General features: G+C 41.0%; 3 protein-coding genes and 1 long non-coding RNA gene across 7 annotated transcripts in view; 3 read left to right on the plus strand and 1 right to left on the minus strand.

Annotated features, from left to right (window-relative positions):
- Positions 1 to 289: 289 nt before the first annotated feature.
- Positions 290 to 57181, minus strand: eif4enif1 (eukaryotic translation initiation factor 4E nuclear import factor 1). 3 transcript variants are annotated; one of them, XM_034166432.1, is made up of 19 exons: positions 57048 to 57181; positions 56376 to 56494; positions 56223 to 56296; positions 48482 to 48609; positions 41087 to 41361; positions 39872 to 40070; positions 39561 to 39715; positions 38480 to 38618; positions 36226 to 36402; positions 32557 to 32828; positions 31904 to 31975; positions 31432 to 31618; positions 20190 to 20278; positions 19770 to 19906; positions 11386 to 11467; positions 11167 to 11287; positions 10767 to 11084; positions 10496 to 10666; positions 290 to 1209 (listed from the first exon to the last, which is right to left on the minus strand). In XM_034166432.1, exons 2-19 carry the CDS (start codon positions 56469 to 56471, stop codon positions 1025 to 1027), a joined length of 2877 nt encoding a protein of 958 aa, XP_034022323.1. In that variant the 5' UTR covers positions 56472 to 56494; positions 57048 to 57181; the 3' UTR covers positions 290 to 1024. The 3 variants fall into 3 exon arrangements, with proteins under 3 accessions (XP_034022323.1, XP_034022321.1, XP_034022324.1); XM_034166430.1 differs by having other exon boundaries at positions 39561 to 39718; XM_034166433.1 differs by lacking the exon at positions 36226 to 36402 and having other exon boundaries at positions 39561 to 39718.
- On the plus strand, positions 56375 to 57262 carry LOC117506810. The gene is made up of 2 exons (XR_004559554.1): positions 56375 to 56487; positions 57052 to 57262. It is a non-coding gene; the product is annotated as an uncharacterized LOC117506810 (long non-coding RNA).
- A 37745-nt stretch (positions 57263 to 95007) lies between these two features.
- On the plus strand, positions 95008 to 122677 carry sfi1 (SFI1 centrin binding protein). Its single transcript, XM_034166436.1, has 13 exons — positions 95008 to 95200; positions 107648 to 107750; positions 107831 to 107924; positions 109724 to 109884; positions 109969 to 110043; positions 110145 to 110219; positions 110319 to 110507; positions 111620 to 111828; positions 116391 to 116601; positions 116698 to 116764; positions 116845 to 117010; positions 117240 to 117339; positions 122443 to 122677. Exons 2-13 carry the CDS (start codon positions 107661 to 107663, stop codon positions 122584 to 122586), a joined length of 1581 nt encoding a protein of 526 aa, XP_034022327.1. The 5' UTR covers positions 95008 to 95200; positions 107648 to 107660; the 3' UTR covers positions 122587 to 122677.
- A 1323-nt stretch (positions 122678 to 124000) lies between these two features.
- zgc:172271 (uncharacterized protein LOC100000381 homolog) overlaps positions 124001 to 140911 on the plus strand; it is a 31994-nt gene continuing 15083 nt past the window's right edge. For both annotated transcript variants that reach the window (XM_034166434.1, XM_034166435.1), the window contains exons 1-12: positions 124001 to 124474; positions 124867 to 125030; positions 129245 to 129344; positions 129426 to 129602; positions 129680 to 129842; positions 129923 to 129987; positions 133629 to 133786; positions 133921 to 134107; positions 137282 to 137430; positions 137519 to 137609; positions 137757 to 137804; positions 137908 to 138090. In XM_034166434.1, the coding sequence (XP_034022325.1) occupies positions 124420 to 124474; positions 124867 to 125030; positions 129245 to 129344; positions 129426 to 129602; positions 129680 to 129842; positions 129923 to 129987; positions 133629 to 133786; positions 133921 to 134107; positions 137282 to 137430; positions 137519 to 137609; positions 137757 to 137804; positions 137908 to 138090 (1540 nt within the window). In that variant the 5' untranslated portion in view covers positions 124001 to 124419. The remainder of the gene's footprint in view (positions 124475 to 124866; positions 125031 to 129244; positions 129345 to 129425; positions 129603 to 129679; positions 129843 to 129922; positions 129988 to 133628; positions 133787 to 133920; positions 134108 to 137281; positions 137431 to 137518; positions 137610 to 137756; positions 137805 to 137907; positions 138091 to 140911) is intronic.

The following is a 140911-nucleotide window of genomic DNA, read 5'->3' on the forward strand; positions in this document are numbered from 1 at the left end:
TAATGCGTGCCAGAAATGTTGACAATTTCAAAACTTTCTTTGTATACTGACATGCAGCTGCGCACAGTTCATGCCGTTTACAATAATTTACAATGAGTTTACTTATTGGCATACAAGTGTGGGGATCAAATTCATGCAAGTGTCAACGTGGCTTGCATCTGTCAAGGTAGCTTGAGTTTTTTTCCTCCTGCAAGTACTCAAGGAATGCAAGAAGTGAATCCTACAGAAACAATTCATTGTGAGCAAGGTAACATTATAAACTGTGGGTAGCAGTTTAATACAATTAGACTTTTTTAAATTGAAGATTTTATTTATTAATTGTATTTGTGCTTTTATAACTTATGAGCACAAATTGAATCCCAACCACCCCTAAAAGGGGGAGGGGGAAGAGAGAAAAAAAGTGAGCAGTGTTCATCCCCTCCACTGACAGGCTGGAGTAGAACATTAAGAGGAAGGGGAAGAAAGAAAAAAGGCACAAACCAGCACTAGCTGAAAGTCAGACTTCCTGAAATACTCCAGCCAATCACATATGGACAAGGGCCAGAATCCAAGTTACAAAATAAGTAGAGTAAACACTTCATCGGAGCAACACTTAGTGTCAGGAGAACTGTCAGTGGCTCCAGGTGCAGCACAGGTGGGGGTGGGGTAACAGGAGGACCAGACAAAGGAACGCCACCACTTTGTAACTGGAACTTTACATTTAAACTCTAGAATAGCCAAACTTCCCAATACCAAGAAAAGAATGAAAAAAAAATACTGTAGCTATATACAGGACGATTCTTTACCACAATCTGTACAATTGGGACTATACATTATTTAATTCAATGTTTACTGCAGAGATTAAAAAAAAAACAAAAACAAAACCCTGCACTCATCATCCCTTTTGTCAAAATACATGAATTCAAGGCCGCAGACTCCATGGTTAGATGTTGTACTATGGGGAAAGAAAGAAAAAAAAAGTACATTTTCTTCTTGTAAAGAGGAGGTGGGAATAATTGCTGTCCAGCACAGTGTTTCCATTATCTTATGGCCGAAACTCCAGTTCATCAACACTTATAACCTTGGCAGGCATGGAAGGGAGCGGCTGCTCCAACACGTCCGATCCGAACCACCTAGCAAGACCTAAAGGGGGGCTGCCAGCAAGTCCCTGGGGGCCATTTGTGCGATGAGGGCCTTGGTTTTGTTGAGGACCAGGGACAGTTGCATGTACTGCAAGACAAAGGAAAACTAATTATTACCCAAAAGCAAATGGATTAAGCTACAAGATGCAGTGAAAAAGCTATACATTCAAACAGTACAGTAAAAAGTAAGCCCCTTTGGCAGCTCCTTTGTTTTCACTCTGGGTCGCCACAGCAGATCCAAGATGGATCTGCATGTTGAATTGGCACAGTTTTTACCCGGATGCCATTCCTGATGCAACTCCACATTACATGGAGGAATGTGGCAGGGGTTTGAACCAGGAACCTTATGCATTGAAACCAAGTGCACTACAACTTATAGTGCAGCAGATAATATTTATAGAGGAATCCTTCAAATGGTGATACCAGCACCAAAGTTGGCACAAATATTCCTTAAACATTACTCTTTTGAAAAACCTCAGTGTCCACTTGAATTTTCAATAGGTGGCCAGGTAGGGCTCAATTTAAGAATTACACAGGGATCAAAATTTAAAACTATTCAAATCATATTGAAAGCTATCCCACATTTGTCTGATCAAATATCCCAAAAAGGTATAGTTTGGACTATCCATATCTGAATGTTATGGAGTTATATTGTAAAAAATTATGCAAATTATTGGTCAAGTTAATAGGGTCTGCACCATGTTTCATGCTTAGTTATCACTTTATAGGGTAACATGTCATATGCCATAGAATCCAATAAACATCGACAATGACCTTTACCTTGCAGATGAAGTATTTAACAGTCAAAACTATTCCATTTATTGATCCTATTAGTTTAACCAATAACTTGCACCACTTTAACTTCTGACTCCTGTACAAAACTGAAATGGGCCTTTGTCACCATTCTTAATGGTTTATACCCCATAACATTCAATCATAGGTAGTCCAAACTACATCTTTTTGGAATATTTATGTTCAGAAAAATGTGGTATAGCTTTCAATATGATTGGAACATTTTAAAATTTTGACCCCTGTGTAATTCTTCAATTGACCCCTACCTGGCCACCTCTTGAAAATTCAAGTGGATACTCAGTTTTTTTTTTTTTCCAAAAGAGTAATGTTTAAGGAGTATGTGGGCCAACTGTGGTGCTTGATTCCAGAAATGAGCAATTGTTAGTTATCTGCTCCACTATTGGCCACCACCCCTGCTACATTCAAACAGTATATAACTAGATATATCTTTAACCATTAATTGTGAATAAAAACATTTTTTGTTGCAGTTTACAGTTCATCTATGTGGCTACATAGACAACTAGAGTGCCAAGGGCCCTGTGCTTTACTGTCTTAATTAAAGCCCAGAGCTAATGTTTTCATTGCATTACTTTAAAATTAAAACATATAGCTGATATTTTCACTTTATAAAATGACAGACTGATGTTAATTTAAATAACTTGTCCGGAATTAGTTTGTTTAAAATTTTAGTCCCATCATTGCCAAAATCATTAACCTCTCTTGGAACTGAACTGTCCCAACCTCCCTCAAAGCAGCTCTCAAACCCACTCTCGAACCCTGAACCCCCTTCAAATGACCATCCTATCTCAAACCTTCCATTCATTTCCAAAATCCTTGAAAGTAGTTTCCCTTCAACTTCACAATAATCTCAAACAGTTTGTACGAAAAATTCCAATCTGGTTTCTGCCCCTCCCACAGCACCGAAACAGCTGATTAGAGTCACCAGCAACCTGCTGGTGGCCTCTGACTCCAGGTCCACATCCCTCCTCATTCTTCCCGACCTCTTTGCTGCGTTTGACACCATCGACCACCACAGCCTCCTGCAATGCCTCCAGCACCACATTGGCCTCTGACACTGCCCTTCACTGGTTCCACTCCTACCTCACTGGCAGGACCAAGCACGTAGTCCTGGGGGACACTAAATTCAACCCCCACATTGTCACCTGTGGGGTCCCCCAGGACTCTGTGCTTGGTCCCATCCTCTTCACCATCTACATGCTTCCCCTCGGGTGTGTCTTCAGCAGGCATTGAATTAATTTCCACTGCTATGCTGACAACTCACAGCTCTACCTTAAGGTTACCCCCTCTGCCAGTGTCACCTGCCTCAGCTCCTACCTGGAGGAGATGGGGGGTATGGATGAGTCAGAACTTCCTGCAACTGAATGGCTCAAAAACCAAAGCTATTCAAACCGGTACTTCTCACCAACTTCACTCCTCTCCCATCACCTCCATTTCTTTATTTGGCCACAGCATTCCCCTTTCTCCCTCTGTTACAAACCTTGGGGTCAAGTTTGACCCCCATCTTTCTTTTGACAGCCATGTCACACACATCTGCAAAACTTCCTTCTTTCACCTCTGTGATGATATTTCCAAACTTTGTTCTTCCCTTTCCCATCCAACTGCAGAGAAGCTTGTCCATGCCGTCGTCTCCTCCAGGTTGGACTAATGTAACGCACTCCTCATTGGGATCCCTGGTAGGAGCATCCAAAAGCTCCAGTATGTTCAGAACAGCGCTGCCAGGGTCCTGATGAGGATGCGGAAACACGTGCAGATCACCCCCACTCTCCACACCCTACACTGGCTCCCTGTTCACCTCAGTATCAAGTACAAGGTCCTCCTGCACACCCACCACCGTCTCCATGGTGATGCCCCCACCTACCTCACAGACCAGCTCACATTACACACCTCAGGCAGAACCCGGTCAGGCCAACAGCACCGTCTGCTCCTGCCCAGGACACGGCTCAAGACCATGGGGGACAAAGCCTTCGAGGCCGCTGCTCCCCGTCTGTGGAACGCTCTAATAGACTACCTCAGGGCCCCACAGATGGTCAATGCTTTTAAGAAAGGACTAAAAATGTATCTTTTTAGAAAAGCTTACAGCTAATGTTATTAATTAATGTGTATATTTTTTATGATGCTTTTTGTCTCTGCAGCACTTTGAGATTTGGAATCAAACATAAAGTGCAATATAAATAAAATTTATTATTACTTGCATGCATATCATTGGTAGTAAGAGACGTGAGGACATGCTCAAACTGACAAACTGGTTAACCTCTGTACATTTTACACACACACACAAAAAAAATAAGAATCAAATGATCTCCTATTGAAGTTAATAGGCCAGAATAGTTTCCCTTTATGCGCACACGTGCTACGACTACATGAAATGTCAATGCCATAAAGCGACTTCTGAAAAGTTGCGCTCACACTATCATGATACACTTAACAAAAGAGTCCAGGGGAGGTGATGGCCTAGTGGTTAAGCGTTGGGCTTGAGATCAGAGGGCCCCCGGTTCAAATCCCAGCTTGACCGGAAAATCACTAAGGGCCCTTGGGCAAGGTCCTTAATCCCCGAGTTGCTCCCAGTGTGTAGTGAGCGCCTTGTATGGCAGCACCCTCACATCGGGGTGAATGTGAGGCAGTGTGTAAAGCGCTTTGAGCATCTGATGCAGATGGAAAAAGCACTACATAAATGCAGTCCATTTACCATTTCCAGTTACCTTTTGTTGAGTCTCAGAGTAGATTTATTTTCCTTCACATCAATCAATCAATCAATTTTTTTTTTATATAGCGCCAAATCACAACAAACAGTTGCCCCAAGGCGCTTTATATTGTAAGGCAAGGCCATACAATAATGATGTAACACCCCAACGGTCAAAACGACCCCCTGTGAGCAAGCACTTGGCTACAGTGGGAAGGAAAAACTCCCTTTTAACAGGAAGAAACCTCCAGCAGAACCAGGCTCAGGGAGGGGCAGTCTTCTGCTGGGACTGGTTGGGGCTGAGGGAGAGAACCAGGAAAAAGACATGCTGTGGAGGGGAGCAGAGATCGATCACTAATGATTAAATGCAGAGTGGTGCATACAGAGCAAAAAGAGAAAGAAACAGTGCATCATGGGAACCCCCCAGCAGTCTACGTCTATAGCAGCATAACTAAGGGATGGTTCAGGGTCACCTGATCCAGCCCTAACTATAAGCTTTAGCAAAAAGGAAAGTTTTAAGCCTAATCTTAAAAGTAGAGAGGGTGTCTGTCTCCCTGATCTGAATTGGGAGCTGGTTCCACAGGAGAGGAGCCTGAAAGCTGAAGGCTCTGCCTCCCATTCTACTCTTACAAACCCTAGGAACTACAAGTAAGCCTGCAGTCTGAGAGCGAAGCGCTCTATTGGGGTGATATGGTACTATGAGGTCCCTAAGATAAGATGGGACCTGATTATTCAAAACCTTATAAGTAAGAAGAAGAATTTTAAATTCTATTCTAGAATTAACAGGAAGCCAATGAAGAGAGGCCAATATGGGTGAGATATGCTCTCTCCTTCTAGTCCCCGTCAGCACTCTAGCTGCAGCATTTTGAATTAACTGAAGGCTTTTTAGGGAACTTTTAGGACAACCTGATAATAATGAATTACAATAGTCCAGCCTAGAGGAAATAAATGCATGAATTAGTTTTTCAGCATCACTCTGAGACAAGACCTTTCTGATTTTAGAGATATTGCGTAAATGCAAAAAAGCAGTCCTACATATTTGTTTAATATGCGCTTTGAATGACATATCCTGATCAAAAATGACTCCAAGATTTCTCACAGTATTACTAGAGGTCAGGGTAATGCCATCCAGAGTAAGGATCTGGTTAGACACCATGTTTCTAAGATTTGTGGGGCCAAGAACAATAACTTCAGTTTTATCTGAGTTTAAAAGCAGGAAATTAGAGGTCATCCATGTCTTTATGTCTGTAAGACAATCCTGCAGTTTAGCTAATTGGTGTGTGTCCTCTGGCTTCATGGATAGATAAAGCTGGGTATCATCTGCGTAACAATGAAAATTTAAGCAATACCGTCTAATAATACTGCCTAAGGGAAGCATATATAAAGTGAATAAAATTGGTCCTAGCACAGAACCTTGTGGAACTCCATAATTAACTTTAGTCTGTGAAGAAGATTCCCCATTTACATGAACAAATTGTAATCTATTAGACAAATATGATTCAAACCACCGCAGCGCAGTGCCTTTAATACCTATGGCATGCTCTAATCTCTGTAATAAAATTTTATGGTCAACAGTATCAAAAGCAGCACTGAGGTCTAACAGAACAAGCACAGAGATGAGTCCACTGTCCGAGGCCATAAGAAGATCATTTGTAACCTTCACTAATGCTGTTTCTGTACTATGATGAATTCTAAAACCTGACTGAAACTCTTCAAATAGACCATTCCTCTGCAGATGATCAGTTAGCTGTTTTACAACTACCCTTTCAAGAATTTTTGAGAGAAAAGGAAGGTTGGAGATTGGCCTATAATTAGCTAAGATAGCTGGGTCAAGTGATGGCTTTTTAAGTAATGGTTTAATTACTGCCACCTTAAAAGCCTGTGGTACATAGCCAACTAACAAAGATAGATTGATCATATTTAAGATCGAAGCATTAAATAATGGTAGGGCTTCCTTGAGCAGCCTGGTAGGAATGGGGTCTAATAAACATGTTGATGGTTTGGATGAAGTAACTAATGAAAATAACTCAGACAGAACAATCGGAGAGAAAGAGTCTAACCAAATACCGGCATCACTGAAAGCAGCCAAAGATAACGATACGTCTTTGGGATGGTTATGAGTAATTTTTTCTCTAATAGTTAAAATTTTGTTAGCAAAGAAAGTCATGAACTCATTACTAGTTAAAGATAATGGAATACTCAGCTCAATAGAGCTCTGACTCTTGTCAGCCTGGCTACAGTGCTGAAAAGAAACCTGGGGTTGTTCTTATTTTCTTCAATTAGTGATGAGTAGAAAGATGTCCTAGCTTTACGGAGGGCTTTTTTATAGAGCAACAGACTCTTTTTCCAGGCTAAGTGAAGATCTTCTAAATTAGTGAGACGCCATTTCCTCTCCAACTTACGGGTTATCTGCTTTAAGCTACGAGTTTGAGAGTTATACCATGGAGTCAGACACTTCTGATTTAAAGCTCTCTTTTTCAGAGGAGCTACAGCATCCAAAGTTGTCTTCAATGAGGATGTAAAACTATTGACGAGATACTCTATCTCCCTTACAGAGTTTAGGTAGCTACTCTGCACTGTGTTGTTATATGGCATTAGAGAACATAAAGAAGGAATCATATCCTTAAACCTAGTTACAGCGCTTTCTGAAAGACTTCTAGTGTAATGAAACTTATTCCCTACTGCTGGGTAGTCCATCAGAGTAAATGTAAATGTTATTAAAAAATGATCAGACAGAAGGGAGTTTTCAGGGAATACTGTTAAGTCTTCTATTTCCATACCATAAGTCAGAACAAGATCTAAGATATGATTAAAGTGGTGGGTGGACTCATTTACTTTTTGAGCAAAGCCAATAGAGTCTAATAATAGATTAAATGCAGTGTTGAGGCTGTCATTCTCAGCATCTGTGTGGATGTTAAAATCGCCCACTATAATTATCTTATCTGAGCTAAGCACTAAGTCAGACAAAAGGTCTGAAAATTCACAGAGAAACTCACAGTAACGACCAGGTGGACGATAGATAATAACAAATAAAACTGGTTTTTGGGACTTCCAATTTGGATGGACAAGACTAAGAGACAAGCTTTCAAATGAATTAAAGCTCTGTCTGGGTTTTTGATTAATTAATAAGCTGGAATGGAAGATTGCTGCTAATCCACCGCCCCGGCCCGTGCTACGAGCATTCTGACAGTTAGTGTGACTCGGGGGTGTTGACTCATTTAAACTAACATATTCATCCTGCTGTAACCAGGTTTCTGTTAGGCAGAATAAATCAATATGTTGATCAATTATTATATCATTTACCAACAGGGACTTAGAAGAGAGAGACCTAATGTTTAATAGACCACATTTAACTGTTTTAGTCTGTGGTGCAGTAGAAGGTGCTATATTATTTTTTCTTTTTGAATTTTTATGCTTAAATAGATTTTTGCTGGTTATTGGTAGTCTGGGAGCAGGCACCGTCTCTACGGGGATGGGGTAATGAGGGGATGGCAGGGGGAGAGAAGCTGCAGAGAGGTGTGTAAGACTACAACTCTGCTTCCTGGTCCCAACCCTGGATAGTCACGGTTTGGAGGATTTAAGAAAATTAGCCAGATTTCTAGAAATGAGAGCTGCTCCATCCAAAGTGGGATGGATGCCGTCTCTCCTAACAAGACCAGGTTTTCCCCAGAAGCTTTGCCAATTATCTATGAAGCCCACCTCATTTTTTGGACACCACTCAGACAGCCAGCAATTCAAGGAGAACATGCGGCTAAACATGTCACTCCCGGTCTGATTGGGGAGGGGCCCAGAGAAAACTACAGAGTCCGACATTGTTTTTGCAAAGTTACACACCGATTTAATGTTAATTTTAGTGACCTCCGATTGGCGTAACCGGGTGTCATTACTGCCGACGTGAATTACAATCTTACCAAATTTACGCTTAGCCTTAACCAGCAGTTTCAAATTTCCTTCAATGTCGCCTGCTCTGGCCCCCGGAAGACAATTGACTATGGTTGCTGGTGTCGCTAACTTCACATTTCTCAAAACAGAGTCGCCAATAACCAGAGTTTGATCCTCGGCGGGTGTGTCGTCGAGTGGGGAAAAACGGTTAGAAATGTGAACGGGTTGGCGGTGTACACGGGGCTTCTGTTTAGGGCTACGCTTCCTCCTCACAGTCACCCAGTCAGCCTGCTTTCCCGGCTGCTCGGGATCTGCCAGAGGGGAACTAACGGCGGCTAAGCTACCTTGGTCCGCACCGACTACAGGGGCCTGGCTAGCTGTAGAATTTTCCACGGTGCGGAGCCGAGTCTCCAATTCGCCCAGCCTGGCCTCCAAAGCTACGAATAAGCTACACTTATTACAAGTACCATTACTGCTAAAGGAGGCCGAGGAATAACTAAACATTTCACACCCAGAGCAGAAAAGTGCGGGAGAGACAGGAGAAGCCGCCATGCTAAATCGGCTAAGAGCTAGTAGCTACGCTAAGCTAGCGGATTCCTAAAAACACGCAAAGTGAATAATGTGTAAATAATTTAGAGGTGATTCAGCAGAATGAGTGCTTTAGTTAAGGCACGTAAAGATTACAATGGGAAACAAATCGTAATCTAGATAACTAGATCAATCTAACTGCGCAGATTAAACAGCTAACAGATACAGAAAAACACCGCTGTGCTCCGGAACAGGAAGTGATACAATACCGCAGTGAGAGCCAACCACCATGGTGGGAAACCCCATTGGCATTTTATTGAAATTAAAATGGGATTAAAAAATAGGATTTGTGCTTACAGAGGCAACAGCATATAGTGCATTCAAGTAAAAACAAACAAAAAAAACAAAAAAAAAGTGGATAGTATGATGAATAGTTGTTAGCACTGTTGTCTCACAGGAAGGTGGCTTTATCTGCACCCATGCCCAATTCCCTTTTGTGTGGTGTATGTATGTTACCCCTGTGTCTGCATGGGTTTCCTCCCACAAATTAAAAAAGAAAAGAGTTTGCTCCTGTCTCCACCCTTTTCCAAGGCAGCATCGCTACATCTGGAGTTAGTACCTAGATGCCAGACTGTGGTTGCACACTGCCCCTAGGAGTTGGATTGTGTCTAATTTGGACGAGTTAAATGCAGAGGACAAATTCTGTTGGATGTGTCCATGCATGTACAATGACAAAGTCCCTTGATGTCAGACTAATCATTTTCCTTCATGTACATATTAATTTGGTGTGCTCCCACTATGTGACATTTCACTTCAATAATCAAGTGTTTCACAGAATTGTGCAGACAAAACTTATGGACAAGGGTGGTTCCTATACACCTATATAGGGTGTCCCCCCCAAAAATATACAACATTTAAAACACTCGGTTTTACCCTTAAATGCTACAAACTTAATCACTTATGTTTCTTTTTTACTTGCAGAGACCCTGAAGTTTATGTCGATGCTAAGCAAGACTCAGGAAAATGCCAAGATTAACCATACTGCAGTGAACAAAAAGTATTGAGTTTTGGCACCAGACCAAGAGTGTCAAACAGGTGCAGCGATTTTATGCTAGACTGACAAAATGCATGGCCAATATTGACAATGGTATGAAAAACTTCAACCTTTCAGCTTTCTAGCCAGCCATAAATTTATTTCCTAGACATATGCTTTGACCATTTTCTTTGCTGATAAAATGTTGCATATTTTCTTTTTTTAGGACACCTGATATTTGAGTTGCATTTTTATGCTCCTAGTTTCAGCGTCCCTGCCAAGTACACACAGCTCTCAAACCTGAAATTCACAATATACATGTCATACAATTCAAAGAATGCATTAAAACTCAGAAGTATTTTGTAGGACCAAGAAGATAAATTTGGTGTAACCATTACTACCACACACTCCCAATCCCAAAAAAATGCATTCACATACCTGGCCTATGCTGATGAAGTTGCTGCTGCATTACTGCTAACTGCATCTGTGTGTTGGTTCTGGGAGGTAGAAGCGGATGCCCTGTTGCACTTACAGGGTATAGCGGCTGCCCAAGCAAGGGAGGAGGCAAGCCTTGAATTTGTGCAAGGTCAACATGTGGAGGAAATATACCTGTAAGAATCAGAGACACTCATTAGTAGCAAAAGTCATCTTTAACATCACAGCCATACAATGACACGTGTGTACCTAACATCTGACAAATGGCACAAACCTGCTTGCAACAGAGCAGGTCCAAGCTGCTGAGGCTGGACACCCTGTGCTAGCATTCGCTGCACCACATTAGGGTGGAGCGGTGGAGGTGGGCGAACCATAGGTACATGGGATAGCAGCGGTAGTGGGAAAATGGGTCGAGGGAAAGATGAGGCTGGCCCTGAAGATATCAAGGTCGGGGCATGGTGGCTGGTTGTGCCTAGCCTGAGACGTTCCTGCTCCTTGCTTGATGCCTGAGAAGTCAATGATGCCTTCAATCCTCCTGACTGAGCTACATTTCCATCTGCCGTTTCCAGGTATTTGTTTGGAGAGGTGGTATCTGTAATAAGATAATTCAGTATTTACAATATTGGAGTAGTTAATTTTATTCACATTTGGGATAAATAAAAAGGTTTTTCTACCAGCTTGGGAGCGTGTAGCGGCTTCTTTCATCTCCGAACGATTTAGTGTCGCATCCCTACCCTTTTCCTTCGTCTCATACATTTTGCGGATGACTGATGTGGGCATAAATGAAGGTGACAACTGAAATTTAAAACAATTGAAAGAGGTGTTTAATACACTCAATTTGGAGATTTTCCTTTACAAAATAAGAGGTTTTTAATAGTAAGATGTATGCTCACCATACTTGTAACCGTACTACTTGGAGAGCTTCTTCCAATTGAATGAGAACCCAGAACAGGGGACCGAATTGTACGCTGCTGTCTGTGAATCACCAGCATATTAGCCATAAATAACTACAACCCCTGGCAAAAATTATGGAATCACCAGCCTCGAAGGATGTTCATTCAGTTGTTTAATTTTGTAGAAAAAAAGCAGGTCACAGACATGACACAAAACTAAAGTCATTTCAAATGGCAACTTTCTGGCTTTAAGAAACACTATAAGAAATCGGGAAAAAAAAAATTGTGGCAGTAACGGTTACTTTTTAGACCAAGCAGAGGGAAAAAATATGGACTCACTTAATTCTGAGGAATAAATTATGGAATCACCCTGTAAATTTACATCCCCAAAACTAACATCTGCATCAAATCAGATCTGCTTGTTAGTCTGCATCTAAAAAGAAGTGATTACACCTTGGAGAGCTGTTGCACCAAGTGGACTGACATGAATCATGGCTCCAACACGAGAGATGTCAATTGAAACAAAGGAGAGGATTATCAAACTCTTAAAAGAGGGTAATTCATCACACAATGTTGCAAAAGATGTTGGTTGTTCACAGTCAGTGTCTAAACTCTGGACCAAATACAAACATGGGAAGGTTGTTAAAGGCAAACATACTGGTGGACCAAGGAAGCCATCAAAGCGTCAAGACAGAAAACTTAAAGCAATGTCTCAAAAATCGAAAATGCACAACAAATGAGGAACGAATGGGAGGAAACTGGAGTCAATGTCTGTGACCGAACTGTAAGAAACCGCCTAAAGGAAATGGGATTTACATACAGAAAAGCTAAACGAAAGCCATCATTAACACCTAAACAGAAAAAAATGAGGTTACAATGGGCTAAGGAAAAGCAATTGTGGACTGTGGATGAAAGTCATATTCAGTGATGAATCTTGAATCTGCATTAGGCAAGGTGATGATGCTGGAATTTGTTTGGTGCCCTTCCAGTGAGATTTATAAAGATGACTGCCTGAAGAGAACATGTAAATTTCCACAGTCATTGATGATATGGGGCTGCATGTCAGGTAAAGGCACTGGGGAGATGGCTGTCATTACATCATCAATAAATGCACAAGTTTACGTTGACATTTTGGACACTTTTCTTATCCCATCAATTGAAAGGATGTTTGGGGATGATGAAATCATTTTTCAAGATGATAATGCATCTTGCCATAGAGCAAAAACTGTGAAAACATTCCTTGCAAAAAGACACATAGGGTCAATGTCATGGCCTGCAAATAGTCCACATGTTGATCTTAATCCAATTGAAAATCTTTGGTGGAAGTTGAAGAAAATGGTCCATGACAAGGCTGCAACCTGCAAAGCATATCTGGCAACAGCAATCAGAGAAAGTTGGAGCCAGATTGATGAGTACTGTTTGTCACTCATTAAGTCCATGCCTCAGTGACTGCAAGCTGTTATAAAAGCCAGAGGTGGTGCAACAAAATACTAGTGATGTGCTGGAGCGTTCTTTTGTTTTTCATGATTCCATAATTTTTTCCTCAATTGAGTGATTCCATATTTTTTTCCCTCTGCTTGGTCTAAAAAGTAACCGTTACTGACTGACAATTTTTTTTTTTTTCGATTTCTTATAGTGTTTCTTAAAGCCAGAAAGTTGCCATTTGAAATGACTTTAGTTGTGTGTCATGTCTGTGATCTGCTTTTTTTCTACAAAATTAAACAACTAAATGAACATCCTCCGAGGCCGGTGATTCCATAATTTTTGCCAGGGGTTGTAGTCAACTGATGGGTACAACTACTGAAAGTTAGTATACCAATTTCTACTGGGTTCATACATTAAACACTGAAAGTCAGCAATATTTTACACTATAAAGAGTTAATTTCATAGTAAGTTAAATTATATAAATTAATACCTTTGTGTCAAAAACTTAGTTGCATATTCCAGAAACCCAAATTAAATCATAAGATGAGCAGAATACTATAAGTACATTCTTAATAGCATGTCACCAACTATTTTATATGGACAGCAATAATCCAACTGACCCCATTATGAATAATATTTTCATTATGGTGCCGATACAAGTTGTTTAACCCTCTGGAGTCCGAGGGTATTTTTTTGGATAGTTCACTCGCCTGGCATAAATGTTTTATTATTGCTGTTAACAACTCTCCCTGCATCCCACAATCAAGTTTTGTCTCTTTTTTCAGGACAACCTGTGCTTTCAGAATATATATGTTTTTGTTGTGTTTTATAAGTGTAATAAAGTTTACAATCAAAAAATAGTCAAGGAAAAAATAATTTTCCACACATTTATTCAAAACACAGCAAACTATAACAAACAACTGTTTTGACACTTTATAAAGGTAATTTGAGGTCTTGTGTGAGAGACTGATCCATTGATATGGTAAACAGTGCTTTACGCACAGAAAGCAACAGAGTTATTCAGTAACATTCACATGGAAACTAATGGAGCAATTCTGATAGTTACACACTTTGAGCACGTGAGATGGTCATCGGAGGCTCTCATGTGCTCCTGCTTTCACTGATCGCTGTGCATAATGGCGCAGGGCACACTGAGTATGTACTAATAGAATGTACTCATTGGAGCACCCAGGGGGCTATTCAAACGGGCCAGCTAGTAACATATCACTCCTGAAAATGATCTTTGGCTTTTCACGTGAGGTAAATCTGCCCTACGTCATCATACAGCTTCTATGAGTAGTACAAAGATGGCCGACTCGAAAGTCCGCAAAGTTAACTTTTCAGCCAAAAAAAAAAAAAAAAACACACACACACACACACACAAAAAAAAAACAACAAAAAAAAACACATAAACAACCATCATTCAAAAGTTATTTAGAATTTAGTAAAGCTTGGTCCTAGCCGTCGTATACGACGGCGTCGGCCCCAGAGAGTTAAACACTATACCATTCATAATATTCCTGGCTACAAGTTACATAGCATGACCTGAATGACTCAACCGCACAACATCCCCCATGTCTTGTTGCAAAATGCTGGTAAGACCCAAACAGGAGGTCACAGTCTAATTAAGGTGTTTACTTGTCATGGGCCTGACAGTCTCCTCCGAAAGACTAGGCAATTGGAACAAAATACCTTGCCCAAAGGTATCACTGTTGTGAATGGGGCTCGAACAGGTACCAACTTAAAATCTAAATCTCTAAGAAAACTTATAATGCATGAATGTGAGACATCTCTAAACAATGTCTTATGTCCTGCTTGACTGTGTTGATTTTGCTCACATTTGGGTAAATTCTTATGACGTTCCTGATCTTGTTTCATTGTAAGCACGCAGTTACACAGTAAACAATAAGGCGGGGCACCCGCTGCAAGTAAATATACTTGTGTCAAGTGGGAATAACCTATACGAGCGCAGGTCAACACAATGTCTTCCTGTTGCTTAGCTAGTGGTAGAAGATTAAGCGATTCAATGACCGGGTGATGTTGAAGTTTATTATTGGGATAGCGATCCCATAATGTTTGCCATTATGTTTCTAAAATAACTGTTAATCTTTGGCTTTAGATCCGTGCAAGGGAAGTTTATTTGTGTAACATCCATAGCAAGAGCTTCTTTTGCCAACTTGTCAGCTTTTTAATTCCCCTTAATGCCTGTATGACTAGGGATCCAGACAAATATTACAGTGAGGAAAATAAGTATTTGAACACCCTGTGATTTTGCAAGTTCTCCCACTTAGAAGTCATGGAGGGGTCTGAAATTTTCATCTTAGGTGCATGTCCACTGTGAGAGACAATCTAAAAAAAAAAAAAAAATAAATCTGGAAATCACAATGTATGATTTTTTTTTAAATTTATTTGTATGTTACTGCTGCAAATAAGTACAACCCCTGGCAAAAATTATGGAATAACCGGCCTCGGAGGATGTTCATTCAGTTGTGTAATTTTGTAGAAAAAAAAAAAAAAAACAGATCAGACATGACACAAAACTAAAGTCATTTCAAATGGCAACTTTCTGGCTTTAAGAAACTATAAGAAATCAGGAAAAAAAAAAATTGTGGCAGTCAGTAATGGTTACTTTTTTAGACCAAGCAGAGGGGGGGGAAAAAAAAAATATGGAGTCACTCAATTCTGAGGAAAAAATTATGGAATCATGAAAAACAAAAGAACGCTCCAACACATCACTAGTATTTTGTTGCACCACCTCTGGCTTTTAAAACAGCTTGCAGTCTGAGGCATGGACTTAATGAGTGACAAACAGTACTCTTCATCAATCTGGCTCCAACTTTCTCTGATTGCTGTTGCCAGATCAGCTTTGCAGGTTGGAGCCTTGTCATGGACCATTTTCTTCAACTTCCAAAGATTTTCAATTGGATTAAGACCAAGACTATTTGCAGGCCATGACATTGACCCTATGTGTCTTTTTGCAAGGAATGTTTTCACAGTTTTTGCTCTATGGCAAGATGCATTATCACCTTGAAAAATGATATCATCCCCAAACATCCTTTCAATTGATGGGATAAGAAAAGTGTCCAAAATATCAACGTAAACTTGTGCATTTATTGATGATGTAATGACAGCCATCTCCCCAGTGCCTTTACCTGACATGCAGCCCCATATCAATGACTGTGGAAATTTACATGTTCTCTTCAGGCAGTCATCTTTATAAGTCTCATTGGAACGGCACCAAACAAAAGTTTCAGCATCATCACCTTGCCCAATGCAGATTCATCACCGAATATGACTTTCATCCAGTCATCCACAGTCCAGGACTGCTTTTCCTTAGCCCATTGTAACCTTGATTTTTTCTGTTTAGGTGTTAATGATGGCTTTCGTTTAGCTTTTCTGTATGTAAATCCCATTTCCTTTAGGCGGTTTCTTACAGTTTGGTCACAGACGTTGACTCCAGTTTCCTCCCATTCGTTCCTCATTTGTTTTGTTGTGCATTTTCGATTTTTGAGACATATTGCTTTACGTTTTCTGTCTTGACGCTTTGATGTCTTCCTTGGTCTACCAGTATGTTTACCTTTAACAACCTTCCCATGTTTGTATTTGGTCCAGAGTTTAGACAACTGACTGAACAACCAACATCTTTTGCAACATTGCGTGATTTACCCTCTTAAGAGGTTGATAATCCTCTCCTTTGTTTCAATTGACATCTCTCGTGTTGGAGCCATGATTCATGTCAGTCCACTTGGTGCAACAGCTCTTCAAGGTGTGATCACTCCTTTTTAGATGCAGACTAACGAACAGATCTGATGCAGGTGTTAGTTTTGGGGATGAAAATTTACAGGGTGATTCCATAATTTATTCCTCAGAATTGAGTGATTCCATATTTTTTTCCCCTCTGCTTGGTCTAAAAAAGTAACCGTTACTGACTGCCACAATTTTTTTCTTGATTTCTTGTAGTGTTTCTTAAAGCCAGAAAGTTGCCATTTGAAATGACTTTAGTTGTGTCATGTCTGTGATCTGCTTTTTTCCTACAAAATTAAACAACTGAATGAACATCCTCCGAGGCCGGTGATTCCATAATTTTTGCCAGGGGTTGTATTTGAACACCTGTGAAAATCAATGTTAATATTTGGTACAGCAGCCTTTGTTTGCAATTACAGAGGTCAAACGTTTCCTGTAGCTCTTGACCAAGTTTTCACACACTGCAGCAGGGATTTTGGTCCACTCCTCCATACAGATATTCTCTAGATCTTTCAGGTTTGAGTTTCAGCTCCCTCCAAAGATTTTCTATTGAGTTCAGGTCTGGAGACTGGCCAGGCCACTCCAGGACCTTGAAATGCTTCTTATGGAGCCCCTCCTTAGTTGCCCTGGCTGTGTGTTTTGGGTCATTGTCATGCTGGAAGACCCAGCCATGACCCATCTTCAATGTTCTTACTGAGGGAAGGAGGTTGTTTGCCAAAATCTTCCAATACATGACCCCATCCATCCTCCCTTCAATACGGTGCAGTCGTCCTGTCCCCTTTGCAGAAGAGCACCCCAAGAGTATGATGTTTCCACCCCCATGCTTCACGGTTGGGAGGGTTTTCTTGGGGCTGTTCTCGTCTAAACATGGTAAGTGAAGTTGATTCCAAAAAGCTCTATTCTGGTCTCATCTGACCACATGACTTTCTCCCATGCCTCCTCTGGATCATCCAGATGGTCACTTGTGAACTTCAAATGGGCCTGGACATGTGTTACTAATGTGATCTTAGTGACTGTGGTCCCACCTCTCTTCAGGTCATTGACCAGGTCCTCCTATGTAGTTCTGAGCTTTCTCAGAATCATCCTTACCCCACAAAGTGAGATCTTGCATGGAATCCCAAACCGAGGGAGACTGACAGTCATCTTGTGTTTCTTCCACTTTCTAATAAATAATCATAACAGTTGTCTTCTACCAAGCTGCTTGCCTGTTGTCCTGTAGTCCATCCCAGCCTTGTGCAGGTCTACAGTTTTGTCCCTGGTGTCCTTAGACAGCTCTTTGGTCTTGGCTATGGTGGACAGGTTGGAGTGTGAGGATAGGTGCAATTAATACAGGTAAGGAGTGCAGAATAGGAGGGCTTCTTAAAGAAAAATTAACAGGTCTGTGAGCCAGAATTCTTGCTGGTTGGTAGGGGATCAAAAACTTATTTGCAGCAGTAACGTCGACCCATCTGTATAGATCTCACAATAATATCTGTATTTATACCTCATTTCCCCAAATTTGCTCAAGAAGATTAAATCATTGGTACAACTTTTTAAACAGCCTTAAATGATAAATCAATTACTGGGTCAACGAGCATCCAAGGTGGAATATTAGGAATGAGGAAAGAAGCTATATTAGTAGTACTGAGTATGCGCAATAGAGCCGCTTTATTACATAAACCAAAAGGTTTAATAGCTGACGGCTTACAAGTATAGAAATTAGAATAGCGTGGCATAAAGGTACCACCATACATTGTGACAGTTATTTTTTAGTTTAATGGCCTAGTGTAGAGATAACTTTTCATGTCTTAAATGTAATGGTAATTCACTTGCCTCCACATAAAGGGACTGCATAGGAGAGGTACAAAATGCTCCGAATGAGGTGATCAATCATGCTTCAATTTTGACGAAAACCACTTTGGAATTTGGATATCAATCCATTCTTCTCCAAGAACCAAACCAATCTGGCATTAATCATTCGTTCCATGGTTTTACAAAGACAACTGATTAAAGAAAAGGGATGATAATTTGTTGGGTTTGTTGCATCCTTTCCAGGTTTCACAATAGGAACAATGGTGGCTTCACGCCACATCTGGAAAATCACCAGTTCTCCCGATTTTATTTAAAACATCTAATAAAACAAAGATGCTTCTGGCAGATGTTTCAAAATTGATAATGGATCTCATCTGGACCAGCTGCCGTATCATGGCATTTACTGAGAGAAGTTTTCAATTCAGTAATAGTAAATGGAGTAGTAGCTGCTGGAACAATGTTTTATCTAATCTACTTTTTGGATGCACTGTAATTACAACATGAACAGTATCAGTTCGGGGGTGGGGGATTCTTTGCCAAAATCATGAGAAATACAAAAAAGAAACGCAGCAAAACTTATTTACGGATGTAAATAATAAAAAAATAAAAACATGTTCACATGTCTGGTGAAAAGGTGACATTTTTAAACCTTTCTGGACAAATTCACACTAGACAAATTCAGATCATTGGTCCTGATGAGCAGATGCTTTGAAAACAGTCATAAGTATGCCTAACTTTCTGGAGCTGGGGACTTTCCAGCCAGCCTGGCTGTGCAAATGCTTTGAATGTGACAGTTGGTTCACTGGGCTCATGGTTGCACAGGGAAAAGATGGACACCTTGTCCTTAACGTTCAAGATTTATTTGGTGTTGAATCCGAAGTGCTGAGCCAATTCGTTTGTGTGGAACATGGAGGCAACACAGGAGCTCATCTCTGTGAGTGCGCCCCCCCCCCCCCGAGGCTACATGAGCATAGAGCTGCAACATTTTTTCCGAACAGGTTGATTTTTAGCAGAAGTATCAAAATGAAGTAATCACCACGCAAAAAATTCCAATTAGTTGTAAATGCATGCTGAACCATTGGTGGTGGTGGGAGCTGTACAGATCACAGATAAACAACCATTGCACCACTATCGGCAGGAATCACGATTCATCATAAAATCTGCATCCCTGGGCGTTAACCCTGGAATACTCAATCTTAATCAGATTTTTGCTTACTCTGATTGGGGCTTTATTTTGGTTAAGATAACCAGAAAATGCAGTTTACATGGCAGCGTGTTATTCAGAATATGGCCTTAATCATTAATATCAGAATATTACTGTCCATATAAACAGCTACCGAGGCAGAATTCACTTTCAATCAAAATCAGTAACTTTACCATAAATGCACCAATACTGCACAAAATCTACATGCTTAAAAACTAACCTATTTCGAAAACCTTTGTCGAGTTGCTGCTTGTTGTACGTGGAGTGGAATTGGTGGTGTGCATGGAGAGCAAGGTCCTGTTGGAATGCCAAAGCTTCCAGGTCTGCCTGATTCACCGGCATGGAGAGTGTCCTCATCTGGAGGCAATACATGGTGATTTTAAAATGACTGAATTTTGTATTAAAGTTGAAGTAGAATGCTAGTAGTATTCTCTAATAGAAATCAAACGCTGGCATTAAAAGTTGTTCAGTGGTGCAGTTTCATTTAATAAATAATTACACAAGAGGACATGGAACAGAGCAATACAGATCCTCTGAAATAATTGAACATTCCAGATTGAATGTATTTTGTGTGCACTATCACAAATACAGTAGTCTGACTTTAGACCAATTAACTCCAATGTGCATTCACTCAGCTTACCTGTTGCTGTGAAGCAGAACCAGGGCTAATAGATCTGCACACATCTGTAAACTGATCTGGATGCAAGGGTTGCCGACCAACAGGAAATCCTTAAAGATGGGATAGTTACCAAAAAAAAAAAATATATATATATTTAAGAGTTGCACAGACTGAGGCACCACCTTCAGTGATGTCATATCCCAATGATGTCATGTACCAAAGACCAGGCACCTAAGTGGCTCCATTTTTTTTTTTTTTTTTTTTTTTTTTTTTTAAGATATTTAGGTGTACCTTAGTATATACACTAGTAAAGTTTTACCTTCGTTTTGGAATGTATATTAGAAGATATACCTTACTGAATTTTCATGTAAACAGACGTATGCCAATTTTAAGGATCTGACCATATTCTTCAGCAGTAAAATTAAGCGTTAAGAACTAACACCAATGCCAATACATTTTCAAAGTAAGTAAGAGTTTAGTGGTACAGAAAATGTTTGAAATCATACATAGTTGTGTTCAAAAATCAAACTAAGTATTTTATAAAAGTGAGTAAAGCTCAAAATAGTGCTCATTTCCAGACACACAAATGCACTGAGACACTGCACAAAAACAAAAAAAAAACCCAAACACAATACATCACAGAAAGTGAAGAAAAAAGGTTAAAAAAAAAAGCACATTTTTCTTTCTGCAACATTCATTACACCCTTATAGGTGGCCCTTATTTAAGGATGAAGGCAGCAAATGTACATTTCGCTAAAAACCTGAGTAAAATGGGTCATTCAATGAAAACAGTGCATCATAGACTGTCAACACGTAACGCTAGTTTTCACTGTAAATGGCCTGAAGTGCTCCTGTGCTCACAGTGTGTCACACCGACAGAGTACAGTATTCAAATATTTTGCCCGTTGGCAAATCAGTCTCCCATGAAGTTGTGAGGCTAACAGACAGTCACATTTCCACAGAGAATCTGCAATGAGCAGAAGGATTTTCCCCAGGTTGAAATTTGGGATTTCATAAGTTTGGTGATCTAAAAGATCATTCACCCCCACCCCCCACACCCAGAATGAGACAGAGATCCTGTGCTGGTCAGTCAGAAAGCCAGAATGATCCATGAAATAGCCACAGGGGAAGGGGGAACCAGCTGACAAGTAACTCACTTTGCAGATTTAAAGATGACATGTCTGACAAACTGATAGTAGCTCCTTCACAGTTTGAAGCTTATACAAAGCTAGCTACTGTCACAGACCACTTCCTGTTTCTCAGACAAGAGTTTCACAATAAAAGAACAGGTCAAATGGAGGTCAAACGGATGAAGTAATCACAAGTCAGATGCAGAAGAGATGGGGGGGAACATTGTGTTGGGGGGTCAAGGAGTTGATTTAAAAATATATATACATTTTTCAGGTGGGTGTTTAAACAAACCTTAAAAAATAATAATAAAAAAAAAAAGGGCTGCTGCCGGGCCTTTGCCCTCAGACATGCAAATATATGTTCAAGCTTGGTGCAGCATTTGACGCAATTAATCACCATGTACTTTTTCACAGGCTTGAAAACCACTTTAGTGTTACTAGCCTGGTTCTTTCATGGTTGATGTCACTCATCTAACAGATACCAAAGTATTTTTGATAAAGTCACTTTGAAGCTTGTTCTGGTGAATTATAGGGTACCGTATTGGGTCTGTCGTTTGTACTCCACATAATCACCATTTCAACAGATATTACAATGTTATGGAGTGTTTTTCACAGTTATGCTGATACACCAAGCTGCTTTATAGGCAAATTAATGCTTACAGTTTCTCTCAAATTGGGATTTTGAAGGATGGCTTAGAGTCAATGAAGCAACGTATGAATTCAGAGAAGACCAGTTATGGTCATAAGGTCCTGCAAAGCACAAAAGTGAGTTTTCAGCAGTTAACCTCAAGCGTGGATACATCAACTGGAGTAATAAAGTCTATATAAAAACTAAAAATAATTGGGAGGGCTGTTTGAGTGTAGACTGTCCTTTGCTCTATACAGAAATTACAAAGACTGCCTTCCCCATCTATATAGCATCACAAGGATTTAACCTATTCTATCAATAGCAGATGCAGAAACAGGTTCATGTCTGTGTGTCAGCTATAATTTATTATTGTAATATTGTTTTTTTTGGCTTGCCATGTACAGCCATTAGGGGGTCATCAATTCACTCAAATGCTGTGGCAAAAGTCCTGGGAGAAGAAGGTTTGACCATAATACTAATTCTCTCTCTTCAACGGCTCCTTCATTTGAGTGGTAATAGTCATTAACGTATACAATTCTTCTGGGAATGGAGCCCTCATATTTGGTCGACTTACTGCCCTGTGCCTTCTTGGGACTAAGGACTGCAGAGTGTTTGAAGGATAAAGAAATAAGCACGTCAGAGAGCCTCTCATTTCTATGCAACAGTTTGCCCACAGAGTGACAACTTTAAAAAAAAAAAAAGTTAAAAAAATTGATTCGCAACATTCCTGAGAGAACGTAACAAAGCGCTGTTACGCGCAACATGATTATGGAAAGTGCGTAATGGTTCATGATAATTCACCAGCAATGTGCCATTAATCTTAACTCGTGGAAACAGGTTGCAACAGTTCCTGACGACTGCCCAGAACCACCATATTCGTGATCAGCAGCCAAGAATTTATACTTCGTGGCATTAGTGACTTTTTGTTGTCATCATGTGTAAATGCAGCATTAACAGCATGTGTAGGAGCATAATATTTGTGGAGCATGTTTTTGGCTGTCAAATATCTTCCACGAATGTCACGCACCACCCTCATTTCGCCTCATGTCGTGGAGGTCACAACTGAGCGTGTTGATCCTTAATAGAGCGCGACAACATTCATAGTTGTTCTTGTGATGGTTCTTGGAGACCACACTGTCATGCATTGACACTGAAACTGTCAAGTTTTTACACGAATTGTAAAGCGGTGTCACATTTCACTGCGCTCCACCATGAATCACTTCTCTTGTGTGCGCACAATCAAAACCTTGCTGCACCGGGTTTCATTGATCAGTATGCTGAAGAGGAACAGTGATGCCAAGTCATTCCACACTTCCCGATGATGCTCCTGCACATGTTCCAGTTACTGTTGTGCCTGATGACCAGGAGAACAAATCTGAGCATCCTCCAGTCTGGCTCTCTGTCTCCTCCTCTCTGTCCAACTCCATGGCACAGAGCCCAACTAAGCATGAAATCACAAAGTTCTTCTGCTGTGGATTCATCTGGATGTTGAGGAGCAATGTGAACAGTTCAGCAGCTGACGTTAGGATGAATATGGGGTGTGTGGAGACAATCTGTCAAATTCACAACATTCCTGACAGAATGTAACACTCTGTTGTGCACAACAGCCTGGGACAATATTCTTAACCGTGTGTAATGGTTCATAATAATTTGCCAGCGACACGTGCCATTAATCGTAACAGGTTGCAACAGTTCCTGAAAACACCTGACGCCTCTGCCCTGAATAATCACATTCGTGATCAGCGGCCAAGAATGTATGCTTTGTGGCATTTTGAATTATGTGTAAATGCAGCACTATATAGGTTTTGAAGGATTACATCAAAACTACAGTATGGCTTTTGACAAAATTTTCAACACATTACACCATGGAAGAATCCATTAAATTTTGGAGGGGCTCTGGAGCTGGATCCGGATTCAGGGTCAAGATTCACTTTATACAGGCTTTGAAGGATTACAGCAGTGTTCAGAATAATAGTAGTGCTATGTGACTAAAAAGATTAATCCAGGTTTTGAGTATATTTCTTGTTACATGGGAAACAAGGTACCAGTAGATTCAGTAGATTCTCATAAATCCAACAAGACCAAGCATTCATGATATGCACACTTATGCCGCGTTCACACCGGGCGCGATCAGACGCTACAAATTCGCATGGGTCGCCAGGCGATGGACACGCCTCCTTCACCCGGTGTGTTCTGCTTGGGTGGACTTTCGCTACGAAAATTCGCCCCGGTGCGTTATCAAATAGGAGGAGCTTCCATTCCGCTCGCCGGCTCTGGTTGTCAGTCAAGCTAACATGACGGACCTTGATCACACGGAGCGAGTTGCTGTGGAAAGCTCCCAATACAGAGCGTATCATTATTTGCTGCAGGAGCTGTGTCTGGGTGACAGCCGCTTTCAGCGGTCCTTCCACCTCTGCGGGACCCAGTTTGAGGATCAACTGTACCGTTTGCGCGTGCACATGTAAACAATAAAAAAAAAAAAAAAACTGCTGCTTGCAGCAGTTGGCTCTTCCCCAAAAAAACTCTGTCATAATTGTGTTTAGAAACCAGTCACCATTTGTTTTATTATACATCTGTGTAGTTAATAAAATATTCTCTACAGACTATTTGCTCGCGCACGTAAAAAAGGAAAAAACTCCGCTCCCGCTGCTGCAAGTAGGGCTGCTGCTCGCTCCAAAAACTGTCATAATTGTGTTTAGAAACCAGTCACCATTTGCTTTATTATACAGCTGTGTAGTTAATAAGTAAAATAATCTCCAGGACGATTCGCACGTGCACACGTAAAATAAAAATAAACTCCACTCCCCGCTGCGGTGGTGCTGCTGTTCGCTCCAAAAACTCTGTCATGATTGTGAAATAAAGGACAAAAAAGAGACATAAGTCCTGCTCACAGGCTGCTACCAGATACAGGACATGTTCACTAGTGATGGGATGATGATACCTCAAGGAGTGTATTGACACACCACACAAACTGTGTCGGCACTGTGTTGGTTGCTCAATAGTGAGCCCTGCAGTAGTTATAAAATCATTGCAGGTAAATAAGATGGAAAAGTTACCGTGCTGCAAACGCAACATTAGCCTCTGAAATGGTTAATCGCCAGTCCTCTATTTAAAATATGATCTCATTGCATAATTTCATGTGCTCAATTTGTGTGTCGAGTTAAGCTGTTCATGAGAAGAGTTTAAAATTTGCTTAAAACCTTGTTTGTGTAAATGCTAAACTGATTTGGTTTGTAAAATATAGCAAATTTGTCTAATAAAATTCAGAGTTAAAATTTGCAACTTATGTATGGAAATTTGTTAACTTAAGTGTTAAAGCATACGAAATAAAAGACTGAAAACAGATTCATTTATGCATTTTTATTGAAGAACAAAGGTTTCTGAAGTGTCTTTGCTCCAAGTCTATTACACACCAGTTCCCCTGCCTTAAAAAAAAACTTTCACAGGGTACAGATGAAGATGGTGAGCATAAAAATTTCAGTGCGAGTTGATAAAGGTGTGTATATGTTTTCTGGTTATTCTTCCAGTATTGTAAAGGAGTACAAACATATCTAATTGGAAAAATAACAGTAAACAATGCTGAAAGGAGAAAAAGATTTCTCTTATTTGGCATCAAAAGATCAAAATTATTCCAGACTGGGGAAACATCTTTGAACGTGCCATGAAGTCAGTGGAGGAAGGTGAGGGCAAGCAAAAATCCACCAGCAAAACTCCATCCAACAAATCCGCAACATGTCGATACAGTTTGTTTCCTTATAAACACAATTTGGCGCAGCACAGCCGAACGACAGTTCCTGTATTGGTAACGAGATTTTTTTTCTTGAAGCGATACGCGCACCGATACGGGGTTTCACTCTTGTGTGCTCGGCAGTGTTGACGCACCAGTATTGTTCATCCCATCACTAATGTTCACATCTTCAGTCAAACTCCAGACATCTCCACGTCACTACACATTCAGTCCCGATTGGTCATTGCGGCGCGACGAGACAAAAAAGTTCAGATTTTTGAACTTGGGGAGGAGGGCAACGCGACGTGACGCAATATCGCGCCACACAAGCGCAAAACGCTCAAAATCGCTTCACTCGTGTCCGCTGCGCGGTTTGGCGCCAAAACGCGTCCTTACATAGGGATTACATGGCAACCTGTGGCTGCAGTCGCTCGCGTCGCGCCCGGTGTGAACGCAGCATTAAGGCCATGAAATTAGGCTATTACAACCCCTGGCAAAAATTATGGAATCACCGGCCTCAGAGGATGTTCATTCAGTTGTTTAATTTTGTAGAAAAAAAAGCAGATCACAGACATGACACAAAGCTAAAGTCATTTCAAATGGAAACTTTCTGGCTTTAAGAAACACTATAAGAAATCAGGAAAAATAATTGTGGCAGTCAGTAACGGTTACTTTTTTAGACCAAGCAGAGGAAAAAAAAAAAAAAAAAAAAAAAAAAAAAAATATGGACTCACTCAATTCTGAGGAAGAAATTATGGAATCATGAAAAACAAAAGAACGCTCCAACACATCACTAGTATTTTGTTGCACCACCTCTGGCTTTTATAACAGCTTGCAGTCTGAGGCATGGACTTAATGAGTGATAAACAGTACTCTTCATCAATCTGGCTCCAACTTTCTCTGATTGCTGTTGCCAGATCAGCTTTGCAGGTTGGAGCCTTGTCATGGACCATTTTCTTCAGCTTCCACCAAAGATTTTCAATTGGATTAAGATCCGGACTATTTGCAGGCCATGACATTGACCCTATGTGTCTTTTTGCAAGGAATGTTTTCACAGTTTTTGCTCTATGGCAAGATGCATTATCATCTTGAAAAATGATATTATCCCCAAACATCCTTTCAATTGATGGGATAAGAAAAGTGTCCAAAATATCAATGTAAACTTGTGCATTTATTGATGATGTAATGACAGCCATCTCCCTAGTGCCTTTACCAGACATGCAGCCCCATATCATCAATGACTGTGGAAATTTACATGTTCTCTTCAGGCAGTCATCTTCATAAATCTCATTGGAACGGCACCAAACAAAAGTTCCAGCATCATCACCTTGCCCAACGCAGATTCGAGGTTCATCACTGAATATGACTTTCATCCAGTCATCCACAGTCCACAATTGCTTTTCCTTAGCCCATTGTAACCTTGTTTTTTTCTGTTTAGGTGTTAATGATGGCTTTCGTTTAGCTTTTCTGTATGTAAATCCCATTTCCTTTAGGCGGTTTCTTACAGTTCGGTCACAGACATTGACTCCAGTTTCCTCCCATTTGTTTTCTTGTGCATTTTCGGTCTACCAGTATGTTTGCCTTTAACAACCTTCCCATGCTTGTATTTGGTCCAGAGTTTAGACACAGCTGACTGAACAACCAACATCTTTTGCAACATTGCGTGATGATTTACCCTCTTTTAAGAGTTTGATAATCCTCTCCTTTGTTTCAATTGACATCTCTCGTGTTGGAGCCATGATTCATGTCAGTCCACTTGGTGCAACGGCTCTCCAAGGTGTGATCACTCCTTTTTAGATGCAGACTAACGAGCAGATCTGATTTGACGCAGGTGTTAGTTTTGGGGATGAAAATTTACAGGATGATTCCATAATTTATTCCTCATAATTGAGTGAGTCCATATTTTTTCCCCTCTGCTTGGTCTAAAAAAGTAACCATTACTGACTGCCACAATTATTTTTCCTGATTTCTTATAGTGTTTCTTAAAGCCAGAAAGTTGCCATTTGAAATTACTTTAGTTTTGTGTCATGTCTGTGATCTGCTTTTTTTCTACAAAATTAAACAACTGAATGAACATCCTCCGAGGCCGGTGATTCCATAATTATTGCCAGGGGTTGTAGAAAAAAAAAAAAAAAAAAAGTAGAAAAGGGGGTGTTCGCAATAATAGTAGTGTGGCATTCAGTCTGAGTTTGTCAATTTTGTGGAACAAATAGGTGTGAATCAGGTGTCCCCTGTTTAAGGATGAAGCCAGCACCTGTTGAACATGGTTTTCTCTTTGAAAGCCTGAGAAAAATGGGACGTTCAAGACATTGTTCAGAAGAACAGCGTAGTTTGATTAAAAAGTTGATTGGAAAGGGGAAAACCTATACGCAGGTGCAAAAAATTATAGGCTGTTCATCTACAATGATCTGCAATGCTTTAAAATGGACAAAAAAAAAAAAAACGGAGACACGTGGAAGAAAACGGAAAACAACCATCAAACTGGATAGAAGGATAACCAGAATGGTAATGGCTCACCCATTGATCAGCTCCAGGATGATCAAAGACAGTCTGGAGTTACCTGTAAGTGCTGTGACAGTTAGAAGACACCTGTGTGAAGCTAATTTATTTGCAAGAATCCCCGCAAAGTCCCTCTGTTAAATAAAAGACGTGCAGAAGGGGTTACAATTTGCCAAAGAACATATCAACTGGCCTAAAGAGAAATGGAGGAATATTTTGTGGACTGATGAGTAAAACGTTCTTTTTGGGTCCAAGGGCCATAGACAGTTTGTGAGACAACCCCCCAAACTCTGAATTCAAGCCACAGTTCACAGTGAAGCATGGTGGTGCAAGCATCATGATATGGGCATGTTTCTCCTACTATGGTGTTGGGCCTATATATCACATACCAGCTATCATGGATCAGTTTGGATATGTCAAAATACTTGAAGAGGTCATGTTGCCTTGTGCTGAAGAGGACATGCCCTTGAAACAGGTGTTTCAACAAGACCCCAAGCACACTAGTAAACAAGCAAAATCTTGGTTCCAAACCAACAAAATTAATGCCTCACAGATGTGAAGAAGTCATGAAAAACTGTGGTTATACAACTAAATACTAGTTTAGTGATTCATAAGATTGCCAAATAAAAGCAGTTTGAACATAATAGTTTTGAGTTTGTAGCGTCAACAGCAGATGCTACTATTATTGTGAACACCCCCTTTTCTACTTTTTTACTAATAGCCCAGTTTCATAGCCTTAAGAGTGTGCATATCATGAATGCTTGGTCTTGTTGGATTTTTGAGAATCTACTGGTACCTTGTTTCCCATGTAACAATAAGAAATATACTCAAAACCTGGATTAATCTTTTTAGTCACATAGCACTACTATTATTCTGAATACTACTATACGTCAAAACTGCTTCACGGATTCTAACCAAATTTTCACCACAGACAGAGGTTAGGCCATGGAAGACTCCACTGACTTGGAGGTGATACGGGCCTGGATTCTGGATCAAGATTTCACTTTATACAGGCTTTGAAGGATTACTTCAAAACTATTTCATGGATTCTAAAATTTGCACTACAGATAGATATTAGGGCATAGAAGATTCCACTGAATTTTGGAGGTTTTCTGGATCAGTGGATGTCAGAAATCTCCAACTGCTTGTTTCAACTTATAAGTGGTGAATGTTAGTACTGCAGTTTTGTTGTCTAGAATAGTCAGTTTGACCATGTGTTCAGTTAACAGCCATTATGTTGTCTTTTCTTTGGGCTAACCCAACAACGGCATCTTATTTGTTTTGCGGCATTAGAATGTAATATTTTGAGGCCTAATGCATTCGTTTTATGATAAGGTTGTAATTTTCTACCTGCTTTGCAGTCATTTTGCTGTATTTGGTGTCCTACAGTTTTACACTTATCAAATTAACACCTGCAAAAGAACAGAATGAGTGTGGCACGAAACATCTACATTGGCTGTCTTGTCTACCCCACTGAAAGAAGCGCATTATAAGATGGGAAAACGTGCTGGTGCACTCGTCAGACTTTTTAACCGATTCTCGCCTTGGATTTGGTGGTGGATCCACCCCATTTTCCTGGTGTCGTTGCCCCTGCTTTTTAGCCTTTTTGGCCAATTCTCGCCTTGGATTTGGACTTTATGCCCAGCATTTGATTTGACCGTGGATCCACCCCATTTTCCCGGTGTCGTCACCCCTGCTTGTTGGCTTCTGCTCCCGCTTGGTTGTCAGCTTTAGGCCGGCATCCTCGCCACGGCAACCTCTGCCAGCTGAGACGCGCTGCGCCATCAGCCGGCTCATTGCGGAACTTGAGCGTAACCCCACGAAACGCAAGATCAGTGGCGAATAAAACTTTTTTAAAATGACTTCCGTTTGTTCTTTAGCTCACCCTGCTCCACGGGCAGTGACATAGCCTCTGGGCTCAATCTGAATTTAGGTCCACTAAGGTTGTTAGGCAATGACCCATTATTGGACTGTTTGAGTGAGGTCAAATCATGGATGAGTGCTAACCTGTTAAATCTTAATAAATCCAAGATGGAGGTTATCCTGTTTGGGGGGGGGGGGGGGGGGGGCACTTCAGCCTGCTCTGCTATGTCCTGGGTCCCAATATTTATTCCTGTGTGAGGAACCTTTGGGTGATTTTTAACAGCCATTTTAAATTTGATAAGCAGATCAGTGCTGTTGTTACAAGTTTGTTCCAACTCTGTGTCCTAGCCAACTCCAAGCCATATTTCTCTAGGATTGACTTTGAAAAGGTTATCCACACCTTCGTCACAAGTAGACTAGATTACTGTAACTCTGTACATTGGCTTGGATCAAACCTCTAAACCCCTTCCGGCTTATTCAGAATGCTCCTGCTCATCTTGTTTCGGGAAAGAAAAAAATCCAACCGCATTACGCCGGTCTTGGCTCTCTTCACTGGCTTCCGATAAACTTTTAGTTGTTTTTAAAACCCTCAATGGCCTGGCCCCAGTCTATCTTTCTGAGCTTCTTTTTCCTTACACCCCAACCAGAGCCTTAAGGTCTTCTGACCAACTGTTGCTGGAGCTGCCTAAAACCAGATTAAAGACAAGAGGTGACAGAGCATTTGCAGCAGCTGCCCCCAGGCTCTGAAATAGTCTCCCCTTTAATATTAGCTCTTCCCTGTCCCTAGAGACTTTTAAAGCCTCTTTAAAAACTTGTTTTCTTTGGAGTTTCCTAAATGAGCGATTACATCCGTTTCATTTTAGTATTTCTTTTGTTTTTACTGTTGCTTAATTCTGACAAATTATACCTTATTTGTAGTCTTTCGGTAGCATGGCCCAAGCTGAAGGTCACCCCTTTGGATCTGGTCTGCTGAGGCTTCTTCCTTCATATCAGAGGGAGTTTTTCCTTACCACTGTTGCCTGTATGCTTGCTTTAGGGGTTGGTAAGGTTAGACCTCACTTATGCATTGTGCCTGAGGCAGCTTTGTTATGATTTGGTGATATGTAAATAAATCAAATTATTTCCTACTACTATACTCTTTAATTTACTTTGTCTTATTGCCTGTTGTAATTGTCATTTTTAATTTATTTATTTACGAATAGGGGGTAGGGTAACTTGGTGCCCATTTTTTTTTTAAATATGTACAGCACTTTCATTGACTGCCGTCGTTTTAAATGTGCTTTACAAATAAAAGCTTGAGTGCCAACAAATACAGCACTCGGAGGCCAGGACACATCTAGCAATTTTGCACTTCTCAAAACAATCTAGCTTGGCATTTTGCTCCCTCAATATGTTCCTTGAAACTTGATAACTTACCAGCGGAAGGTTGCAATGGACTACTGAAGTAGTCTGGTGATGGCATCCTCTGTGAGAATATAGGGGGTGAAGGGCCCTTGGGGATTAGACTCTGTAGAGGAACACCAGTCCCTGGGCCTTCAGAATTCCCAAGCAAGCCTCCAAGAAGTGCAGGAGAACTACTACGAGGAGGACCTCCCAAGAGCTCCTACAGCGATCACATGCAGAGATTAAGACAGCGCAGCTTAAAACAATACTCAGACATTGTCATGTTTTGACTTCTTTTACAGTTCCCTCTGAAAGGTTTGTTACTGTAAAGTGGTTGCAAATACATGAGGCTTCAATGGGTTAAAGACAAAAATTAAGACCATAATTTGTCTCAATAACCCAAACAAGTTTTAAAGTGATAATTGTGAATACAGTTCAATAATGCCTTAAAATGCTACACACAAAATTGTAAAAGCTTAATGTTTGCCTTACTTAAAAAACACACCTGGAATATATTATTTTGCTGTTGTGCAGGCAGCTGCTTTTCAGTTACTGTCAGGACAGCTTCTGATGGTTGCTGTAGTGTCAAAAAAAAAAAAAAAAAATTGGCCAATGTAATGAAACCAAACAAACTACAATCCATCTCAGTAGGCTATAGCAATCCATTGTCAGTGCTTGGTATAATGAGGATAAAACTCAGATGTTTTATACACAGTTTGGGACAGTAAGTACAGTATATTTAAAACCTTAAGCTGCAACACTGCAAGCCCACTGAGATAGCTTTATAGACATTTCAAAGGAGCATTTACAGAATGTCTATCATGCAAGTCCGGTAAGAGTTTTTTTTTTTTTTTTTTTTAATTTTGTTACCACATTTCCACAATAACTGAGTTGACAGATTTAAACATGATTGTTATTTTGAGTACAAAAATATCCAGATCAAACAGACATTCAGAAATTGAATTGCATGAAGTACACTCTGCATTTATACTTCCCAAAAGACAATCTCAAAGGTAAAATTTATGCCCATCTTTGTGATTCCATGGATATTTGAGAAGGCTAAGATATGAAATTTAGCACTAGCTTTACATCTTACGCAGATGTTTTTACTCATCCACTGAGTTGAAATGTAAACAGAATAAAGATGTGAAGACTTACATTGTTTGTTTTGGTTTTGGGATGAGTTGGCAGAGTTCCACTTGCCTTCATGCTGCTAACCAACTTATTAAAGGCTGACATATCTGTGTCACGTGAACGTGGGTGGGCACTGTAACCACCAGTTAACACCTCCTCCAGGTGTTCAGCCATGAAGGGTGTGCCATTTCCTCTCTCTGGAGGTGGCATCTTCCGTACCTGCAGTTCAGACCCAAGTTTCATCCCCTTCATTTCACCCTCCACCTCCTCCAGTGACAACACCACCCCAGAGTTAGCTAGAAAAACAGACATTGAACAAAGCTCATGAGCACATGGCACTGCTCAAAGACAAAAAAAAAGAAAAAAGAAAAAAAAAAAGAGAAGTATATTTACAAGTTAATGTCAGAACATTTGACAGACATTTAAATTAATTATCCAAAACATCTTCATTATACATAATCATGAGATCTGTTTCTACTTGCAATCATGTAGTGGCTTAATGGGCTTAAGCATAGATGCCAAGCCTAAAATGTTTGAAAATTGCATTTGATACTGGATTAGTTATGGGAACAAGAGCTACCGTGGACAGCTAAGCACATTTTTTTGTTGTTGCTGCAAGCAAGACTTAAGACGTGCAACTCCACTCCTCATTAGGGCAGGAATGAAGCATTGTGTCAATTATGTACAACCTCAATTCCAATGAAGTTGGGAAGTTGTGTGAAATGTAAATAAAAACAGAATTCAATGATTCGCAAGTCCTCTTCAACCTATATTCAATTGAATACAAAGACAAGATATTTAATGTTCAAACTGATGAACTTGATTGTTTTTGTGCAAATATTTGCTCATTTTGAAATGGATGTCTGCAACACGTTTCAAAAAAAAAAAAAAGTTGGAACAGTGGTATATTTACCACTATGTTACATCACGTTTTCTTCTAACGTGACTCAATAAGCATTTGGGAACTGAGGACACCAAATGTGAGTGTCAAACACGTATAGTACATTTAAAACCTATAAAAAGGAGCATCCCCAAAAGGTTCAGCCATTCACAAGCAGAGATAGGGCGAGGATCACCACTTTGTGAACAACTGCATTAAAAAAAAAAAATAAAAAAAAAATAAAAAAAAAATAGTACAATGTTTTTCAACGTTCAATTGCAAGGAATTTATGGATTCCATCATCTACAGTCCATAATATAATCAGAACATTCAGAGAATCTGGAAAACTTTCTACATGCAAGCGGCAAGGCCAAAAACCAACATTGAATGCCCATGACCGTCGATCCCTCAGGCAGCACTCCATTAAAAACTGACATTGTGTAAAGGATCTTACCACATGGGCTCAGGAACACTTCAGAAAACCATTGTCAGTTAACACAGTTCATTGCTACATCTACAAGTAGAAGTTAAAAATCTACCAAGCAAAGCCAAACAACATCCAGAAACGCTGCCGCCTTCTCTGGGCCCAAGCTCATTTGAAATGGCCAGACGCAAAGGGGAAATGTGTGCTGTGGTGTGATGAATCCACATTTCAAATTGTTTTTGGAAATCATGGATGTGGTATCCTCCGGACAAGAGAAAAAGACCATCCACATTGTTACCAGCTCAACCTTCAAAAGCCGATATCTGTGATGGTATGGGAGCGCGTTAGTGCCCATAGCATGGACAACTTGCACATCTGTGATGGCACCATCAATGCTGAAAGGTACATCCAGGTTTTGGAGCAACATATGCTGCCATCCAAGCAACGTCTTTTTCAGGGACGTCCCTGCTTATTTCAGCAAGACAACAGAAAGCTACATTCTGCATGTGTTACAACAGAGTGGCTTCGTAGTAAAACAGTGCGGGTACTAGACTGGCCTGCTTGCAGTCCAGACCTGTTGCCCACTGAAAATGTGTGACGCATTATGAAGCGCAAAATACGACAACGGAGACCCTGGACTGTTGAACGTCTGAAGTTGTACATCAAGCAAGAATGGGAAAGAATTCAACCTACAAAGCTTCAACAATTGTGTCCTCAGTTCCCAAACGCTTACTGAGTGTTAGAAGGAAAGTTGACGTAAGTGGTAAACATACTACTGTCCCAGCTTTTTTTAAACATGTTGACGGCATCCATTTCAAAATGAGCAAATATTTGCACAAAAACAAAGTTTATCAGTTTGAACATTAAATATCTTGTGTTTGTGGTGTATTCAACTGAATATAGGTTAAGGATTTGCAAACTGCAGGGTTGTAAATATGCTGGCACGTCACACTTCAGGATAGGAATAAAAGATCTGAAGGATGCAGCTGCCAATTTATCCTTCAAGAGATAGCTCTCAGAAGGGATGCAGAAGGAAATGCATATGATCATGAGATGAAACTATTCGTGAACAAAATTTGATTTCTCAGACTCTGCCAACAGCATGTTCCCTCTTCGTTGCTGTTTCTCCATTTCAGAGAGACATGCATATTCCATTACGCTGTCCATCACTGTCAGCCTTCGCAGATAAATATTAAGATTCACCCTCAGTCCGAGAGACATGACTTTTTTTTTTTTTAAGTTGTGATAAGTTAGTGGCAGAATACTGCAAGACACCTTTATTAATTAGGGCTAGATTTGCGACTATTAAAATGTCAATTTTGAAGATTTGTGTTTCAGAAGAAGTGAACTCGTGTTGCCAGATTTGTTCCATCATTCCCCCTTATCAATCCCTTAAAGTCTGCATTTTATATTGGGATTTTTAATAAAAAAAAAAAAACATGCTTGTTAACATGGTATGACAAGTTAAGCAAGTGATCACCTAACCAAATCAATGAATCAAGAATTTATCAATTTGGGAGGGCAGAAAAACTATTGTTAGTTGCTGCTCAACTGCTATATCAAGTTTTCCTGAATGGGCATCATAATAAAGCATTTCAACATCTGGTTGCAAAGTAAAGACGTTCACTCAACATTACTGCAGTATGCATCAACGTAGCTCGTGCTCAATGCTACAATAGTAAAATAAAATATATATGGAAAGACTATGTTCTAAAGATATTTAATCATGCATGAAAGCATAGCAAATGAGACTTAAAATCAACATGTTTTGCTCAAGAAGGGATTGCCTTTGTGGGCTTGACCACCAGGCCAACAAAACAATCCAAAGGGGAAACACTGCACAAGTTTCTTTGGAGACACACAAACGGATATGGTTTGCAATAAGGCCTGTAGTAAGCCTTGAATCATTTCTCTTCCCTCCACAGAACTGTTAGAACATGCCCACCCCCATTCCCAACAGTTCATGAGCAAGACAAGAGTTGTCAGTTGCAGGCATTAAACTGTATTTACATTTTTACTCAGCTCTTTGCATTTAGCAGATAGACAATGGATTTCTGAGGACTCTGGAACTAGTCAATTATAAGCTAGCTGATACAGTGGAACTTTTTTGTTTTAAACTGTGCACAGCTGATCCCATCAGCTCTCATAAATGAAGCAGAGTAGGTTCTGAGTTTCTGGGAAGAAGAGTGGCTGTGCACATCGTCTCCATATAGAATTAATCAGGTCAGGAAGAGCATCTGGCATAAAGCTGTGCCAATTCACAAGGCAGATCTGTGCTCTGCTGTAGAGACCCCAAGTACCTGGCAGAAGCTGGGGGGGGAAAAACAAAAAAACAAAAACCTCCAAACAAAAAATAACTGCGCAAGTGTTTCAGAGGGCTGACACTCACTACTTTCTCGTAACAGAGCTTTGTTGACCGATAGTGTAGAAAGAAGGGGCTTCAGGTCTATTTTGGCCTTGTGCAGGAGCTCCAGGATGTCCACCTTTTCCTTGGACTCTGATGACTGAATAGGTGTGAAGTACGGCACAGAGCCCTGACTGGGAGAGGTGCAGCCTGGTTCAAGCCCTTGAGAGATACCAATGATACAAAGTTTAGGAAGGTAAACAAAATTAGTAAGTTATGTTTCCAAGAGCCAAACCTTAGAACAAGAAGTCTTAGAGCACAGCTGTGGTCTCAAACTGGTTGTATAAAGAGCCAAGAGAGTGCATGTTTACATTCTTGAGGTGCAATGATGCACCCCCCCGTTTCAAGGCCTGGTTCAACTCTCAGCACAGTCAAATATCATACATCTGTAGAATAAAATATACAAAATTAAAACAGATGGCACAACCTCTTCAGACCCAGCAATGCATCGTCCTTTAAGTGTCAAGAATTTCACAGCTTTATTTCCAAAGAATTATTCAGTTAGCACTAGATCCCATGGTCCACTGCAAAGGACATTCCACTTATGGTATTTGACAAAACTGTTGTGGCATATTTTCACTCAAGAGTATTTAAGGTGCACAAAAACAAAACCGTATGCTGGTGTTGATAGCAACAGGATAACCTTCCAGCAGACAATCCAATCTTAAAGGGATTACAGATAAATTGCACTTAATTATACTCGACAGGGGTGGCCAAGTTCCGTCCTCGAGAGCCACCTTCCTGACACTCTTAATTGTCTCCCTGCTCCAACGAGACTCGTTAGCAGACTTTTAATGAGCCTTTCATTGGATTCATGTGTGTTGGAGCAGGGAGACAACTAAGAGTGTCAGGAAGGTGGCTCTTGAGGACCGAACTACTATCTGTAGTGGAAAATGATCGAAAATTTGATTCATCTGTGTATATTTTTTGCCTTTTTGTAAGTGTGTGGTTAACTTCAGCCTCATGATACAGCTTTAAAACAAAACCAATGTTAAAGTAAAAATAAATAAAATAATTTAAGTAGGAAAACTTACAGAGGCTTTAAACAATCACTCATTTTCAATCACTTACACGGGACCGGGTAACAGGGGCACCCACTCCAGCAGGGGACCCCAAACTTCCCTTTCCTGGGCCACATTACCCACCTCTGACACACAAAGGTGCTTTGACACATGCACACATTTAACCTCCACAGTGCTGTGCAATTTATTGTGCCAATGCCACCCGCTGTGTCCCAGCTGGATGTAGCGCAACGTTGCATATATTAAGTTTTGTAGCAGATTAATCATTTTCTCTCAGTCTGGCTCATGGAAATCTCTAATTGCTTCCGGTGTCGCTGAGCAAATGGGCCCCCTAAAAATCGGTCCGCCCTGCCTTTTATTACCTCATTAGCCATGGTTCACGGATTATCACCTAGTTTCTGTTTAAAACTACACTCCAGTCATCTCTCAGTGACAGATATCTGAAGCTTTCGTACAACAATCATTTCTACATGAATTCAGCATTGTTTTGTAATAAAAGACGGAGAAAGCGATCAGAGCGCTGCAGCTACATGAGCTGCTAGCTGATGCACTCATTGCATTTTGGTCATTTCAAAGCATCATGAGTATCGCCTTGTTTCTGCTTAAAACAGGTAATTATTGCGTACCAGAGATTTTGAATATTTCAAAGTTTTCTTTGTGCAGTTGCACAAAGCCGTGCACAGTTTACAATGAGTTTACGCTCTGGCACAGAATGTTGCGTACCAGTGAGCGGATCAAATTTGTGCGAGTGTCAAGGCATCTTAAGGTTTAACAAATTCAGCAAGAGCTCTTGTTGCTGAATCTGTATCAGCAGCTACATATTTGAACTGAAGTGCGGGGGGGAGTGCACTGGCTAATCTCTAAATTTTATATATGCAGTTGATAAATTGTATTGTCTTATACCTAGTTGGAGACTTCAGACCAGAATTACTGTTCTTCACGTACATTGGGTGTGCTATGATTGTGTGATGTTTCATTAAAATCCAAAATATTTCAGATAAGTTGCATATACAAAACTCAGATGGACAAAGGGATAGGGTGAATCCTCCCTGTTTTTTTTCCCTTCCAGGGATTAATAAATCTGTGGCATGAATTGTGAGTTGATATTCTAACCAAACAAACTATGATATTTTGACTAGTCTGTACACCCCTGTTTGAGACCACTGCCTGTGGTATGCAAAGTCTACTGAGTCCACTGTAGAATCTGCTGCATTTACCTGCTAGTTTTTCCAACTCCTCATGGGGAGTAGATCGTAGACTGCTTGAATGGCTGCCTGAAGGGCTCAGGTTATTGGAAAACCACTGACTGAAACGACTTGCAGATACTGGACCCTCTCCTAAAACATCCTCTATCATCTACAAGACAGAAATAAAGGGGTATGAGTGTGTGTAACACAAATTGGCAGACCAAATTGTTCAGACAACAAAGGTGGCACTTACGTTTAGAGCACTTTCCATCAATTTAGCACAAAGTGTGCTAGGAGAGGGAGGACAGTTTCATTGTACACACTGCTGGCTAATCTTGTGTTGACCTAATGCCATGAACCAGTCAGACAAATTTCCCTTTGTTTGTAGCCTTGTCCACTTTTAGTAGATTTTAATTCAACATACATAATGATGGGCATAAATTTTGCTCGAGAGTTATCAGATACCCTTTCACACTCCATGCAATAACCCAGTGGCAAAAATATTTCAACCATAGTGAAGAAATTCAAGGTTTATACAAACAAGCCAGTTCAGCAGAGGTAACTGTGCAGTTAGAAGTGAATAAAATCCAAACTCAGCACATGAAAAGTGGTTGTTGAATTTGAGTAAGCATGACAATGTCACAGCTCAATGCCTTTAATGGCAACCATGCACCCATTTACACATATGCACATAAAGACTATTACAAGGGATGCATGATATTTTCAAACTATTTGAAGAAAGTTGTCAGTAGCAACTGTGGTTTGAAGAAACACTGATACATTTGGGAACCGCTACTGTTCAGCTTGTAGTATTCACTAGGACAGAGGTATTCAACTTGTTCCAGGAAGGGCCGAGAGGGTGCAGGTTTTCTTGTAACCACTTACTCCACCAGGTGATTTCACTGATGAGCATCACTTTGATCAGATGGAATCAGGTGGTGGAGTGGGTGGTTACAAAGAAAACCTGCACCATCTTGGCCCGTTCTGGAATGAGATGAATACCCCCGCACTAGGATGTATTGATAAACTATAGGGAGTTGTGAATAAGAATCCACCCCTACATGCACACCTTTATTCCATACATAAACCCCACAGTGCACCCCAGACTTACAGAAGCCAGGCCTGGCATGCTCTCTAGGTTGAAGAACTCATTGAAGTCAAAGTCTCTAACAGACTGCTCCTGTGCAGCATCAGGGTGTGGAACCTCCTGATCACTTGTAGACTGCAAAACCATATCTTGCTCAGTCTGTCCACCATTGCATTCCACTGCTGCACAGACACAAATTACTCAAACAGCTAATTGGTGATCTAATGCATCCTCTAGACAGATGTGACACTAAGCCATTATACAAACACCCACCATAAAGCCAAATGAGTGACTAAGCTGCTTAAGAAAACAATTCTCAACATAGTTTGACATGCCTTCTTTTGTAGACTCTGTTCTCTTCCGTGAACGCTTTGACTTGCGCTTGTCTTCTTCCAGGATTTTGTCATCGAATCCAATTAGCTCAATTGTCTCAGATTGGCTCGTAGGACCACCAGAAAACCACTCTGGCTCCTCCTCTGCATAGGAGTCATTCCTTCTTCTTTCACTAAAGACACGTTTATCTCCAAATTCTCTCTGAGGAGGGCAGAAAAACAAAATGTAAGTACATAAGATGCAATTGTGATACATATATGGATGGCAACATTCACAAACTACGATTAAAAAAAACCCTGCTTTCGAAACTAAAGTTCATTGACAGAAAACATGTGAAATTGTGTTCATAAGTTTACATACCCAGGCAGAATCCATGAAATGTTGGCCAGTTTATTGATCATACAGAAAACGTCTTATTAAACAGATAGTGGTCAGATGAAGCCATTTATCATCACATAACAGTGTGGCCACTTTTCGAAAATCACAAATGGCCCTCATCAAAAGTACTCTTGAATGTTTAGCCTCATAAGTCAAAATACCCAGGGTTAATTGTCAATTAGGGATACATTTCTATGCCTGTGACATGTCTGATTGTAATTACTGCCTGTGTACAGTCAAAATTGTGAAGCTCTTGTGAAAGCTCTGCACATTTCACCCACGGCTGTGCCGAGTTTGTTGGCTACTGAGACATGGGGAAACTAAGAGCTCTCAAAAGAGCAGAAAAGTTAGCTGAACTGCAATTCAGGAAAGCGATATGATTTGAGAATGCTCATCAGTAGTGTTCAAAATCTGATAGTTACGATTCGTATCATGGAGTCGATGGCGAGTAGGTAATAGGCTAATGACTACGAGTCCACGTGTCAACACAGGCAGTTCTTGAGGTACAAAATTTCCCGCCGATGATCAACAGGAAGACGCATTCGGAAGGCGCACCCAGCTGTCCACGAGCAAAGAGTGACATACTTACGAATAGCTGTATTTACCCATTTAAAAATTTCTAAAGGTCGACGCAATGCACTGTGTTTGAATACACAAAGTTGAAATGTGGGGCAGCAATTAATAAAGTCAAGCCAACACTGGCAATATACTGTAACTTTTCACCTTCCACTCTACATGAGCATTAATACAGCCCAATATCAAGGCACTAAAACATATTTCTGCCAAAATCCCAAGGAAACTGGCATTATGGAGGAGAGGGGGGAAAAAAGTACACTAACTCTGAATCTTTTATCTTTGAAGTCTCTCTCGCGCTCCCTCTCTTTATCCACACGAGCTTCTCTCTCGAAGGCTCGAGCAGCAATTATGCGACCACTTCCAATTCGGCGCACCCCTCCGAGACGGACACTCTCATTCTCCTTATTTTCCATGGGGCTGACCGGACGACGGGCGTGTGATGCAAGTGCAGCATTGCCTTGACATCCACTTCCGAAACTGCGTCGCTGAGGGCTGAGTATGACATCCAGTTCATCCTCTCTTAAACGCTCACGTGGATCTGAACACAACACAACAGTACTTTTAGATGTTTGGACTACAATCAGACATACACCAAGGTTCTTACACAAAGACTAGAGGCCTTAATTATACAGACACGAGAAAGACATCCTGAAAGTCAGCCAGGAGTCTGCTGTAAGAGCTCCTGGGTTTTTGACAAAAATTAGTCTAGGTTTAAGCCTTATTTTGGGGGGGAGCAGGAGTAACTCATACAGATCGTTACACATACAGCATCTGGAAAGTATTCACAGCACTTTTCCCCCACATTTTGTTATATTAAGCCTTATTCCAAAATGGATGAAATTTACCCCCCCCACACACACTCACAATGCCCCACAATGACAAAATGAAAAGAATTGAGATTTTTGTACATTTCTTATAAAAAAAAAATGTTTTGTTATCCACATTTCATTGATATATTCACCTCTGTTTATATTGATGTTGCAGAATAAACAATACTCTACCTTTTAACAGCTTCTATACATGAGCTTCTGAAAAGAGCGAAAGCTCCCTCCCCGCGTGTGATACACATGCATGCTGACGTCTGTGAGGGCTCTTGTAAATCACTCCATAGGTGTTATGAGGTTACAAATAGGGTAAGTGTACCCATTAAGCCCCCCAAAATCTAAGTTTTGCAATTTTGTCTATATACTGACAATTTGTAAGTGACATCATTTGTTAAAGGGTGAGATTTACCTCTCATTTGAATATTTAGTAATTAGTCGATGTACAATTCAAAAGATGTAATTAAGAAATTTTAGGGAAAAAGTCAAGTCTGGAATGGGCTTAAATGGTATCATGGTACCAATTAAGCCCATGTGTTTGCCAAATAAGCCCATAACATCAGTTACTGATAAACTAAACTTGTTTAATGCAATAATTAATGCATAAAAATATAATTAATGCAATATATTTATAAATGAGTGAAAGTTTAAAAAGAAAATCCCCTTTGAACAAGATCATCTGAACAAATGACACATGACAGTTCCATAGACAACACAGAACAATTAATCTTAATTTAGTTTCATTTCAGGCACTTCAGTTAAAAATAAACAGCAATATATTTATTAGATAACAGTGAACATGTCTTAAAAAAAATAAATTTATATTTACATACCGTATTTTCCGGACTATAAGTCGCACCAGCCACTTTATCGATTATAAAGAAAAATGAACCATAAATAAGTCGCACTGGACTATAAGTCGCATGGACATACAGTTATGTTAACATCAAAAGTTCAGATGATAAAATCGTGACGGCTACCGTTTTCGGATGCATATTTCACCAGTCGCAACTTGTAATCTGCAGAGTATGCTTTTCTTTTTGGTGGCATTTTTTCAGGCCTTCTCCGTTGTCTTGTTAAGTTATCAGTAATGTTGAAATTTTTATTTTTCTACGGTAGTCAGAAGTCGCAGGAACAGTCACACAAGCCTCGAGTGCCCTCTCTTGAGCTGCATTTTACCTACGGATATGTTTGTATTTTGCGGACCACATTGCGAGCCCCTGCACCACCGCTGAACGGTGGTTCTTTTCTAACATATTACCCGCTGTGGACCATAGTACACACCAGGTGTCAGCTGCCGATGTTCGTGCAGCACCTACCTGCGCAACTCATGACCTCCCTGTGGCGTCGACGCCAGCTCCTTCCAAATGCAGATGCTAATCCTTCGCCGATGCTCACCCAAGTGCTCCCACGCAGCTCTCAGCGTCAACTTAAACACTCTGCTCACACTGATATCCAAGGGTTGAAGCTGTTTTGTTAGTCCTCCCGGAATAACAGCAAGCACCGTGTTCGTCTGCTTCACAATCATTGTCTGGGTGAGGTGAGGGATACGCGTCCAATGTTCTGTGATTGATTATCGCGACCAGTGTGACCTATAGGGCGGCCGCCATACTACAGTGCCCATGATGCCTTGCATTTCCGTTTCCGGTGACCATTTTAAAACATAGAGCGACTGTCACGTAAAATTGTTTTATTATGGTAAATTGATTGAGAATCTACTGGTATATTTTTCACTTATAAGTCGCTCTGGAGTATAGGTGGCACCCCCAGCCAAAACATGTAAAAAAAAAAGTGCGACTTACAGTCTGAAAAATACGGTATTTAAATTTACATTTATGCATGGCACCTAAATATAGTTTGTATCCAACATTACAGCATGTGCTCGGTGTAGTTTGCATGCATTTTGATGGTATGTACCATCTAATTCCCCGTAAAAAGAGTTAATTTATGAAAATCAGCTCCACAAAATTTATGATGCATTTATTTAAATATCTGTTAAAATGAATAATAAAATGTTTAATATTTGTAGCTGACAACCTTAGTTCTTGAGGAAGAGTAACATTAACAGGGCTAGGTGTGTGAGCATGAGAATAGCCATGTTTGCTAGCTCATAACACTGATCTTTCCATTTTAAGGGAAATCATAATTTGGCAAAATACTATCTATTGATAAATCAAAATTAATACATTTACCTATTTGGCATAATATGAATGTACTTACCAAAGATGTGGCTGAAAATGAATGAAATCTGACACGTCCCAAAACACCAAATTTTTTGGGTGTCTTGTCAGGGGTCCTGAGACTGTATACGTTGGGGTGGGGCTAACAATAAAGGAAAATGTGATTTGTATGCAATAAAAAATGTCACACAAGTGAACCATTTGATTGAATGAAGTAATGGATGGCAAAATATATATTTTGCTTTTTTTGCAAACTGACAAAGTTGAAAGTGGGCTTAAAGGGTACATTTACCCTACACCATTTTCAGTTTTAGAAGTGTTTATTTCTCACTAGCTTTTACATAGTGTATGAGAAACATGTTAGATTTACACAAAAATGCAGGAGTATCGGAGCAGACTCTGCCATGTTGGATTAGCAGCCAGAGAGGGACCAGCCAGTGACGTCACAGTGCCTCACTACTCTCATTGGCTGTCAGTGTCCTTCACAGAATCCTGTATGGTTTGGACTATGACAATGTTACGGAGTTAAAACTGCAAGAAGGGTGACAAAAGTCTTTCAGTTTGGACATGGGTCAAAAGTTACAATTGCTCCAATTTTGGTATAAAAAAAGTGATGCAAACTACTGGTGGAGATAACAGGATTAATAAATGGAATAGTGTTGACTGTGTTGAATACTTAGTCCGTAAAGGTCAAACAAGGTCGACATCCATTGGATTGTATGACGCGACCTTACCCCGTAACGTGATAACCAAGGAAGACATGGCGCAAACTACTCTTAAAACCCTACTAACTCAGCCAATAATGTGTCATTCTTTACCAAAATTGTATCAACTTTAACCTTTCACCCCTGTCCAAACTGAAATTGACCTGTCACCATTCTTGCCATTTTTACCCCATAACATTCAGTCACCTGTTGAAATCTGTGATCAGACATATGATTTTCAATATGATTGGAGTATCTTAATTTTTACCCCTGTATAGTTCTGCAATTGACTGCTACCTGGTTGCCTATTGAAACTTTAAGTGAGTGGCCAATCGTTTTTTTCAAAAGAAAAACGGAGTGTGTGTGGTAATTATATGTACATGTGATTTTAGTTTTATAATAAATCCGCAAAAATTTAAAAAAGACAACAGTTTTATGTTGTCATTATCAGGTGTTGAGTAGAGCTGAGGGGGGGAAAAAAAACCCCTCCATTTTGGAATAAGGGTGTAACATGTAGACAAAGTGAAGCACTGAATACTTTCCAGATGCACCGTGTGTTATATATGATTCACTAAAAATCCAGGAAGTTCTCACGCCAAAAACTCTGAACTCACACTAAAGAAGGGTATACACAAAGGCAAAATTTAAAATAAAAATTTCTTGTCATTTACAAACATGCTTCTCCAAAAAGCCCCTTTCACACCGGGCTTGCATTCAGTTGTGATTCATACAGAGTACGCCGGCTGGTGTACGGTTGCATTCCTAGTCTTGTTTACAGTATGCCAATGGCCAAGTATTTAGTCCTTGCTGCTATATCGACCTATTTTTCTGCCTCTCAGTTTACTCCTGCCTACTTTTTGGGGAGTTTGTGGCATTGTGGAAACACGCTCCATTCTAAAAAACAGTACACGAAAGAAAACAGCACTAATATTTTCCAGACATACAGCGGGATACACTGCTGCCTCATCAGGGCTTGTAACATCATAATCACAAAGTTCAGAGTCCGTTGCCCACTCCAGAGTCCACCCCCCAAAAAAGAAGAAAATTTTGCCATATACTCAAGCATACTTAAACATCTTGTTTGTTGCTTCAGCATTCTCAAGACAGCGTGCGAGGGCCATCTCTCACTCTGCTCTTTTTCTTCTCTGGATTTTGAAAGAAATCCAATTTATGAAATGAAAGAATGTAAACCAGCATGGAGTGAGGGTATTCCTTCTCAGGGCCATCCAATTTCTGTACTCAAAGTGAGAGCTGTGTCCAGTTGCTTGGTAGTAAGTCAGACTCGCTTCCGGTGGGGATTGGCCTCCGCCAGGGCTGCGCCTCGTCACCAATCCTGTTTGTGATATTCATGGACAGGATATCGAGTTGTAGTTGGGGGGAGGAGGGTTTCCAGTTTGGTGGGCTCAGGATCTCATTACTGCTTTTTGCAGATGATGTGGTCCTGTTGGGTTCATCGGCCTGTGACCTCCAACACTCACTGGATTGGTTTGCAGCAGAGTTTGAAGCAGCTGGGATAAAGACCAGCACCTCGAAATATGAGGCCATGGTTCTTAGCAGGAAACTGATGGATTGCCTACTCCGGGTAGGGAATACAGTCTTGCCCCAAGTGAAGGAGTTCAAGTACCTCGGGGTCTTGTTCATGAGTGAGGGGACAATGAAGCACGAGATTGGCCGGAGAATCGGTGCAGCAGGGGCATTTGAGAAGAGCACCGTACTGTTGTGAGAAAAAGGGAGCCGAGCCAAAAGGAAAAGCTTTCTATCTTCTGGTCAATCTTCGTTCCTACGCTCACTTAAGTCTTGAGGGTTGGGTCATGACTGAAGGAACTAGTTTGCAGGTACAAGTGGCCGAAATGGGCTTCCTTAGGAGGATGGCTGGTGTCTCCCTTAGAGATAGGGTGAGAAACTCGGTCTTCCATGGAGAGCTCTGAGTAGAGCTGCTGCTCCTTTGTGCTGAAAGGAGCCAGCTGAGGTGGTTCGGGCATCTGGTAAGGATGCCCCCTGGGCACCTTCCTAGGGAGGTGGCCCAGGCACATCCATCTGGGAGGAGACCCAGGACTAGGTGGAAAGATTATATCTCCACACTGGCCTGGGAATGCCTCAGGATCCCCCAGTCAGAGGTGGTCAATGTGGCCCAGGAAAGAAAAGTCTGGGGGTCCTCTGCTGGAGCTGTTGCCCCTGCGACCCCGATAAGCATTTTAAGATGAGAGTGAGAGAATGTAAACGATGTTTTTCTGATTATCGGATTATTCAAGTGAATGTAAATGCAGGAGATCAGATTCTGGCAGTTATCTGGTTATTAACAGGATGCATCCCTGCCGTAGACCAGCTCATGCACATGCAGTGGCTCACTCAGCCGTTATGAACACACAGGCAGCTGAGGGATCATTTCACCACTTGCGAGCTGGTTCGATTACTTGTCTGAGCACACACATGCGCAAGTTCCATCACCTGTTGCATGCATGCATGCATGCATGCACGCACGCACGCACAGCAGGCTGCATGGATCATGCCGCCACACACGCACGCACATCAACATCAATGTAATTCATAAAGAATGCAGGACGTCTCATTTTGGGAGGCAAAAGTTTTGGTTGATTGTAGTTTATTGTTCGAATTACAATGTTTGGAAAGAAGGGTCATTTGATTTAAAATGGCCTTTCGCTTTGAAGTTAATTCCGACCAGACTAACATGACTTGGCAGAGAGCGGCGCAGCGTTTGGAGCTGTACAAATGGAATGAAGGATGATTCTCGTTTCTTGCCTGCAACAAGACAGGAGTCCCAGTTAGTGACTTTAATCCATACAAAAGTGACTCATGATTGACATCTTTTAATGGCTTTGAGAAGGGTTAAGAAGCTGACCTGCGGCTTCTGAAAGGCAGCAAAGCAGAAAACCAACGGAGGAGGGGGTCAATCTTCGAAGCGGAGCCTTTACAGAAGCGGTTGATTACAGAACCTCTGCAGGGTCTGCATTCAACGTTAGAGAAATGATCATTTTCCCGACAAACACCCTTAAAAATTACGGCCACTCTGAAGGACTGATAAAGGAATCATTAAGCAAAAAGGCTACCAATGTTGGTGGATTGAATCATTTTTTAACGATTCTTAAAAAGAACTGGTTCTCAATACCCAACCCTACTCTGGATGCATCCCTGCCTGTTTGTCTGACACACTCTTTGGATGTGTACAATAGCGCAGTGTTGCATAGACTTGCTTAAAAAAGAAATGCATACTTCTTGCGTTAAGTGCTCTATGCTGAAAAAATTAAATGTTTAATTTTTTTGTGTCCGTCTCGCGTACCCTTTGCGTCCCTCAGCATACTGCTGCATAAACTCTGCGTAGTCAGTACTCCACATTACACAACTGTACGGAAGCCCGGTGTGAAAGGAACTTATGTTGTAAACATGAAATTGCAGGCATGTGCGCTTTCTACTGCCATTTTTTTGAAGCCAAGAGCAGATGTAGACATGAATCAAATAAACAACCATAAAATCTTTGTGTCTAGCACTATAAAGTCGAATAAGTTCACACAGCTCAAACACCACAGCAACAAAACTGTGCACAAGAATTACAATTCTACTGAATGCTAAACAGACAAGTGGAAAAAAAGAATCTTGTATCATTTGGGAGCTTCTGTTTTGTAATTATGAAGAAAAGCCACTAATATAAAACCATACCATCTAGCATACGTATGTGTTGGAAAATAAATGCATGGGTTTTGTGCATACAGTTACTTTATGGAAAGTATTTTGTAAACTGCATCCAGTTTACAAAATACTTTCTATAAAGTATTATATATATATATATATATATATATATATATATACACACTTATCTTCTCTGAATGTTCTATTAAGACAAATTTCAATTTCTAAACATGACTTCACAGACAAGATAACAGACATTTAGAATGTGCCCAGCAGATTACAGCTTCAGACTCATAACAGTTTTTCACCTGGAATTCTTCGTTTCAGAGGAACTCTGTCATCTGTGCAGTCCTTCTTAAAGCCATCTACTGGAGAGCTACGCTCTGAAGTGGGATACAGTGAAGCATGCCACTTCTCAGGGTCCCATATGCCATCACTGGAGAGGAGAAACAAACCCTCAGATTTAAAAATGAGAAATGACAATTAGGAAGACAATACAAAGTAACATTGGGTATTCTGATCCAACACAAGACTTTCCTACATTGAAAAGAAGAAAGAAAAAAAAAAAAAAACCCAAACAGTCACAATTGTGTGCTGGAGAATTTTACCCCTGGCAAAAATTATGGAATGACTGGCCTCGGAGGACCTTCATTCAGTTGTTTAATTTTGTAGAAAAAAAAAGCAGATCACAGACAGGACACAAAACTAAAGTCATTTCAAATGGCAACTTTCTAGCTTTAAGAAACATAAATCAAGAAAATTAATTGTGGCAGTCAGTAACGGTTACTTTTTTAGACCAAGCAGAGGGAGGAAAAAAAAAAAAAACAATGGACTCACTCAATTCTGAGGAATAAATTATGGAATCACCCTGTACATTTTCATCCCCAAAACTAACACCTGCATCAAATCAGATCTGCTCGTTAGTCTGCATCTAAAAAGGAGTGATCACACCTTGGAGAGCTGTTGCACCAAGTGGACTGACATGAATCATGGCTCCAACACGAGAGATGTCAATTGAAACAAAGGAGAGGATTATCAAACTCTTAAAAGAGGGTAAATCATCACGCAATGTTGCAAAAGATGTTGGTTGTTCAGTCAGCTGTGTCTAAACTCTGGACCAAATACAAACATGGGAAGGTTGTTAAAGGCAAACATACTGGTAGACCAAGGAAGACACCAAAGCCTCAAGACAGAAAACAAAGCAATGTCTCTCAAAAATCGAAAATGCACAACAAAACAAATGAGGAATGAATGGGAAGAAACTGGAGTCAACGTCTGTGACCGAACTGTAAGAAACCGCCTAAAGGAAATGGGATTTACATGGGTAGGCAACCTATGGCACGCATGCTAGCAGTGGCACGTGGCGGCATAATCACTGGCACGCACAACACTGGACCAGCATCAGCAAAAAAAAAAAAAAAAAAGTGACACCACGATCTTCCAACCACATTCGCTCCACAGCACTCTGCAGAGAAAAGTGCAGAGATGACAGAGCCTCCGGCAAAAAAAAAACTAAAGCTAGGGCATTCCAGCCCTCCTGAATGGAAGAATATGGTTTTGTTTGCGTCAAAGATCGCGCTGTATGTACCTTGTGCTGTGACAACGTTGTGTGCCAAACTTCCAGTATTAAAGTAGACCTGCATTGAAATAAATGCAGTCAGATCTTTGGACCAAAAAATGACTTACATTTACACATAAGATCCTTCTGAATGTAGTAAAGTAAATCTGGAAGCCCAGATCTGTCATTCAACGGAGAAATCTTCATTTAAAAATGACAAATTTACAGCTAACATTTAGCCCTCCGCAAAACTGTCCCTCTCATCATGGACTCTGCCGAGACGTCACGGAGAAGACCCTCTCTCCCAGCATGCATTGCACGCCAACTGTAAATTTGTGGATTTACGTCAGTTTGCATCTGCACCTTTTTCTTGGTGAGTACACATTTCTTATTTGTGCTTAAATTATTTTGGGGGACTTTTTCCCCATACGCCCGTTTGATTGAGTGGTGTCGCAATGAAAATCTGTCTTTCGCCTCCGGTACCATCGCGGGATATGGAGGAGACCCGCAAAGAATCCCAGTCATTAAAAATATATAAACCTCTCTCAGTGTCCATGGAGCTCTGGGGCTCCGATTGCCGAGACGTGCGGTGCTGTGGATTTTGCCGCAAGAAGTCTGTCCTTGCAGCAACAGGTGTACCGGCCGCTTCGCATTAAAACAGCGAGCGTAATCTCAGGACTTGTGCCAAGTGTGCTGCAGCTCCATTCAGTAGACAGAGAGGTGATGCTGGTGTTGTGCGCTGAATCTGGCACAACACCGGCTGCAAAGCAGACACGGGCGGTGTGAGTGGCCCGCGTCGGCGGTTAATGAGCCCGCAGACTTAATAAGCGCAGCGGAGGCAGAGAGCGGGAGAGGAAGAACAGCGCCTGCTGTCGTCGTTGCTGATCTGAGCACACAGATCTGTATCTCACATTCATTGCAGCTTACTTTTGGATGTTGAAACCAGGACGTGTACAAGTAACATTACTAACAGATAAAATCAATTTCAATGCAGGATCAGACTGAAGGCAGGAGCGCGTCATCTTGTCCCTGACGTCATGGAAATGATACGGCTGTACAAACTGTTTTCACAGAGGGCTAAATTTTAGCTGCAAATTTGTCATTTTTAAACGAAGATTTCTCCACTGAATTACAAGTTTGGGCTTACAGATTTACTTTACTGCATTCACAAGGGTCTTATAAATACATATCAGCTATTTCTTTCTGAAATCTGACCACATTTATTTCAATGCAGGTCTACTTTAAGCGGCATTTCGAGACGAAACATCAGAAACATATAAAGTCCCTGCTGATAGAGCCGAAACCATCAAACGTGCTATGGCCAGGTATGGGAAACAATCCAGCTCTCTTAAAGTGTTTGTGAACACCCAAGGCCATGTCACAGAAGCCAGTTATAATCTGGCTAATTGCATTGCTAAACATGGGAAGCCTTTTACTGATGGGGAGTACATAAAGGAGGCTTTTCTCAGCTGTGCAGACTCTTTGACAACTGCACCAGAGAAGTTCAGCATTGGCCCTCGTCAGGGTTTGGCTCAACATACCTTTGAAGACGGACCATTCTGAGGCATGTTTACAATTAAAAGTGACAAACTACGAACCCTGGATAAAAATACTCAGCCATGAAAAGCAAGGACAGGGATCACACTGACTGGTAGGCAAGATACAGTATATTAAGACATAGCGTATGATTCATTTTAGTCTCAGCCCACAGATTAATTAAATACGTTGCTGTTTGCTTTGAATTTGTTGAACATATTCCTGTAGTTTGTGACATTTTTACCATTAGTGTTGATAGTGGCACACTCTGACTAGAAAATTTGAAATTGGCACTCAATGTCTCAAAGGTTGCCGACCCCTGAGCTAAACGAAGCCATCATTAACACCTAAACAGAAAAAAACAAGGTTACAATGGGCTAAGGAAAAGCAATCGTGGACTGTGGATGACTGGATGAAAGTCATATTCAGTGATGAATCTCGAATCTGCATTGGGCAAGGTGATGATGCTGGAACTTTTGTTTGGTGCCGTTCCAATGAGATTTATAAAGATGACTGCCTGAAGAGAACATGTAAATTTCCACAGTCATTGATGATATGGGGCTGCATGTCAGGTAAAGGCACTGGGGAGATGGCTGTCATTACATCACCAATAAATGCACAAGTTTACATTGATATTTTGGACACTTTTCTTATCCCATCAATTGAAAGGATGTTTGGGGATGATGAAATCATTTTTCAAGATGATAATGCATCTTGCCATAGAGCAAAAACTGAAAACATTCCTTGCAAAAAGACACACAGGGTCAATGTCATGGCCTGCAAATAGTCCGGATCTTAATCCAATTGAAAATCTTTGGTGGAAGTTGAAGAAAATGGTCCATGACAAGGCTCCAACCTGCAAAGCTGATCTGGCAACAGCAATCAGAGAAAGTTGGAGCCAGATTGATGAAGAGTACTGTTTGTCACTCATTAAGTCCATGCCTCAGACTGCAAGCTGTTATAAAAGCCAGAGGTGGTGCAACAAAATACTAGTGATGTGTTGGAGCGTTCTTTTGTTTTTCATGATTCCATAATTTTTTCCTCAGAATTGAGTGATTCCATATTTTTTTCCCTCTGCTTGGTCCAAAAAAGTAACCATTACTGACTGCCACAATTTTTTTTCCTGATTTCTTATAGTGTTTCTTAAAGCCAGAAAGTTGCCATTTGAAATGACTTTAGTTTTGTGTCATGTCTGTGATCTGCTTTTTTTCTACAAAATTAAACAACTGAATGAACATCCTCCGAGGCCGGTGATTCCATAATTTTTGCCAGGGGTTGTATAAGCAACATCACAAAATGATAACACCTTTCTGCCACAGTAGTTGCTTGTATGTATTCTATCAAGAGGTAATAAATATTTTGTGATGGGATGCCTGAATTAACATGAATTGTGGGGACAATGGAGTGTGAGATTGGCCGGAGCAAGTTCTGTATTGCATTTGTTCTTCAATATTGTTGTGACGAAATGGGTACTGAGCCAGAAGGTGAAGCTCTCGATCTACTGGTCAATCTTCGTTCCTACTCTCACGCATGGTCATGAGGGTTGGGTCATGACTGAAATTACTAGATCACAGGTACAAGTGGCCAAAATGGGTTTCCTCAGGAGGGTGGCTGGTGTGTCCCTTAAAGATAAGATGAGTTGGGTTGCTTGAGTTGTGTCAAGCAACCCAATCCAGTTGAAGATTCAAGCTTCTCTACTATAAGATGAGAAGTTCAGTCATCCGTGGGGAACTCGGAGTAGAGCCACTGCTCCTTTACAATGAAAGGAGCCAGCTGAGGTGGTTCAGGCATCTAGTAAGGATGCCCCTGAGGCGCCTCCCTAGGGAGGTGGTCCAGACACATCCATGTGGGAGGAGATCCTGGAGAAGACCAAGGACTAGGTGGAGAGATCTCTACACTGGCCTGGGAATGCCTCAGTATCCCGCAACCAGAGGTGGTTATTGTGGCCTGAGAAAGGGAAGTCTGGGATCCCCTGCTGGAGCTGTTGCCCCAACTACCCAGTCCCAGATAAGCAGCGGAAGATGAGCGATGATGAGATTGCCAACAAGCTGGTCAACCTCCGCTTTCTGCACATGGTGTTGACAAATGATGCATGCATATTTCATTTATATACTATACATGAATAATCTCCGACAAAACATTTAACAGGCAGGTACTAAAATCTTTGATTTCAGACTTCACAAATGTTTAACTTAAGCATTATTCACTCTGTCTGCTTAAATATGTTAGCGGGCTAAAAATGACTGGACCTAAATTTATCAGCTAATTAGACAATGAAAACATTAGCTTTTATAATGAGCGATTAGCAGAACTGCCTGTCACACGGGAGACAAGCGTCTGAGTCTGACGGAAGACTATATTTAAAAAAACAAACAAACAAAAAAACTCCATATCAACTAACATTTCTTGTTTAAGTTAATCTTTGGATTCATGTATCTCTAAAATTTGGCTTATTTGGGCTATTAAGGTAAAAGTGAGATGTCAGCACCACCATAACAATATCCACAGCCTATACTAAAACAGGAAACCCTGGCTGAGGGACTCTTCAAAACAACTTCTAGTGAGGTTATGAATGAATTCCTTTCTGAAACATCAGATTATTCCTACCAGTGTAAAACCATGTGACACTGCAATTAAATAATCCATGTTTTTTCCTCTCCCCTCATTAAAGATAAAACAACCATTAACCATAGGAGGTGGAATTTTTTCATCAACCTCTCACTGAAAGCAATGGAACAGCTAGTTTGTCCAGCTACTGACTGCCGATATATGAAGGCTGTATCCGTATTATCCATTCATCTACTGTTCACAAAGTGCTGCACACCAGCAGTGTTTGTACACTCAATTCTATCTGAGCCTAACCCCCCCCCCCCCAAAAAAAACAAACCACAAACTAAAATCCAACAATAGATAATTTGTGCTATAGTAAAATCAGTTAATCAGTTCAGTTTACCCTTGCCGGGACAGTGTGCGCTACAACTCGAACTGCAAGCTTTCAAACTGACGTCATTGTCATGCGACTACAACCACTGCACACCAACTACATCATCGTACTTAAGACACAGAAGAGACGAGAAAGACATTGTGAAGACTCTTGCTTTTTACTGTGTTGGGGTCACAATAATTTATTTTAGGGTGGGCGTTTAATAAAAATATTTTAAATTGGACGGCCATTTAACCGACTTTCTTCAAAAAAGGGGGTGGGCTGATGCTCTGTCAGGAGTGGTCCAGTGCGGATAGATATATATATATATATATCTTGTATTTTATTTATTTTTAACATTCTCTTGATGTCGATAACTTGTTTATTATGACGTGTGCAGCTGGCTTTGTTGGTGAGGTCACCCTTATAAAGAGTTTCAATCTCAGTGGGCTTTATATCTGGATACATAACAGTTAAACACACACATGAGGTCTGTCAATAAAGTAACGGTCCTTTATTTTTTTCAAAAACTATATGGATTTGAATCACGTGTGATTACATCGGCCAACCTTGAACCCTTGTGCGAATGCGTGAGTTTTTCCACGCCTGCCGGTTGCGTCATTTGCCTGTGGGCAGGCTTTGAGTGAGCACTGGTCCACCCCTCTCGTCTTTTTTTTTTTTTTTCATTGTTCAGGAATGGCTCAGACTGCCACTTTGCTTGATCAAAATTTTTTCAAAAACTGTGAGGCACATCTGAGTGGACACCATTCGAGAAATTCAGCTGGTTTTCGGTGAAAATTTTAACGGCTGATGAGAGATTATGGAGTGTTACTGTCCCTTTAAGGACTCCCCACGGAGCCGCAGGGCGCCCCGAGCCGCCGTCGTCTGCCTGTTTCGAGCTGAAAACTTCCAAATTTAAGCCTCTGTTGACCCAGGATGTCGTGAGAGAATAGAAGTCTCAGAAGAGCTCGGGATCAGCAGTTTATCTGCACATTCCACTGTTAAAGGAGATTTTGTAATGAAAAGACGTGGACGGATTCGCGCGTCGGCACCCAGCCGCTCATTGCGCGGCGCCACAGCAAAACACCTCCGTTGGAAGCATTACAGGACAAGTTTGAACATGCCCAGCTGTTAAACAATTTCTCGGATACTCACTCGACTGAAAGCCATCGAAAACTGCCTGAATCTTACAAATGGTTATCAACACGGAGGTGTTTTGCTGTGGCGCCGCGCCATGAGCGGCTGGGTGCGCAAATCTGTCCGCATGTCTTTCATTACAAAATCTCCTTTAACAGTGGAATGTCCGGATAAACTGCTGATCCCGAGCTCTTCTGAAACTTCTCTGTTCTCTCATGACGTCCTGGGTCAACAGAGGCTTAAATTTGGACGTTTTCAGCTTGAAACAGGCTGGCGACGGCGGTTCGGAGCGCTGTGCGCCCTGCGGCTCCGTGGGGAGTCCTTAAAGCGACAGTAACACTCCATAATCTCTCATCAGCCGTTAAAATTTTCACAGAAAACCGTCTGAATTTCTCGAATGGTGTCCACTTCGATGTGCCTCACAGTTTCTGAAAAAATTTTGATAAAGCAAAGTGCCAGTCTCTGAGCCATTCCTGAACAGTGGAGAAAAAAAAAAAAAAAAAAAAAGACGAGAGGGCTGGACCACCTGCCCACAGGGGAATGACGCAACCGACAGGCGTGGAAAAACTCACGCATGCGCACAAGGGTTCAAGGTTGGCTGATGTAATCGCACGTGATTCAAATCCATATAGTTTTTGAAAAAAATGAAAAGGACCGTTACTTTGACAGACCTCGTATATGCATGCATGCACACACAGGAACATGGATTTAAAATCTTCAGCCTGTAATCAAAGCAGTTGTGCCTCCAGTTCCTTACATGCTTTCAATTCTGAAGTCAAGTGATATCACTAAATATATAGTATCTTATTTTGAAATAAGACATTGTGAAATAATATAGTTTTGGTTACCCCAGGTCACCATATTGCTGTGATTGTGATGATTTTTACAGTCTCACCTGTCATATTTGTCAGAAAGACATTCGGGCCTTTCGTTCGAGCAGGGCAATTCTTTGATTTCCAGAAGCTCCTCCTGTGTAACAGTTTACAACATTAAATATTGTGCTAAACAATATGATCCAGGCCAATTATGTGGTCGAGTTTGTCCTTACCTTTGTGTATCGGTGAGGTGCTACAGGAGCCAGCAATGGCTTTACTTGGTCAACACCATCACAATTCCTATATTCTGTGTAAACACTGCCCTCCATGACCAGTTTCAGATAAGTTCCTTCTGCAACACCAACAACATTACATCGGAAAGAAGGCAAAGTTTAACAACACTGCTATTAGGTCAAACAAAACAACTGATCTGTGCCTTAAAAAACAATAACAGACATGCGTAGCATTAACAAGGTTCAACTTAAGTTCTACGTACCAGTAAAGACCTACAAACAAATATCACAACCGTTAAACTCAAGAACGTCAAACGAAACAAGAACGCCTTCAGGTGACATCCAAGTGTAATTTCTGCAGACGTCAGCTCATTAGCTGATTGACAACAACCACAGACGTGGGGCAACACATTTCCATAAGTCACCTAATTAGAAAATTACCTGCAATGTGTGTTCACTGTTGGGGGGAAATAGATGGGGGAAATAGATGGGGGGGGGGGACACTCCGAGAACTGCGAACGACTTTAATCATATCAATAATCACAACAAACAAACTGATCAAAGTTAAGCCAAGTGGCGTCCAACAAGTACTAACCTCTTAACATCAGTAACATTAAAACGGTTACATACATACAACTAGTTAATACAACAAAAGACAAAACTAAAACTTACTGAGTTGAACGCTGTGTGAAATATTAGAGACCCCCACACACCTTGGTTGGTTGGCTGGCTAACTAGCTAGCTAAAGGTGCTAGGCTCCTAGCTAGCTAGCTAGCTAGCCGAGTCGCCAGCAAATACCAAACGCTAAGCCGGTTGAGTTTTGCAGTAAGTCAAAGAAAGTCCAACAAATCGTTTCGCGGTAACCTCCCTTAATAGCACGCGTAAAATAAATACATTCGCACGAAGACTGCAAATTTCCGCTAATCGCCGCTTTAAGGAGGTCCTGCGAAATATTATATTGTGTCCCCGGCGCCTTTATAGAATTTTTAAAAACTCACTTCGTAACTTCTGTTACATATGAAATGCACACAGAAGTAAGATTTATATCCGAAACGATCGAAAAGCTGACTAACTTCATTTGCTGTAAATGAACTTAAGCTATAATAAGACATAATTAGCAGGCATTCTATGCGGGCAGCTACTGATTGTTTGGGTGAGTTTGATTTGTTTCACTAGCCTGGAACCGAATATAAGCTAACTGGTGCTTCAATGACTTCTGCTTTGTCCCGCCCTCACGGGCTGTCCGGCATTATAACAAACGCCTTCTGGATACAGCAGTACTTGACGCGCGTCACGTTGGTTACTACAGTGGGTTTTTTTTTTTTCTCTTACTCCAAGCGCTGTGATTTAGAATACACAGTTGTAACTTTGTAACTTGCCGACTTATTGGCTTTTATTGTTTCAAAAGCGAAGCTGTAGTTCTCTGGTATGATAGTTGGAAGTTACTGAGTGGAATGTATCAAAGTTTGAAGACTCAAAGGTGCGCAGGATAAGGTGCAAAGACACTCTGGTATTTGCTGTACTTCTATTGTAATATGGACTGAGATGTTTTACTGACTTGGCAGGGAAGTTCCTGAAGATTCGTTAAGCCATGGATGCAGAACACATTTGGCTGAATTCATTCTCAGAAAGCCAACTAAATTATTACACTTTCAGATCATTATCTTTTTCTTTCGAGTTTATTGGCGGTTTGCAAACCGACACGGTGCATTACCGCCACCAACTGTTTGGGTGTGGGTCATTCATTAATCGACAGTCTGACATACGGATGCTATATTAATAACATGGTTTTGATTGATTGATTTAGAAATTCCATACAAAACATAAACAAAATAACATGCCAAAATAAACGCCTAATACATTTAATGGAATGTCAAGGATAGCACAAAAAAGTCAAACGATGTATTTACATTGTGGTCCTTACATAATCATATCTTCAGAATGGTCAGTGGATACCCAGTGGGTATTAGGACCATCTGAGATTAAAATAGGATGGCTTAATGAAGATTTCTGTTGCTTGTATATTGTGTATGGTAAATTGTGTGGTCCAAGAAATTTAAAAAGGGTAATATCTTGATGTTTTTAAGTTCAACGTGTAATCTTGACCTGAAGGTGTTGATGTTTTCAGCTGTTACTGTATGACAAGATAGCTTGTTCCAGATGGGGATGACTCGGGTGGCGAAGAAGTGCTTTCGTGGACCTGTCGCTGGTTGTACCTGTAACTTATAGGGGTGACCTTGTGTTGTTGTTGACAGGCTGGTCTTGAAGAGCACCTTAACACCACACACCGAGCAGTCTGATGGTCGTCATGTCGTCAGTGCCGCTGATGACCTTGAAGCATTGCAGAAGGTCTCTTGTCTGACGTCTATACAATAGCATTGGTAGATTGAGGTGCTTCAGGCGATCCTCATAACTTAGGTGCCAATCTCTCGTACCAGCTTTGTTGCCCGTCATTGGGTGCGCTCGATATTATCCATGTCCTTCTTGTAATGTGGTGACCAGATACATGAAGCATACTCAAGAATGGGGCGTACCATAGAGTTGTAGAGCTGGAGAAAGACTTTCATGTCAGGGTACCTGAAGGTGTGGGCTAGACATCCTAGGATCTGGTTGGCTTTGACTGTGATCTCCACATGAGCTGAGAAGGTCAGCTTGGAGTCAATAATGACACCAAGGTCCTTCTCAGTGTACACCTGTGTGAGAGCGATGTCTGTACCATGGTCATTCTTCATGGTGTATGGTGTCTCAATATTCTGGGCACCTAAGTGTAGAACGTGGCACTTTTCTGGATGGAGCCGCATTTGCATTTTCTGAGACCATTGCTCTAGTTTCCTAAGATCTTCTTGCAGATTTTCTGTAGGTCTGTTGGAATTGACTATTGCTGTGAAGATCTTCATATCGTCTGCGAACATGTTAATTACACAATCTAGGAAGTTCGGGATGTCACTCACATAGAGCAGGAACAATGCTGGGCCAAGCACAGAGCCCTGTGGAGCGCAGCTAATAACTGGTTTCCAGGTCAAGTGTGTTCCGTTCGCAGAGATCTTCTGTCGTCACCCAACCAGGAATTGCTCAATTCATGCATGTGCCTTCCCTGTGATCTCAAAGCCATATATCTGTCTCAGCAGCCATTGATGTGCCATGGTATCGAATGCATTGGTGTAGTCCAAAAATATAATATCCACTGGGTTGTTGTGTCTCAGGGCCTCAGTCCAGATGTCTAGCACCTCCAGTAGGTTGGTGACTGTGTTTCTCCCCTTGGTAAAGCCATGCTGGTGTACACACTGAAGTCCATTTTCCTTGATATACAGGGATGAGATATTTCCGCGGATTTGACAGTCCTGGGGGTCAGTTTTGTGAAACGTCCAAATCCATTGAGAAAATTTTAGGGGGGGGGGGGGGGGGGTAAGAATGCAAAAAAAAAATAATTTAATGCCAGGAGTACCTTTGGGGGCTTTCACAGTGGCGTATTCGTAGAGCTGCTCATTGCAGCATTGTGTTTCATTTAAATACGGCTGAAATACGCGCATACTCAGCCTTTAACAGTGTTCGTTCATACTTGCAGCTGCGTGTGTTCACGTTTTAATGTGTGCACACAGTCGCGTGTGCCATGTTGCAGCAGTTTCAGTGCTATTTTCTGCCTCTGTGGAAGTGCACTCTGTTCTTTACTGCATGGTGTGGTGTGGCTCAAAAACAGTCATTTAACATTATTATTATTATTATTTTTTATGCAGCGAGTGCGTGTTTCTTTTAGAGTCACAGCTCTTTTCAGCTTTGATCAGACTGATTGATCAGGGCGTTTGATGAGCGCACTGACATGTAGCGAGTGCGCGTTTATTTTAAAGAGTCACAGCTCTGATTAGACACAGAGAGAGGGAGAGAGAGAGAGAGAGAGCTTTTATTTTATTTTATTTTAAGGAGTCTGATAGAGGAGAGAGAGATTTTTTTATTTTGAGGAGATTCAGACTCCTCAAAATAAAAAATCTCTCTCTCTGACAGAGAGAGAGAGAGCGAGCGCGCGTGAGAGAGCGCTTGAAACGATGCGACACAGTGAAACAGTCCTCATATATAATTAGTCCAGTATGATAAAGTGAAGCAATGATCTTGTGATACAGTGTTATAGGTGGAGATCACATCGACTAAATATAAACCTTATATGGTCTGACAGTTCAATGGACATAGAACATTGGATTATACATGTACATGTATGTTTGTTGACAAGTGTGCCATGCTGAAAGTGGAGAATGCTGAAAATCAAGTAAGTCTAGTTATGAAAAAATATTTTGGTCACAAAAATACACATGTACAGTAGATGGTCTTAGTAAGGGTTTACAGTTTGAATTATAGATATGAACACCTGGCATTTATAGTAGTTTTTAATATCATTTTAGTGCAATTTACATGTTTTAAAACAGTAAAAATGCTTTGGCTTCGTCCCCCTGAAGCCCTGGACCCTGGCTTATTTTCCTCTGAAAATCGAATTTGCCAATCTCATCCCTGGATATAATATGTCAGCTGTTCCACTATTATGCGCTCAAGGGTCTTGCAGATGATGGAGGTCAGTGAAACTGACCTTACTGAAATTTCCCCATTGAGGGATGAATAAAGGCTTTTCTTATCTTATCTTAAACTGGTCTGTAGTTGATGGCCTGTAGTCTGCTTCGTTTCTTGTAGATGGGTGACACCAGTGCATCTTTCCATTGTGTTGGTAGGGTCTGTGAGTCAATACTCTTCCTGTATATAATGGCAAGAGGAGTGCAGAGTGTGTTTGCAAGCTCCCTGAACAGTCTTGGATGTAGACCATCCAGGCCAGTTGACCTGTCAACCTTCAGACTCAGCAAAACTTTCTTGACCTTCTCAGGGGTAACACAGATGTCACTCAAGGGGGGGTGTGGTTAATGTCTTCACTGGGATGTTTGTAGTGTCTTCTCTGGTGAATACACTGTAAAACTGTTCATTCACGACTTCTGTGATAGTCCTGTGGTTAAGGTGTTGGGCTTAAGACCAGAAGATCCTTGGTTCAAATCCCGGTCTTTAATCCCCTATTGCTCCCGGTGTGTAGTGACACACGGAGAGCCTCTGATGATAATCTCACATGCTCAAAAAAAGAGTGTGTATCTATCAGGATTGCTCCACTAGTTTGCTTGTGAATGTTACTGGATAACTCTGTTGCTTTCTCTGTGTAAAGCACTGTTTACCATATCAGTGGACAACAAAACGCATAGATCATTTTGTATATATTGTTCAAAATGTGCATTTGTGTTTATTGCTTGAACCTTTTTGTTGTACAGCCTTTCACACAAGACCTCAAATTACCTTTATAAAGTGTCAAAACAGTTGTTTATTATAGTTTGCTGTGTGTTTTGAATAAATGTGTGGAAAATTATTTTTCGCTTTATTTTTTCCTTGCCTATTTTTGATTGTAAACCTTTATTACACTTATAAAACAACAAAAACATATATATTCTAAAAGCACAGGTTGTCATGAAAAAAAGAGACATAAAACTTGATTGTGGGATGCAGGAAGAGCTGTTAACAGCAATAATAAAACATTTATGCCAGGCGAGTGAACTGTCCAAAAAAATGCCCTCGGACCCCAGCGGGTTAAGGAGATTCCCTGAGGCTGGCAGTAATGTTTATGTCTCTGTTCTCAACCTTTGAGATCAAGAGAAGCCTGGTGAGAACTTATGGTGTCATGAGGTCACTGATCACTAGCAAGGCACTAACTGATTGGCGATACTGATACTGATGCAGGAACATGAATGCCCAAGTCTTTAGTGCGCTGGTTTTTCCTTATGATTGTGAAACCTAGAAGCTGACCATTGACTTAAGAGGGCAACTGGATGCCTTTGGTACTACATCTCTTTGGAAGATCCTTGGGTGCTGCTGGAATGACTTTTTGCCAAAGTAATAAGAACAAGGACTTTATCATCATTGTACATGTGTACATACAACAAAATTTGTCCTCTGCACTTACCCCATCCTAATTCCAGGTAGACACAATCCAACCACTAGGAGCAGTGGGCAGCCACAGTCCGGCATCCAGGGAACAACTCCAGATGTAGAGACACTGCCTTGGTCAGTGGCCAAGAAAGGAGCAGACCCTAAATAAGCATGTTTTTGATTGTGGGAGGAAACTGGAGTGATTGTAGGAAACCCACGCAGAACATGCAAACTTCACAGAGAATGGGCTGGAAGCAATCCCACAACCTTGTTGCTGTGAGGCATCAGTGCTAACTACTAAGCCACGTTACTTAAGAGAGACTTAGCTGAGCGACGTCATTTGCATTGTAAATTAGTGTCAGCTGTGACATCACGGCCATGTGGCGTCTTTCTCTGGGCAACATCCAGCATGTAGGTCAGGGGTGGGCAACTTGTTCCAGAAAGGGCCAACAGGGTGCAGGTTTTCTTTGTAGCCACTGACTCCACCAGGTGATTCACTGATTAATATCACTTTGAGCAGATCTAATCAGTAAATCCATCAATCAGTCCAGGTAAAGCCACACATTTCAACATTGTTGTCTCTGCACTAGTTTATGTTGCTCTCAGCTGATAGCGCCATTAGTGACGCCTGTGCAGCAACGCAGTCAAGGGGGGCAGAGTAACACATCAATGTGAAACGGTTTTAATATTTTGCCACTGTCCATGCGATATTTTATCTCACACGATTAACCAATCAGATTTGCCGAAAAAATGTAATTGGATTAGAATGAGGCTTTTACCTGGTTTAAGTAAAGGAGATAATGAATATACAACCCCTGGCAATAATTATGGAATCACCGGCCTCGGAGGATGTTCATTCAGTTGTTTAATTTTGTAGAAAAAAAGCAGATCACAGACATGACACAAAACTAAACTTTCTGGCTTTAAGAAACACTATAAGAAATCAAGAAAAAAAATTGTGGCAGTCAGAAACGGTTACTTTTTTAGACCAAGCAGAGGGAAAAAATATGGACTCACTCAATTCTGAGGAATAAATTATGGAATCACCCTGTACATTTTCATCCCCAAAACTAACACCTGCATCAAATCAGATTTGCTTGTTAGTCTGTATCTAAAAAGGAGTGATCACACCTTGGAGAGCTGTTGCACCAAGTGGACTGACATGAATCATGGCTCCAACACGAGAGATGTCAATTGAAACAAAGGAGACGATTATCAAACTCTTAAAAGAGGGTAAATCATCACGCAATGTTGCAAAAGATGTTGGTTGTTCACAGTCAGCTGTGTCTAAACCCTGGACCAAATACAAACAACATGGGAAGGTTGTTAAAGGCAAATATACTGGTAGACCAAGGAAGACATCAAAGCGTCAAGACAGAAAACTTAAAGCAATATGTCTCAAAAATCGAAAATGCACAACAAAACAAATGAGGAACGAATGGGAGGAAACTGGAGTCAACGTATGTGACCGAACTGTAAGAAACCGCCTAAAGGAAATTGGATTTACATACAGAAAAGCTAAACGAAAGCCATCATTAACACCTAAACAGAAAAAAACAAGGTTACAATGGGCTAAGGAAAAGCAGTCCTGGACTGTGGATGACTGGATGAAAGTCATATTCAGTGATGAATCTCGAATCTGCATTGGGCAAGGTGATGATGCTGGAACTTTTGTTTGGTGCCGTTCCAATGAGATTTATAAAGATGACTGCCTGAAGAGAACATGTAAATTTCCACAGTCATTAATGATATGGGGCTGCATGTCAGGTAAAGGCAATGGGGAGATGGCTGTCATTACATCATCAATAAATGCACAAGTTTACATTGATGTTTTGGACACTTTTCTTATCCCATCAATTGAGGATGTTTGGGGATGATGAAATCATTTTTCAAGATGATAATGCATCTTGCCATAGAGCAAAAACTGTGAAAACATTCCTTGCAAAAAGACACATAGTGTCAATGTCATGGCCTGCAAATAGCCGGATCTTAATCCAATTGAAAATCTTTGGAAGTTGAAGAAAATGGTCCATGACAAGGCTCTAACCTGCAAAGCTGATCTGGCAACAGCAATCAGAGAAAGTTGGAGCCAGATTGATGAAGAGTACTGTTTGTCACTCATTAAGTCCATGCCTCAGAGACTGCAAGCTGTTATAAAATCCAGAGGTGGTGCAACAAAATACTAGTGATGTGTTGGAGCGTTCTTTTGTTTTTCATGATTCCATAATTTTTTCCTCAGAATTGAGTGAGTCCATATTTTTTTCCCTCTGCTTGGTCTAAAAAAGTAACCATTACTGACTGCCACAATTTTTTTTTCCTGATTTCTTATAGTGTTTCTTAAAGCCAGAAAGTTGCCATTTGAAATTACTTTAGTTTTGTGTCATGTCTGTGATCTGCTTTTTTCTACAAAATTAAACAACTGAATGAACATCCTCTGAGGCCAGTGATTCCATCATTTCTGCCAGGGGTTGTAGCTGTGTTCGGGCAGCGCAGCTGAAACTGCCGTGTTCTCCACTTCATCCTCACACAGCATCTCTTCTACAGTCAGAGCAGAGCGATCATCATTGTCATGGTCTAAGCGCTCACGTTCTTCTTTTGGAGACTTTTGTCACTCGGAATGAGTGAAAGCAGAGGTATAGCTGTGCTTGTTTGTTGGAATTGCAGTGGCACGGACCAGTGACACCGTGAAGCTGCTTCTGCCGTTGTTGACAACTGACTGGAAGTTCGGATACACAGTGAACTTTTACTTCCGCATTAGAAACCCGGAAACGTGAAAATCACCCGCATATCTGGAGGTAATATCCGTGCAACCTATGATATTTGACCGATAGTCGAACCTTGCATTCAGGAGGAGCAGTGTGGTTTTCATCCTGGTCGCAGCACACTGGACCAGCTCTACCCTCTCCATCGGGTGCTCGAGGGTTCATGGGAGTCCGCCCAACCAGTCCACATGTGTTTTGTGGATCTGGAGAAGGCGTTCTGCCGTGTCCCTCGAGGTGCCCTGTGGGGGTGCTCCGGAAGTATGGGGTCCGGGGTCCTTTGTTAAGGGCTATCCAGTCCCTGTACGACCGCAGCAGGAGCTTGGTTCGCATTGCTGGTAGTAAGTCAAGCCTCCAGTGCACGTCTGCCTCCGCCAGGGCTGCCCTTTGTCACTGGTTCTGTTCATTACCTTTATGGACAGAATTTCTAGGTGCAGTCAGGGTGTAGAGGGGGTCTGGTTTGGGAACCACAGAATCTCATCTCTCCTGTTTACGGACAATGTAGTTCTGTTGGCTTCATCAAATCATGACCTTCAGCATGCACTGGAGTGGTTTGCAGCTGAGTGTGAAGCATCCGTGATGAAAATCAGCACCTCCAAATCCGAGACCAGGGTTCTCGACCGGAAAAAGGTGCTTTGCCCTCTTCAAGTCGGTGGAGTGTCCTTCCCTCAAGTGGAAGAGTTTAAGTATCTTGGGGTCTTGTTCATGAGAGAGGGATGGATGGAGCGTGAGCTCGACAGACTGATCGGTGCAGCATCTGTGGTGATGCTGTTGCTGTATCGGACTGTCGTGGTGAAGAGAGAGCTGAGCAGGGGGGCAAAGCTCTCGATTTACCGATTGATCTACGTTCTGACCCTCGCCCATGGTCATGAGAGTTGGCTCATGACCGAAAGAACAAGATACGAGTACAAGCGGCCGAGATGAGTTTCCTCCGCAGGGTGGCTGGGCGCTCCCTGTGAGATAGGGTGTGGAGCTCTGAGTTGAGCCGCTGCTCCTCCACGTCGAAAGGAGCCAGCTGAGGTGGCTTGGGCATCTTTTTCGGATGCCCCCTGGATGCCTTGCTGGAGAGGTGCTCCGGGCACGTCCAATCGGGGGGAGGTCCCAGGGAAGACCCAGGACACGCTGTAGGGACTACATCTCACAGCTGGCTTGGGAATGCCTCGGGGTTCCCCTGGAGGAGCTGGGGGAGGTGTGTGTGGATTGGGAGGTCTGGGCGGCTTTGCTTGAGCTGCTGCCCCAACGACCTGACCTCGGATGAAGCGGAAGAAAATGGATGGATGGATCTGTGCAACCTGTTCTCAGCTATTTACTCTGAGTGCGTCTTATTGCTTTGTCCAGTAGCGCTAATTTGCTGGTTAAACCCTTGGCAATGCTTGCATTCTAAATCAGTAATGATTAAATCAATTTTTTTCCTGTGTGACAAGGTGATCCCCAAAATGTATAAAAACAGAGTCTAAGTGTTGTGAAAGTGTAGGAACACGGACCCACAACAGGGGCGCAAATGAACGGACAATGGAGGAAGTCAAATAACAACACTTTACTGTTGTGAATAAGCACAACCAACACGGCGAATTATAATTATAGACACGTAGTCAATTCACAAAAAATGTGTCACGTGGGCAGGCTCGAAGATAAGAGACGTCCGTCCAAAGCAGAGCCGGAACCACACGATTTCCTCCGCCACCGAACCCCGGGAATACTGGAGCCGCCAAGTCCCGAACACCCAGGTGGCCACTGCCTCCGCTTGTCGGATCTGGTACTGCTGGCGAGGAACAAAAACAGTTAGATGTGGGTGCGTGTGCACCCAGCGACACGTATGGTGGGAAAACCACCTCCACCTCTCGTCGGAAAAAGAAACAGAATATATGCTGTCCAACTCACACAAGCAACAGATATTCCTATCAAAACACAGTCAGCTGAGAAATTACCTCCTTGGTAGAGCGATATCTCGGCAAAGAGGTGGAGATGTCGTCTTGCTGATATACCACTGAAGATCAGATGATTGGTGACAGCTGTCGTAGGTGATAAGTGACAGCTGTCACCCCGGCTGCTCCTGTGAGGCGGCAGCGCCCTCTGGTGCCTGGAGCCCGCACTCCAGGCAGGGCGCCCTCTGGTGGTGGTGGGCCAGCAGTACCTCCTCTTCAGCGGCCCACACAACACTAAGTTGTTAAAGTGTCCAAGATTGTTCAGGATAACATTAACTGAAAACCACATCGTGAGCATTTGTAATGTTGTCATTTTTTAGTTTCAATAAAACAAAATAAATATCTACAGTAGACTTAAATAACACACATACTGTGGGTCAGCACAGAGGGCCAGCAGGATATCTATGTCTTTGTGGCAACATAGGGCAGGTTACACATTCATGATTCTCATAATGTCAAAATGTTGGATCACTTCTTATCTGTATAATTAATAGCCAAGTGGCCTCTGTGTGGATGCGTGTGTATGGCTTCGATCACAGACAAACTGGGGAGATCTAACATTTGCCGTTAGGTGTACTTATGTATTTTGGGTCAAGGACGAACGCCAGCAAAATGGAAAGTTGATAGGATAAATATTTTTGGAGACACTACAGATATTATCTGACAACAGTGACAATGGACGTTGATAATTAAATTCTGGACTTGTGCACCATTGCAGTAGGAATGGTAAATCATCTATATACAGGGTGTCCCCCCAAAAAGTGCCACAAAACTAAAGCCATAGAAAATCAATACATTTTTGGATACTGATATCTGGCATATGTCATCTTGAAGCATATCTCAGGGAATTTTATCAGTTTGTAAGCATTTTGGCATTCACAAGATGTGCTCAATATGTGCACTGCTCCTCTGGTTAAGCCAGATCTCACTTTGTAATGAAGTTTCAAACTGATAGAACTGTTCACAATGTTAACAGTCATCCATATTGTCTTTCCGTCTGGAGTTTTTCAAACTGCAAAATGACGTTTATTGTCATTAAGTTTACACGATTGACTTGGTCTCAAAGTAGAATTCCACCAGTTTCCCTTTTTGCTTGATTGTAAGGGGCATCATCATTGGATCAGTCTCAAATGATATCAGAAGAAATTCCTCACATATATCTTGATGTCTGAAGAAAAAAAAAGATGAATTCAGATTAGAGCCTGACCAATTTATCGGCCAATATAAGCTCTTTTCAAAGTACTCACTATCGGCTGAAATTTTGCTGATAGAACGCCGATAATTTCTCATAAATAGAACAGTTACTGAAATAATGTTTGTGTCGGCAATATAAAAATGTCCTTGCACCATTTGTCCAGTAGATGGCGCTCTGACTCCATTCAGTTGAGAGCTGCTTACGACCCTGCTTAAATGTGTTCATCACGGGCCCCCGTAGTTCGCCGTCACACTGCACTGATCGCCTGATCACTGCATAAGGATGTTGTTTGTAATAACTTTGCGATTACATTCACTCCACATTTCTCCTGTTTCAGTTCAACTCAGTTTGATTAACTCAGTTTATGTAGTAATGTGTATGTGCTTCATTGCGTCGATTACACTTTTTATTAAGCCCACGTTGTGTAGACCTTATTTCTAGCATGAAAAACTTTCGTTTACTGCTATGAGGTTGAAACATTCAGCTGATCGGCTGATTTACCGGCTATCGGCAAATTAGCCGATTTATCGATTATCTGCATTTTTTTCATCCAAATATCGTTATCGGCATCGGCCTCAAAAAATCCATATCGGTTGGGCTCTAATTCAGATTAGCCATTGTACAATTGGAGTCAAATGATTTTGTGGACTTTATTTGGGACAACCTGTATTAAAAGCAAAGTGGCCTCAGTGTGTGCATGCATGTGTGTATAACTTTGATCACGGACAAACTGGGGAGAGCTGACATTTGCCATTTGATATGTTGATGTATTTTGGATCATGGACGAACGCCACCACAATGGAACATTGATAGGACTAATATTTTTGGAGAAACTACAGATATTCGCTAACAGCACTGAACAATGGACATTGATAATTACATTCTGGACTCACACTACCATTCCAGCAGGGCGCGGTAAATTATCTATATCTTAAAAACGAAGTGATGTGTGTATGTGTGCATGCATGTGTGATTTTATTTAGTACGTTCAAAGTATGTACATAATACTAGAATTGTAAATACATTAAAATGACAACACTTACTGCCATTGTGGTCCATTTAAAAATCAAATGATGAAATAGAAGTAATAATAATAATAATAATAATGCTGATGATGATGATTGTGTGTATATGATAACAAGAAACTAAACAATTTATAAATACTTTAACACAGTAAATTAACATTTAAAAACTATGTAATTAACAGGAAATAAAAGGTTTGAGTTCTTCCTCTAAAAACTGCTGAGGTCTAAGGTTCTAAAAACATTCTGAACTCACACGCCATTCCAACTCATTATAGAAACTACATAATTTATTACAATTCTTGAAAAATGTCAGCTACCTATTTTATAAACACTACCCAGTCTAGAACCTGTGGATCCCCACAGGCAACGCACTAGTATATAGAATTATTCAAAAATGTCCCATGCCTTAATGTTAGAGATTGAAGTAAAAATTCAGAGGCAAATCCAGTTCTGCCTCTGAATTTCATCATCATGTCACCGACATGGTGAAAGTAATACAGAAACCTTCACATGAGGAAGAATAGGTTCATATTTCAAGTCTGGGTGTTTTAGTGACTCCATTGTGTTCAGTTTGTGCTGAGCCAGGGGGGGGAAAAACAGAAGGCTGGAGCAGATTCAGTGTTACCATGAAGTTCAACTTCTCAGACGTGTCTTTGTAGCCTGGAGGGTACTTTTGTATTTGTAATGGGCCTTTCACACTGCATACTTCAGGCCATTCCGTCAACGCTTTCCAGTCCGTCAAGATTGTTTTTAACGCATCCGTCACATGACGTCAGACGCATCGCTTCGGAAGAGGCAAGGGTGGCGGAGATTGCCACGTCACACTCTGGCTGTTTCCACAATCTGAAAAAAGTTCAGCAATCACCATCTTGAATTTGGGTCGCCTGAACCACAAAAAAGCTTTAAAAAACAGCAGTAGAACGATTCTCCCATCAACCTGCTGGGAGAAGCTTTTTTTTCAGCTACTTTTCAGGGTGACGCCGACTGAGGGAGGACTGACGACTTGGTGGGATATCGATCGAACCGCGACAGCAGGCCGACCCGCATGGAGAAGCCAGCCTTCAGGCATCATCACTGGGTAGAGCGAGGCAGGCAGCCGGGGTGATGGAGCAAACCCGCTCAGTTCGAAATCTCCCACTTTTTGGATATATGCGAACTCCCAGTTTGCCCACCGGAGATAAGTTCTGCAGCTTTATCGAGGTGGGAATAATGTAAAAATAAAATGTGACATTTGTTGAACTGCTGTGAAGGTTTATTGATCGGTTAACGTTAGCGTAGCCTTTTAGCACAGTTGATCTGAGTGAACGCTTTAATTTCTAAATGGTTCAGTCTTTTTTATTTTTACCAAATAAAGAAAGCTACAGCTTTTTTCAGACACCACAAAAGCTCAACTTTAAATAACTTATTTTTTCGGGCGTTTTTTTCCATCATTTTTTTTTCCTGTTTTTTTTTTTTTTTTGTCCCTTTTTTACATATAAACTGTTTAGTGTTTCTTTATATTTAAAGAAATATTTTTCTTTGTCCCAATCAGAAACATTTGCTGTGCAGACAACCAAACTTCCACTGATGAGCTGAACACCACGAAGTCCAGTCGAAAGAAAACATCTCTGCTCTTCAAAATAGGACAAAAGTGTCTTCAGCAACACCACCAGAGTTCAAAGCTGCAGAAGAGACCTTCATCTGGTCCCGAGAATCCAGCATAACATCACCTGCTTCTAAATAAAAGGCTCTTTCAACAGCAACTATTTTATTATTTTTAAAAAAGCTGTTTCATTATATATTTTAATAATAAATGAACAGATCATTAAAAATGTCCACGAAATCAAAGTCAAAAGACATTTGCACAAGTAGAAGCTCTCCACTTATTGCGCTCAAATTCATATTTTAGAAATGACTGTCCTGATAACAACATTAAAGGCAATTACATATTTTTGCGAAATTACAAGTTAAAATGACCATTAAAAAAAATTCATTATGAGGTTTATGTCACAGAAATCCTACTTTACAATCGCACTGCAGTCATTGTTAAATTATTTCCTGTTGCATTTATAATAAACATTTGTATTTATTTACAGTGTGTTTATGGTTGAAATGAGATATAAATAATCTACCAGACTTAAAAAAAAATGTACAAATTTCCATGTTATTTTGTCTAAAAATAAATGTCTGTGGTTCCTTATGTTAAGAAATTATTTAATCTGAAATCACAGGTGGTTTTAATTTACAGATGAAAGGTTGCTTTTTTTTTAATAAGCAGATTATTTATCAATGATATCAGTACACAGATAGTACACAGAGATATAAAACAGCAAAAACAGAGGAGTCAATGAACACATTCAAAGAGGAACTGTTCAGTCAGAAGTGAGACGCAATATTGAGGGTAAACAATATTGATAAAGCCTATGAAATGTTCCCATACACTTAAATCATCACATGATAGACGCTGTACAATAAAAAACACACTAAGAAAGGTCAATAGTTAGATACACCATAGATCACAAAGGGATTGCAAAGTGCCTGTAAAAAAACAAAAAAAACACACTTTGCAGAGAATTATAAAGTATAGAACTACAGAGGTAGAAAATAAATATAAAACATAAGAATAGGTTAATTCATGAGGATAATAACCATATAACAAAACAATACAGACATGATACAGGAGGTATATATACATATGCATACATACATACCCACACACACACACACATACATATATATATACACATATGTACATGTATACATATACACATACATACATACATACCCACATGCACACACATCTACAAAACACGTGTATATTAATAGCAATAATCATAACAACATCAATCCATACCACAGCAACAACAACGATTAAACAACCTTTCAAAATAGTGTGACATTGATTATTGCATTGTATCTGACCCATTCTTTTTTTTTTTTTTGTCTGTGTGTGGGTCTCATCTTGTATGGTGCATTAAAAACATTGTGGAATGTAGTGCATTAAAAACACACAGACATAAATGTAGGGTTAGAATGGGCAGGATCCTTGAATGTGCAGTGTTTTATTTTTAATTATCTTTAATGTATATATATTAAATATATATATTAATTCAACCTGTCCTTGTGTTGTTGTCACTATTAGTATTTCATGCAGCCATTAATCATATAAGTAATCGTAAAATCTCATACATACATATACACATACACACACATATGTCATATATGAAAACAATTATAATAATATCAATAATTATTATATTACCATCAATAATGAATACATAAATAGCCAAAAAAAAATTAAAATTATATATATACATACACATACACCCAAACATATATACACATACACACATATGTCATATATAAAATAATTATATTATTATCAATAATGAATATATAAATAGCCTAAAATCAATCAATCAATCAATTTTTTTTATATAGCGCCAAATCACAACAAACAGTTGCCCCAAGGCGCTTTATATTGTAAGGCAAGGCCATACAATAATTATGTAAAACCCCAACGGTCAAAACGACCCCCTGTGAGCAAGCACTTGGCTACAGTGGGAAGGAAAAACTCCCTTTTAACAGGAAGAAACCTCCAGCAGAACCAGGCTCAGGGAGGGGCAGTCTTCTGCTGGGACTGGTTGGGGCTGAGGGAGAGAACCAGGAAAAAGACATGCTGTGGAGGGGAGCAGAGATCGATCACTAATGATTAAATGCAGAGTGGTGCATACAGAGCAAAAAGAGAAAGAAACAGTGCATCATGGGAACCCCCCAGCAGTCTACGTCTATAGCAGCATAACTAAGGGATGGTTCAGGGTCACCTGATCCAGCCCTAACTATAAGCTTTAGCAAAAAGGAAAGTTTTAAGCCTAATCTTAAAAGTAGAGAGGGTGTCTGTCTCCCTGATCTGAATTGGGAGCTGGTTCCACAGGAGAGGAGCCTGAAAGCTGAAGGCTCTGCCTCCCATTCTACTCTTACAAACCCTAAGAACTACAAGTAAGCCTGCAGTCTGAGAGCGAAGCGCTCTATTGGGGTGATATGGTACTACGAGGTCCCTAAGATAAGATGGGACCTGATTATTCAATTCCTTATAAGTAAGAAGAAGAATTTTAAATTCTATTCTAGAATTAACAGGAAGCCAATGAAGAGAGGCCAATATGGGTGAGATATGCTCTCTCCTTCTAGTCCCCGTCAGTACTCTAGCTGCAGCATTTTGAATTAACTGAAGGCTTTTTAGGGAACTTTTAGGACAACCTGATAATAATGAATTACAATAGTCCAGCCTAGAGGAAATAAATGCATGAACTAGTTTTTCAGCATCACTCTGAGACAAGACCTTTCTGATTTTAGAGATATTGCGTAAATGCAAAAAAGCAGTCCTACATATTTGTTTAATATGCGCTTTGAATGACATATCCTGATCAAAAATGACTCCAAGATTTCTCACAGTATTACTAGAGGTCAGGGTAATGCCATCCAGAGTAAGGATCTGGTTAGACACCATGTTTCTAAGATTTGTGGGGCCAAGTACAATAACTTCAGTTTTATCTGAGTTTAAAAGCAGGAAATTAGAGGTCATCCATGTCTTTATGTCTGTAAGACAATCCTGCAGTTTAGCTAATTGGTGTGTGTCCTCTGGCTTCATGGATAGATAAAGCTGGGTATCATCTGCGTAACAATGAAAATTTAAGCAATACCGTCTAATAATACTGCCTAAGGGAAGCATGTATAAAGTGAATAAAATTGGTCCTAGCACAGAACCTTGTGGAACTCCATAATTAACTTTAGTCTGTGAAGAAGATTCCCCATTTACATGAACAAATTGTAATCTATTAGACAAATATGATTCAAACCACCGCAGCGCAGTGCCTTTAATACCTATGGCATGCTCTAATCTCTGTAATAAAATTTTATGGTCAACAGTATCAAAAGCAGCACTGAGGTCTAACAGAACAAGCACAGAGATGAGTCCACTGTCCGAGGCCATAAGAAGATCATTTGTAACCTTCACTAATGCTGTTTCTGTACTATGATGAATTCTAAAACCTGACTGAAACTCTTCAAATAGACCATTCCTCTGCAGATGATCAGTTAGCTGTTTTACAACTACCCTTTCAAGAATTTTTGAGAGAAAAGGAAGGTTGGAGATTGGCCTATAATTAGCTAAGATAGCTGGGTCAAGTGATGGCTTTTTAAGTAATGGTTTAATTACTGCCACCTTAAAAGCCTGTGGTACATAGCCAACTAACAAAGATAGATTGATCATATTTAAGATCGAAGCATTAAATAATGGTAGGGCTTCCTTGAGCAGCCTGGTAGGAATGGGGTCTAATAAACATGTTGATGGTTTGGATGAAGTAACTAATGAAAATAACTCAGACAGAACAATCGGAGAGAAAGAGTCTAACCAAATACCGGCATCACTGAAAGCAGCCAAAGATAACGATACGTCATTGGGATGGTTATGAGTAATTTTTTCTCTAATAGTTAAAATTTTGTTAGCAAAGAAAGTCATGAAGTCATTACTAGTTAAAGTAAATGGAATACTCAGCTCAATAGAGCTCTGACTCTTTGTCAGCCTGGCTACAGTGCTGAAAAGAAACCTGGGGTTGTTCTTATTTTCTTCATTTAGTGATGAGTAGAAAGATGTCCTAGCTTTACGGAGGGCTTTTTTTTTATTAAAAAAAAATTCTATACATATGTATATACATACACATACACCGATACATATACACACGCACATACAACTGGTGTGAGGTTATGAGAGAAAAGTTATTAATATTGACCAGATGCCAGTGGGCTCTGTGAGGGGGGTAGAGGTGAGTGTGCTGTCAAGAGTGACGTGGTTTTGATTTTTTTTTTCCTCTCTCTCTCTCTTCCTTCCCCTCCCTTTTTTTCCTTTTTCTTTTCCTTTCCCTTCCCCTCTCATTTCCTTCCCTTTCCCTTTCCTTTCTCCTTCTCCCTCCTTCCTTTTCTTTCTTCTTCCCTCCTCCCCGAAAGGAAACTAAAACAATACCAGTTCAGTTAATGTTGAGTGGGAGGGTTGGGATTCTGCTGAGTCATTGTAGGGAGGTGAAGAATATTGCATTGTGATGAAATCTGTGAGAATATTTCTCCAATAATTGATGTTTATATGGTTTCGTGTTTTCCAGTTCATGAGGATAGTTTTCTAGGCGATGGTTAGAGCTATGAGAACCAATTTGAAATCTATAGTTTTTTTGGTAATTACTGAAGTGTCCCCTAGCAAGCAGAGTGCGGGAGATAATGGGATGTGGCAGTCCAGCAAGGATGAAAGTGCCTGTGTAACCTGTTCCCAGAAGTGTCTGATGGGGGTGCAGTGCCATGTCGCATGAATGTATGTGTCTGTGCAGTTCTCTGTGCAGTGCATGCAAATTTCTGATGTGAGTCCCATTTTTGATAACCTTTCCCCCATGTAATGTGTTCTATGCAGTGTTTTGTATTGTATCAATTGTAAATTTGCATTATTAGTCATAAAATAAATATTTTTACAGATTTGATTCCAAAAGTTGGCATCGGGAGAAATTGACAAGTCATTTTCCCATTTGGATGTCGCCAGAGATATTTCTTGAAGAGGTTTTAAAATAATTTTGTATATTTTGGAGAGTAATTTTTTGGATGAAGATAGATTAATTAATTGTGATATTACAGGTGATAGTTGTAGATTTGATGATCTGAAATGTTTTTTTGTTTGTAGAATTGATTTTAATTTATTTCAGGAACTGATTGCTCCCGATGCCAAACCTCTGGATCAGGAGTGGAAATTGTAAAAGTTCATTGGAATTGAAGATATGGTTAATGTGAGTGATACCCTTTTCAGCCCACGTGTTAAAGTTAAGTGATTTTTTATTATTTACAAAGTCCGGGTTATTCCACAGTGAAGTGAAGTTAGATGGGGCAAGAGTGGAGTTAGTGATTTGGTGGAATTTCCACCAGGCTGTCAGGGGTGGAGGCTATTGTGACCGCGTTAAAACATGTATGGTGTTTAATGGACTTTGTAATAAAAGGAATGTCTGATATGTTTATGTCTTTGCACAGAGTTTGTTCCAAGTCTAGCCAGATGATATCAGATTGGGTAGGGTGTGTCCATTTATATATGTATTGTAGCTGGTTTGCCAGGGAGTATAATTGAAAGTTTGGTGCTTCTAGACCTCCTTCAAATTTATTTTTTTGCAGAGTAGTTAGTTTTATTCTTGGTGGTTTGTTTTCCAATAGAAATGGGAAATGATTGAATCTAATTTTTTGAACCAGGTGGGTTTGGGATGGATTGGAATCATTGAAAATAAATAGTTTAATTTAGGTAATATATTCATTTTTACGACTGCTATTCTGCCAATTATGGTAAGTGGTAAGTTATGCCAGCGGAGTAAGTCATCTTCTATTGTTGTCAGTAATGGTGTAAAGTTTTAGCGCTCAGCTCTGACAGCCTGGAGGATATCTTCACTCCTAGATAAGTGATGTGATCTGTGCATAAGGGAATGGGTGACTGCTGGATTACCACATCCCGATAACTAAGTGGGAGAATGGATGATTTATTCCAGTTTATCGCATAATCAGAGATTTGGGAAAATGACTGAATTGTTGTAATTACTTCTTGTAGTGAGATTTGTGGATTTTGAATGAAAAGTAAAATATCATCTGCATATAATGATATTTTATGACTTTGGGTTGTTTCAATACCTTTGATGAGTGGGTTCTGACGGATTGCTGCTGCCAGGGGCTCAATAAAGATGTTAAATAATGATGGAGAGAGTGGACATCCCTGCCTAGTCCCCCTGTGCAATGTGAAACGTTGTGATGTTAGTCCATTAGTAGTGACTGTGGCTGATGGTGATGTGTAGAAAATCTTGATCCAATTCATAAATGAGTCCCCAAAGCCAAACCTTTGCAGCGTAGTGAGTAAAAAATTCCAGTTAACCCTGTCAAATGCCTTTTCAGCATCTAGGCTAACTATGAGTGTGTCTTTTTGTTGTACTGATGAGTAATGCATTAGGTTGTATAATCTGCGGGTATTGCTGGATGATTGTCTTCCTTTGAGTTGTAGTCTTACACACCTCTCTGCAGCTTCTCTCCCCCTGCCATCCCCTCATTACCCCATCCCCGTAGAGACGGTGCCTGCTCCCAGACCACCAATAACCAGCAAAAATCTATTTAAGCATAAAAATCCAAAAAGAAAAAATAATATAGCACCTTCAACTGCACCACAGACTAAAACAGTTAAATGTGGTCTATTAAACATTATCAATCAATCAATCAATTAATTTTTTTATATAGCGCCAAATCACAACAAACAGTTGCCCCAAGGCGCTTTATATTGTAAGGCAAGGCCATACAATAATTATGTAAAACCCCAACGGTCAAAACGACCCCCTGTGAGCAAGCACTTGGCTACAGTGGGAAAGAAAAACTCCCTTTTAACAGGAAGAAACCTCCAGCAGAACCAGGCTCAGGGAGGGGCAGTCTTCTGCTGGGACTGGTTGGGGCTGAGGGAGAGAACCAGGAAAAAGACATGCTGTGGAGGGGAGCAGAGATCGATCACTAATGATTAAATGCAGAGTGGTGCATACAGAGCAAAAAGAGAAAGAAACAATGCATCATGGGAACCCCCCAGCAGTCTACGTCTATAGCAGCATAACTAAGGGATGGTTCAGGGTCACCTGATCCAGCCCTAACTATAAGCTTTAGCAAAAAGGAAAGTTTTAAGCCTAATCTTAAAAGTAGAGAGGGTGTCTGTCTCCCTGATCTGAATTGGGAGCTGGTTCCACAGGAGAGGAGCCTGAAAGCTGAAGGCTCTGCCTCCCATTCTACTCTTACAAACCCTAGGAACTACAAGTAAGCCTGCAGTCTGAGAGCGAAGCGCTCTATTGGGGTGATATGGTACTATGAGGTCCCTGAGATAAGATGGGACCTGATTATTCAAAACCTTATAAGTAAGAAGAAGAATTTTAAATTCTATTCTAGAATTAACAGGAAGCCAATGAAGAGAGGCCAATATGAGTGAGATATGCTCTCTCCTTCTAGTCCCCGTCAGTACTCTAGCTGCAGCATTTTGAATTAACTGAAGGCTTTTTAGGGAACTTTTAGGACAACCTGATAATAATGAATTACAATAGTCCAGCCTAGAGGAAATAAATGCATGAATTAGTTTTTCAGCATCACTCTGAGACAAGACCTTTCTGATTTTAGAGATATTGCGTAAATGCAAAAAAGCAGTCCTACATATTTGTTTAATATGCGCTTTGAATGACATATCCTGATCAAAAATGACTCCAAGATTTCTCACAGTATTACTAGAGGTCAGGGTAATGCCATCCAGAGTAAGGATCTGGTTAGACACCATGTTTCTAAGATTTGTGGGGCCAAGTACAATAACTTCAGTTTTATCTGAGTTTAAAAGCAGGAAATTAGAGGTCATCCATGTCTTTATGTCTGTAAGACAATCCTGCAGTTTAGCTAATTGGTGTGTGTCCTCTGGCTTCATGGATAGATAAAGCTGGGTATCATCTGCGTAACAATGAAAATTTAAGCAATACCGTCTAATAATACTACCTAAGGGGAAGCATGTATAAAGTGAATAAAATTGGTCCTAGCACAGAACCTTGTGGAACTCCATAATTAACTTTAGTCTGTGAAGAAGATTCCCCATTTACATGAACAAATTGTAATCTATTAGACAAATATGATTCAAACCACCGCAGCGCAGTGCCTTTAATACCTATGGCATGCTCTAATCTCTGTAATAAAATTTTATGGTCAACAGTATCAAAAGCAGCACTGAGGTCTAACAGAACAAGCACAGAGATGAGTCCACTGTCCGAGGCCATAAGAAGATCATTTGTAACCTTCACTAATGCTGTTTCTGTACTATGATGAATTCTAAAACCTGACTGAAACTCTTCAAATAGACCATTCCTCTGCAGATGATCAGTTAGCTGTTTTACAACTACCCTTTCAAGAATTTTTGAGAGAAAAGGAAGGTTGGAGATTGGCCTATAATTAGCTAAGATAGCTGGGTCAAGTGATGGCTTTTTAAGTAATGGTTTAATTACTGCCAGCTTAAAAGCCTGTGGTACATAGCCAACTAATAAAGACAGACTGATCATATTTAAGATCGAAGCATTAATTAATGGTAGGGCTTCCTTGAGCAGCCTGGTAGGAATGGGGTCTAATAAACATGTTGATGGTTTGGATGAAGTAACTAATGAAAATAACTCAGACAGAACAATCGGAGAGAAAGAGTCTAACCAAATACCGGCATCACTGAAAGCAGCCAAAGATAACGATATGTCTTTGGGATGGTTATGAGTAATTTTTTCTCTAATAGTTAAAATTTTGTTAGCAAAGAAAGTCATGAATTTATTACTAGTTAAAGTTAATGGAATACTCAGCTCAATAGAGCTCTGACTCTTTGTCAGCCTGGCTACAGTGCTGAAAAGAAACCTGGGGTTGTTCTTATTTTCTTCAATTAGTGATGAGTAGAAAGATGTCCTAGCTTTACGGAGGGCTTTTTTATAGAGCAACAGACTCTTTTTCCAGGCTAAGTGAAGATGTTCTAAATTAGTGAGACGCCATTTCCTCTCCAACTTACGGGTTATGTGCTTTAAGCTGCAAGTTTGTGAGTTATACCACGGAGTCAGGCACTTCTGATTTAAAGCTCTCTTTTTCAGAGGAGCTACAGCATCCAAAGTTGTCTTCAATGAGGATGTAAAACTATTGACGAGATACTCTATCTCACTTACAGAGTTTAGGTAGCTACTCTGCACTGTGTTGGTATATGGCATTAGGGAACATAAAGAAGGAAACATATCCTTAAACCTAGTTACAGCGCTTTCTGAAAGACTTCTAGTGTAATGAAACTTATTCCCCACTGCTGGGTAGTCCATCAGAGTAAATGTAAATGTTATTAAGAAATGATCAGACAGAAGGGAGTTTTCAGGGAATACTGTTAAGTCTTCTATTTCCATACCATAAGTCAGAACAAGATCTAAGATATGATTAAAGTGGTGGGTGGACTCATTTACTTTTTGAGCAAAGCCAATAGAGTCTAATAATAGATTAAATGCAGTGTTGAGGCTGTCATTATCAGCATCTGTGTGGATGTTAAAATCGTCCACTATAATTATCTTATCTGAGCTAAGCACTAAGTCAGACAAAAGGTCTGAAAATTCACAGAGAAACTCACAGTAATGACCAGGTGGACGATAGATAATAACAAATAAAACTGGTTTTTGGGACTTCCAATTTGGATGGACAAGACTAAGAGTCAAGCTTTCAAATGAATTAAAGCTCTGTCTGGGTTTTTGATTAATTAATAAGCTGGAATGGAAGATTGCTGCTAATCCTCCGCCCCGGCCCGTGCTACGAGCATTCTGACAGTTAGTGTGACTCGGGGGTGTTGACTCATTTAAACTAACATATTCATCCTGCTGTAACCAGGTTTCTGTAAAGCAGAATAAATCAATATGTTGATCAATTATTATATCATTTACCAACAGGGACTTAGAAGAGAGAGACCTAATGTTTAATAGACCACATTTAACTGTTTTAGTCTGTGGTGCAGTTGAAGGTGCTATATTATTTTTTCTTTTTGAATTTTTATGCTTAAATAGATTTTTGCTGGTTATTGGTAGTCTGGGAGCAGGCACCGTCTCTACAGGGATGGGGTAATGAGGGGATGGCAGGGGGAGAGAAGCTACAGAGAGGTGTGTAAGACTACAACTCTGCTTCCTGGTCCCAACCCTGGATAGTCACGGTTTGGAGGATTTAAGAAAATTGGCCAGATTTCTAGAAATGAGAGCTGCTCCATCCAAAGTGGGATGGATGCCGTCTCTCCTAACAAGACCAGGTTTTCCCCAGAAGCTTTGCCAATTATCTATGAAGCCCACCTCATTTTTTTTTTTTTTTTAGGTCTCTCTCTTCTAAGTCCCTGTTAGTAAATGATATAATAATTGATCAACATATTGATTTATTCTGCCTTACAGAAACCTGGTTACAGCAGGATGAATATGTTAGTTTAAATGAGTCAACACCCCCGAGTCACACTAACTGCCAGAACGCTCATAGCACGGGCCGAGGCGGAGGATTAGCAGCAATCTTCCATTCCAGCTTATTAATTAATCAAAAACCCAGACAGAGCTTGAAAGGGTAGTTGTAAAACAGCTAACTGATCATCTGCAGAGGAATGGTCTATTTTAAGAGTTTCAGTCAGGTTTTAGAATTCATCATAGTACAGAAACAGCATTAGTGAAGGTTACAAATGATCTTCTTATGGCCTCAGACAGTGGACTCATCTCTGTGCTTGTTCTGTTAGACCTCAGTGCTGCTTTTGATACTGTTGACCATAAAATTTTATTACAGAGATTAGAGCATGCCATAGGTATTAAAGGCACTGTGCTGCGGTGGTTTGAATCATATTTATCTAATAGATTACAATTTGTTCATGTAAATGGGGAATCGTCTTCACAGACTAAAGTTAATTATGGAGTTCCACAAGGTTCTGTGCTAGGACCAATTTTATTCACTTTATACATGCTTCCCTTAGGCAGTATTATTAGACGGCATTGCTTAAATTTTCATTGTTACGCAGATGATACCCAGCTTTATCTATCCATGAAGCCAGAGGACACACACCAATTAGCTAAACTGCAGGATTGTCTTACAGACATAAGGACATGGATGACCTCTAATTTCCTGCTTTTAAACTCAGATAAAACTGAAGTTATTGTACTTGGCCCCACAAATCTTAGAAACATGGTGTCTAACCAGATCCTTACTCTGGATGGCATTACCCTGACCTCTAGTAATACTGTGAGAAATCTTGGAGTCATTTTTGATCAGGATATGTCATTCAAAGCGCATATTAAACAAATATGTAAGACTGCTTTTTTGCATTTACGCAATATCTCTAAAATTAGAAAGGTCTTGTCTCAGAGTGATGCTGAAAAACTAATTCATGCATTTATTTCCTCTAGGCTGGACTATTGTAATTCATTATTATCAGGTTGTCCTAAAAGTTCCCTGAAAAGCCTTCAGTTAATTCAAAATGCTGCAGCTAGAGTACTGACGGGGACTAGAAGGAGAGAGCATATCTCACCCATATTGGCCTCTCTTCATTGGCTTCCTGTTAATTCTAGAATAGAATTTAAAATTCTTCTTCTTACTTATAAGGTTTTGAATAATCAGGTCCCTTCTTATCTTAGGGACCTCATAGTACCATATCACCCCAATAGAGCGCTTCGCTCTCAGACTGCAGGCTTACTTGTAGTTCCTAGGGTTTATAAGAGTAGAATGGGAGGCAGAGCCTTCAGCTTTGAATGAATGAATGAAAACTGTTTATTTCGAACATTTGATACAACAACAATTACAAGATAGATCAGTAAAGACAACAACAAAAAAGTTCCTACTGTGTACCCAACATGTCCGAAAAGGGGTAGGGTGAAGCATCAGCTTATTTATCCCTACCCCTTCTTCCCCACAACCAGTAATACCCTTTGCCACATATACACATAGATTCCTACACACCTAAACCGATATCAATATATATATATATATACATATATATACACATACATATATACATTCACACATCAACATACATACACATATACATACACATATATACACATATACATATATACACATATATATATACAAACATAAATATACACCTACACATACCTACTTACATACAAAATACTATATATTTACAAGCCGAAGCAAAAAACAAAAACACCCTAACCCTCATTACCCTTCCTCCTCCCTATACCCAGAAAAAAACATATTTTTGTACCGCTGTTTGAACTGGTTCATGCTTGGACATTGCTTGAGCCCCACTCCCAATCTGTTCCACATCCTCACCCCACAGACAGAAATACAGAAACCTTTTAATGTTGTTCGTGCCCACTGATGCTTTAAATTAAATTTCCCCCTCAGACTGTAATCCCCTGATCTGTTAAAAAACATATTTTTAATATTTGCTGGAAGTAAATTGTTTATTGCTTTATACACAATTTGTACTGTTTGAAAATGAACCAAGTCTGTGAATTTTAAGAATTTGGATTGTAAAAATAGTGGATTTGTATGATCTCTATAGCCAGTATTATGAATAATTCTTATAGCTCTTTTCTGCATTACTGATAGTGATTGTGTTGTACCTTTATAAGTATTACCCCATACCTCTGCACAGTACTGTAAATATGGTAAAACCAGTGAGCAGTAAAGAATGCGGAGTGAGTTGTGGTCCAGAATATGTTTCGCTTTGTTTAGAACTGAAATGCTTCTTGACAGTTTACTTTGTATATGTTTTATATGAGTCTTCCAGTTTATCTTATCATCTATTATCACCCCCAGAAACTTATTTTCATGTACCCTTTCAATATCTACCCCCTCGACTTGTAACTGAACCTGTATGTCTGTATTACAATAGCCAAATAACATGTATTTTGTTTTACTTAAGTTTAATGATAATTTGTTTCTGTCAAACCATATTTTCAATTTTCCCATTTCTATACTGATCCTCCTCAGTAACTCCTGCAAATCCCCCCCTGAACAAAAAATGCTTGTGTCATCTGCAAATAATACTAATTTTAATATTTTGGAAACATTGACAATATCATTTATATAAATTAGAAACAGTTTTGGACCCAATACTGACCCCTGTGGGACGCCACAAGCATTGTCCAAGCATGATGATGTATATTCCCCCAACTTCACAAACTGTTTTCTGTTACTTAAGTAGCTTCTCACCCAGTGCAACACCAACCCCCTAATCCCATACTGTTCAAGTTTATTGATTAATATGTCATGATTAATTGTATCAAAAGCCTTTTTAAGGTCTATAAATATTCCAACTGAATGTAGTTTGTGGTCTATGGCGTTTGTAATCTCCTCAACTGATTCTATTAATGCAAGTGATGTTGAACTATGTGCTCTGAATCCATATTGACTATCAGTAAGTAATTTATGTTTATTTATGAATTTGTCTAATCTATTATTGAATAACTTTTCTAATAATTTGGAAAATTGTGGAAGCAAAGAAACAGGTCTATAATTTGTGAAGTGGTGTCTATCCCCAGTCTTATACAGCGGCACAACCTTAGCTATTTTCATTTGATTGGGAAATTTACCGGTTTGAAATGATAAGTTACAGATGTATGTTAATGGTTCTACAATCCATTCAATGACCTGTTTTACCACCACCATATCAATTTCATTTAAATCGGTAGATGTTGTTATGTGTCGGACGCAGCTCGGAGAACCGACCAGCGTTTGAAGGACCCAGTATGAAATAAGCAGAGCACGGTACAAAGGCTAACTGAATTTAATACATAACAGTGATAATACAGAAAGGTGCGGTCTGGCGTGGTGCGCTCCCAGCAGCGCTAACGGTCCGGAGCCAGAAGCTGTTTCGGACCCAAGGACCCCGCCGACACCCCCCAGGTGGCCGCAACAACCGAGTCTGTGAAAGAAGGAACCATTATGTGAGTCCACACTCTACACACAGAACACTTAAAGGTGTACAAACAGCAAACACTTCCTGGCTTGATTGCTGATCAGCTTCCAACCTGCAGGCATGGAACATCCAGTTCACAAAACTCCACCGCAGTGGAAGCTGATACATGACTAACAAACAGCTCAATACAATAAGGTGTGAGGGACACCACATTTACTGACTGTATAACTGTTAGTCACAAAATCTAACGTACCTCAGGAAGTGTGCTGACGAGCGTGAGACCTCACCCCCTCCTCTTTCACAGACTGTGCATCAAACCTGGACGTTTCTCAGCATCCGCTGCTGATGAGATGGCTCCCGAGACGACGATCTCACCCGTCTGGTCACAAGGTCGAGTCTCTGGCAAATACACACTGTGCACTCCAGTCTTAAATGCCAACATGCTCCAATCCATCCAGATGCACCTCAGCTGTGAGTCCTGACGAGTCGCAGGTGATCAGGGTGAGGTCCTGACAGCCTCAGCAACACAGCCACTCAGTCCCAAATGCACGCCACCTGGGAGGAAAACAAAAAGACAAACAAACCGGCAGCCAGGCCCCCCCAGCCATATAACAGATGTTTTATATTTACAATTATTCACAATGTCTATAATTTCATTTCCATCCACTGCTGTGAGGAACATTGAACAGGGATTTCTTTCTATGAGATTATTATCCCAATCCTCAGGTTGGGAATCGGGAATTTTTTCTGCCAAGCTTGGTCCAATATTTACAAAAAAATTATTAAAACCGTTGACTACCTCATCCTTATTTTCCTTCTTGACATTATTATCAATGAAATACTGAGGGTAACTCTGTTTTTTATTACCATTTTTGATAATGCTATTTAATATATCCCATATTCCTTTAATATTGTTTTTGTTATTATATAATATGTTACTATAATATTCCTTCCTACATACCCGTATAATATTAGTTAATCTATTTTTGTATTTCTTATATCTATTTTCTGCCTCTTTAGTCTTTAGTTTTATGAATTCTCTATACAGTGTATTTTTCTTATTACATGCATTTCGTAACCCTTTCGTCATCCATGGTCGAGCTTGGATTTTTTGTTTTCTGTAGTCTTGTTTAATTGGACAATTTTTATCATATAATGATGTAAATATTTGTAAAAAAGTTTCATATGCACTATCAACATCACTTTCACTGTATACCTTTTCCCAGTTTTGCTCCTGTAAATCCTTCTTTAGTGTGTTCATGTTTTCCTCTGTCCGCACTCGCCTGTATTTTATTTTCTCCTCTGGCTGATTCCGCCGATGGTTTCTATTATAAACGATGAAAACTGGTAGATGATCACTAATGTCATTGATTAATAATCCACTCACAGTGTTATTCTCAATATCATTGCTGAATATATTATCAATTAAGGTGGCACTATGGGATGTAATTCTGCTTGGCCTGGTGATTTTTGGATATAAACTCATACTGTACATTATACTGATAAATTCATCTGTTATTTTATGCTTATTTGGATTGAGCAGATCAATATTTAAGTCACCACAAATGAACACAGTTTTTTGATTAGTTTTTGAGAACATTTTTCCCATACAGTCAGTGAATGTTTCAATACTAGATCCTGGTGCTCTATATATACAGCTGACTAATACATTTTTGCTTTTTTCTTCACATATTTCAATAGTTATACATTCTAATAAGTTATCAATCACAGTTGTCATATTGTCTACTATTTTATAATCCATGTTCTTATCCACATACACAGCCACTCCTCCTCCACTCTTATTTTTTCTGTTTACACAATTAAATTCATATCCATCCAGTTCAAAATCCATTCCTTTATCTTCATTGATCCATGTTTCTGATATAGCAATTATGTTAAATATTTTTTTAAACTGACTTAAATATTCTTTAATGTTGTTAAAGTTTGCATATAGACTTCTGCTGTTGAAATGGATTATTGATAATTTGTTATCCGTTTTAATGATCCGATTAAACTGTTCATCTGTATAATAGCAACAACTGTCATTGATATTTGAGAAGAAATTATTGTCCGGGTCTATATCGTGCTCCAAGTCCAGTACATTGTGGTCTGTGTATTTAAATGTTCTCAGTTCTACTTTTCCATGATCAGCAATCCTTTGAGTTATAGCCTTCTTGTCTCCAGATGTAGATGAATAGGTAGTAGATGAATAGGTTCCTCTGGTCTGTGTCATGGTGTTGTGATGTGTTTGTGTCCTCATACCTTATTGTTCATATTTGTCCAGCTCCTCGATGTTCCTTATTGCCATGACTTTTGCTTGTTCTGGTGATCCGTTCAGTTTGATGAATATTTTACAGTTTGAAGTCCATGTGTGCTGGATTTTTCCCTGTTTCTTCAAGAAGCGTGCTTTCCTGGCGATGTCGGCATTCCGTTTGGTGAGATGTTCATTGATGAATACGTTTGTCCCTTTCAGTTTTCTTCCTTGTTTTAACAGTGCTGTTTTGTGTTTTCTGTTGATGAATCTCATGATGACGGTTCGTTTATCACCGTCATTTCTCCGGGGCAGAGGGTGGCACGCTTCAATGTTATTTAAATCCATTTCTATACCTTAAGATAGGAGGAAATCAGCAACCTGTTTTTCCACAGAGCTGACCTCCTGTTCACTGGGCTCCCCTCCGCTCTCATCTGTTACCGCCCGTGCGTAGGACCGTGGTTTGATGTGAAGACCTGTGATGATGACGTCGTTAATTTCAGGCTCCTCTCCTGTGGAACCAGCTCCCAATTCGGATCAGGGAGACAGACACCCTCTCTACTTTTAAGATTAGGCTTAAAACTTTCCTTTTTGCTAAAGCTTATAGTTAGGGCTGGATCAGGTGACCCTGAACCATCCCTTAGTTATGCTGCTATAGACTTAGACTGCTGGGGGGTTCCCATAATGCACCGAGTGTTTCTTTCTCTTTTTGCTCTGTATGCACCACTCTGCATTTAATCATTAGTGATCGATCTCTGCTCCCCTCCACAGCATGTCTTTTTCCTGGTTCTCTCCCTCAGCCCCAACCAGTCCCAGCAGAAGACTGCCCCTCCCTGAGCCTGGTTCTGCTGGAGGTTTCTTCCTGTTAAAAGGGAGTTTTTCCTTCCCACTGTCGCCAAGTGCTTGCTCACAGGGGGTCGTTTTGACCTTTGGGGTTTTTACGTAATTATTGTATGGCCTTGCCTTACAATATAAAGCGCCTTGGGGCAACTGTTTGTTGTGATTTGGCGCTATATAAATAAAATTGAATTGAATTGAACTTTGATAAAGCCTGTTTGGTCAGGGTGAATAATATATGGTATGACTTTTTCAATTCTGAGGGCTAGAGCTTTACTGATGATTTTGAGATCTACATTGATGAGTGAAATTGGGCGATAATTTGATGCCAGGGTGGGGTCTTTATTGGGTTTGGGGAGAAGTGATATAAGAGCTGTGTTCTTGTGTGTTGGGAATTTGAGATTTTGTTTTATTTCGTCTATTGTTCTCATAAATAATGGAGATAAGATTGACCAAAAGTGTTTGTAGAACTCATCAGGGAAGCCATCAGGTCCTGGTGGGCATTAAGTTAAGAGCGGAGTAAAGTTCTTTTTCTGAAATTGATCATTCTAATGCATTTGTTTGTTCTGTGTTAAGCTTTGGTAAATGAATGTTGTTGAGAAATTGATTTATGTCTTCTTGACTTGGGTTCAAATCAGAGGAGTACAAATTTGTGTAATAGTCTTGGAATATTTTATTTATTTCTTGTAAAGCACTGGTTGGCTCCCCTGCCGAGCTCATGATGGAATTTATTGTTGTTTTTTCTTTATTTCTTTTTATTTGGTTTGCTAGGTATTTGCCGGATTTATTGCTATGGTGGAATGATTCGTGCCTCAGTCTATGAATAAGGAATAGATTTTGTTTGTTAATTATTTCATTTAGCAAAAGTTTATTTTTTCTGAGTTCTCTGTGTATAATTTCAGTTGGTTTTGTTGCATTAATTGTCTCCAATTCTTTAATTTTCATTTCTAGCTGTGTTTGTTTTTCCTTTTCTACTTTCTTTTTATAGGCAGAGAATGATATTATTTTACCTCGCAGAACAGCTTTCCAAGTTTCCCAGAGTATTGTTGGTGAAGACTTTGGGGAGTCATTTATTTCAAGGAAGGATGTCCACTCTCTCTTAAAGTAACTGTTGAACTCTGAGTCCTGTAAAAGAGATGTGTTAAAACACCATCTGCTAGAGCATTTCTGAAAAGCAGGCAAGTTCCAAGTGAATGTTACAGATGAAAGGTTTCTAAAGAACCATTTATTGATTTATTTAGCTATTTTAATTACAAGTGTTCTAATTTTTTTTTAACAGTAATCAGAAATTCTGAGGTAACAAACAACAACAAAAAACATTTCCAATAATTTTTCTTCAGAAAACTGCTCCATAAATGAGCAGTCCTGTGACACGTTTGTTTTTTTAGAGATCAGTGGTTTCTACACTGATCTATTTTGTAGAGATCAGTGGTTTCTGCCACTAGTCTTCCGTGTTTTGGCCTGACGCGTCGTTCCTGTTTGGATAACGCAAAGGTACGTCACAGCTCAGAGTGTCGAAAGTTGGATTGGATTGAACTTTGACTGCGTCAGCCTGCTGACAAGCGGCAAAGTGCGCTCCCGTCAGAAGAGTCAGTTTAGCTCGGCTTTTGACGCGACGCATCTGACGCATCTAAAAAGCAACGCTTCTCATTGAAAATAATGCTTTTTAGACCTATATTTGATGCATCTGACGTATTCAGTGTGAAAGGCCCATAAGAGGATTTATAATTACAAGACTTCATACGCAAAGACTAAAACCCCATCACATATAGCAAGAACGTGGAGGAACCATGCCCAAAACGGCAAATATTGCCATAATCCAACACAGTCAGGAAGAAAAGAGGCGTGTTCAGCCCTGTCGGAAAGCTTCCAGAGTACCTCGTCCACACTTGCACGATAGCATCCAAAGCGCATGTAGACAACAGGTAGATGACACAAACTGCTGTCAAATGGCCGTAAAAGGCGCTGCAGACTGTCCAGTGTCCAAATGTCTGGATGGCAATCATGTGATCGGAGCGCTGTGTTCCTCCCGCATGCAGGGCATGTGTGTGTGCTGCGGTCATCGCACACACGTGGGGCTGCAGTTTTCACTCAGCTGTGTGTGTGTGTGTGTGTGTGTGTGTGTGTGTGTGTGTGTGTGTGTGTGTGTGTGTGTGTGTATGCGCGCGCATAATGCTGCATGGTCCACTAAGTGCGCGGGTGCCACTGGACAGCTTTGCTCAAAGTTTGCTGGCAGTTGGCCATGCAGTCCCATGCTTCAAATGGGGCCTTTCCAGGGAACTTTCTTTTTTCTTGTTTGCTCACTTCAGGAGCACAACGCAACTCTGGACACTGCGATGGTTGGATTATCACATGGGATTAAATTTGTCATTTTGGGTGAGAGGATTTTAACGTCCAGGTTGGCGCTGTGGAACACTCCTGGACCGCTGTTGGAGGTGAGATTCATGTTTATTCATGCTGTCACGGCCTGGCACACCAGTACCATGTCAGATCTCCTACAGAGTTAGAAGGTGATCATTTATTACAACGTGAGATCCGTTCAGCTCCAAGCCTGACACGTGCAGTGAGGCATTACTGCGCACCACAGATGCGCAGCTGTCCGTGTTATGATGGAGACAAAGTTCACATTATTTAAGTTGCCCATGGGAAGGAATGGACAAATATCTGTACTGTAAGGTCTGTTGTGGATAAAACAGCCTGTTCAGATTTGCGGCTGTATGCGTGCAGTAGCGCACGAAGCTTTCGGTTTGATAGCCGCTGTTCACATTCCCTGTACATGATAATAATTCATAATTATTATCATGATGAAGCCTGCCACATACATTTTAACAGTTCCTTTGCGCTCCGGGGGTGGACATTATTATACGTGGCATGTGCAGGTCATACCGACAGGCTTTGCGGTGCCAGATCCATCTCAAGGTTCCCTCGTATGTACTCAAATCATTTTGGATCCCGTTCTGCCACCATTGGAATATGTAAATTGTGGCCAGATGGTCATCAGATTGCACATGGATCGCTGTCGATAGGTGTCCCATTTCGGTGGTGCCCGGAGGCTTTTGAACATGTGCATCACACTCGGGGCCACGGTCTGATTTTGACCAAATGTGTGGACTTCCGAAGATGGGTGTCAGAATGTTTTGGAACTGAAATCCGACACTTTTCAGATGTGCGCCGATTCATAATTCCCACGCCATTCTGCGTGATTCCAGCTATGTGTGACAGTGGTATAAGTATAAAAGTCTTAAAAGATCATCCACTGTGGTCTTTTGTATTTTCAGAGACATCACCTACAGATGTGCTGGGTCTACAGTAGGGCTGCCACAAATGACTATTTTGATAGACTAGTCAATGATTATTTTTCCGATTAGTCGACTAGTCAGATCATACGTAATTTCCTAAAGTAAGGCCTGCAGCATTTTCCAAGAAACGTCAGGGGATGAAAACAAAGTTCAAAGTTCTTTATTAATCATCTCCTTTCGGAAAAATTTAGTTTGGTGCATGAGGGGGCTCACCTGCACAGACAATAAAAACAGGACCAGCCTTTACACAATAAAAGCCACAAAAATAAATACCACCATCAATAAAATAACATAAATAACCAAAAATAACCTTTAAAAAATCACTATAATCAGCCCATGAACATTATATGAAAACATGAACATTTCCAAATCAGTGACTATTTCTTAGACTTCATTTACATCAATCATTCAGAAATACAAACTGTGGTACTTTATAGTAAATCTGTGTCAGGTAGGCAGTTCTCAAAAGCTAAATGTCCATGCTGGAAGGAGACAAGTGAGGGAAGCCACCAAGACACAACTCTGGAAGAACGCTTGGCTTCTGTGAGTGGAGAATGTCCACTTGTGCTCCTTGTACAACTGCTGTTACATCAGGAAGGGTGCCTGCTAAACCTATGCCAAATCCACGTGTTTTTTTTAAATGTAGTGCCCCCTGCATAAAAAAGGAGCAGTTGAAAGAATCATAGTTGCTCTGTTAAATGTCAGAAAATTCTGAAAATATATTTCCTCAGAGCTTTGTGTTTTCAAATTACTAAAATTATGAAGCAGCGTAATTTACAGGGACACATTTGGACACATCATTATTATTATTATTATTATTATTTTTTTTTTTTTAAGAGGCTGCATCTAGTCACATCCTTAGAGTTTTCTATGATAAATGACTTGATTTATCAAAGGTAATTTTTTTTTTTTTTTTTTTTGTCTTCTGTTTCACTAATTGATTAATCCTGTGGTTTCCAGCCACGTACCACGAAGGACTAACTGGGTGCAAGTTTTCATTGTAACCAAAGCAATAGCTGATTCCTCTGATTTAATACCAGTGTGAATAGATGCTATCCAATGACCTCAGGCAATGACTGGATGTTTTTGGTACCAGGTCACTTTGGTCACTTTTCACCAGGTTTGCACACACTGCAGCAGGGATTTTGGTCCACTCCTCCATACAGATCTTCTCTCGATCTTCAGGTTTGGAGTTTCAGCTCCCTCCAAAGATTTTCTATTGAGTTCAGGTCTGGAGACTGGCCAGGCTACTCTAAGACCTTGAAATGCTTCTTATGGAGCCCCTCCTTAGTTGCCCTGGCTCTGTGTTTGGGGTCATTGTCATGCTGGAAGACCCAGCCATGACCCATCTTCAATACTGTTACTGAGGGAAGGAGGTTTTTTGCCAAAATCTCGCAATACATGACCCCATCCATCCTCCCTTCAGTATGGTGCAGTCGTCCTGTCCCCTTTGCAGAAGAGCACCCCCAGAGTATGATGTTTCCACCCTCATGCTTCACGGTTGGGATGGTTTTCTTGGGGTTGTTCTCATCCTCTAAACATGGTCAGTGGAGTTGATTCCAAAAAGCTCTATTCTGGTCTCATCTGACCACATGACCTTCTCCCATGCCTCCTCTGGATCATCCAGATGGTCACTGGTGAACTTCAAACGGGCCTGGACATGTGCTGGCTTGAGCAGGGGGACCTTGCTGCCCTGCAGGATTTTAAACTGTGACAGCATCATGTGTTACTAATGTAATCTTTGTGACTGTGGTCCCAGCTCTCTTCAGGTCACTGACCAGATCCTCCTGTGTAGTTCTGAGCTTTCTCAGAATCATCCTTACCCCACAAAGTGAGAGCTTGCATGGAATCCCAGACCGAGGGAGATTGACAGTCATCTTGTGTTTCTTCCACTTTCTAATAAATAATCATAACAGTTGTTGTCTTCTACCAAGCTGCTTGCCTGTTGTCCTGTAGTCCATCCCAGCCTTGTGTAGGTCTACAGTTTTGTCCCTGGTGTCCTTAGACAGCTCTTTGGTCTTCGCCATGGTGGACAGGTTGGCATGTGATTGTTTGAGTGTGTGATCAGGTGTCTTTTATACAGGTAACAAGTTCAAACAGGTGCAATTAATACAGGTAAAGAGTGCAGAATAAGAGGACTTCATAAAGAAAAATTAACAGGTCCGTGTGAGCCAGAATTCTTGCTTGTTGGTAGGAGATCAAATACTTATTTGCAGCAGTAACATACAAACAAATTATTTAAAAAAATCATACATTGTGATTTCCGGATTTTTTTTTTAGATTGTCTCTCACAGTGGACATGCACCTAAGATGAAAATTTCAGACCCCTCCATGATTTGTAAGTGGGAGAACTTGCAAAACCGCAGGGTGTTCAAATAGAGAGTTACGAATGTAACTACGGTTCAATGAATTCCGGATGACCGCCAGAGGGCGGTGCTTTAGCACCTGTATAACTACATGTGCACAGCAGAGGTCGAGAATATATACCAACAAAGTCACGCCATTGGATGTGACCTGGGTGACATCACTGATTGTCTTTATATATGAGACGCACCCAGCGCTTGCTTCTTTTCGGAATGAACTCGCAAGAGTCTGAGTGACAAGCAACTCTGGTGGTCATCCGGAATTCATAGAACCGTAGTTACCTTTGTAACTCTTGCTCTATTTCATTCCTCCTGACCGCCAGAGGGTGGTGCTTTAGCAACAGGATGACTTAATACCAACAAGGTCAAGAAGAGTCACACTCACCTCGCATCAGCAGTGGGGAGTGGAGGCAGACAACACCGCCGAAGTCACCACAGGAGGAGCAGCCACATTCAGTCTGTAATAGCGGGCGAAGGTACAGGACGAAGCCCATGTAGCAGCAGCACAAATATCACTCAAAGGGACACCTCTCAGTGCAGCCCAGGAGGTGGACACCTCTCTGGTGGAATGGCACGAAACCTTAGGAGGCTGAAGACCTCTGGACCTGTATACTTGTAAAATGGCCTCCACGACCCAATGTGAGAGTCACTGCTTTGAGACAGCACAGCCTCTTTTGTGATCACCATAACACACAAACAGGGCATCCATTTTCCGGATCCCGGCAGTCGCACTAATGTACTGCTTCAACATTCGGACAGGACACAGGGAACCTGGATCAGTATGCGGGGCATATACAGCCAAGGAAACTGACTAGTTAACATGAAAGGTTGACATTCTCTTGGGTAAAAAGGACGGATTAGGCCATAGCTGTTAAGGATTTTATATATATATATATATGTTATCACTGTTAAACATTTGTACCTTCGTCTTCTTTCTTATGAAAACGGTGTTGTGCTGTTTGCACTTCACCCTGAGAATGTATGTGTTATTCAACCTTGTTTTAGCTTTGTCTTCTTTCTCATGAGAATGGTGTTGTGCTGTTTTGCACCTGTCTTAACCAAGCCTGAGAATTCAATTTTGTTTTAGCACTCTGGGGTCAATCTGAGCTGGGAATGAAGGGCTGGATGTACTTATTATTATAATATAACTTTGTTTTCGCAGCCTCTAACGACTGGGAGTAAGAGAACGTTTTGACTGTTGTGATGTGGTGCTTAGTGTGAAGGAGTGTGAAGGACAGGACACTTCAGGCAGATGCAGAACAGCTGATAACTGCAACAGACGAACGAGATGTGCTGACCTGTGTAAAAGAAAGTGTCCTTCCTTACAGCTGCACTTATTGACGTATGCGTTTATGTTACGGGAAGAAACTTGTCTTGCGTCATCACCCCCACCCTTAGGACAAGTTTTTTGTTTATGTGATGAGGGCGTCTCTTAATAAAAAGAGCGGAAAAGCAGGCCAGACTTTAGTGTAGCCTTGGTGTACAGCCTGGCCGCACTCCGCGTGTAAAATTTGACTTTCTGTCTCACTGGTGTTTCTTGACTCTGTTTGTCTTGTTAAAGGTTTTAAAAATGTTTGGAGGAGAAAATACCCAACATTGACTGGGGGCTCGTCCGGGATCTCAACAATACCGGAGGTGTCCAGCGGAGGTCGTCAAGTCCAGACGTAAATCCTTGGCCAAGGTCCGATCGATTGATCGTGTCTGCCATTGTCGGCCACCGTTGGCATTGTCTGGTTGACGAGATTTTCCCGAAGAAGACAGACAGGAAGTCGAGTCAGTGAGTAGAATTTCTTTGTAAACAGTACTGAGTGAGTGGTGATCAGATCACATAAACAGTTAAATTCCGCAAGCGATGATACAGAATCGTCTGTTAATGCAAAGCAGTTAAACTCTGTAAGGAGGGTGCGGACTCCTCTGTTTATATACGCGTACCGGTAGGGGATAAAAGTGATCACATAAAACAGTTAAACTCCGTAAGCGATGATACAGAATCGTCTGTTAATGAAACACAGTTAAACTCTGTAAGGAGGGCGGACTCCTCTACGGTTGCGAGGGACGCAAGTAGTTAAATTCCGGAAGGAGGATACGGACTCCTCTGTTTTAATACGTAAAGGAAATCCCGGGTAGAAATACGTGCACTGTAAAAAAAGTAGTTAAATTTGGCAGGGACGGCGGAGTCCCCTAATGCAGGACATTAGTTAAATTTCACGGGAGGGCGAGCTCCCCTGGCATAAGAATACGCGTACGATTATTAGAAGTGTTTTTATGTGTAAATAGTGTTTTGTGTAAGTGTAAATAACTGTGTGAAAGTGTAATACTTTGGACAACGTTAGTGACAACCGTGCGTGTGGAAGCAGAGGCAAGTGATTCCGCTTCCTACGGGGAGGTGAAAGGAATCAACCACACGACGGCAAATTAATTGTCACGTCCAAAGAAAGTGTGAAAACTTCAGATTTAGAACACCCTAGGTGTGCCCCCGTCTGAAGTCCAAATTATAACAAGGGATAATAAAAATGGGGGGTAAGACGTCTATAAATAAGGGAAATTTATCAACTGACGACTGGAAATTTATGGAAGCAAAAAATCCAAAAACAACAAAAAATTGGAGACCTGGATTAATAAACATGACTTTGACGGACGACTGAACCTGATCAGCATACAGAAGCTAAAGAAGGAGTTAGAACAGCAACATAAAGGTGATGAGAAAAAGATGCAGAAAGTAGGGGCAGATTTAGTGGCATTTTGGGAGGAGGAAGCAGAGAACAGACAGAAGGGAGCAGAGAAGCGACGATTAGAAAAAGCAAGGAAAAAGAAAGCTGTAGGTAAGGCAGAAGAAGATGTGATAATTCAGCACAGAGAACCAGAACAGCCTCAACAATCACCGCTGGCTGGATCGTCGGTGACAACAACACCTTTATCTCCTCTACCAGAGGATGACGATGTACCGCCACCACAGTATGATTTGGCAGTAAAACCTAAGGTAAAAAGTGAAAAACCAGAAAAACCAGAAAAACCACAAACACGCAGTCAAGCGAAAGTGCCCACGGCCCCTCCCATGGTGGAACACAGTGACCAGGGAGATGCCTATCCTATGATAGAAGTACCAAATCCTCGTGCAGGAACAGCAGGACAGCGATCAACCATGCTCGTATATCGAACATGGAATGCTGATAATATCAAAGCAGCAGTCGACATGATACCATCGCCACATGTCGATATCGAGGGATTTATGCAGGATATAGAAAACATTAGAAGTTCTTACCACCTTAGTGGACCTGAAGTCCAACAGGTGTGGATGAAAGCATGTGGCCCTAAAATGGAGTCAGATACGCGGAGACTGGAATCCTGCAGACCAGGATGGCGTACCATTGCCACATGATGATCCAGTCTTGAAAACAAGAGTGGAAGCTATGATTACACGTGCAAAAGGTGTGTTAGGACCAAAGATAAATTATACTGAAATTACCAGGACAACTCAGAAAGAAGGAGAGCCATGGATAGAGTTTAGATGCAGATTTGAGAGTGTATTTAGAGTCCATAGTGGCATATTGCCAGGAACACCAGTGTATGAAAACAAATTGAAAAATGTTTCACCTGTGAAGCTGACAATGACCGATTTGATTCATGATGGCAACTCAACAGCTGTCATAACAGTAACAGGTGCCACTGAAGATGTTTTAAAATTGAGATTCACAGGTATGCCATTACATGTGTCACTTTGTAAACCATATTTGACAGAATGGCAAGAATTGGGACTGACAGTCATAACAGCTTTGTCAGCCACTGATTGGAGCAGAGTTGGACCACGAACGGAGTTCAGTCCATCAACTAAATTGTATAAAGTGCCAGTTAATGTCTCATTGGTGCTGACAGCTGGAACACACATTAATGTGTCCACTTCACAATCCTGAGTGTTTCAGTTGAGTCCTGAAGAGGATGATCTTCTCTCTTCTGTACCATCAGGATTGTGGACAACAGGTCCTTCAGACGTAGGACTGATAAAAAATGCACAACCTGTAGTTATAAGACCAAAAACAGAATACAGACCATGTGTAAGACAGTATCCATTGAAACCTGATGCAATTGAAGGAATCAGGCCGGTAATAGAGAATTTATTAACAGCAGGAGTAATAGTGCCATGTCCAGATTCACCATGTAACACACCCATATTTCCTGTAAAAAAAGGCTCCGCCCTCAGTGGGATGGAGATAGATTCAAGATCTGCAGGCAGTAAATGCTGCTGTGATTAAAAGAGCACCATGTGTACCAGATCCGCACACACTGTTAAGCTCATTGAGATTAAATTCTAGTTGTTTTTCTGTAATAGATATCAGTAATGCATTTTTTTTTTTTTTTCTGTACCAGTACACCCAGATAGTCAATTCTGGTTTGCTTTTACCTTTAAAGGACAACGATATACATTTACCAGATTACCGCAGGGTTACGCAGACAGTCCAACTATTTATTCTCAAGTCATGTCAGCATGTTTAGCCAATTTCGTTCCACCGGCAGATAGCCAACTATTAGTGTATGTTGATGACATTTTGATTGCCTCTGACACACGAGAAAACTGCATAACTGACACAGTAGCATTATTATGTTTCTTATTTGATAATGGCCACAAAGTGAGTAAAAACAAAGTTCAGTTGTGTAGGGATAAAGTAAAATATTTAGGACATGAATTATCAGCCACAGGGCGTACTATCCTGTCTGACAGGAAGGAAGCAATTTTGCACGCTCCAAAACCACAAACCAAAAAGCAGATGATGTCATTTCTTGGACTGACTAATTACTGCAGGGCATGGATTCCCTGCTATGCAGAATTGACTAGTCCACTTTCTGATTTGATGTACAAGGATGATATTTCAATGTCAACCGTGTTGGAATGGAACAAAGAAGCTGAGGAAGCTTTTGTAAAAGTAAAACAAACATTAGTGTCATCCACAGTTTTGGCACTACCAGATTATAGTAAACCATTCATTCAAACAGCTGATTGTAAGAATGAGTCCATGACTAGTGTTTTGGTTCAAGTGTATGGCTCAAAATTAAGGCCAGTTGCCTACTACTCATCTAAATTGGATGCAGTGGCAAGTGCTCTACCACCATGTGTACAGGCTGTTGTTGCAGCCTTTATGGCTGTTCAAAGTAGCAGTAATGTTGTTCTATTCCATCAGTTGACACTGGAAGTTCAACATGCAGTTTCTGCACTTCTGTTGCAGACAAAAATGAGCCTTTTGTCCCCAGCAAGACATCTTTCGTGCATGTCCTTGCTATTATCACAACCACACCTTACGGTAGAGCGCTGTACGACATTGAATCCATCCACATTGATACCCTTACCTGAGGATGGTGAGCCGCACAATTGTCTTGATGTAGCTACGGTCTGTACGAAAGCACGCCCAGACCTCCAGGACACACCCATCCCAAACAGTACAATTGTGTATGTGGATGGTTCTTCCACTGACAAAGCTTATGGACAAACACAATCTGGATATGCTGTTGTCACAAATTCAGAAGTATTGGATTCTGCTTCATTGCCATCGTCATTTTCAGCACAAGCAGCTGAATTAGTTGCTTTAACTGCAGCTTGCTATCTGTTTAAAGGTACGGCTGTATCAATTTATACAGACAGCCAGTACGCTTTCAGCACAGTGCATGTGTTTGCAAAACTGTGGGAGGAGCGTGGAATGGTGACATCATCTGGAAAGCCAGTGACTCATGCCACTCTCCTAACTGCCCTACTGCAAGCTGTGAAGTTGCCTCAACAAATTGCTATATGCAAATGTGCGGCTCACACCAAAGGCTCTGACAGTGTTTCAAAAGGAAATGACGTTGCTGACAAAACCGCAAAGGCGGCAACAGCTCTTTCTATTTTTCTCCTATATGACACCCCTCCGGATATGACCACAAAAGAAACCCATATTGCCAAAAAATATGTTTAAATGGGCAGCTATTATGAGCCATGGCGTGACGCATGTCTCATCAGGGGGTATGATATCGCAATTGCAATCTATTTTTTGTCTTTATGGGTTCGATGCATATGCAAAACAGCATTGTAGAGCATGCATGACATGTGCAAAACACAACTCACAAGGCAATTTGAGACCCCAAAGAGGCAAATTTCCAACACCACAATATCCCTTTCAAGTGATTCATATGGATTATATACAGCTGAGTAAACATGAAGGGAAGGAATTTTGTTTAGTCATAATTGATGCCTTCTCAAAATGGGTAGAATTGTTCCCTACAAAACATGCAGGTGCACTTACAGTGGCTAAGGCATTGTGCAAAGACATCATTCCATGATTTGGAATACCAGAAACAGTCTATTCAGATAATGGAGCGCATTTTGTTAATACAATAGTGCAATACGTAGGAGAAGCGCTACAGGTCAATCTCAAAAATCATTGTGCTTATCAACCACACAGTGCCGGATTAGTGGAAAGGACAAAGGGCACATAAAAGGGCGCAATAAAAATAAGATTAAGGAAATGTATAGAAGAGACAAAACAAACCTGGATTGAATGTTGGACCTAGTAAAATTGTATATGAGAATAACACCAACACCATCAGGGTTAACACCATTTGGGATACTTTATGGACGACCATATCGTCTACCAATTTTGACATGGATACTAAAACAGCAGATGAGGAACAAACATTAGCAAATTTTATGAAAAGACATTAACACAGAAAGAGATAACTTAAACACATTTACTGCCGAATAATTTTGATCTTCCACAGGACGGCCTTCCAGTAGTCTAGCCAGGAGACTGGGTGTTCATCAGAGTCCAGTCCTCGTTGGGAAGGTCTATACCAAGTGCTGTTAACAACACCAACTGCAGTAAAGATAGCGGAGAGATCAACGTGGATACATCACTGTAAGATACAGCGTGTGTTGGCGGCCTCCACAGTGGAAGGGGAAGTCTGGCTACAAAGGGAGTCTATTTAATTAGCAATAGATTGTCTCAATGCCAGTGAAGCAGGGAGATCCTTGCACTATTAGGTGAGGTGGTTAACAACACTGTATCCTAGCAATCATGACTGAACTACAGCAGACCCCGGAGCGGCGTGCTCAGCGCCGCCGCTGCCGGACTGTTGGTAGGGCAGCCGGTTGCGTTGTGATCTTAGTGTGTTTCGTGCTCCTCGGATTCCTGGCCTGGTGGAATGGAATTACGTTACTAATTGTTATGTTTGTTCACAGATACCTATATCCTCAACACACCCAGCTCTGACGGCTAAACCGTACCCTGCTAGGGTGACAGAATGTCTTATCATACGGATGCATAATCAAACTGTATTTCGGGGGCAGCAGTTCTCAGCAAATCTGATAAGATGTAACACCACTTGCCTCAGTGCAACCACTTATATGATAGGGATTTCAACAGAGGACGTACAAGCGTGCCCAAGTGCTGCTCCATTGACTAGACTGAAGGGAAATGCAAAAATATCATCACGTTAAATTGTCATCACAACGGCCATTCCCAATTTGCTTTTACGGGACAGGGAATAAAAATGTAGGTAAAATTAAGAAACGTCTGTGTACCCAAATGTATGTTTTATCAAATAATTTAAGCCTAACCAAAACATAATATGTGGATGGTACTTATCTTCATCACATTGGACGGGGATGTAATTATACAGGCTCCTGTCCATGGGGAACGGATGAATCATGTGCTTATGTTAGTAAGTTTTTGCTACCACCTATAAATGGTACTCCGGTGTATGATGACATCTATTGGCTTTATGGTTCCAGACTGTACATGAGTCTCCCACCAAATTGGGGTGGTGTGTGTGCACCTACCCAGGTGACTGACCATACATATGTGGTAGGACCTCCACAGAGAAGAATGGCAGCACCAGACGGAGGAGATTGATATACCCAGATGTGTTACCACATGATCACATGTGGGGCTCGGATGTACTAAAGGACCAAAAAATTGTGGTCTGTAGGAGATAAAATAGCACATTCATTGTTCCCCTGGATAGGAGTGGGAAAAAATTCATTAATGATTGAAACTCTGAATTATCGATTGGGTCTGTTCATGAATGTAACTAAAAAATAGTAGCAGCTCAAAACACTGAAATAGATGCTTTACGTACCATGGTGATGCAAAATCGCATGGTTTTAGACTTGCTTACTGGTTCACAGGGAGGAGTTTGTGTTCTGCTGAACACAACATGCTGTACTTTCATCCCAGACTCCATTCATTCAGTGGATATGCAGGACGCATTGGAAGAGCTGAATAAACTTCGTGATGCAATGCATAAAGACACCCTAGCCGTGAACCGGTGGAATCCCTGGTCCTGGTTGACTTCAGGACCATGTTGGCAGTTACTATTGAAAATGGTGACACCAGTTATTATAGTCCTAATTCTGATTGGACTTTGCATGTGTTGTGTGATCCCTTATATCAAAACAATGGTTGGCAAAATGGTGTCAAATACATTTGTACAGTGTAATCTGGCCTTCCAACAAACTATGCCAAAATATCAAGCATTGAAACAGTCAGACCTTAGTGGAGAAAACTGTAATGACTGTACTGAGAATTATGATGATATTGAAAAGCTCACAACTCCAGTTCAAGCTTGAACTGTTGACGTGATGAGTTAACACACTCTTAGCCTATGAAGCTTTAGCTGAAAAAGTAATAAGACAAGTGGTGTAGTCGAATAATACAGAAAAAACAGTTCATTTATACCAGTCGGTAGGAGTGATGTATGGTGGTGGTGTGGTGATAACAGAATCTTTGACAGACTGCCACGAAATGTGTCAGGTTATTGTGCATTAATATCATTATTGTTACCCATGACCCCTGAAGACGTTACGACATATGCAGCCTCTCTTATTCCTGAGGATTGGCAGAAAGGCATAGCCAGACATAGAGTAAAAAGAGATTGGAAAGGAGTAGGAAATCCAACATATATTGACGCAATAGGAGTCCCCAGAGGAGTGCCTGACGAGTATAAACTGGTTGATCAAATAGCAGCTGGATTCGAATCTTCCATCTGTTGGTGGTGTTCAATTAATAAAAACGTGGACAGAATAGATTAAGTTAATAAACTAACTAACTAAGCTGGGTGATGCCTACTGTATGTTTAACAGGTGATAAACAGGTGGGAAATGTTAAGGATTTTATATATATATATATATGTTATCACTGTTAAACATTTGTACCTTCGTCTTCTTTCTTATGAAAACGGTGTTGTGCTGTTTGCACTTCACCCTGAGAATGTATGTGTTATTCAACCTTGTTTTAGCTTTGTCTTCTTTCTCATGAGAATGGTGTTGTGCTGTTTTGCACCTGTCTTAACCAAGCCTGAGAATTCAATTTTGTTTTAGCACTCTGGGGTCAATCTGAGCTGGGAATGAAGGGCTGGATGTACTTATTATTATAATATAACTTTGTTTTCGCAGCCTCTAACGACTGGGAGTAAGAGAACGTTTTGACTGTTGTGATGTGGTGCTTAGTGTGAAGGAGTGTGAAGGACAGGACACTTCAGGCAGATGCAGAACAGCTGATAACTGCAACAGACGAACGAGATGTGCTGACCTGTGTAAAAGAAAGTGTCCTTCCTTACAGCTGCACTTATTGACGTATGCGTTTATGTTACGGGAAGAAACTTGTCTTGCGTCGTCACCCCCACCCTTAGGACAAGTTTTTTGTTTATGTGATGAGGGCGTCTCTTAATAAAAAGAGCGGAAAAGCAGGCCAGACTTTAGTGTAGCCTTGGTGTACAGCCTGGCCGCACTCCGCGCGTAAAATTTGACTTTCTGTCTCACTGGTGTTTCTTGACTCTGTTTGTCTTGTTAAAGGTTTTAAAAATGTTTGGAGGAGAAAACACCCAACAATAGCGTAACCCCAGATCCATCAGAATTCCATCGCAAACAGTCCTCAGCGACTGATAGGGCATGGCGCTCTCCCATCCGCTTAGCCGAAGGCAGTGCAAGTAGAAAGGCAGTCTTCACTGACACCCATTTAAGATCAGCACTTTCAACTGGTTCAAAAGGGGATAAGCTTAAACCCTCCAGGACTAGAGGAAGGTCCCATGACGGTACGCATGCAAGCCTTGGAGGCCGCAAACGTAGAGCACCTTTCAAAAAATGACACACTAAGAGATGTGAACCCACTGAACGACCATCAACGTAGACGTGCCGGGCAGAGATTGCAGCAACATAAGCCTTCAAGGTAGGGACAGAAAGTCCTTTCTCCAGCAGTTCTTATAAATATTTGAGAAGAATAGGCACAGGGCAATGCTCTGGGTCTAACTTTTGGTTCTCACACCACCACGCAAACAGCTTCCATCTGTTGTCATACAAAGCCCTGGAAGAAGCAGCACGTGAATTAAGGATAGTCTGAACAACAACCTGGTCACAAGAACTTAACAAGGAGTCCGGCCCCTCAGCAGCCACACATACAGTTGAAGGTGTTCTGGGTGAGGGTGCCAAATCCTCCCCTGTAGCTGTGACAACAAATCCTTCCTCTCCGGGAGAGCCCAAGGTTCCCCCTCGAGGAGTTTGTAAATCATGGGAAACCAAATCCTCCCCAGCCAGAACGGCGCAACCAGCAGCACCCTGTGGCTGCTCTGGTCTATCCTGTGCAGTGTCAACATTAGCAGCGGGAGAGGAGGGAAGGCATAAAGGAGGCAATCCGGCCAGGGGTGAGCCAATGCATCCTGCCCCAGCGGGCTGTCTGGTTCCGAGAGGGAGTACCACCGTGGGCAATGTGTCGAGGTGCTTGAAGTGAAAAGGTCCACTTCCGCTACACCATACTTCTGCCAGATCATTTGGACCACAATCGGGTTCAGTCTCCACTCTCCGGTGGTGGTTTCTGTCTGGAGAGTAAATCTGCAGCACTGTTCTGTACGCTGGGCAGATGAACTGCTCTGACACTTTGAAGGCGAGGCAACGCCCATAAGAGAAGCCTCAGAGTTTCTGCCAATGAGTGACTGGACCTGGTGCCCCCTGATGGTTTATGTTGACATGTCTGGTCGGACATGTTCTTGTCCGACCGGACAAGAACATGTCTTCCTCTCAGGGCCGGGAGGAAATGCTTGAGAGCCAGTCGCACAGAGCGAAGCTCCAGCACGTTTATGTGTTGGAGTCTCCCCTGAGGACTCCAGACACCCCTCACCATCCTGTGATTCCACACGGCCCCCCAACCTTTGAGTGATGCATCTGTAACAAGCACCTCTCAGCGAGAAGGGACGGAGCCTAGAGGGACACCCTTGCAGATGAAGTCCACGTTCCCCCAGGGTCTGAGGTGCAGAAAGCACTGGTTGGAGAGTCGTACAAGCCTGTGCTGATGCAACTGAGTTGAGGCCTAGGTTGTTGATCCAGATCTGTAGGGGACGTAAGAACAGAAGTCCCAAAGGTACCACTAGCGACATTGCAGTCAATTTGCCCATCAACCGGAGCAGAAAACCAAAAGGCAGCATCACAGCCCATTGAATGTGTGAGACGAGATGAATTACATCATCCACTCTCTGCGGGGATGGCGATGCAGTCATAGTCAGGAAGTTGATGGCAATGCCGATTCTGTAACCCTCAAACAAGGTTGAAATGACCCATGGGTCTTGAACTTGAGCCTCCCAGTGGCTGAGATGATTTCGTGAGAAACGGCTGGGGGCCAAACATTGGCAGTCAGACCCGACCACCTCTGCCTCTCATCCCTGAGGACCTCTGGGCGCGATTACTGGAAGCTCTGTGAAACCATTCAGTTCTCGGGTGTCTGCCCATAGACTCCCAAAAGGCAGGCCGCTGGGAGAGCTGACCCTCAACTGCGAAAGCATGTGCAGCTCTGGGAGTCGGCGGGAGCCTGGATGTAGAGTGAAAAGCTGTAGCACATCTGACTGGCTGAGGTCTGGATGACCGGTCCAGGTCAACAAACTGTCGCCGAGATTTACTAGCCTCAACAGCATGCTCCAAAGTTTGTTGGGCTGCTGTCCAAATACTTGGCTTGGAAGAACCGGCAGTGAACGGAGTGTGCCTCTGCAGGATTCAGACAGGGGGTCTGCGCAACCCACATCTGACGTCTAGTGATGGTAAGGGTTGACCTCAGTCTGCCAAGCCCTCTGGACATATAAGCAAAGATTTGGAGTGAGGCATCACTAAGACTTTGCGTAGCATCATCAACCTCTGCCTCCCTCAAAGACTTTGAGAGGGCAATGGCTAAATGGGACAGTGAGTTGCCTTGGTGACCAATGCGAGCAGCTATGTCATAGCTTTTGGTGAGAAGGTCATCAGTGACCCTACACTGAGGTCGTGGGCAGCGGGCATCCGGCCAAGCAGCATCAGCCGGAGCCACAACCAGGTTCGCAATAATGCTGTCAATGGCGGGCATACGGTTCAGACCTTACTGCGCCGAATCACACATAGAGCTAAGGGCTCTGCAGTCCTGCGATAGATGGGTCAATGATTTGGGGTCCGCCCAACATTGGAGCTCCTCGATATATGGTTGTGAAAGTGGAATGTTGAACTCAAGCTTCTGAGTGACTTTGAAAAAGGCACTTGAAGCGGTGGTTTCTGCAGGGGGATTGTCGACCCCAAGCCTGGATAATGCCAACTGAACAGCTTGCTTGACAAAGGATAGTCCAGGTCCAGTCGCAGCCGTAGACTTGACACGGGGTACGGAGCATGAAGCACTCCCAGACGCAGACTTGACACGGGGCACGGAGCGTGAAACACTCACAGTGTAAAAGCTAATACAAGGCCCGGAACGTGAAGCACTCAGTGTAAAAGTTAATACAAGGCACGGAGCGTGAAACACTCACAGCCACAGTAATAACACGATGCACACAGCTGAAAAACTCACAGCCCAAGTGCTAAGTCACTTACAGCAACAACAACAACACTAGCTGCTAGCGGAGCTGTTAAACTTAGCAAAATGGCGGCAGCAAAGATGAAGTACTTCAAGGAGTGGAAAACACTCACGGCAAGCCCAACACAGTACACTCTACTGGTTCTGATACACACACTACCACGTAGTTAACGGGGTTAGTGACACAACTAAACAAATAGCCAGCTTTCGTCGACACAACACAGCTAATGTGCACAGAGGAAAATACCCAGCAGGGCAGCGGCGAAGGTGCGCACCCAGCGTTTAGGAATGTGTACTCATGACAGGCGTCAGTCAAAGAATACAAAAAAAACGGTGAAGCCGTGTCTCGCAGCCTCTGGAGGACGTGTGCAGTGCACGTAGCTCCAACTGAAGGTGGGTTGCGAGGCAAGCGAGAGCGGCAATCGCAGCTAAATGCGTTCTCAACCTCTAAGAATGCGAGAATGTAGAAAAGAAGCGAGGGCTGGGTGCGTCTGGTATATAAAGACAACCAGTGACGTCACCCAGGTCAAATCCAATGGCGTGACTTTGTTGGTATATATTCTCAATCTCTGTGCTGCGCACATGTAGTTATCCAGGTGCTAAAGCACCGCCCTCTGGCGGTCAGGAGGAATGAAATAGAAACTTATTTTCCTCACTGTATGTCTGACTGGAATGGTGTAATTTAGAGGTTTCTGAGCTCGCCCCCCTACCACCAAAATCTCCTGATGTTCTTAATATTTACTGAAGTATGTGTGTGTGTGTAAGTTATGTGTGAGGGTGGGCATTGCTTTTGAGGATACAAAAGCAAATTTCGTTTTGCTGGTTTACTGTGCAGTGACAATAAAGGTGATTCTGAGGATCTTTTGTTACAGCCGGAATGACTTTGTGTCAAAGGAGCAATCACTTAGGGAAGATGAGAAGTATCACTTGCATTGTAGGCAGTGTCAGCTACAACATTTTGCGCATGTGGTACATTTTTATGTGCATGATCCAGCATGTAGGTGCATCAATGTTGTGGACCTCACTGGCTGGGACACCCACCCTTCACCTGCCTGCAGCATGTAGATGGTTACTTTTGAGTGGTGGTCATGGGCCAGTTGGACCAAAGGAAGTTTTTGTGGTGTTGTGAATGTAGCAGCACACACCAGTATGTAGTCCCAGACTTGACTTGACTTGTGAATAGATGGAACCAGTTGGTCTATGAAATTAGCTGGTATGGTGTCTGGCTAGAATGAAAACTTTAAACTGTATTTTTTGTGGTTTGAGACTGCTAGACTAATTGTTACAACTTTATATATTATACCTTTCAACTCTGAAGTTGTAATTCAAATGAATCTTAATATAAACCACTGCTGTCAGTTACTCTTTTTTTTTTAAGCATAATCTCTCATTTCTCTCCACAGGCAGCTTGGGGGTATGAACAGAGTGGATGCAGATCTTGCAGAAGAATCCAGGATGATGGAGCTAATAGCACACAGGCACTTTGAGTACTTTCTTCAGCTTAAGGTTATAGAATGGTGTAGTGGCTGTACACCTGTCTGCAAAACCTGTTTGGTTTTACTAACTTTGTCCTAAAAATTTTCAAGGTCTTTGCTGCGTGGAGAAAAGCAACGCGTGCAATATTAAAGCACCACCAGCAACTGGAAGCACTCACCAGGGCTCAGAGTGTCATGAATCAAGGTCAGTTATGCTTTTCACATTCGGTGGTACCTGTAAAACATATTCAGTGGGAAGTTGGGGTAACAGTTTTTGCTTTACGTGTGCAGCACATAACTAGTCTGAATACACTCTTTTTGGTGGGATCATGATGATAAACAATACAGCACACACAGGTGATGACAGGCTACATACAGTCAGGTCCGTTAATATTTAGACATTGACACCATTTTGTGATTTTTAGAATGGACTATTTGCTCCAGTGAGATCTGAGTAATTGAGAATAGAAAGGGAGAATGTGTCAAATTACTGAAAGAAGGAAAGGAAATAAATCAAATAGCTATTCATGGTAGACAAAGATTAGGAGGGATGGAGGTCACATTATCTGGAGAACAAAAATAAGAAAATGAGAGAATCAGCTCAGTTACTACTCCAAATTGTTGACGTTCTAATAAGCCGTCTATGTGCGGGCCACATAACGTGTGTTCTGCCCTCCCTGAACGTAAGTGTTTAGTTTGGCAGACAGGTAAATAGTTCTCCAAATGAGAGATGAAGTCTTCCAAGTTCAGCCTGTTTAATTCTTGCCTCACACTTGAAGGTACTGTAAAACTAAAATACACAAAAAGAAATGGATTTAAATATTTTTAGTTGCACAGGTGTGTTCAGTCATGTATACAGATATAACACAGTGCTTAAAATGTTCCTAAATGATCCTAATCCAAAATCCATTAACTCCATCTCCAGGAATGTTGGCTCCCTCACTCCATTTGTCAAAACTTATGCAAGAAACTTTGGTGTAATTCTAGACTACCAACTCAATCTTGACAAACAAATCTCTTCTGTTGTTAAAACTAGCTTTTATCAATTAAGAATTATTGCAAAACTCAAATCTGTTCTGTGTTATAGTGACCTGGACAGCCCTACTGTCAACTTGCTGAAAACTTTGAATATTAATTTACATCTACGTTAACCCCCTGCCACTTTAAGCATTTTTAAGAGGGCTATAACTAGCAGCTGAAAGGTTTTATCCACGCCAATGCTCCCCTGAATCATTTGCTCCAAAAAAAAGTATGAACGACCTAAATGACATGGTGAGATGCTGAAGAGCTTTGTTCATTCATGTCTGCGACATATACATATTAACAGTAATAATAATACTTAAAATTTGGCTTATCTTCATAATTAACCTGTTTATTTGATGGAGAAATTTGATTTCATTGTCTTGGGAATGCTAGTAACATTTCATTTTAGAATGTCTTTCTTCTTCAGATGAAGACCAAAATTTAGGGAGATAAAAAGGCACACAATACGTTATCAAGTTTCTGTCAGACCTAAAATTTTAGCAGATTAGTTACAAGTATTTACACATTTATCCTAATATTTACAAACATCATGCTAAATATTTAGCTCAATGTTGAGTCAAATATGGACCTTAATAAAAGAGCTAATTGTTCCTCCCTGAAAGACAGATTAATAAGGTGTCTAATGACAGACATTTAGCATGTAAGGGGGAGGGGGCACTCGGAGGGGGTCTTACCCAGGGAGTGATTCAGTGTAGAACCACCACTGTTTTCTTGTTCCAGTTACAGCTTCATAATGGAGTGGAACAGAGAAGGATTTTGATACAAGAAAACTGATTAAAAAAAAAAAATTGGCTGCAATCTCGCATGTGCTTTCTGTCAAATTGTAGTTGAAATTTCACATTTTCTTTTGAAAAAAGTAAACAAAACAAAACAAAAAAAACAGGATTGTCAATGTTTCAGTATTCATGTTTTTTTTCTGAATTTCTCTACACTTTGTAATTTAATCATCTATGTGTTCAGTGCGGCTGCTGGGGTCTTTCAGGGAATGGAGGACACAAAAAAGAGAGGCTCAGAAGGAGAGGAAGCACATGGAAAAAGCCAAACAACACCATAATTCCAAACTGCTCTCTAAAGTGATGAAAGCATGGAAACTGCACCACTGTCAATATCTCAAGTACAAGGTCACTATTTTATCAAAACCACCCTAAAACCCTGGCTTTTCACTTCCTGTTATAGTTTGACTCACAAATTTGATTATTTCTTAGGTAATGAAGCGGCAGGGAATCCTGCTGCTGAGATTAAAGACCTGGCAGACATACTTTGAACAGTGGAAAACAGAGGTTAGTCAATGTTTTTTTTTTTTCTCACATTCTAAACACTGATACTGACCAAGTGAATAGTTAAAAGAGACATGCAACCTTGGTTTACTTCCTTCAAACAGCTCCAGCACAGAAGAAGAACTGCAAAGCAGACAGAGCGAGCACTTTGGCATTGGTCTCTGACTCTCCAAGCCAAAGTAACACCTGCTTGCACATATTTTTCCGAGCGCCTCATTGTGAAACTGAGCATGCATGCAGAATTGGTGCTACATTGATGTTCCTTAAACTTAATGTAGGTGTTGTACAGATGGAGACTGTGGGTTACAGAGCAGTGCCACAAGCGCGAGCATGCAGCCAGAGCTGCACAGATCTACAGAGACCAGCTGCTGAGGGAGGGCGTGACGAGCATCCTCACATATGCTGTGCACATGAACAGCCTCACCTCGAGTCTGGTGGAGTGCAGCCGGACACAGCCAAGACCTGAAGTGAGTCATTTTTTGTAGTAAGCAGTGGTGAGCACAACTAACCAAAAAGTTAGCTTCAATAACTATTAATCCGATAACTGAAAAGTTATCTTTTATGACGCTAAACTGATAAACTGATTAAAAAAAAATGTATCTTTATTACAGATAACCGATAACTTTTAGTATTGATTGTTTTGCGGCCACATCAGATTACACTGTCGGATTCTGATAAATCAGTTTCACTTTAAATTCAAGGGTCACTAACACAAAAAGAATGCACGAAAAATGAATGAGTAAAAAATAATACCCCAAACACTGTCATCATCTTTCAAAAGCAGTAAAACACAGTATTAGAAGTCAGTTTATCTCGGTATTCTATACACCGTCGTTTATGAACTAAAAGCTGTTGGTTTTTTCACACGCTTTGAACCCTGCTGCTTAAACAACCGAAATACGTCCATTAATGCTTTGATTGGCAGAATGAAAGACATGCAGTAAATACAAATTCTTACCTGTTAGTTTCAGTGGGGTTTATTAAATTCTGAAGAAATAATCCACATAAAGCATCCTGATTATCTAAAACGGTGTCTAAGAAATCCCTCTGTAACACAGCTGCACTGAGATCTCCTCTCTCCCACCGAGTCTTGGCGATTAAATTATGCCGTCAGCCACAAAGAAATAAAATAAAACAATGTTAAAATTAGTCCATTTTTTTTCTGCGTTAAGCGGACAGTAATACTCACTGTAACGTCCAAAGTGAACCTGAACTGCACTACCCACAATGACCCTGTGTCGATCGGCCAAATCAGGTTTTGTGCTTGATGATGTCATCAGCAAGCGACAGCCACAGACACACAACAGATGGACTAAAATATTTGATTTTAGGGTTTGCAAACATTTTTCACCATTAAACTTTGCTCACTTTACCAGCAAAAAATGATCGTAACTAAACTTATTGGAAGATAATTGGTTCACTGGTGGTTTTAAAAGTTATCTGAAAAGCTAATCCGCTAGCAAAAACATTAGCTTTAATAATTATCAGTTATCGGTTTAGCTGAACTGTGCCGACCACTGGTAGTAAGCTTCAGCCTAATTGCAGCATGAGTTTTGTAAAGTCTGCCTTTTTCCCTTAGACATCGCTTCACCTCCAGAAAGTAGTTCATCGTTGTGCCATGCGGTGGAAGCAGCGGGCTCTGTGTAAACCAGGCAGAGAGAAGGAGTCCAGAAGGCTACCACCAAAGAAGAGCGTGACGTTCTGTTTCCCCACATCTGATGTGGACAGCAAATCGCACCATTTTTCCCAGACTGACTCTAAAAACGGAGCTCAACTGTTGAGTGAAACGTGAGTTTGTTGTTCCACTCTGAGCCCCTGTGAGACTTTAAATCTGTGCTCAAAACCTATGTGCTCAGTGCACTTTTTTGCTTGATGTGTTTGTAATGTAATCACTACAATATAATTTATTTAACATGCTCCATATCTGTAAATTTTTCTGTCCAACCACAGTACACGGTATGTGGGACATTAAACTCACTGTCCACTTTGTTAGGTACACCTGTTCAACTGCTCATTAAACCCAATATTTAATCATTCAGAGATGAGGCAGGATATGCATAAAGTTCAAACTAAGTATCAGAAAGGTGAAGAAATGTGACGCATACGACTGTGTGGCAAACTGCTGAGGATGGGGTTTTGATGTACAGCTATCTCTCGGGTCTACAGAGAATAATTTGGACAAGACAAAATGTCCGGTGAGCAGCAGTTCTATGAGCAAAAAATGCTTTGTTGTTAGCAGAGGTTGGAGAAGAATGGCTAGACTACTTTGAGCTTAATATAGATAGAGACCAGGTTGTGCAGTTACCGCTTGTTAAAACCAAGGTATGCAGAAGAGCATCTCTGAAAGCACAACACATCAAACCTTGCAGCAGACAGGCTGCGGCAGCAAAAGACCACACTGGGTGATGCTCCTGTCAAGGCAAACAGGAAACTGGGTACTACAACCCCTGCATCAAATCAGATCTGCTCGTTGACATTGACCCTATGCCATGACATTGACCCTATGTGTCTTTTTGCAAGGAATGTTTTCACAGTTTTTGCTCTATGGCAAGATGCATTATCATCTTGAAAAATGATTTCATCATCCCCAAACATCCTTTCAATTGTCCAAAATATCAACGTAAACGTGTGCATTTATTGATGATGTAGTGACAGCCATCTCCCCAGTGCCTTTACCTGACATGCAGCCCCATATCATCAACGACTGTGGAATTTTCATGTTCTCTTCAGGCAGTCATCTTTATAAATCTCATTGGAACGGCACCAAAAAAAGTTCCAGCATCATCACCTTGCCCAATGCAGATTCGAGATTCATCACTGAATATGACTTTCATCCAGTCATCCACAGTCCATGATTGCTTTTCCTTAGCCAATTGTAACCTTGTTTTTTTCCTCTTTAGGTGTTAATGATGGCTTTCATTTAGCTTTTCTGTATGTAAATCCCACTTCCTTTAGGAGGTTTCTTGCAGTTCGGTCACAGACGTTGACTCCAGTTTCCTCCCATTCGTTCCTCATTTGTTTTGTTGTGCATTTTCGATTTTTGAGACATATTGCTTTAAGTTTTCTGTCTTGACGCTTTGATGTCTTCCTTGGTCTACCAGTATGTTTGCCTTTAACAACCTTCCCATGTTGTTTGTATTTGGTCCAGAGTTTAGACACAGCTGACTGTGAACAACCAACATCTTTTGCAACATTGCGTGATGATTTACCCTCTTTTAAGAGTTTGATAATCCTCTCCTTTGTTTCAATTGACATCTCTCATGTTGGAGCCATGATTCATGTCAGTCCACTTGGTGCAACAGCTCTCCAAGGTGTGATCACTCCTTTTTAGATGCAGACTAATGAGCAGATCTGATATGATGCAGGTGTTAGTTTTGGGGATGAAAATTTACAGGGTCATTCCATAATTTATTCCTCAGAATTGAGTGAGTCCATATTTTTTTCCTCTGCTTGGTCTAAAAACGTAACCGTTACTGACTGCCACAATTATTTTTTATTGATTTCTTATAGTGTTTCTTAAAGCCAGAAAGTTGCCATTTGAAATGACTTTAGTTTTGTGTCATGTCTGTGATCTGCTTTTTTTCTACAAAATTAAACAACTGAATGAACATCCTCCGAGGCCGGTGATTCCATAATTATTGCCAGGGGTTGTATATGTTCAGATGGGAGGGCCGGAGTTCGCTTATACAAAATGGAATTATGGATCCGTCAGGCTTGCTATCAACGACATGGGCTACTGGTGGTAGTTTAAATAAAAATAGTAGTTGTGCGCACATCCAACCCTAATTAGGCCAGGTGCAGGACAATCAAGATTAGCAGACAAAAAAAGAAAGAAAATCCACACACCGGTAAAGCTCCCTTAGCTTTACTATCAGCTTTGCTGAAGTAGACAAAAACCTCTGAGGTATTTAACACCTGAATCTATGTCAGGAAGTATCTAGGTAGTTTTAAGGGCAAAATGGTTCCAGCATGTAACTAGCAATATATACCTAATGCCCAAGTTTGGGTAGGATTACTTTGAAATGTAATCCAAAAGTAATCAGATTACAGGTAATTCAAATGTGTGTGTGTGTGTGTGTGTGTATATATATATATATATATATATATATATATATATATATATAAATATAAACGCAACACTTTTGGTTTTGCTCCCATTTTGTATGAGATGAACTCAAAGATCTCAAACTTTTTCCACATACACAATATCACCATTTCCCTCAAATATTGTTCACAAACCAGTCTAAATCTGTGATAGTGAGCACTTCTCCTTTGCTGAGATAATCCATCCCACCTCACAGGTGTGCCATATCAAGATGCTGATTAGACACCATGATTAGTGCACAGGTGTGCCTTAGACTGTCCACAATAAAAGGAAAATGAAAAGTGCAGTTTTACCACACAGTACAATGCCACAGATGTCGCAAGATTTGAGGGAGCGTGCAATTGGCATGCTGACAGCAGGAATGTCAACCAGAGCTGTTGCTTGTGTATTGAATGTTCATTTCTCTACCATAAGCCGTCTCCAAAGGCGTTTCAGAGAATTTGGCAGTACATCCAACCAGCCTCACAACCGCAGACCACGTGTAACCACACCAGCCCAGGACCTCCACATCCAGCATGTTCACCTCCAAGATCGTCTAAGACCAGCCGCTCGGACAGCTGCTGAAACAATTGGTTTGCATAACCAAAGAATTTCTGCACAAACTGTCAGAAACCGTCTCAGGGAAGCTCATCTGCATGCTCGTCGTCCTCACTGGGGTCTCGACCTGACTCCAGTTCGTCGTCGTAACCGACTTGAGTGGGCAAATGCTCATATTCGCTGGCGTTTGGCACGTTGGAGAGGTGTTCTCTTCACGGATGAATCCCGGTTCACACTGTCCAGGGAAGATGGCAGACAGCGTGTATGGCATCGTGTGGGTGAGCGGTTTTCTGATGTCAATGTTGTGGATCGAGTGGCCCATGGTGGCGGTGGGGTTATGGTATGGGCAGGCGTCTGTTATGGACGAAGAACACAGGTGTATTTTATTGATGGCATTTTGAATGCACAGAGATACCATGACGAGATCCTGAGGCCCATTGTTATGCCATACATCCAAGAACATCACCTCATGTTGCAGCAGGATAATGCACGGCCCCATGTTGCAAGGATCTGTACACAATTCTTGGAAGCTGAAAATGTCCCAGTTCTTGCATGGCCGGCATACTCACCGGACATGTCACCCATTGAGCATGTTTGGGATGCTCTGGACCGGTGTATACGACAGCGTGTACCAGTTCCTGCCAATATATATATATATATATATATATATATATATATATGTATATTCACCCCCTTGGTATTTCACACATTTTAATTTGTGCCATTTCAAATACTGTACAAAAAGTAAATCAGGCTTCTCAATACAAAAATTTCTAAAGCTATCTTCCTTAAACTCAAACTTAAAGCAAATCTCTGTAATTTGATATAAATGAATTAAAAACATAAAAGCCAAGATGATGGATTGCATAAGTAATGGAACACTTTGGTATAATACCTGTAAATAATCAGTTTTATTGCCAGTTTTTGTCAGACAAGTTAGGGGATGGATACATGAACATTTCCAAGTCACTGAATATGTCTTGGACTTTATTTAAAATATCAGCCTTGACAGTAAGGACCTTGCTGCACTCGGTCTGTACAGGAATATCAGACCTTGGTCTTTTTTGACCGAACTCTGAATAAAAGACAGAGGTCTGATATTTTAAATAAAGTCATGCCAAGTGGCATGCTTCCCTAAATATGGTTGAACGCCCAGATGCTTTAGTAAGGACCCCAGAAACTGAGAAAAGGTCAAAGGAAAGACCAGAAATCTGGTTGTGGCATAGAGATGACTACTTCCAACTGGTGGTTGCTAATCAGGACCTATGGTGGTTCTGTAATAATGTGATTGTTGGCACAGCACCAGTAAATCCATCCTGACCTGACCTTGATGCAAGTACTTGTCTAGTAATGAGAATGAAGTGTGTGTGTGTATGTCCAGTCTGTATTGAGGATGTGTGGATGTTTTGGTGCCACAAGTATGGATTATGTGTATACTGTAACTGCAAGCTATTCCAACATTCATAAATCAAGATTGTTTGACTTGTGACTAAGAGTGAGCATTCAGTGAGTGTGTTTGTTTGCTTGGATATGCTAATTTGTGCAGTGTTTTGCAAACGTGGCTTTTTTATTGAAATTCTACAATACTTTAAACTAGATGGGGACACTAGGCAAATTCAATTCCCTCTTGAGTAAATAAGTTGATTAAACATGTTACAAAATGCTGTCATTCTGGACAAACACTGAGGAAAGTCTGTTATCATTTTAGTGAAACACAGTCAATGGACACTGATGGCTATTTTGGAGCTCCACTGCAGTCACATGCATGTACTGCTCCTCATCAGCTGGCACCAAGTTCTCTACGTTTCCAGCCACACACAGTACCAGTGAGCCTAAAACCTTCAAGCACAGTAGACTCTCTTCAGGATGTTCTTCTGCCTCCTTCTGCTTTCATGGTTGCTCCTGGTACCCAGCTTGTGGTAATCACTCATTTGTAAATTTGAAACCCACATATTTGTTTATTTTATGATGAACTGGATAACCTGACTGAGCTCGTATCACGATTCATCCCTCAGTTGGAGAAAATTGAAAATGCTCCACTTGTGCCCTCTCATCAGTTCATCCAGGCCTCAGCTGATCAAGGTATAGCCATTATTGTACTTAAGTCCAAGTTACTGGTTTTATCCACTTACAGATTTTTATAAAAGACATGTTCATTACAGGTTTTGTTGTTCTTCCTCATGATGTACGTTTGAGAACATCCGATAAAGAAGCCGATCATCCAAAAGTGAAAGATGGACTAACTGATCCAAGGCTGACCCTGACACAAGAACTCTTCTCGATTCGAATGGACATGAATAGCTTCCAACAAGACCGGAAACAGCTCCGGTAACAACAACCTGCCTGTGAAAGCATTTTTCCATACTTCATATACTGTGTTGTACATGTTTGTGCTCATGGACTTTTGTTTCTGTGCCCATTTTGGGTGTGACTCACATCGGTGAAGCTGTACACCATTTTAGCTCTTAATTCATATTAAAGACGTTTTCATTTGAGTATAATTGTAAGGTGGTACTACACAGCCATGGATGTTCTCACGCCACTCATTTCAATTCAGGGCATGGCGAAAACTGAAAGAGGTCTTAAACGCTTGGCTGCAGACCAGTGGAAAGGATGAACATGTTGAAAAAAACCTTGTTTTTCAAGAGCTGAAGGAGGTAATAACTTTAAATCTTACATCACATTATATTAAAATGGTTAATGTTAGTGAGATTAAACAAAGGGATGATTGACATTTAAATGTGCACCTAAATATCTACTTTATATGTTTGAGTTCAGTCTGGCTTCGCACCCAAGATGTTGTTCACTGGCTGCATCCTAGCTTGGCAGGTACTCACTGAATGCAAGTGAGAATATCTGTAATATTTCTGCATGTGAGAAGATGAGTGATGAGTTGTGATTGTCCTGAATCAAGACTAAAATCCAGGCTTTCAGTGACTTCCTGAACTTGGCCATCACGTGTATCGTATGGAGTCATGAGGTCATTGAACAGAGGTGTTGGGCAATGCCGTTATCTTTGCAGGAGAACGAAGTTCCAAGTGTTTTGGGGTCCTGGTGCTTCCTGTCTTAATTTATGATTGTGAGATTTGAAAGCTAACCAGTGACCTAAGGTGATGCGTCTTTGCTAGGTCTCTTCTGAGAATCTTTGGGTACTGATGGAATGACTTTGTGTCAAATGTCTGATTACTTAGGGAGACTCAGAAGAGTACGACTTGTATAGTGAGAGAATATCAACTTCGACGTATTTGCTTTGAGGCACGTTTCTGTGGGTATGATCCAGAATTTAGGTGCCTCAGTGTTGTGGACCCTGGCAACTGCAAAAAGGTCAAGGCAATGCCCACGTTTCGCCTAGCTGTGACAGATAGTTGGCTACTTCATATTTGGGCTGGGCAGTATGACCTAAATCTCATATTCCATCCATCCATCCATCCATCCATTTTCTTCCGCTTTATCCGGAGTCGGGTCGCGGGGGCAGCAGCTCAAGCAAAGCCGCCCAGACCTCCTAATCCACACACACCTCCTCCAGCTCCTACGGGGGAACCCCAAGGCGTTCCCAAGCCAGCCGAGAGATGTAGTCCCTCCAGCGTGTTCTGGGTCTTCCCCGGGGCCTCCTCCCAGTGGGACGTGCTCGGAACACCTCTCCAGCGAGGCGTCCAGGGGGCAGCCGGAAAAGATGCCCGAGCCACCTCAACTGACTCCTTTCGACGTGGAGGAGCAGCGGCTCGACTCCGAGCTCCTCCCGAGTGACCGAGCTCCTCACCCTATCTCTAAGGGAGCGCCCAGCCACCCTGCGGAGGAAACTCATCTCGGCCACTTGTACTCGCGATCTCGTTCTTTCGGTCATGAGCCAAATCTCATGACCATAGGTGAGGATCGGAACGTAGATCGATCAGTAAATCGAGAGCTTTGCCCCCCCTACTCAGCTCTTTCTTCACCACGACGGTCCGACACAGCGACCGCATCACTGCAGATGCTGCACCGATCCGTCTATCGATCTCACGCTCCATCCGTCCCTCACTCGTGAACAAGACCCCGAGATACTTAAACTCCTCCACTTGAGGCAAGGACACTCCACCGACCTGAAGAGGGCAAAGCACCTTTTTCCGGTCGAGAACCATGGCCTCGGATTTGGAGGTGCTGATCTTCATCCCGGACGCTTCACACTCGGCTGCAAACTGCCCCAGTGCACGCTGAAGGTCCTGATTTGACGAAGCCAACAGAACCACATCGTCCGCAAACAGCAGAGACGAGATTCTGTGGTTCCCAAACCAGACCCCCTCTACACCCTGGCTGCGCCTAGAAATTCTGTCCATAAAAATAATGAACAGAACCGGTGACAAAGGGCAGCCCTGGCGGAGGCCAACGTGCACTGGAAACAGGTTTGACTTACTACCGGTAATGCGAACCAAGCTCCTGCTGCGGTCGTACAGGGACCAGATAGCCCTTAGCAAAGGACCCCGGACCCCGTACTCCCGGAGCACTTCCCACAGGGTGTGCCGAGGGACACGGTCGAATGCCTTCTCCAGATCCACAAAACACATGTGGACTGGTTGGGCAAACTCCCATGAACCCTCAAGCACCCGATGGAGAGTGTAGAGCTGGTCCAGTGTGCCGCGACCAGGACGAAAACCACACTGCTCCTCCTGAATCTGAGGTTCAACCATTAGTCGAATTCTCCTCTCCAGTACTCTGGAATAGACCTCTCATATTCCAATAACAATATATATAGTACATTTCATGTAGAATCAATGAATTAGGTTTAATAAAAAATATATAATTTCTATTTCCTATGACAGTTTAAATTATATACTCAAAAATAAAAGGTATCCATCCATATTTGATTATTTTTCTTTTTATTGAGAACCTCTGGGCAAATGTTTACAATTGTGCTCAAATGTTTACATTCCCTGGTAGAATTATTATTATTATTATTATTATTATTATTATTATTTTTTGGCCATTTTTCAGAGAATATGAATAGCACAAAAACTTTTTTTTTCTCATGGTTAGTGGTTGTGTGAAGCCAATTATTATCAAACAACTGTGTTTACTCTTTTTAATCATAATGACAACAGAATGTACCCAGTTGACCCTTATCAAAAGTTTACATACCCCTGTTCTTAATACCGTTTATTTCCCCCTTTAACATCAGTGACAGCTTGGAGTCTTTTGTGGTAGTTGTGGACGAGGCTCTCTGATGGTGAAGCTGCCATTGAATATGTCTTGGACTTTATTTACATAAATTATGAAGAAATACAAACAGTATGGCACTCTGTGGTAAATCTGTGTGCAGTAGACAGTTCTCAAAAACTGAGTGACTGTGCAAGAAGGAGAAGAGTGAGGAAAGCCACCAAGACACCCAGACAAGCCAGAAGACATTATAGGCTTATGTGGCTGTGATTGGAGAAATTGTGCACAGTGCAAATTTTGCACTTTGTATCACCAGTTATACAGGTTCATGATGAAGTGGTATAGAGGATGATTTTCTTAAAAAGAAGACCTGAAAGTCTAAATACAAGTTGCTTTGAAATACAAGTTGATTTGATCTGCTTTGGTGAAAAAAATATTGTTTTCTGCTCTACTCCACCATGAAGCTAAGAGTGGGTAGTTTTGGGTAGTTTCTGTTGTCATTATGATTTAAACAGAGTAAATACAGTTGTTTGATAATAAATGGCTTCAATCAACCACTAACCATGAGTGGGGAAAAAAAGCGGTTTTGTGTTGTTATTCATATTCTCTGAAAAATGGCCAAAAATCACAAATTCTGACAGGTATGTAAACTTTTAAGCACAACTGTAAGTATGTTAAAAAATTACTCTGAATTTTGAAACATGTTATTGTAGTATATATATTTGTCTGCACAAGTTATATAATTCAAGAATTTGCTCTGTGTATACGGCCAATATATTAATTTCTCTGCATGCAGGCATCTCTCTAAATAAACAAAATCTGTCCTGTGCTCAATAAATATGTTGTCTTCCACATAAAAAAGTCTTGTTACTCTTATTTTTAGTGGACAGTTTGCATGCTTACTACAGCATACAAACTAAGCAAACTAATTCATAAAATTGTGCAAATAAATTGTGCCTTGTGCGCACAAAATATTTGGAGTGCTGTGAACTGTGGATCCTTGAAAAACAAAATCTCAGCAAAAAAACACTCTGGACATCTCTGTGGAGTAAAGACGGGACCAAAATGCACCTTCTTTCTTCTCTCCTCAGAGAGACTGTTTCCCCTTTTTTTCTGGTTCTCTGCAAACTCTTCATCATGTTGATGTGTTTATGATACAGCTTTCTTCGTGGTATGCTCTGAACTCATCCTCCACCTTTGTCCTGCATGCTGCTCATGTGCAAGACATGTGAAGATACAGAGTAGAGCTCTACTCCATGAGACCATTTTTCACACAGCACAAGATTTCATCGCACCCCTAGTGTGGAAAGCTCTCATCCCCCCCCTCCACCCCTCCTCTTCCCAAATTAATGTCATTAATGTCATTTCGCTTTTCATCTCTGTCTCATCTACAGCCAAGCTTTGAAATTTGACATAGAGCCTTGGGCTTACAGGGAGGGGTGTTTGTGTTTTGGATGTGCTTGATTTATCCACCAGGCAAAATTGTCAGGGTTTGGATTTTTGCTTTATGTTTGCTCTGTTTAGTTATTTTGCTTGGTTAGTTTTCTCCCCATGTTAGTTATCTTGCTGGTCTCTTTCCTGCTTGGGTTTTCTCTGTCCCTATCTCTCTTGTCTTCCTCTTGGTGGTGGGTGTTTCACTCTGTCTGGCCATATACCCTTGTTCTGGTGCTTTCCACGCACATCTGTTCTAATTTACAGCTCATCACCTGGGTGTATTTAAGGTTCACAGGTTCCACTAGTCCTTTGCTAGATTGATGTGCCTTGTGCCTCTTTCCCGCTCTGTCTGTATGTCCTAGTCCTGCTTGCCTCACCATTTTTGATCACCTGCCTGTGTACCCAACTCCACCTCTGCCTGATGTTTTTTGGATTACCTCAACGTGTACCCACCTCTGCATGATAACTCACTAAACCTTTTTGAACTACAAAGGTGTTTGTTTGAGTCTCGCATTTGTGTCCAACCATTCCTGACCATCGAACCTGATAAAAATGAGCGCAATTTCCCCAAAGTAATACACACCACAAAATAAATAGAGCATAATATGAAAAGTTTTTCTATCGTCTTGTGGGTCATTTTGCACAGCCCTACTTGAGATGGGCTGCTTGTCGGCCTGGGTGGTTGTCAGTCAGGTGAATGCAGTGATGCATGGCATCAGCATGTTGCCGGACTTGATCATTTGAGATGTTTGTTTTTGCTTGTAAAGGCCCCACATAGTGTATTTTGATTGTGCCAAATTACTGTCTGTGATATAATCCATTTCAAAGCATCATTCACAGTTTATTTCAAAGCATTGTCCCTCAGGTAGGCATTGCTCTGCAAAAGCAGGATATATGTATTTATTTAATTTTATATTTTTTCTAATGTTAAAATGTAAACAGTTGTGCCCAGTTTTGCTTGTATTTTGAAAAATCTATCATTTCTAGATGCACTGTGAAAACAAAGCATTGTTGGCCAGTGGCCCCATCTGTCATTCAGCGTTTCATATTTTATCTGATCCTGACTTGTCACAGCGTATAGAGTACAAAACTATAGCTAACCAAAGCTCATCCAAATGAGACAAAAGGCATCCTAACTTCACATTTCAATCATATTTAATCCAAGACTCAGAATTGACACTTTTTGATGTTGACAGTTGGAGGAGCGCATTGACAGACTGTCCTCTGAGTTGGAAGAAAGGAAGGAAACGATGAGACTGCACGCAGAGAGGATCAAGTATTTGCAGACTGCTGTCAGCACTTCAGGAGTCGAAACTGAACGCTCTGTGTTTACAACATGACAACAGATGGTGCATGTCGTCACATACTCATGTTTTCTCCTGCTTCCTGTACAGGCTGTTTGTCATTGGTGTAGCTTATATACATTTTTAAAGAACATGGAAACATGACTAACTAAATTATTCTGTAGCTGTCACAGCGGGTCTGAAGCACCACGCACTCATAATAACAGATTAACTTGTAAAACACTCATACAAATAGCTTAAGAGAGTTTCTCCCATTTACCAATTTCCTTTTATTTTAAGTGTTTGGTTGTGCCCCCCAGCCATAGCAGGGCTCTAAACCTGACCTGTTCATCCAAATTACTTACTTATTTTAGCTACCACATCCAGCCTTCTTGGGTGAGACAGCATTAAATGCACTTGTTATTTTTTTCCATTTTCTGGTTTTATCAGGTCCGTTAATTTCACGGTTTACACTCTTTAACAAACAGCCTTTTGTTTTTCTGTGGAATTCTGATAGTTTACCAATTTTCAAACTTGTACAGTTCTTCACTGTCCTGATTGGACATTTCTGACGTGCGTACCGTGCATATATATGTATGGGGCATTATTTATGCTAATCCACTGTCATTGTTGATGTGCTTTGGGGTTTACCTGCAGATGCCATTCAACATGTTCACACACATCATTTGTGCAATTTACTGAATTTGAGCATTTTCTGATTCTGGATTAGCACATTCATACGAATTGATCATACTAATAAAGATATGAGAAGTTTGTTTGTCCATATGTTCTTGCATTTGCCCTGTTTTATCCAAGTTGAACTTTATGCCATTGATTGTTTTACAACTTTTTGAAGCTATCACAACATTGGTAGAGTTGAAAATAAATAAGGAACATGAGCTTTATAAATATAAATTATGAATTCTACAGCATTGTTTTCTCTAAAACAGTCATTTCAGTGATACTGTACATTAATAATAATAATAATAATTAATTTTATTCATAAAGCACTTTACATTAGAGGGAGAATCTTAAAGTGCTACACAAAAAACAGATTTTAAAAGCAAGCATAAAGCATATATTAAAAGATGCATTAAAAGAAAGTAGCAGTCCTGTTCACACAGATGTCAGGGGCACTTTGTAATTAAATCCCTTGAGGCAAGTGTTGTTATTTCACCTTCTCCACCCTTTTATTTGATCATGAGCCAACAATCCTGAGGTCACAAGGCTACTTCTCCTTAACCTTTATGCCACCACTTCTGTGTTTCCAGAGCTGTAAACCAGATTACATAAAAAAATGGTAAAAATGCATGACTTTAAGTAATTTGTGTATTACGACAGGGGTCCCCTGATTTAGATGTAATTCTAGTATTAATAAATTAATTCGCACTAGACACTCATTATTTATTTACCTTCAACTTTATAAAGACTATGATTGCAAGGTTTAAAAAACACCTTATAAATGTTCAACCAAATAGAACCTTTTTCTGGACTCTGCTCAAAGGGACATTATCTGGATGTCTGTTGTAATTTATTGTACATGTGGTTGATATTTCAACAGCTATATATAATATAAAAGTCAAACTTCCAGACTTCGTCCTCACATTTACACATTCATCTCACAGACCTTGGAGACGGTCTTTGAGACAGATGGTGCTAGATTTTTTCCACGTGTACAAAAGTTACCATTTTCAGAACAGCTGCTCTTGCGCAATTTTTCTTTCCTTTATTTATTTATTTATTTTTCCTCGTTAGTACCAGTGCCTTTCACGCCCCTAATACTTTGGAATATTTACACAGCAGGATCAAGGTTTACAGACAGCAGCTGTCTGTTTTGCTCTGAAGTCCGGATCACGCAGATTTGTACGTAGATTTAAGCAACAGTGCACAATGCCAGGATTTTATTCCATTTTGTTGTTCTTCTTCAATCTCCATGTCTTTGAGGGTAAGTGTTACTGATGCTTAAACTTTTTATGTAGTGTAATTTGCATTCAGTCATTTATTGTGTGCTCATTGTGGAAGCAAAGTGCTTTTATTTTGTTCATTCTGTCTTTTGGGTGTTATTGAAATGATTGTTATGCTTTTTGTGTTCAACATTAAAACATTTAAGCATTGTAATATTTTAATGTTGATTTTTTTATTGTATTGTCTGCTCTCAAAGGTGGCTTTAGATTTTTAAATTCATGGAAAGTGTAGATAGATTACTTGAAAATGTGCAATTTTGGAAATTAAGTGAAGAAAATTACATTTATCCATTAAATGAAAAAATACATTAATGTTTTGCCTGAGTGATGTTATGACATGTACTAAGTGTTCAAAATGTGTCTTGTTTGACAGCTAAGAAGATGCGCTGGTGCACAGTGTCGGATGCTGAACACAGGAAGTGTGCAGAACTCGCTAAAGCGCTGGTGGCAGTGCTGCCTCCAGCTGCTGTGGCATCGTTTGCTCGGCTCTCATGCATACGTGCATCCAGCACAACCGACTGCATCAACAGGATCAGGGTGAGCCAACCTTTCCCCTCAAAATATAAAATCAAGCTGTTGGTGCAGGCTGTAATCTCGCAGCACAGTCTGCATAGAACACAGTTTATGAATGTATGCTGACTTGTTATTGAAATAATGAGGGGAATACTGCATCAAACTGTGAAATAAATCAGCAGCCAATTTATTCATTTACCTCTACAAACTGAAGGCTCATGGACATAAAGTTCTGTAATCCCTTAAAACAATTTGTGCAAATGCTCAGTGGGTAATATGTAGACCTGGGTTTGAATCTTGTTCATGCTACCTGTCTGTGCCCTTGCATGAGACGTCTCAGTCTACGCAGCTGTAAAAATGCCAGCCTTTGCTGAGGAAGTAGATGTGAGGCATCAGTGTAAAATGCTTTGAGCATCTGCAAGTGTGAAAGTGCTACAGAAATGCACAAGTCTGTTTATTTACACCAGACCTTGTTTTGCGACATTAAATTGAAATGAGAAGGTCTGGCAATTCCCAATACTATATACATTGTGGAACTGGGACCCAGGAACCAACTCCAGGTCTAGAATTGAAATATTGCCTTTAATTATACACGCTCTGATTGGCTGATTTCCGGTTTGATATTTTCCATATCAGACCGTTATGACAAATGGTCCGGATCGCGTATCACATTTCTTAAAAACCAGAAAGCAAAAAAAAAAAACACAATTAGAAAAACCAAGTCGGGCATGAACATACTCCAAAAATATCTAAACAGCATCAGGATAAAAAACAATCAACATTTATTTATAAAGCGCTTTACAGCACCGACTAGTGTCCAAAGTGCTTAACATTAAAAACACAAATTTACAAAAATAAAACACATATAAAATAAAATTTTAAAACAACACATAAAAAAGAACATAAAAATAACAGAACATGTCACCTCCCCACTAAGTGTTAAAAGCCAGTTTAAATAAATAAGTATTTAACTTAGATTTAAAAAGTGCTAGGTCAGGAATAGTACGTAACTCAAGAGGTAGCTCATTCCACAGTCTCGGGCCAGCTACCGCGAAAGCATGATCACCCCAGCGTTTATATCTTGACCTTGGAACATCTAAGTAAAGCTGGCCAGACGCCCTTAATGTCCTACTGTAGGTGCGCAAAGTTAAAATTTCAGACAATTAGGGAGGTGCAAGGCCATAAATAGCTTTAAAAACAAACATTAAAATTTTAAAATCAATTCTAAAAACACACAGATTGAAAGCTTACCAGCTGACTACGAGCCCAAAACCGCCAGCAGCTTTCATATTCAGGCAACGCCATAAGTTTGTGTGTTTATATATAATAGCCATATAATAAACAAATTATTACCCTCGCTTGCTCGGCCTGTACGGAAATATCAGTTGTGCTCAGTTAATAATCCTTTTTTATCGGTAAGTTAAGGAAGCTTTAACAACAAAAAAACAACCCTCATACAGACACAAGGAGAACATACAAGCTCCACATAGAAAGGAAGTGAGAATTAGTGGACTTGAACTCTGGCGCTTGTTGCTGTGAAAGAAGAATGCTAACCACTGTTCCACCGAACTGCCCATGTGCAAATTTGTAAAGGGGGGAATACAAACTGTGGATAAGTCAGTTGAAATGTATTATGTCCAAGAAACATATATCAGAACTATTTGTCAAAACAGTGATGAGGAAGTAATGGGTCGATATGGTACCAAGGACAGCAGTGTGGAAGGGCAGATGGTAGTTCATTTTGCAAAAAAGATGGAAATGGCTGTGCTGAACACCTACTTTAAGAAAAGGGAGGAGCACAGGGTGACATAAGAGTGGAGGAAGGTGCACACGGGTGGACTATATTCTTTGTAGAGATGCAGCTAAAATAATTGGGGACTGTAAGGTAGTGGCAGAGGAGAGTGTAGTTAGCATAGGGTAGTGGTTTGTAGAATTACTTTAGTGAAGAAGCGGAAGAGAGTCGGAGCTCAACAAAGGATCAGATGGTGGAAGCTTAAGAAGGAAGCCTGTTGAAATTCAGTGAGCAGGTGAGACAGGCAGTAGATGAGGGGGGAGAAATTTTGGACAGCTGGAAAAGTACTACAGATGTGGTGAGGGAGACAGCTAGGAGGGTCCTAGGTGTGACATCTGGACAATGGAAGACATACAAGAAGACTTGGTAGTGTAACAAAGATGTCCAGGAAAGTATAAGGAGAAATAAGTTGGCAAAAAAGAATTAGGATAGTTGAAGAGATGAGGAAAGTAGACAGTGGAAGAAGGAGATGTGGCATATGCAAAAAGAGTAGGGGCAAAAGCTAAGAAAAAGGTGTATAGACAGCTGTACAAGAAGCTGAACAGTAATGAAGGAGAAAAGGACTTGTGGCCAGACAAAGGGGCTGAGCTGGAAAGGATATGCAGCAGGTTAGGGTAATAAAGGATACAGATGGTAAAGTGCCGACAGTTGAGGAGAGTGTGTTGAGAAGGTGGAGGCAATGTTTTGAGGAGCTGCTGAATGACAAAAATGAGAGTGAGAAAAGGCTGGATGATGTGGAGAGAATAAATTAGGAAGTGCAAGAGATTTGCAAGGGTGAAGTGAGGGCAGCTATGAAGAGTAGAAAGTCTGTTCAGATGACATTCCAGTGGAGGCATGTAAATATTTAGGAGAGATGGCAGTGGAGTTTCTATCCAGATTGTTTAATAAATTCTTGGAAAGTGAGAGGGATGCCTGAGGAGTGGAAATGAAGTGTGCCGGTTCCTATTTTTAACAACAATACTGACTTACAGAGCTGCAGTAACTGCAGAGACATAAAGTTGATCAGTCACAGCATGAAGTTATGGAAAAGAGGAGCAGAAACTAGGCTTAGAAAACAGGTGAAGATCTGTGAGCAGCAATATGGTTTCATGCCGAGACAGAGCACAACAGATGCCATGTTTGCTCTGAGAGTACTGATGAAGAAGTATAGATAAGACCAGAATGAGTTACATTGTTTGCTTGTGGATTTAAAGAAAACTTATGACAGGGTACCAAGGGAAGAGTTGTGATACTGTTTGAGGAAGTCGGGTGTAGCAAAGAAGTTTGTGACGGTAGTGCAGGACATGTACAAGGATAGCGTGACAGTGGTGAGATGTGCAGTAAGAATGACAGACTCATTCAAGGTGAAGGTGGGATTACACCAAGGATCAGCTTTGAGTCCTTTCTTGTTTGCAGTGGTGATGGACAGGTTGACAGATGAGATCAGACAGGAGTCTCCATGGACTATAATGTTTGCAGATGGCATTGTGATCTGTAGTGAGAATAGAGAGCAAGTTGAGGTGAGCCTGGAAATGTGGAGATATGCTCTGGAGAGCAGGGAAGACTAGAGTAAAATACACTCAGAGAAAGTCAGTAGGAGCAAGACGGAGTGTGTCAATGAGAGGGAACCCAGTGGAAAAGTGCAGTTACAGGGAGTAGATGTGAGTTTAAATACTTGGGGTCACCTGTCCAAAGTATTGGAGAGTGTGGTAGAGAGGTGAAGAAGAGAGTGCAGTGGGTGGAGAAAGGTGGCAGGTGTGATTTGTGACCGAAGAATATCAGCAAGAGTGAAGGGGAGAGTTTAAAAGACAGTAGTAAGACCAGCTATGTTGTACAGCTTAGAGATGGTGGCACTAACAAAAAGACAGGAGGCAGAGCTGGAGATGTTGAGATTCTCTTTGGAAGTGACAAGAATGGATAGGATTAGGAATGAACATATCAGAGGGACAGCTCAGGTGAGACGGTTTGGAGACAAAGTCAGAGGTGAGATTGAGATGGTTTGGACATTTGGAGAGAAGGGACCCAGGGTATATAGGGAGAAGGATGCTGAGGATGGAGCCACCAGGCAGGAGGAGGAGAGGGAGGCCAAAGAGGTTTATGGATGTGCTGAGGGAGGACATGCAGGTGGTTCACGTGACAGAGGAAGATACAGAGGACAGGGTGAGATGGAAATGATTAATGTGCTGTGGCGACTCCTAACGGGAGCAAGAAGAATAATAATTAGAATTCAACTATACAGTGTTTTTAAATTGTCAATTTTATTGTTATGATGCCATTTATTTATTTATTTATGTATTTTAAATAATTATGGAATTGTGTTTTATGCTTTTATTTCACTGTATTCATAATGTGAAGCAGTTAGTAACACTCACTGAATGTCCTTTACAAACAAAATTATTCAAAGGATTTATAGCAGTTGGAAAAAAGTAAAGTTAAAGTTTAGAAATGTCTTATTTTGTTTTCCCAGGCTAATCATGCTGATGTGATATCGTTAGATGCGGGAGAGGTTTATTCTGCCGTGAAGCAATTCGGCCTTGTTGCCATTGCCAAGGAGATATACAATGAAGGTTGGTTTACGTCACACTTTAAAGTCTCATTAGCAGTGTGACTGACTGTCTGTGTGCAAATGTCCAAACTGAATCCCACAGGAAGCTGCATCCTGTCGGTGGCTGTGGTGAGAAACGGCTCCTTGGACATACGATCTTTGAGGGGCCACAGGAGTTGTCACAGTGGTGTCCGATGGACAGCTGGCTGGAACCTCCCACTCGGCTTTCTGCTGTCCCGTAACTACCTGAGCTGGACGAAGGAGCGACCACTCAGTCAGGGTAATATGTGTTTTGTTTTGTTTTTTTTCTTGGTCTGTGTATATTGAGAGTGCCTTCACTTATTCTTTCTTCATCAGAGATTGGCACATTTTTCAGTGCTAGCTGTATTCCTGGAGCTGCTAGCATCGCACCAACTCTGTGCACTCTCTGCCAAGGTCAGAAGTCCTTCATTCGCCAGAAAAATTACCACTGCGAAACATCCCACAGTGAGCCTTTCTATAACAGCCAAGGCGCGCTCAGGTCAGCATCCTGAAAGGACACATGTATGCATGTAAAATAACATCAGTCAATTTCTACTGCTGCCTCTCTTTCTCTCTCAGGTGTCTCAGAAGCGGTGTGGGAGATGTCGCATTTGTAGATCATTTAGCTCTTGAAAATATTGACGGTAAATATGTTTTTGATATACACCTACTATTCATTCATCAACAGATTTTAAAGGGGTCATAATGTGGAACAACAGATTTTATCTCCCTTTTCTGATTGTAGCTCCATATTAAACAACCTCAACATCCCTCATTTCTGCATCTCTGCATGTACAAATTCCCCAGTTATTAATAAAATTTTAAATCTGAAACCTTTTGTTCGAGAATTCTCTGATGTTTGTCAGAGAATTCCTGCTTTCTCTCTGAGGCATGTCCACAGACCCTTGGAGAGAGCGAGAGACGGACTCTTCAGCCATAACATTGCTGCTGCTTCCTGTCCCTTCAAAGAGGTGCAGTACTGAGCACCAGCTCCTCATAATTTAAATCAGTAGGTGGAAAAATGGGCAGTTTCTTAGGGGCTTTTACACCTGCTGTGTTTGGTCCATTTATTCAAATCATCTGATTTGTTTGAAGAGGTGTGAACATACATCCAAACTCTGATGTGCCTGAAACAATCAGTGGTCCACTAGTACAGCAGATACAGTGAGGAAAATAAGTATTTGAACACCCTGTGATTTTGCAAGTTCTCCCACTTAGAAATCGTGGAGGGGTCTGAAATTTTCATCTTAGGTGCATGTCCACTGTGAGAGACATAATCTAAAAAAAAAAAATCTGGAACTCACAATGTATGATTTTTTTAAAATAATTTATTTGTATGTTACTGTTGCAAATAAGTATTTGAACACCTGTGAAGATCAATGTTAATATTTGGTACAGTAGCCTTTGTTTGCAGTTACAGAGGTCAAACGTTTCCTGTAGTTTTTCACCAGGTTTGCACACACTGCAGCAGGGATTTTGGCCCATTCCTCCACACAGATCTTCTCTAGATCAGCCATGTTACTGGGCTGTCGCTGAGAAACACGGAGTTTGAGCTCCCTCCAAAGATTTTCTATTGGGTTTAGGGCTTCTCCTACCTGTGCAAATGTCTTTCGGCTGAACTTTGACTTCATGAACATGTTTAATGATCCATTCATTTAATGTTAAAATATAAGATGAAACAGCTTTTGAAAATAATAAAATAGTTGCTGTTTAAAGAGCCTTTGTTTTATTTAGAATCGTAGAAGCAGGTGTTGGTTTGCTGGATTCTCAGGACATTTAACCAGATGGTCTCACCTGCAGCTTTGACCTCTGGTGGACTTTTTGAAGACACTTTTCTCCCATTTTGAAGAGCAGAGATGTTTTTTTCCAACTGGACTTCATGGTGTTTTTGAAGTGCATCTGTATTTAGGTTGCCTGCACAGCAAGTGTTTCTGATTATGGGACAAATTTTTAAAAAATTCTTAAAATATAAAGAAACACTAAACACTTGTTTGAAGAAAAAAAAAAAAAAAACAGGAAAAAACCCTGTTAAAAAAACCCGTAAAATAAACTGTTATTTAAAGTTGAGTTTTTTGTGGTTTCAGAAGAAACAAAAAAAGCTGTAGCTTTAATTGGGAAAAATAAAAATAGACCGAACCATTTACAAATTAAAGCATTCACTCAGGTCAACTGTGCTAAAAGGCTAACCTAGCCGAGCATTAAACCTTCAGCAGTGCAGTAACGTCACATTTATTTTTAAATTATCCTCATGTCAGACTAAGCTGCAGAACTAAGCTCCGTTGGTCAAACTGGGTGTTTCTATATATCCAAAAGTGAGGAATTTTGGATTGAATCGGTCTGCTCCATCACCCCGGCTCTGTGTCATCCTCTGCCCTGGAATGAGGCCTGAACTCCAGCTCCTCCGTGCGGCACACTGTCGCGGTTCAATCAATACCACCAAGTCATCAGTCCTCCCTCAGCTCGGCGTCACTCCGAAAAGTAGCTGAAAAAAAGCTTCTCCCAGCAGGATGATGGGAGACTTGTTCTACTGCTATTTTTAAGCCTTCTTTTTTTGTGGTTCTACAGACACAAATCCAAGATGGATTTTTCGGCTTTCAGCTTTTTCTGGCTTTGGAAAAAGTCAGAGTATGATGTACAAATCTTTGCCCCACCCTTGCTGCATCCGACGTGATGTAACTGACGCGTTGGACATGGCAGACAGCGCCTCCCAACGCGTTCAATCTGAAAGGCCCATTAAACAGACAAAATGGCATAAAAGATGGAGAGGGAGGACAGATATTCTCCGATGTTCAATGATAGTGATTCAGTAACACGCTACCGGCTTGATTGTGCAGAGATAATGTTTCATACAATTATTAATATCAAAGTAAGCAATGTCAGCAAGCTGCAGTCTCCACTCTCGCTTTGGATTGCAGCACGTACCTGCGCTTCTCACACTTGTTGCTTGTGCACAATAACCAGCATGGAGAGGAAACATAACAATAAGCTAACCATTTTAATAATCGGCATGCGAATAAGATACATTCAAATATTGTGAAGCTGTGTTACAATTTATTTAATTTTGCTGAGTTTCATCATCATGACGTTAAATCATTTTCACAATTACCCATTTCTTAATACAGTTCAAGTTACATGATCTGTTGATTTTACTGTCCATTCATAACTAGGAGCACATTTGTTGTTTCCCTTTTTGTGATAACCAATCACAGCTCTTAGAAGACTGTGTCATACCTTGCAACGGGGTCAACCCTACCTCCTCATAAACATAAAACTTTCTGTTCCCTCTTTGCTCAGAGTTGCGCTCAGACACTTCCTGGATCACTCTTGGGATATGATTCATTGCTAGGAGCCTTTAGGATTACTTGGGAGCTCTCTGAGAAGACTCTGTGAATCTTTGTGAATACGGGCCCTGGTTGTCAACCTGCGGTCCAGGTTGACCGCAGGTTGACCAAAGATTACAGAGGGTGCCCAAGGTTTTGTCTATTCTAAGGCTATCAAAATTAAATGCTCAACTATTAAATAAACTATAATAATGCACTTACTTGACAAACAAAACTTATGAAAGATAATTTTCTTTTCATTCACCCCAACTCACTCACTTAGCATGAACCACTTACTCCAATTAAGGGTCACAGGGGGAGCTGGAGCCTGTCCCAGCAGTCATAGGGCATGAGTTGGGGTACACCCTGGACAGGACACACCAGTCTGTCACAGGGCCACATATAGACAAACGCATTCACATCCGCACACACACCTACGGACAATTTAAAGTTTCCAATCCACCTAACCTGCATGTCTTTGGATGTGGGAGGAAGCCGGAGCACCTGGAGGGAACCCACACAAACACGTGGAGAACACGCAAACTCCACACAAAAGGCCACAGGTGGGAATCAAACCCATGACCTTCTTGCTGTGAGGCAACAGTGGTAACCACTAAACCACCGTGCTGTCCACTGTGTTGTTTTTTTTTTTTTTTTTTTTTTTTTTTTTTTTTTTTGTGGTGGTGGTGGTGGTGGTGCTGGCAGGTATGCACAGGCTGGGGACTCGACCTTTTTTGGGTACAAGTACAGGGGCTGGCTCTGAAGAAAAACGTTGGGAACCACTGCCTGAGAAAAAGGTCCTTATTTCCCCAAGTTGCTCCTGGTGTTCTTTTGAGGGCTTTGCAACGCAGTGCCCTGAAATCAATGTGTGAGTGAATGTCAGGCATCATTGGTGTTTTGAGTGTCTGCATTAGAAGGACAAGGATTATTATTAAATGCAGTTCATTTTCTGTTTGTCTTCTCAGAATATGAGAAAGAAGAGCTCAGGTTACTGTGTACAGACGGCACACAAGCTTCCCTCAGCCACTACAGAAACTGTAATCTGGGGCGTGGTCCTGGAGGAAGTGTGGTCACCAGATTCAGCTTTCGCAAGTTCGCTCGCAAATTTATAGTGATGACGCAGGTATTTTGGGTTTTTGGGTTTGTTTATTTTTTCTTCTTTTTCTCAAGGTGTAAACTTTTGCCTGCAGATGTTACTTTTTTCACACTTCACGTGCATGCTTAAAATATCTTTGAAAGTCTTTGATCTGCTGTTAGATGCTGTTTGGCGTGAGAGGCACAGAGCGGCTACGCTTCCAGTTGTTCAACTCATCATCTTTTGGGCAGCGCGACCTTCTCTTTAAAGATGCAACAGAGAAACTTGCTGTTCTGCCAGATGACATGGATGTCAGTCAGGTGCTCGGTGTGGATTATGTGGCACTCCTCAAAGGTCTTGGACATGAAGGTGTCGTGGGTTTTGTTGTGGTTACTACAGTGCCGATGAAAACTTGTAGCTTGTACATGTATTATTGTTATATGAATTCAAAACAAAATTTTAAAAAAATATCAGGCTTCTTTGTACAATGATTCTTTATACAACACCATGCTCAAAGTGAAAGTAAATATCTGTAACATGACATAGTACTAGTAATAATAATAAATAGAGCAAACCTTCATTTCAAACATGTTCCTTTAACAGTGGCTTTCTCTGTGCCACCCCACCACGAACCCATAACTGACCAGACAAGAGTTTTTCCGTGTATGTAGGTACAGCTGTAGTTCTGTAGGTTGAGAAGTTGGACTACCAATATGTTTATCTGGGTTTCAATTTAATTAAATTTATTTTATTTATATAGCAACAAATCACAACAAAGTTGCCTCAAGGCGCTTCACACAAGTAAAGTCTAACCATACCAACCCCCAGAGCAAGCACACAGGCGACAGTGGTAAGAAAAAACTCCCTCTGATGATTTGAGGAAGAAACAATAACCAGACCAGACTCAAAGGGGTGACACTCTGCTTGGACCATGCTACCGACACAATTGACAAAATAATTTACAAAACAAATATACAGGAAATTTTGCTGGTGCACAGGACGGGAGGGTTGCAAAAGTAGACACGACACCCATCTCTGAATGGAGCTGCACCACAAACAGAGAAAAAACAAATACAGAATAATTTGTCAGCATTAAGCAACAAGAAATACTAAGGTGATCGCCGGCCACTAGCCCTAAGCTTCACTAAAAGACCCAGGTAAAAAGCATAGTACCATACTTTGCCAGTATGCTAGCCATACAAAAGGGAAAATAAGTAAGTAAGTAAGCAAGCTTTATTTATATGGCACTTTTCACAGACCAAGGTCACAAAGTGCTTCACACGATATAAATGGACAGTAAAAACAACACATACAAATATAAAACAATAAAATAATTGAAACTAAAATGCCAGTTTAAAAAATGTGTCTTTAGTTGCTGTCTACAAACATCCACAGAATCCAGTGAGCGAAGGGAACAGGGAAGCTCATTCCAGAGGCAAGGTGCCACAGCTTTCGGGGATCTAATTGGAAGACCTCAAACTCCTGCTGGAAATATAAGGCTGGATCAGGTCCTTAATGTATTCCGGTGCCTACCCATGTAAAGCTCTAAAGGTCAGCACTAGGATTTTGTAATTTATCCTGTAAAAAAACAGGGAGCCAATGTAAAGACTTGAGGACAGGAGTAATATGCACTCTCCTGTGGGTGCGGGTAAGAAGTCGTGCAGCAGAATTTTGCACTACATGCAGGCGGGCCAGCTCTTTCTTATTAAGGCATGTAAAGAGACTGTTACAAGAATCAAGTCGCGAAGAAACAAATGTGTGTTATCTCTAGCTCATTAAAAGCCACCATTTTGCGTAATTTGGAAATGTTCCGAATTTGGAAAAAATAGTTCTTAACGAGCTGCCTAGTGTGATGTTCCAAAGACATCCCACCATCCAAAATGACACCCAGGTTACACAGGCTGCCTTTAACAGAGCTGCTCAGATTACCAAGGTGATTCTTAATGACAGACATAGCACTGTCTGGAGCTACAATCAATGTCTCAGTCTTATTAGAATTCAACTGCAGGCTGTTTTCAGTAAGCCATTCTGTAATTTTAGTGAGACAGCTAATGAGAGAACAACTTTTCTGGGCTTCAGTTGTCTTAAAAGAACAGTACAGATGCAAGTCATCGGCATACAAATGGTAGGACACATAACAGAACTGCTGGATCAACTTACCAAGAGGAAGGATATACAGCAGGAACAAAATCGGACCCAGGACTGAGCCCTGCGGCACACCCCACAAAAGATCAGCAGATTCAGACATCACATTGTTCACAGAAACACTAAAAGTTCTACCAACCAAGTAAGAGCTAAACCACTCTAATACAGGACCCGACATGCCAACCGCAGTCTGTTAATCAAAATGCCATGGTCAGCGGTATCGAATGCAGATGACAGATCTAATAAAACCAGCACAGAACATTTACTGCTATCAGTGGCCATCATAATGTAACTAGACACCTTCAACAGGGCCGTTTCAGTGGAATGAAACTCACGGTACCCGGACTGAAACGTGTCATAGATGTTGTTAGTCTGCAAAAATGATTTAAGTTGGACACAGACCACCTTTTCCAAGACTTTAGCCAAAAAGGGGGTCTTTGATATTGGCCTAAAGTTCTTCAGTTCTGTAGAGTCCAATCCTGCTTTCTTTAGCTGTGGTTCCACAACAGCATGTTTAAAAGAACAAGGAAACATACCAGTCGAAGTGCGTCTTAAGTCTGGACTTGAAAGTCTCTACAGAATTTGACAGTTTTATTGGCGAAATGGTTAATGCGCTTGGTTTCAGTGCAGAAGGTTCTGGGTTCAAATCCCACCCCTGCCACATTTCTCCATGTAATGTGGAGTTGCATCAGGAAGGGCATCCGGCATAAAACCTGTGCCAATTCAACATGCAGATCCACCTTGGATTTGCTGTGGCGACCCCGAGTGCAAACAAGGGAGCAGCCGAAGGGACTTGATGCAGGGAGATCATTCCACAGAACAGGGGCATGATAAGAGAAAGCTCTATGACCCGCAGACTTTTTATTCACCCTAGGGAAGCAATAGTCTACAATAACAGTCTTAATCTATTTTCTCTCCCTGCCATGTCAGTGTTTACACCACATGTGCCTACATACTGTACTGTTTACATCACACTGCTATTTTTTGCATGTTATTGATTGTATGAATTGCTCTAAATGTAATTTCGTTGTTACTTGCCAATGACAATAAATTAAATCATTATTATTATTATTGAAGTAGTTCTGCACCCTGAGAACACAGAGCCCGGGCTGTTATGGGCTTTACCTAACTTGGTAGAGATTTGTTTTCACTTCAAAATTAATGAGCACTTCTTCTTTTGGCTGCTCCTGATCACAACTTTTTAAATTATTGTGTAAAGAAGCCTTTTTTTTTTTTTTTTGAGAATTTTGATTTGATGTTACAAAAATGCTTAAAGCCCAAGTAGGTGACAGTTTTTAAAGATGTATTTTTAACCTCTGCAAACTGAGCTTATGTGTCCATGTTCATTTTCTATTAAAAACAGTCTGGCTGATGTGCTGTCCTCTGATGTGCACACAGGCAGCTCACTGGAGGACAGTGTTGTGCGATGGTGCTGCATTAGCCATGCAGAGCAGAAGAAATGTGAGCAATGGGCTCTTAGTATAAAGTCAGACCCGCTGGTTTGTGTTAGAGCAGTCTCGGTACGTGACTGTGTGGAGAAAATTAAGGCAAGTATTTAGACTACCTCTCTACTTATTAGATGTTTGTTGACAGTATTTTAATAGTGTCAACCACCTGTGTGTATCCCTGTTTCAGAGGGACGAGGCTGACGCCGTCTCCCTGGATGCCACTCATTCATTCATCGCAGAAAAATGTGGTCTTGTCCCTGTAGTAACAGAATATTACGGTAAGGTCATGCTCATTCTTTTTCTGCTACAGCAGAAGGAGGAGGCTACTCCAAAATAATGTGGAAGCCTTTTGCTCTGTTCAGTGTCTGCTGCTCGTCTTCACGCATTAATTACAAATGATGCTATGTTCTCTCTCACTTTTCCAGGACAAAAATGCATTCTTGCTCATGGTGCAACATACTTGGAGACAGATGGTGAAATGATCAGCAGAAGAAGAAGGAAAAAAAAAGTCATTACATGTGAGAAATTTTTGTGAAAGTCTTGAATGACGATGTGCACTGCTGTGTTTCTCCTCAGCATTGCCCTCAGTGGCAGGTGTTGCAGTTACAAAGCGCTCCAACAGAAATGTTTTCATCGGAAACCTGGGAGGCCGCCGCTCCTGTCATAGTCACATGTACAGCCCCGCAGGCTGGCTACTGCCTTACAGGCAAAACCTGAGCCTGGAGTACAACAGCAGCTCACCTTGTGATCCAAACCAAGGTACTGATTAAATTTTGAGAACTCCACTAATAAGTAAATTGGGGAAAAAAATACATCATTTATTCAGCATTAAACATTGTATTACTGTTCAATGCCCAAACCCTCAAGGTCCAGGCCAAGGTTTTGTCACCTCAAGGCCTGGGCCAAGGCTTTAACCCACAATACCAAAGCCTGTAACCCCAAGACCCAGGAAAAGGGATAAGTAAAGCTCACAAAAAGAGAGAGGAAAATTAGCCTGGGCCAAGGCTTTAACCCACAATACCAAAGCCTGTAACCCCAAGACCCAGGAAAAGGGATAAGTAAAGCTCACAAAAAGAGAGAGGAAAATTAATCGTGCAAAGACGGATTTCATCCCAATAAAAGAGAAATCTAAAACATGTATGTTATGAAAATAACTTACTGAACACCAGTTGCTTACAGTAAAAGGTGTGAATTACCCACCTTTTTTAGGAAGCTAACATAAGTCACCATGGCTGTATATAATATATGATAAATGACTGCATTTATACAGCGCTGTTATGGTCTTAAGCGGTTGAAGGTGCCTGTGTGTGTGTGTGTGTGTTATGGTCTTTACAGTGATACCTTACATTCACCCATTCTCAGACACACACACACACACACTGATGTCAGGGTGCTGCCATGCAAGATGTTAACTACACACTGGGAACAACTTGGGGATTAAGGACCCTCCACAAAGGGCATGAGTGATTTTTCAGTCTGATGGGGATTTGATCTTAGGTCACAAGCCCACCACTTTAACCACTTTACCATCACCAAAAATAAAAGTGAAATGTACACAGAGCATATATGCCTCCCCCCCCTCCCCACACATTCACGGACATTTGTTTTTAAAAGGACTGTGCAATCAAAATGTGGATATCTAACATACACTTTAGACCATGTATACATGCCCCCGCTCTTTTTTTTTTGACAAAACCTAGGTATGTAACCCATAAAGTGAATAGATAGTCAGGTCCACACGTATTTGGACAGTGATACAATTTTACCTGTGTACACTACCACAGTGCAGTTGAAAAGAAACAGTCAATATGTGCTTGTAGTACAGACTTTTCAATTTTAATTCAAGGGGTCTTATAAAAATATCACTTTAACTATTTAGGAATTAAAACCATTTGTAAACATTTTGCCATAGAATAATTTTAGAGCCCATAAGTAATTGGACAAACTTAATAAAGGGAGTATTTGTAATACTAATCATCACTTTTCAGGGCTTGACATAAACCAATTTGCCCCACTGGCCCACAGGGCCAGTAGAATTTAGAAGTTAGTGGCCCACAGTGTAGGAGCACTGGCCCATGGTTTTGCGCGCAAGAGTTCATGATATTCCACCCTGAAATTCTGCAAATAAAACTGGCTATATAATATTAACCAATCCAGAAAAAACATAAAAAAAGTCTATGGACCATGAAGTTAAAAAAAAAAAAAATAGAATTTATCAGAGGGCATTCTCAAGTGGTAAAAATGAAGTGACTCCCATAAAATTTAGAGGGCATTTTTAGCAACCCTCAGAGTTGGCTAACTCACAGTCAGAAATGTAAAATACAGATGTAGGTCCATATCAAAACTAAAAAGTATGCCTTGTCTGGGATTGGAGTTATAGATCTAAAAATTGAAAAAAAAATTATGCTTGGCTCCTTTGCTAATGTTGTCACCGTGGGGTTTCCACAAAGGCAAGCTGGTTAGACTTTTAAACTTGCTTCAAAACAGCCAGGGTCTACCAGGACCAATCATATACTTGACTTACTTGTCAGCATACAATGGATAGGCCCTACAGATTTGGCAGAAAACCTCATTCTTCTCTTGGTCATGACCAAGCCACGGCCATTTCTGTGGCCAGGTTGGGACAAAACCTCTCTTCCTCTTGTTTCTTTCATATAGCCTGTGTCACTCCCTTAACTCATCATCACTAAGCTTCCTCTTCTGGCCAGTTCCTTTAGCAAAACTCTTTCCTGGTTGTTGTTCGGGTTTGGGTGGTTGTAGTTTAAACATATTTCAATTCGAATTTCAAAGCATTCTGTTAGATTTGCGTCTTGTTCGTCTTTGTTTCCTGCAGCTTCCCGCGCATTTAAAGATGCTAATGAACATTGCCGAAGATCGGTGACGGAAACGGCCGAACGCACGCTCCACGCATCGACAACATACATTTCAGTGTGCGCGAGATTATGCAGGAGCATGGAGCGTGGTGCGAGACCAGAACAAACATGGCGGACTCGGTCAAGTTTGATGACACGGAGATGTGAAGAAATTCGACTTTGCCGCCGCAGAATATGGTAAAATAAATAGAATTTTGCGTATTTTTGTAGTGGCCCGAGCAGGCCATCATTTGATAAATTATACTGGCCAGTAGTGGCCCGAAAGTGGGCCAAATCGGCGCCGGGCCAGCGGGCAAATGGCTATGTCGAGCCCTACTTTTACAGCCAGTTTTCTTTAGACAAATCGGGATGGATGTATGATATTTACAAGTCACTGAATGTCTTTGCTTTCATTTATATCAATCATGAAGAAATACAAACAGTATGTTACTGTGTGTTAAATTTGTCTGGAGTAGGCAGGTCTCAAAAACTGAAGGGCCATGTAAGAAAGAAACCAGTGAGGGAAGCCACCAAGACACCCAGGCAACTCTGAAGGAGTTGAGAGTTCTAAACCTATGACTAAAGAAACTTTTTGCAGTCAAAAAATTTTTCTGTTGCATGTCCAGTTATACATCTTAATTGTGGAATGAAACAGAGCAATTTTCCTTAAAAGATGTGAAATTTTAGCTATTGTTTGTCAAAAGACACATGTTAGAGTCAACCCTAGA

The sequence above is a fragment of the Thalassophryne amazonica genome, chromosome 3 (assembly GCF_902500255.1).
Source record: "Thalassophryne amazonica chromosome 3, fThaAma1.1, whole genome shotgun sequence".
NCBI classification, from domain to species: Eukaryota; Metazoa; Chordata; class Actinopteri; order Batrachoidiformes; family Batrachoididae; genus Thalassophryne; species Thalassophryne amazonica.

Excerpts from the sequence above, each read along its gene's own strand:
- eif4enif1 (XM_034166430.1), bottom strand. The coding sequence starts at position 56,471 with ATGGAGGGCAGTGTTTACACAGAATATAGGAATTGTGATGGTGTTGAC. Across the intron at positions 56,297-56,375 it reads CACCTCACCGATACACAAAG|GAGGAGCTTCTGGAAATCAA; the intron begins GTAAGGACAAAC and ends ACTGTTACACAG. Across the intron at positions 10,667-10,766 it reads ACCTGCTCTGTTGCAAGCAG|GTATATTTCCTCCACATGTT; the intron begins GTTTGTGCCATT and ends TGATTCTTACAG.
- sfi1 (XM_034166436.1), top strand. The coding sequence starts at position 107,661 with ATGAACAGAGTGGATGCAGATCTTGCAGAAGAATCCAGGATGATGGAG. Across the intron at positions 109,885-109,968 it reads GTCAATATCTCAAGTACAAG|GTAATGAAGCGGCAGGGAAT; the intron begins GTCACTATTTTA and ends ATTATTTCTTAG. Across the intron at positions 110,220-110,318 it reads CTCTGACTCTCCAAGCCAAA|GTGTTGTACAGATGGAGACT; the intron begins GTAACACCTGCT and ends AACTTAATGTAG.